Source organism: Nelumbo nucifera, chromosome 5 (assembly GCF_055504915.1).
Source record: "Nelumbo nucifera cultivar China Antique chromosome 5, China Antique-T2T, whole genome shotgun sequence".
In the NCBI taxonomy this organism is placed as follows: domain Eukaryota; kingdom Viridiplantae; phylum Streptophyta; class Magnoliopsida; order Proteales; family Nelumbonaceae; genus Nelumbo; species Nelumbo nucifera.
This window is the reverse complement of record NC_142653.1, coordinates 51,826,400-51,941,369: the sequence shown is the minus strand read 5'-3', so window position 1 is coordinate 51,941,369 and position 114,970 is coordinate 51,826,400. Positions and strand designations below refer to the sequence as shown.

Here is a 114,970-nt window from a genome sequence, read left to right as displayed (position 1 = left end):
TTATATTAAGAGGTATATTAATATTGGTAAGTAGAGAATGTTGTTTTAAACTTTGAATTTTGAATTCTAAAAATTTTTAAATATTCATTTTGACCCCATATATGATTGATTGTCTTTTTTGGGAGTATCATTGGAAAACAAAAACTTGTATGATTGCACTTTAAGAGATAAGAGATAAGAGGAAAGACAACCATTTTTCTCTTAAAGTTAAAAGATTTCTCTTAAGAGATAAGAGTTAAGAGGAAATGAACAAACCCTTATGGATTAAAGAGTGAGTTAGCATTGGGTTGGAAAAACCTGTTGGCTGCATGTACTTCGTTAGGATGACTGGTTGACATTGGGTTGGAAAAACTTGAATTTTTAAATTTTAAATTTTTTATTTTTTTATTTTTTTATTTGAAGCTTTAAATTTAGATTTTGATATTTAAATTCCTAAAATTTAAATTCAAATATATTTTTTATTTTTTTGTTTTTTTGCTTTTTTTTTTAAATTCAAAATTTAAAGTTTTGAAATTTAAATATATATTTAGATTTTAAAATTTAAATGAATTTTGAATTTTTAAAATTTTATTATTTATTATTATTTTAAATTTGAAATTTAAATTCAAATTCAGATTTTGAAATTAAGATTCTTGAAATTTAAATTCAAATTCGAATTTTTGAATTTTTAAATTTTTAAAAAGTGCAAGTAAATCAACTAGACGACCTAGGGGCTGACCTAGGATTTCGTAAACTAGTGGTTCAACCAATGTGAATCCTCTTAGGTTAACTTGGAATTACACCACTTCCTTTGGTTAGCCAGGTTAGAGTTGAGGATGTAGCAGGCTCTCCTTTCTCTCGCAAGGACCTAATTAAGTAACCACAAAACACGCTTTGGCGTAGCCATTTAACCTCTTTCCTTAGACACTAACCGATGATTATAGAAAGTAATTACAAGCTTTCTTAAAATTCAACACACCTCTGAACCAAGTGTGAGGCTTCCGTAAAGGATCTTGCTATCCAATTTTTAAATTAGGGTTTAGGGTAAACTGCACAAGAAAGGTGGTGATTTTTGGGCCAAGGAAGGGTGATGAAATCCACACCTTATCTTATTTAAATAGAATTGCCCTTAAGTAGATTAACGGGAAGAAAAAATAAATAAAGTAAATGCAACTAACTACAATGCATAAACAATTATCTCTAAAATGCAATTCAGTAATATAACATAAAATAATAAAATAAACTACGCAAACGAAGCAATTAAAATAATAGAAAGAAATAAAACTTAACACATTCACAACTAACAAGATGATGTCAACAATTAAATAAACCTATATGATGCATGCTCTAGCATATGTAGCCCTAAATGATGGAATGCAAATGCAATATATATATATATTAATTAATTTTTCAAATTTTTTTAATTTTTTTCAATTTATTTTATGTTTATCATTTTCTAAAATTCGAAAATTTAAATTTAAATTTAAATTTAAATTCAAATTCAAATTCAAAATTTAAACTCAAATTCAAAAATTTAAGCAATTTCCTATTTAACGGTTAATTATTCAATTAAATAACAAAAAAAGGGAATTAAATAATGCAGCAACTAATTATAACAAACAGAAAATAAAAGAAATAATTATACTAAGAAGGAAACTAACTACTACCAAAATAAATTCTAACAAGAAAAATTATTATTCTAAAAATCAAACCAAACATAAAATAAACAAAAGAAAATTATGCGGCAATAAATAAAATGAAATAAAATAAACAATTTTTTTTGTTTTTTATCAGAAATAAAAGAACAACAATAACCTAATAAAATAGAAATTCAAACAAGAAATTAAAATCAAGAACGAAAAATAGATCTAGACACAAACAGAAGAAAAATAATACTAAAATAAAATAAATCGAATCTAAAAAAATTAATTAAAAATTCAAAAATCACTATTCTACCAAAAAAAGAGTTCAAAAATAAAAACAAAAAAATTAAAAATAAAATCAGACGAGTACACCTGAAACGCAATCCAATTTCTCTTATCTTCTGTTCTGTTCTGTAGTCTCGCAATGCTCTGTTACCCCACCTTTTCCTATTCCATCATGCAAAATCAAAGAGAAACAAGAATTAAACTGAGATAGCGAATCGAGTATTAAAACGAAAAAGAAAAAGTAATGAAACAGATCCGGGTAAAGCAAATAAAAGTTTTTCTCTATGCTTCCCCGGCAACGATGCCAAAAAATTGATGTGTCCGGAAGTGTATCGTTAAACACTTCGAAACACCAGTTTAATCATTTATAAAATTTTTCCAATTCTCAAACAACTATAAACGTAGTTAATGGTGAGAACGGGTCGTATCCATAGGGAAGCGAGGGAAAAATTAATACACAAGAGAGAAGTGCAAAAATATAAAACAGAAATTAAAACTAAAATAAAGTAAAAGTAATTGGGATCCAATTCCAGAGGTGGCAGTGGTAGTGTTGGCGAACTGCAAGTAAGAACCCCTCCTCTTGCCTGGGCATCATCTTCTTCTTCTACCCTTGAACTTCTCAAGATCAACTTTCCATCTTACTTGGGGTAGAATCCAATCCTTTCTCAGGAGCCTTAGGGTCCTTTTTTATAGAGAATGAAGGAAAGAACTGGGATTAAAGAGAAAGAGGGGGCAACAATTGGGTTTTAGCAAAAATATGGGTGCCCTAGGGTTTAAAATGAAGGATTATGATGGTTTTAGGGTGACCCTAAGTTTGAGAAGAAAATGAAAAGGCACCCAATATCATGTAAGGCTAAAATTTAATGGCTAAAAGTTGAATGGTAAAGGTTATAAGTTAGGTGGCTAATAGGGTTAAAATGCTAAAGGCCACAACATTGCATTTAATTAGGATAAAGACACATCTTGACTATTCTAAGGGCGAAAACACCCCTAAATTGATGCTCTTAAGGCATCAAAATGCAAAGTTATCAATAATGCATTTGGATACTTTGCTCAAAATGATAGTGTCCTTGTGTCATTTCAAAGGTGTCCCGATTGGGATTTCTCCATTTTTTTTTTTTTTATCATCTCCATCCTTGTCTTGATGATAATTAACTGGATGTACTTAAACCTTTGTTTGTGTATTTATTTTCATATGTCTGGATTAGAATAGACTAATGTTACCAATCCTTAGTATATAATGTTTTAATTAATGGAAATCAAAACGACTACTTTCTCTATACTGTTAATAGTTAGAAAACTAGTAAGAGTAAGTTCATTCCAATATTTTGTTGAGGATTCAGCTAGTAAGAGTAGTCCCAGAAATCTTGAACTCATCATAAAGCAAATTATAAGAAGCAAGCCAAATTTTGTTAGAAGACACAAATAAAGAGTGGTACATTGATAAGAAAAATCAAATGAAAGCTAGGTTACCAAAGAAAATAAAATCATCCAAAATTCAAGAAAAAACCTATAAGTCAATGTCATAATAGCTTTATCAGAATTTTGAACTCCAAGGACAAGTATAATTGCAACATCAGGTCTTGGAACTGACATCAACAGATGAGTGGAGATGGGATTGGTCCTAGGACTGCCAGGGGAACCAAAGAAATGAGTACCGAGTTTTCATTTTCTTCCTAGGTATAATAGACAAGTGTTTTCTTTTCTAACCTTGTCGTCTAATTGGAACCTTAAACACTTTATGTTTGGTAAGTGATGGCTTTTGATTAATAAGTGCCATGAATAGATTTTTATTAGGCTTTAGATTCATTAGTCATGCCCCAATTTCCACCTTCATTATGGGAACTTTGTCTTAATAAGATGAGAACAGGAATATGTTAGAAAGAGATTTTATCTACTTAGCTATAGAGACCCCAATAATATTGGAGATTTATCATTTTAGTTGACATCTAAAGCCTAGCATCTAATGTATTTTTGCCAAGACATCCAAACAAAAAAGAATAAGGGTAAGTTCTTGATGCTATCTGAATTCTTGGACTTTGCAAAGGCCAAGGCAGTTCCTGGAATCATGATCAACATAATGGTAATCTTTTCCCCCAACTATACACAGTTTTTTTAGGTTTCTTATTGAATTTCTTTTAAATAAATTTTAAATCTAAAAAATTTTCTATTGCTAATAGCTATATGATCCTTGGAGATATTTTCGACAAGAGAATACAAAAAATATTTACAAACCAAAAAGGAAATTAACCAATGTATCCCTACTATTTGGGTCTTTGGAGGGATGGGTTGGATGCAGATATAACCTAAGGTAGTTTTGTATAGAGTGAATGCTCTTAGACTTAAACTAGTGTTCTTAACATAACAAAAATTTTCACTTGACTCGTGGATTTTTACTTAGGGGATAAAAAAATTAGAGAGATGTTTCACTTGGCCTGAATTGCTTCTTAGAGCATTTTGTCTTATTCTAGCCAATTCAACTAGGCTTTATCTATGTTTCCTCTATATAATATCTAACTTATGCTATAATTGATGCTTGATTCATTTTGTTTTGTTTCTAACTTACTATATTCTATTTTTTGAAGGAATGTAACCCGCTACAAGTGTTCTATTACAAGACAGCTACATGTAGAATAAAGTTAGAGATCTTCAAGATGTGGAATTAACTTCACGTGAGCTATTTATCATTTTTCAACCAAGTAGTTATCATGGTTATTTAGTCCAAGGTACAACTCTGGTTACATGGATGAAGACATTGAATCAAATTTCTCTGTGTTAATTGTATTATTTATATAATAGCAATTTGAACATTGTAATATATCAAGTTGTGTATAAATTATAGATGGAATGCAATTTTTATTTTTTATAATATTAATGAATCACACATTGACATTTCACAAGTGTTTTTCATTTAGATGCTTCATATGTGTATGTTGTGCTATATACATTTATCAAACGTTTCCTAATCTATTACTTCTTTAACAATAGGTATTATAATATTTACAATAATTTATTAAATTAAATAGCAACAATTAAAATGATAATTGGCAATAGTCAATGATAAGAATTATGTGGCCATTGTACAATTAGCAATGATGATTTGATTGTTGAGTATGGAACTTTAAGGTAACAATTGCTTGATTGTTGCTAATTCAATGGTAGTTTGTAAAGACTGTTGCCTTAAATATTTATAAGAAACAATTGTATTGGTAACAACTAACATAATTTTGTATACCAAACTTTGGGGCAAAAATCGCTTGATTCTCATATATCAAACTTTGGGGCAACACTTGTTTCCCATTAGATACAATTCTTCAATTATTGAAAATTTATAATTAACAACAATTAACATGATTGTTGGGGATGATACCTATTAGGCAACAAATAATTAGTTGTTGCTAAAAGTCTATATGAGCAGTGGTTTTTAGTAATGTTGTTAAAACAAAAATTTTGGGAACAATTTCTATTGCTCGTTGCAAAACATTATTGTTGTCAATAATTGGTCCAACTATTTCTCCTACATTCTACCCCATTTATATCAAGATTTCTTCTCTGAGGACTAATTCAAACTCACTTGTTTTATTGTGTGGATCCCGTCCCACTTATATTGATTTGTGAGGCACTCGCTTTTTATTTGTATTCATTTTTTTGCTACGATAATGTCTTAAGACATAAAGCCATGCCTTATATGTACTGCCGCAGCTCCACCCAAAAGTTATTTCATCTAATTCGAGATGGAGCCATGACAATAAATGAAAGGCTTTGATTCAGTTGTTCCAGTCGGGTTATAATGTTGTAGGAAAACCCAAGAAAATAGATTCATAATGGCACTCAAATGAAAATAAAACAGAGATAAAGAGAAAGTAAGCACAGAAAATACACAAATTTATGTGGTTCTAACCTATACCTACGGGTAAAGGAGGAAAAAAAATCCACTATGAAGTAGACAATGGAGAAGAAATATAGAGTTGTGCTCTCACATAAAACCCTAAACCCCAAATGCACCCAATGTCTCACTCACACTATCACAAGACTCAAACTTCTGTTTATAAGAGAAAAAACCCCCGAAATACATGACTCTTCGTATTCGGTTCGGACCTATAAGATAAATATAGATCGGGTCCATATTGCCGCGGGGGCACAACCCTCGCACTCCTAATGGTGATTTGTGATGGACACTCTATGCATCCACCACAAACCACTATGAAATTTTGACTTCAAATTTTTCTCAAATTAATTCGAAACAGATTCATGAAACGAATTACCACAAAAATTCAAATTTAAGGCACAAACATGGCATATAATATTGTCTTACCAAATGTGGATTGTCTTTATTTTGTGAAATTTGAATCATACACCCCATTTTTAATGAAATACATTTGGAAGGAAGGAGTACAGAATGCAAAACTTCATATTTTATATTATTTTATATGTATTTTATATTTGTATTCTTTCCAGTACATTTGACTTTTCAAATGATCTCATTTGTTGACATTTCTTATCTGAGCTATACATTGGGCATACCTGTGATTTTTTTCGGGATCCCGTCCAACATGTCCATTGATGAAATCGGATTTATATCAACAATCCATGTAATTGAGAAAAGGTTTCGATGATGATAATGATGATAGTTCTATTATGAGCTCACATCTACATGGGATCTGTCGTCGTCTTCATTTATATAACCATCTATATGGGATTAGTTACATAAATCTTGTTTCACCACCATTTTTTTTAGTGTTATATCCCCTGTTAAACTATTGAGCATTCAATTTCTTATTATGTTCATCCAATTCTTTTTCAGTCTGTTCCTACATTTTCCAGTTATTCTCAAATTATAACTAATCACTTACAGAAGTGTTAGAAAAGTCAAGGGCAGACTAAAATGGTCAACTGAAAATAATAAAAATAATTTAAACCACAGCATGTGAGCTTCACTAATATTGGACACACCAATCAGTTTCATATGACATTATGATAGAACGTTAAATGGAATAAACATCCTACCTACTGACTTATTTTAAATGGCGTCAATATGTCCAAGTCGTTGCATGGTCGTTGGTCCTGTTTGGTAACTTTGGTTTTATCTAACATGTCCCCACATTTTTACCGGTCCTTCTGAAAGAAAAGATATCTTGACCTATATCGAGAAAATTGTTTGTAGTTACTAATATACTAGGTTCCAAAGGGAAACATGATAATGAAATTACAATTCTGGGCTCAGAATGAAAACTAAAATGAAACGCATTCAATGGGGGTTGGGCCATGGATGGGACTCAACTTATTCTTATAAAGCCCGTAACCTTGGATTCCTATCTTTGTTGGAAAGTCGATATCACAAGATTGAAAATCTTGTTGAATTTAATGAAAGGCTAAAATCCTTTTAACATTCATTCAATTGTCTGAATTCTGAAATGGTAGTAGGGTTTTGGCAAAACAAAAGTGGGACCCTCTCAAAATAATTGATGTGTTGGATGGGATCCATGATAATTAAGTATGTTGAATTTAGGCTCACTTATGCATTGAAGTTGGACAAGTTGCCTTCCTTCTTTTGATTAAATAAAAGCCAGTAGACATTATTTTGTTTGTAGTGGTAGGACTCTGGTCTCTGGGCCATATTGTGTAATATATATCACCTGTCAGGTGTTTGTCAATTGTCATAGACCCGGTCTTGCACTACCATTATTGTTCGGAAGAGTTCAATTACAAAACCCTATATTTTATATATATTTATATTTATACTTTTTCCATACTGAGCCATAATTATATTTGACTTTTCAAATGACACTATTTGTTGACAATTCGCCCGATATGCATCAAGATTTCTTATCTGAGGCTCTGAGCCATACATTCAACACCTGTTTTTTTCTCAATCCCGTCCAACATGCCATTAATGTGGGACGGACCCGCTTTCTTTTTTGTCAAATTTGGAGCGGTGGAACTGGAACCCATTTCTTCAACAACTGACATTACGAGTTTGCATGCTTCATTGGTAACCGGATGATACTGGGCCCATGGATGATGATATATGAGCTCTAATACGTGGGCGGGCCCTTTATAAATGGAGCTCACAGGGTACAGTTTTGATATCGGAACCATCATCATCGATCTTGTCCCAAACTATTTATTTATATAGGGTTAGTTACATTAATCTTATATTGTTTTCACTCAAATCCTTTTTAGTCTATTTGTACATTTTCATATAATTTTAACAATAATATAATGATGGACGTGACACTGATTAGAAGGAAATTAAATTCATGTATGAAAAAAAAGTTTAGATGATAATAATGATGATGATGTCTGTTTTATAATGAGCTCACACGATATATAGTTGTGATATTGATTACATGAATATCCTACCTACTGACTTATTTTAAATGGAGTCGTCAATATGTCAAATTCGTTGCATGGTCGTTGGTCCTGTTTGGCAACTTCGGTCCCTGCATTATTAACTTGTATTCTGAGAGAGAAGATATCTTGATCTATATCGAGAAAATTGTCTGTAGTTACTAATGTACTAGGAGGCTGCAAGGGGAAACATGATAATGAAATTACAATTCTAGGCTCAGAATGCAAACTAAAATGTAACACTTTCAATGGGTTGGGCCTTGGATGGGACTCAAGTAATGCTTATAAAGCCCGACTTTGAAATGGAACCTTGGATTTCTATCTTTCTTGGGAAGTCGATTTCACAAGAATGAAAACAAATTCCTGATCGAATTTAATTTTTTTTTTTTTTTTTTTTTTGATAAAGCCCGAGGGCCAATTCATTCGAAGAAACTATCAGTTATATATCTGAAATACAAATATGTTTAAAGAATTCTGGAATTGAAGACCACGTTTTGGGTGAAGAGCAAGACAGCTCAAACTTTGCGAGTTTGTGGGCTGCCTTGTTACTGGATCTGGGAGTGAATGCTACTGAATAGTTAGGAAGGCGATTAAGCAGATTCTTGTAGGATGATATCAGCACAAGAAGGCTCCAAGGAGGATTTGGGTTGACCTCAACAAAGAATCAATTAGAATTTCTTGCATCACCTTCAAAAACAATCGAATGGAGATCCTTTCTCATCTCGAACAATCAGACCAATACCCGGCTTAGAGTTTGAATTGGCTCCTTCAAAATTAAGTTTCAGGAATCCCGAACATGGCTTAACCCAATGGTTCTGCGAAGATCGGGAAGATGTAATTTGAGGGTTTGCATCTGAATTACGCAAATTAGGTAGACCTTGGCTTAGGAAAAGTGAGTTTGCTTTGTTGATAATCATTTTAGGGCTCCAAATGTTTTTGTTAAAAATTAAATCATTCCAAGCCTTCTAGATGGTCCCTATAATTGAGATGTATCGCCAAATTGGCTTATACCCTACTGCTGAATTGGCTTATATCATTTTAGGGCTCCAAGTGTTTTAGGAAGGTCGGGCATATACCCTACAGTGCCTGCTCACTTTGGCGTACGTCGAGATTGGCTTATTCCTACTTGTCAGTTCGGCACTTCGAAGTAATCCACACTTAGAAAATATGGGGCAAATGAAATTTGTGCTTGCGAGATGGATGGCCAAAAGATTTCATTCATTCAAAAGGGAGTTTGTAACATTCAGCAAAAAAAACAGAGAGGAAAAGCACTATTGCCGAACTCAGAGGCTCATATACAGGGAGGTCCCAGAAAAGAGGCACAATTCTGTCTTGATGGGGCTCCTCGCCCCCTCCTTCAACAATCTCGAAATCTTTGCTCGGGTCCAGCTCCATTGATGTGTTTGTGGCAACAACCTCATCGATCTCCATGACCTCATCAGCCACTGTGTTGGAGTTCCCTGACCTATCTCCAGCTTCTAGATCAACTTCATCATCATCATCCTCCTAGGAGTTTGGATCTTCACCCGCCGCTTGAATCACAATCTCTGTTGAGATCCCGATCATTGTGAGTGGTTGAAGATCGAGCTGGGGAAACGCACGCCTTGCCAGCTAGCGGCAGACCTTGAAACCTTTGCGGAAGGCTGAAGTAGGTATTTCGTTCACAAAATTCTTGAACTCTAGAGAAGTCTTGTAAGCTCAAACAGCATGATCACCAGCTTCCTTTAGCTCCTGGGAAAAGATAGCCTTGCGCTAGCAAGGAGAGCCTCCTTCTCCTCAATCTCCTTTTTCAACTCATGGATACGCTCCTCCTTCCGCTTTGATTCTATCTTCCGCTTCACTGCCAGCTCGACAGCCCTCATCGTCTTGGACTGGCACTCCGCCGCTTTTGACTCGGTAGCCAAAACCTTGGCCTCCAAGACTTTCGCTTTTGACTCCGAGATTTGTAATAGCTCCATCTGACAATCGGACTACTCCACCAGTGAGTGAATCAGCAAGTTCTTTTGCAAAAGAGTTGTATTGACCAATAAGGCAGGAAAAGCACAAAGGACAGAGAAGTGAAGTTAGAAACATACCACCACAAATGACCCCACGTAGTGGCTGTGAGCTTGGAGCAAGCGTCCCGGCATAATTTGACACCTCGGTAGGAAAGACAACGTCCTTGCTCTTGAGAGTGGCAACTCGGGCAACGACCTCGGGTTGGACGGGTTGAGGCTCAAACTCCTGGGCCACCTCAAGCTTGCAAGCTGGCGACCTGGTTCCCTAGTCATCCTCAACCAGGTTGATGACGGGTGCATCCTCTTTCCTCCTTGGGGTTGTAGGTGCGGAGGGACTGGCGACAGGCTTGACAGTTTGGGGATTAGTACGAGATGCCTTTCTCTTTTTCCTCTTCTTCATGTCGATAAAAAGCTTGGAGACAGGGATATCCGCCATGGTACTTGCAACACAAACACAAACTTAGCAATGACATCGATGAGAAAGAAAAAAGTTCAAGTACGTGAAATCGAAGTGGAAACTTACCCGAACTCAGCCCCGCATTAACCAATCTCTCCTCGGCTAGGAAGTCGTCCATTTTCAACATAAGCTTTGCCTAGGCATGAACTTGTTCTCTCATGTCCTTATCTAACTTGATGCTAGAGTCACTAATGACTGTCCTCTAGTGCATCGAAAATGGCCACCTCCCAGCCACAGTGACAATAAAATAACGTCTCTTCCAGGCTGAGACTTTGTTGGGGAGACCATACAGGATCTTGTACCCAGGTCGAGGGGTTAGGTAGTAACTACGGTGTTCGGAAGAAGGAAGACTAGTAGAATTCTTCTTAATAGAATAAATCGAGCTGAAGGTGTTCATGGTCAAAGGTTTACCGTAGTGATGGAATAAGAAAATGGTACCTACTATAGAGCAAATTGAGTTGGGTGAAGCTGACCTATGGCTATGTTAAAAAATTGAAGAATTTCCATGATGAATGGGGGGAGCGGGAAGCGCAGTCCAGACTATTAGTTGCTCCTCGAACACCACAACCTCATTAGGATCATGGTCCCAAGGGTATCCCTCCAAAGGGATACACCAGCCATGGTCATCAAGGAACTTGTAGTATTCGACTAGTGTTTGCAACCTCTTCTCAGTCATCATGGAAGGATTGAAGCTGTCCAACCCCGGCCTTCGAGAACTATGGGAGCTTGAGTCTTCTTTCCTGGAGTCTCCCCGCTTCTCTGCTTGGGAATCCACCTCGAGCGGGCTGGGCTCGAAAGCTTGTGACGAGGTGCCCACTTCGGCAAGACCAGACCTTACTGCTTGGCTCGAGGAGTCCACCTTGGTCCCACTCAACTCGTTACCGACATCCAACAGGCTACCAATGCTAACACTTGACATCGTAATCAAAGGGAATCAAGTAGGAACGAAGGAGGCTTACCTAAGCCAAAGAGAGGAGTAGATGACCTCGAAGAACAAGAACAGATGACACTGACCTGGAAGCAGACACACAAGCTCAAAGCACGAATGCACAAATCATAGCGAAGAAAATGGGCACCCCATGGCCCCTATTTATAGCCACTGTAGTCGGTTTTGGACAAGCAAGATCGATGTAATCTGATGGCTCCTATAAAAACCGGCCGCACTCCTATCGAGCCATAAATCAGTTGAGCGTGTGTTTTGACGTCCGTAGGGTTAATAATCCATGTGACGTATGCGTGTCCATGGCACGTGATCTGGTTTCCTGGTAGAATTGGAGGGGATGCTGAGATCAAACTGCCAGATAGACTAAAGCCAAATCCACACAACCTGACGTGAATTCCTCTAATCGGGTCTTGACCCATGCGCGAGGGGTGATTTGGCCTGACTTGATAAATAGAGGACACGTGGATGGAGACCACCAATTGGACGATGACTCAACACTATGCTCACCTCGGCAAGTAAAGTTACTTCAGGAGTCCCAGCCACCTCGAAAAACATCGAACTCTGGGGACCTTGGATGGTTGACACTATTTAAGCGACATGTAGCAAGTCCTAGAAGATTGCCAGCTGTCTCCGAGCTCTCTGGGATCATGACGTGGAACTATAGGCTTTATCTGCATCCCGCCCGAATTGGATGGACACGATAAGCACTATCAGATAGCACATTATTCCCTATCGAAGAGGAACAAACTCCCACTTATCCAGCCCGAAGATCTCAGAAAGGCTTTGTGAGGCCCACGACAACTCAACTATATAAGGGCACTCACCCCATAGCAGAAGGTACGCGCGATTATTTGCTCACTAGGTCTCATACGATCAAGCTTTTAGCTCACATACATAGCTAGCATACTAACTTAAGCATTGGAGCGACCTCACCGAGTTACAAATCATGTATTCTCTGATCCCTTTCTTTTACAGTTTGGACGATCCACTTGACAATTGACATCTGAACCGCCTTACAAATAAGAGCATCCAAATTGCGTATGATCAAATCCAAAAGCAGGTAAGATAAATTGCCACGTTGTCTTTTCAAGATAAACATTAAACAAATGTTAAAAATGTATGCTTGATATATGGAATTGACTTATCAAATGACACCATTTGTTTACAATTTGCCCCAAGACTTCTTCATAGAGCTCTAATTCAAGTTCACATGTTTTATTGTGGATTCCGTCCCACATACATCGATTTGGGAGAGACTCGCTTTTTATTCGAATTCATTTTTTGCTAAGACAATGTCTTAGCATGGGGCTATTAGACATACTGCAGCCACCCCACAAAAAACTCATTTCATCTAAATCAGGATGGAGCCATCACAATAAATCTAACGCTTTGGTTCAGTTGTTTCAGCGGGGTTATAACACTATAGTATCTTTGGTTCAATCGTTTCACCAGACTGCAGATTGGATGGCGCATGAAACCCAGATTATTATGTCAGAATTTATCTTTTAATTTATCTTTTCTTTTTCTTCTCTTTTCTCCATTTGTTTAACTGGTTTTTGGGAGCGCACTATCCCAGTTTGTTCCCACCGACCCCATTTTTATGAAGATACGTAAGTACATTTGACTTTTCAAATAATACCATTTGTTGAATACTGTTCGAACAACCTTTTCAACCTTACATCGGGAACATTCCTATGCTTTTATGCTTTATTTTATGGGAAGATAATACCAATACAAAATTATGATGGTTGTTCGAACGGGCCTTACAGTGACTGAATCCCATCACGATATAGATCAGGATTTCTTATCTGAGCCCTACAGTCAACTCACTTGTTCTTTTCCGGATCCCGTCCAACATGCATGTCCATTAATGGGTTGGGCCTTACAATTCTAGGCTCAGAATGCAAACTAAAATGTAACACCTTCAATGGGTTGGGCCTTGGATGGGACTCAAGTAATGCTTATAAAGCCCGACTTTGAAATGGAACCTTGGATTTCTATCTTTCTTGGGAAGTCGATTTCACAAGAATGAAAACAAATTTCTGATCGAATTTAATTTTTTTTTTTTTTTGATAAAGCCCGAGGGCCAATTCATTCCTGTGTTCTCTGATCTCTTTCTTTTGTAGTTTGGACGATCCACTTGGCAATTGACGTCTGAACTGCCTTACAAGTAAGAGCATCCAGATTGAGCATGGTCAAATCCAAAAGCAGCTAAGATAAATTGCCACATTGTCTTTTCAAGATAAACATACTATTTTTAATAAGTTTGTGTAATACAAAAATAACAATAATAAATTTCAGCTAAGGTTGTTTATAAAATCGATGAAACTGACCAAATTGACCCAACTTGACCTGATTTGGTCAATTTCTAGTATTTTCGGTCAGCATCAGTTCAACAATTCCCCAACCTGGCCAAGTCGGGTAAGTTTTGATTTGGCTACTTGTAAACTGACTAAAATCGAGCTGACTCGATCATAAATATATATTAATGTTTTATATTTCAAATATAAATTTTTAAATACTGAAAAGTGGAAAATTTTCCATATTTCTTAGTTTAAACTATTTTATACTATAAATTTAAATTTGTAAACTTATTCTTTAATTTAATTTATATTTTAATTTTTTAAATTTAATTTAATTTCTAAATTTAATTTTGAAAGTTTAAATCTTTTGAACTGCCCAACCAAACTGAAAACCAACCCAAAGCGATACCAATGTTTTATACTTGCCATTTACCTCACCAATTAAACTTCTTGAACCATCACTCGACTGGTTGAACCAATCAAAAAAGCATCCGTCCTTGATTCTAGGTTTACTTCTATTGAAACCCACCCTTCAGTCAAAAACCGCTGACTTGGAGGGTTCAACCATCACTAAGTTGCGGGTTGCATATTTAATGCATGTGCAATCTTTTAGAGGCCATAACTTTGCACTCCAATCGCAATTTTTAGCATCTTTTATAAACCAAAAAATTAAAACTAGATTAAAAAAATATAAATAAAATATAAGATAATACATATATTATATGTAAAACATAATTATACACTATTTATTAATAAAATATGTATTTGCACACACACACACACACACACACACACACACACACACACACATATATACACATTTATATAGAGTGTTGATGTGGAACGGTCTTACCCATTCGGCCTAGACAATTGAACCATTAACCGTGATCCAGATGCAAAACCGGTTTGGCCTCTTGGTTAGTTTTTAAAACATTGACCAATAAAACTCGAGTTGGTCAAAGATAATTTAGTTGAAAGTGGGGGATAGTTAATTTCCTAATAAAAATGAGAGGAAAAAGGGAGATAAGTCATGCCAAATGGAAACTCCATGGGCTTCTAGAGGGAATCTTACACTTACTCTACAATTGATCCATTGGGGTAATAGAGCACAAAGAGGGCATCTATATATATATATATATATATATATATATATATATATATATATATATCTTTTTTTTTGTTTATTTTATTTTTTAATTTTAAGATTTAACAAAATAACTCAACTGATCAATCGCCTTTACAACGTTTAACACCCCTCATTAATACACCATTAATTCTCTCATTCAATAACTCATGGCACTAATTCTCTCTTATCTCCATTATTGTTTAAATTGCATAAAATACATTATATATATACCCTTTTGAGTTTACTATCATTTTATATATATTAGATGTATTTGCATTGAACTGTAATTATAATCCATTTATATTCCATTTGAATTCCAAATAAAAAATATTGATGTAATGCATTAATTTTACTTCACTTCAACCTTTTTATCTTGCTTTGTCCAAGAAGCGTAAGGAGAATTATTCTTTAAAAAGTTGTTTGGCAAAATAAATTAGTGGCAGGTAAATTTGAAACTTTAAATTATGTATGATAATGCATTAACAATGATAAGGGTATTTTGGCAACTTTTAAAAGCGAATAGAAAGGAGGTATTTGCACTTTTTCCCTCAAAACTATAGGGGAGGACTTTATTAGGGTCAAAACACACAGGTGGTTTATTTAATTGTTATAATTGGATTTTTTTATAATTTTACTTAAAAATAATACAAATCAATAAAAATTAATAAAAAAAATTCAAAAAGATGAATAAAAAATAGCATTAAGATGATAAAAAGTAATACAAATATATCTAGAGAATAGAAAATTGGCCATTTTCACTAAAGCTCAACTTAGATTGTGCTTGATTGGATAAACTAAGCATAACCCGACCCAAAAAATAATACTTGAGTTGAACTTAGATGGATGCCATTAATTGAAAATGTCATAGAGTTTCATCGTTCTAGAGATCCAAAAGAAAGAAGATGAAGGAATAAACACATAGGGAGAGAGAGATGATGGATGCGAAGCAGGATGGAGAATTCTTTCTATAATCACTTTTCCATTTGAAGGCAAGATCTAAGGCCTTCTAAAAAAATTGCAAGATCTAATTTAAAGAGACCTTGCAAATTATGAATGGTGGACCGAAAATGTCTGTTATCTCGTTGCCTCCAGATGATTTTAAGTGAACCTTTACCACCCATGTTTTAATTTTCCAAGATAAAAAGTGCAAAACCTTTATTAAAATAATGGCGATCGAGGGAGAAACCAATTGCACTAGAGAGGTCCAAAGGTGATTTTAATTTATTAGCTTTGTCATGCACGACAGTAATTCACCATTTCGGTGTTATTTATTACAGAAATCCATTCAAGGGTTTTGCAATAAACACAACAAACCTACACCAGAGAGATGTTGATCCAAATTACCACCCATCACACATCACATGAAGATACAGGCATTGTCCAGTGCGTCAAGTAGATCATCTACTGCTTCAATTGCGTCGTCGACTGCGTCAAGTAGATCCTCAGATTTGTCTTGTAGTGTTTCGGCTGCCCATTCCTCTATCTTTTCAACAACGAATTCCCCAGCTTTGTCCGCAATCTCAGAAACGAAAGGAGGCATCTGAGAAAGGAAAAGAATCATGCATGGAAATGAATTTTAATCTGAAGTAGAGACAAGAGACAAGACATAACGGACGGTCTACCTTTTTGGTTTTAACCGTAGTTTTTATGCCCTGGAGGAGAGCATAGTTGTCAACCAGGTTGCTGTGCTCACAGCCAGCAGATTTACCAGATTGGTGGCAGCTGCAACAAAGATTGTGGTTGACGGAAGTCTCAGTGTAGAAGCAAATGGCGCATGTGAAATACATACCCATTACCAACGAACCACATCCAGAGCATGATATTGTCCTCGTCTGAATGATGTAAAAGAAAACGATGATTTCCTCGAAGTCTAGGAAGCCGTCTCCGTTCTTGTCTAGTTCATTGAAGCAGTGCTTTGGCAACTTTTTACTCTTTCTCCTGCAGTACTCATTGAACTCATCGAGACTCACCTTTCTATTTCCGTCCGCATCTATCTTTTTGAAAAGCTTTTTAACATGCTCTTTAGTCTCATCTGAACTCTCCTTGTAATAAGCTAGAGCTACTTTGCGTATCTGCTCCATCTCTCTGCGTCTGTGTGTGTGTCAGTGCTTATCCTTGTTTTTATATGATTCTTTAGAGACACACTCGATTAGGTAAGCTGTATGAATATAATCTCTCTCTCTCTCTCAGCCATATTTTTATTGAAATCAAATTTTAGAATTTTACAGTTTTACTATTATTTTCCAGCAACTTTAATTGGATTCTAAGAAAAGTCGGGAGATAAGTTCCACTTGGCTCAAGTCGGCAGATAGATAATAAATTGAAAATCATTTTTACCCATTATACATTATAAATAAGGAACAGGGGGACAAACATGCATAAACGCAGAGAGAGAGAGAGAGAGATGGAAGAGATACGAGTGGCTGCCTTGTGCTATTATAGAGACAGCCCGCCTGAGATTAAGCAGATGGCTCAGGATCAATTCAATTCTATGGATCGGAATGAAGATGGGAAGATCAGCATAACGGAGTTCAAAGAATACCTAGTCGGAGAGAAGTACGGTAATAATAATAATAATTACTCAAAATTATTTGAAGAATTGGATAGGGACAACAATGGGTTCCTAGATTTCGACGAAGCCATTGTCTTCTTTTACATCTCGACAGCAAGATTAGTAATCTGCGGCGGGTGCGGAATATTGATAAAGGAAATATACTTTACATGCATGGAATGCTTCTGTGACAGAAGTCTAGATGAGTATAACCTTTGCTGCGACTGTTATGCTTCTAAGAAAGGTCGCCATGAAAACCATAAAAAATTTGTCGATAACTTTGCGGCACTGCAACTCTTGAGAAATAAAATAGAAAAGAAAAGCTCTACCGAGGTAAGCTCAAAATACTTTAGCCTATTTATATTCTCATTTGTTAATCAATACTTGGTCTTTGTAATGCTTTCATATTTGCTTCACTTTCTTTGCAGTTGCAGAGCAATGCGTCCGGAAAAAAGATAGCTGTAGTTGTTGCAAAATCTGTTCTTCGTCATGTTGTAATTCATACAGCAGTCGCTACGTTCTGTAGCATCATGTGATGGATTGTGATTTGTATCTCTATACATAGAAGTCTTGTTCTTTGTTTCAACTCTATCGGTGATTCACAAATAAAGGTGTGTTAATGGTGTGGGATGTATACCATTGTCATTAATAAACATTGTTAATGGAAAATTTCTCTCCTCTCTCTCCGTCTGATTGTGTATTCATTAGTTTTTGTCTTTCATACCATCAACTAAAGAGTCCGAATCCGAATCTTTTGTCTCACCTGCAAGAAAATTTTCTACGCACATATCATTCAGTCGCAGAATTCGTTGAGTTATTTATCTCGGAAAGTGTTTTTTTATCCTAGTAATTGTTCATGTTTTTTTTATTTTTCACCTAAATATGATAATGACCATTAAGCAATTTTCACCTAATCAGATGAAAGAGTTATTTATCCACTTAGAAGATGAAGGGGAAAAGTTATTTATCCACTTAAGTGGAAAAGTTATTTTCAGGAAAACCCACATAAATCTAAAAATATAACATACGATTCTTGATCGATGAGAATCAACCAACTGTCTATAATTCCTCATTACTTTTTCTCAATTCTCTTTAACTCATCTTCACTTTCAAAACCTCCAAAACCCTTATGTCAGAAAATATTTTTTTAAGGATAAGTTGGCTGTATTCTCCTTCAAAATCTAAAATTACAGCCACCTCCTAATCTACTAGTAACCCCCCTATAAACAGCATCCTGTTTGTGGATTTGGCATCAATCCACGGTCAGGATTCATTCTACCCCTAAGGTGGAGCTGAGATTTCTAGGGGTAGAGTGAACAGTTAAAATCACTTTTTTTAATCTAAAATTAACTTTCCATCAAATCACAATTAGTTACCATTAACAAAAGCAGTCTTATGACCAACAAAATAACCCTACACACATTGATTCCCTTTTGATCTGAACAAAGAGAAAGACTGGGAGCAAGGTTCAAAATTTTGCAACGTATTGGACCGTAGCCAATATGTATAGTTTCGGTACATGTCCGATAAATGGAACATATAAAAATTATCTATAGCGTTCCTTTTTGTATGTATCGGTATGTATCAACTGATACAACCTGATATAAGTCACCTTCTCTCTCATTAATTTCATTAAATTATGTTTAGAGATGAATTATCTTTCATTAATTTTATATTTACTCCTATATCTAAGTGCAATTTCTCTCATTAATTAATTAATTATTCATATACTTAATTCATAATTTTAAATTTGAATTAGAATTTTAGCGCATAAGTGAAATTATCTTCTCATTAATTTCGTTCATTAATAAATTTTTCCAATAATAATAATAATTTATATAGTGTTTGGTGATGAAAAATCTACAAATTGGTTTTAATTAATGACATCCGCTTTAATTACATGGCCCAAGAATAGCTTATTTTATAAACATTAATTGCATCTGCTCCCTACAGAGGAAGAGATAGAAGAAAACTTCAATGAATCTATTATGTATTTCCAACGATAAACATTAATGACATCCTTGGCGGTTTGACTATTTCCAACGATACATCATCTTTGATGAACAGTTTCGATGTAAACATATCATCCATCTTGAAAGAGACAGAAGTCATCTCAATCCTAATTGAGTTGCATAATCTTTAAATGTCGGTAAGTTAGAAAATTTGCTTTGGGTGGATGACCAATTTCTGTGGCTGAGAGTTTGTGTGGAGGCTCCATACTTGTGGCTCATTCCTACCCCTAAAATAAATTATGAAAATCTTTGTATTTAGAAGACTCATCGGTCCTGGTTAATTTGTAAATACAATCCTTAAGTTAAAATGTTTAAATTGAATTTCGTAGACTAAATGAATCATAATAATATCATGGAGAGTGTCCAGTCCGAATAGAACTCATCTACCCGATTCGAGTAGAACATGAACAGAAGAAATGATAGAGTTCAAGCCTATCTTTATTGGGTACACTGTTGCTTTTGTACTTGTCTATAAGTAGTCTAGAGATCAGATCGATAAGTAATGGAATCAGAGATTATTTTCTTATTCAACTTCTCTCTTCCTCTTTCTACCTTTGTTCGATCTCTTTATTTTTTCGCTAAGGTTAAATTTCATTAAATGATATGAGAGCCTTGATCATGGCTTCTTTCACCCAGCTTCGGATCTTTATTCTATTGGAGGTCTTTCTTCGACAAAATAGGTTGCCACGTGGACCGGTTATTGGGTCATTTAATTTAGGGAAGCTAACTTAATGACCTTAGTAGCAGACCCATCTTTACATTAGTAACATTACAAGTGCGGAAAAGTATGGGAATGCAAGTGATTTGACTAAAAGTTCTGATTTGTTTTTGTCTAGCTTGGATCTGTTTGGGAAGAATATAAAGACAAATATACTCAATGCAAAATCTTGCATACAGTCCATATTTGTATTTCTAATCCTGAGCATATTTGTATCACTCTGATCTCCTAAACTAATCCTAATTTTTACTTTGATTTTCCTACAGTGGAATTTACACCAGATAAAATAAAACTTAAAGCTGATAAAGTAAAATTTTTGTGATATATGTTTTCTTGCATTTGTATTACTAAAGAAAAACTGAAAAAGAAAAATATTGCATAGCAAATTAACAAAGGGAGACATAATTTATTCGTATGCAATTAAGAGATAATTTTGCATTCTCTAGTATTTCAAGCAGTAAAATTTACACTTTTGATTACATTCCCATAAGCACTAATCATTCAAGGGTTGACAGTTGACACATAAAATAACATACAAATTTTGCAAGACATTGTGTTAAATTCTTAGCGTGCAATATCAATTTCTAATATGAAGTCATTCCCCAAGCTTTCCTGACCTGTTGCATTGCCATTATCAATTGAATAGCTTGATGGTTCACCCAGCAAATATTCAGTTTCCTCTTGATTTCCTTGTACCCATGGATGCTGTTGGATCTTTCTCAACCCTTCAAGCTCTGCTGCCACTTCTTTCATTGTAGGCCTTTCTTCGCCTTTCAGTTTTAGGCATCTCTTTGCAAGCATAGCAACAGCCATTAATTGCTCTCTGTTTCCCTCATTCAGAACTTCATTCTCAAGTATTTCAAAGAGACGGTTCTCTTTGATTGAAGAAAGGAAATACATCGCTAAACTTTTATGTTCTGGGGGCCTCTCTGGTGATAGTGGTTCTTCTCCAGTTAATAGCTCCGCAAGCACAACACCAAAACTATAAACATCACTTTTATCTGTTAATTGACCTGTATGAAAACATTCTGGATCCAAATAACCTAATGTCCCTTGAACCAGTGTAGTCATTTGAGTTTGATCCATAGGAACCAACCTCGAAGCTCCAAAATCTGAAACTTTTGCGATATAATTATCATCCAACAATATGTTAGCAGTCTTCATATCTCTATGAAGAACTGGTATGGAATGTGCAGAATGCAAATAAGCTAATGCTCCTGCAGTTTCAGCTGCAATTCTCAAGCGTTTTTCCCATGGAATAGGCGATGCGTGATCCTCATTATGGAGGTGCTGGTAAAGGGTTCCGTTGGAGATGAATTCGTAGACTAACAAGGGCACCTCTGTCTCAAAACAACAACCCAACAGCTTCACCACATTTCTATGGTTGATTTGAGAAAGGATGTCAACCTCATTTATAAATTGTAAAATTTGGCTCTGGTCCATTATTTTAGACTTCTTAATGGCAACTACTCTTTTATCTGGTAGAATTCCTTTGTAAACCCTGCCATAACCTCCTTGACCAATGATATGACTTTCATCAAAATTGTTTGTTGCCTTCTTAAGGTCTTCTTCACTAAAGATCTTGGCAATATCTGAAACACCTCTACGCGACGAGATCTGTTGTTGCAGTAATAAACCACCATTTTGTTGAAAGAACTTCTGTCGAAGTTTGATAAGCTTTCTTTTCTTGATTGTGTAATATAACAAAGAGCCACAAGCAAGTAGAAAGAGAATGCTTAGACCAGTACCTGGGAAGAAAATTACTAGTATATAAATCAACAGTAGTTTGAAGAGACACGTCAACTAAGATTGTATTAAGTTGAGTTGCCTGAGGCTTCAATTCCAACCCAACTCAAAGTTTGGTTTAATCCTAACTTGACCTTTAACCTAACTCAACTTTTGGGTTTGGTTGAAGCAAATGTCTAAGCCCTGCCTCTCTGAATCACACCATGCATGCACAAATGCTTTATAGTTGCTTAACTTCTAGAACCCGGCTCAGACCTTTATCTGCCCTTTAGTGACTTGATCTGGTTTAGGGGTGTCCATTATATGGTCCAGACCACCAAGTTGCACTGAACAAAACTGTAATTGGCAGTTTGGTCTGGTTTGGCCTTAAAAATCAATTTAGTTTGGTCTGAGAATTTCTTAGACCGTAATTCTTTTTTTTTGGTTTGGTCTGATTTTCTGAATTTCAGAAATTAAATTATTAAAAATATATTTATTAGTGTATATAAGATACATGCATATGTATGCATTCATTTAATATTTAAACATATTTCATAACTCATAATTATATAAACATTCCATACATGATTAATTTTTGTTTATGTATTTGATTCCCAAAGAACTTTTTATGTATGAGATATTAGACAGTGTATACCCTTAACTCCAATCAGAATGATGTATATTATGCCAATTAATGTAAATAAATAAAGTACATATTTGATTCATGTTATTATGGTGTGTTTCTCTGTAATACCTTTAAATTTGATACATATGAGACTCGAGTTAGTTTAGAATCTTCATAGCCATTGGATAGATTTGGGAGATTTATCCTGCTAAGGCTGACACTAATGTGTCGCCAAGTTGGTTGGGGTTGCTTGTCCCAGCTGCCAGGATAAGACCTGAGGTACATGCAGTGTGGGTTTTCTTGAAACCCTGAACCATACCAGAATTCCAACATTGCCCTGAACCTTGGAGATAGATAGGCAAAACTGGAATATTACACCTGACCCCTAGACTCGATTATGATACTACACTAGGTGTCGGGTTGGGTTGTCTTTGATATGCCAATCAATGAGATCCTTAGAGGGGGCCAAAACCTGGGTTTGTTGGGACAATCCGAGAATTCATTTGAGTGGGTGATCATAGTGATAGGATCAGCCCCTTTGATGGACAAAGGGAATGATCGGAGATGCACTCTCTCTGATGGAAACCTAAACTACCGACAGTTGATTTCAACTGTTGAAATTTGTTTTGCAAAATATATTTATATAGAGATATACAAATATATATTATGGTTTCAAAATGTTTGCAAAAGGTTTTAATTCCCAGAATCCATGTGAGTAGAGAGTGTAGCACTATACCTTGCAGCCGAGGGAGAGGTCCTCTCTTGCTGGATAGTGTTTGATAATTATGGGCTGAGAGGTTAAGTGTAAGATCATTTGAGGGTAATACCTGATGGGCTAATCATGCATCTTCCCACAGTCCTTGGGTTTTTATAAGGTGGTTTGCCCCAAGGACCATTTAGTGTAAATATTGGGCCCATTAAGAGCCCATGGTGATGGACTCAGGGGCTCATTGTCTCCTACAGTGAATTCGGCCAGGCCTTGTAATAGAGGTTAGGCTGAACCCATGTTGTTGATATGTAGATCAATGTTTGGGTCCCACGCCATACAAGGATAACCAACTAGGCAGCAGCTAGGAGGCTAAGTGAGTAGATAGACTTAATGGGCCTAAATCCCAATTCGAATTGGCTTAATGAGATTAATTAAAAAGGGTGATTATGGGATTTAGATCAGCAGATAGGATAAGGGATTATCCCTATCCACTTAGAGAGTTCAAATCTAAATAAAGATTTGGATCAGGAAACTCCTAATTAGATTAGGAGGGCTTATCTTTATCTGTAGATAAGATAAGGGATTATCCTTATCTCTTAAAGAGAGTCCAGATCCAAATACAAGATTTGAATTAAGAAACTCCTAATGGAATTAGGAGAACCTCTCTTTAAGGCTATAAATAGGAGAGCAGGGCGAACCCTTAGTACACAACAGAAATCATCTGAGTGACTGCTGATTTCCAGAGAGAGACAACACAGTCTGACTGCACTGTCTCCTTTTCTCCTGCTCTTACCGCCATACCAGTTCGATCTCCACCTGTGGGAGCGATCAAGAAGAGTTCTTGGTATTACCTTTTGGCAGAAAAGGTAATCTAAAGTCGTGCTCACAAGCCCTCCATCAGATTCTTGCTGAAGAATTCGGTTCTTGTTGAAGAACCATCCTGCTGATTCTGCTTCATCCTACACCGTGTCATCTTCGGTGGAAGCAGTCTTTGGATCTATCCTTGGGAGTGAACACCTTCATTATAATTTATTACTACTTGGTATCAGGTATATGCTCAACTCCCTTTTGGTTTCAGATCTAGTCTGGTTAGGTTCAAGATTGATCCTTGAAAATGCAATTTTCTAAAATAGGGAATTCGATTCCCACATGGGAGAGAGAGAAATTTTTGAAATTTCGACCAACCTTCCTGCAGGGTTCGGCCATCCATATGATGGATCTCTCATCCCTCCAGTGGTATCAGAGCTAGGTTCAAATCTTGAACCAAAATTAACCAAATCTGGATCTGCGCAAATGGGCAGAAAGCGTTCTACCCGATTTGCACAAATTAGCGTTTTCTGGGAAATTTGTTCCCAGATTTTGGGCGATTGATTTGAAATTAAATATTTATAAGTCTGAATTATATTTAGAATTATTCTACATATTTTTCTTGATTTTTGGGTTGTTCGTACAGTGGAGATCGAAATCTTTAATGGCGAGAAATTTGTGCACCTGCTGTTCTTTTTCATTCTTGGTCTGTAATTAATTTTTTTTTAATTTTTAGACAGAATGTATAGGAATTCAATTTTGATGTAATATTAATAGAAATTAGGTTTTGTATTTTATTCCATTCAAAGTTGAAGCAGAAAGCACGAGGAGAATTTCGCAGATTAGGGTTCGGCCATTTCCGATTTGCAGCTTTGGAAACTGCTTGCTATGATCTAACTTCTGTTTTGTAGGGTAGCAGTCCTACGAACAGCCCCCCTTATTGATTCTTGAATGTCTTGTATCAGTAATTTAATTTTAGATCATGTTCTTGAATTAAATCTTGAATTAAAAATCAAACCTTAGACCCATTCAAACCAGATTGGACCGAATCTATGGTTTAATGGGGTGTTCTTAGCCCTAATTTTTCACTCATGGGTCCAAAAGTTGATGGTTAATTGCAAGATGCAATTCATCCTATACCTATAAAACCCAGTTTTAATATGTTAAAACTACTTTAGCCCATTTCAGCATAAAATCTATATGGGCTGAATTGCATACCTAGATAATATTAATCAGTAATATTATGAAAATTTATGGGCTTTAGTTATAGGTTTTACAATTATTTAATTGATTGGATCAATTATGTTGTTCATGCATGTGATGTAAGGATGTGTGATATGCAACGTTTATGGGCCATAAGTACTTGACCCATACTGAAACGATAGTGGCTCTTGCGCACACCATGGCCGAATGCACACCATTGCCATAGTGTCCTTAAGATCATTGGATGATTTTCCTTTATGGTGAGCCCCACTCCAGCGTCTTTCCGAAGAGGAATCGTGCGGAACCCTAGCCGTTTAGGGCTATCTAAATCTGGCTTTATGAAAGTCAGTGGGAGCCACTTTGGTTTGACCTAAATTAAACTAGGCATAATATATCGTTCCCTCCACTGAAATATGAGTGCATGTGATAGGAAGATTCATATGATGAACTCTCTAAAGGCATTCCATCATTAACATGATGATGGGTCCTTCAGTAATGAGGAAACACACCATAAAATTGGGCTATCCATTTGCTGTTGGATCTGTTGGAATGTTTCATGAGATGATAGGGGCGTCATAGACCAATGTGGGAGGGACCTATCCTAAAATGGAACTCTCTCATGGTACATTGGCTTTCATGAACATGATGGGTGAACACTCACTGGACAGAAAGGTTTAACCTAAAATGGTAATGAACCTTGTCTGACAGAGGCCAAAGGGAAAGCTCATAACATGAGTGGATATGAGCCTTCACAAAAAGGTGGTGGGGTTATGCAGCTGAAACAGTTGGCTCCATGCACCCTATGTGATTGCCCACATTTTTAGAGACATAATTCGCAGTCTCCGTCACTGAGATAGGAGGGAAATCTTAGAGATGAATAAATGGAAATGGAACATAGATTAAAAGTCATATCTATGTAAATAACATGAATCAAATAAGGTTGTGGACTAATATTTGTTTTGCCTTTATTAGAAATGGCAAACGGACAATTCGCTAAATTGCTGGACGACAACAAATTTAAGGGCCCTAATTACGCTGACTAGTACCATAACCTTATGCTAATCCTAACGTCCGAGAAATTGGACAAGGTAGCTAAAAACCCTGCCCCGGAACGTCCAGGTGATAGGGCTTCTGAGGCCCGTAGGAGGGATTATCAAGAATGGAAGAGAAAAATTCTCTTGTCTGATGTTACATCATAGCCTCCTTGGATAATCCGATACAGCGATAGCTCAATCAGATCGAATTGTCCATAGATATCTTGGATAGTCTGAGGACGATGTATGAGGAGCATAATTGTTCTACTCGTCAGGTGTTGAAACAGTTTATGACCCCGCAAATGTCCAAGAACCAGCAAGTTCATGACCATTGTCTTAAGATGATGGGATACATCAATGAACTTGAGGCTCTTGGATCCGGGCTTGATCATGTCACCAAGGTTGATGCCATCCTAAATTCTTAACCTCCTTCCTTTAATCAGTTCATCATGAACTACAACATGAACAAGCTAAATGTTAGCATCCAAAAACTCAGCAATATGTTGCAGAGGGTCGAGGAACTGATAAAGAAGGATGAGCCCATTGCCATGCTTGTTGAAACTGGCAAATCAGGCAAGAAGAAGAGGAAGGCAAAGAAGAAGCCTCAGAAAAAAGTTAGCAAGATCAAAAGGCAGAGGAAGGACAAAGCATCAGATGCTTGTCACTTCTGCAAACTGGCTGGCCACTGGAAGAGGAATTGTCCTCAATTTCTAGAGACTAAGAAAAAGGTAATTTCAAATCTTTTATCATAGAGACCAATTTGTTGGTCACTTATACTTCCTGGTGTATTGACTCTGGGGGCTTCAACTCATGCATGTAACTCACTGCAGGGGTTCAAGATAAGCAGAAGACTGAGTGACGAAGAAGTGACGCTCTACTTGGGGACTTCTGCAAAAGTTGCAGCTATAGCCATAGGAGCTGTAGAACTAGTTTTCAGAGAAAAAATTATTGTACTAAAAGATTATCTTTTCGTACCAAATTTAAGAAGAAATTTGATTTATGTCTCAAAATTGTGCATGGATGGTTATTCTATCTTATTTAGTAATATGATTACTATTAAACGGAATAACAAATTCCTCGCATACTGAGAACTTGAGAATGGTCTCTATGTTATCCATCCTTCTCTATAAACAAATATAACCGAAACTACGTCAGAAATAATCCCCCAGAAGAGGACCTGTGATACAGTGAATCCCACATGCCTCTGGCATTACCAACTTGGCCACTTTAATATAATCGTATCACAAGGTTGGTAAAAGATGGTCCTTTGGATTTTCTAACTGTAGAAGATCTTCCAACTTGTGAACCTTGCCTTAAGGGTAAGATGACGAAACAGCCATTTAACGGTAAGCCTGAAAGATGTACAAGCACACTTGACCTTATACATACTGATGTATGTGGTCCCCTGAATGTTAGGACACGTAACCAACATATTTATTTCATAACCTTTACCGATGATTACTAATGGTATGGTTACGTGTACCTAATGAGACATAAGAATGAATCATTTGAAAAGTTCAAAGAATTCAGACATGAAGTCAAGAAATAGTTAGGGAGAGAAATTAAGACCCTTCGATCAGATCGATGTGGCGAGTATCTCTCTAACGAATTCAGGGACTACTTAAAGGACAATGGGATAATATCACATCTAGCTCCACCTGCTACACCATAGCTAAACGGTGTGTCAGAGTGGAGGAACCAAACTTTATTGAATATGGTCCAATCACTTCTCGTACACTTAGAATTACCCACATCCTTTTGGGGTTACGCATTAGAGACTGCGATATACGTGCTGAATCGAGTTCCAATCAAATCAGTTCCAAAGACTCCCTATGAGCTTTGGACTGGTAAGAAACCAAGTGTAAGACACTTGAAAATTTAGGGTTGTCCGATACATGTTAAAAGAACGAGTGCGGACAAATTAGAATCCAAGATCAGTCATTGCCTATTCATAGGCTACCCCAAAGGCTCGATGGGTTACTTATTCTATGACCTAGGAGAACAGAATGTGTTCTATAGTTGAAATGCCCATTTCTTGGAAAATGATTACATCCTGAACAATCATCGTCATGAAGTTGTTCTTGATGAGGAGAGCTCAGGGGTAGTGGGAGATGTCCCACAAGATCCAGTTAATGACCAACCTAGGAGATCTACTCGGGTTTCCAAGCCTCCAGTTCGTTTCGTCTATGACCAATAAAGTTACTTGGTGGAAGCCACGACCAGTGAGGAGGATCTCGTGACTTGTATGGAAACTATGTTGGACATAGATTCCTTGAAGTGGGTAGATGCCATGAGAGCTGAGATGGACTCAATGGAGACCAATAAAGTTTGGACTCTAGTAGATTCGCCCCTTGGGGTAAAAGCAATTGGTTGCAAATGGATCTATAAGAGGAAGAAGGGCCCCGATGGTAAGGTTGAGACCTACAAGGCTCGTCTTCTGGCAAAATGGTACACTCAGAAAGAAGGAATCAATTATGAGGAAACCTTTTCGCCAGTGGCCATGCATAAATCCATTAGGATCCTCCTACCTGTAGCAGTGTACCATGATTATGAGATTTGGCAAATGGATGTCAAAACTGCGTTCCTAAATGGAGATCTTAGTGAAGATATCTATATGCAGCAACCGCAAGGTTTTATAGCTACCGGTCAGGAACACATGGTATGTAAACTAAACCGATTCATATATGAAATTAAGCAAGCTTCTAGGAGTTGGAACATCCGGTTTGACTCTACCATCAAACAATTTGACTTTGAGCAAAACCCGGATGAACCCTGTGTTTATAGGAAATCCAGTGGGGATAAGGTTACATTCCTGGTTCTATATGTAGATGGAATTTTACTCATTGAGAAGGATGTAGGAATGTTGACTATGGTGAAAGTATGGCTTTCGCAGCAATTCTCCATGAAAGATCTTGGAAAAGCCTCCTATATACTGGGTCTTCGACTCTATAGAGATAGATTGAAGAGGATTATAGGATTATCTCAATCTGCTTACATTGTCAAAATAGTCAAGAGATTCAGCATGGAGAACTCCAAGAAAGGAAATGTTCCTTTTAGGCATGGAGTCACTCTCTCCAAGGGTATGTCTCCTAAGACTCCCAAAGAGATTGAGGGCATGAAAGACGTTTCCTATGCCTTAGCCATGATGAGCATCATGTATGCCATGCTGTGCACTCATCCTGACATCTCTCAAGCAGTGAGTGTGGTAAGCAAATTCCAGTCAAACCTAGGGCAGGAGCATTGGACTGTTATGAAAAACATAATAAAATACCTTCGAAAGACAAAAGAGTTTTGTTTGGTATTCGATGGTAGTTCACTATAGATCCAGGGGTATACTGATGCTGATTTTTAGTCAGATCCAGACGATAGAAAATCTACATCTAATTATATCTTCACGATAAGATCGTGTGTTGTTTGCTGAAAAATCCGCAAACAGGGGTCCTGAGCAGTAAGAATAACAGTCCACAACCAAAATCGAACACATTACCATAAGTGAGATTGCCTAATGAATGAAGGTGTTCATTCTGGAATTTGGAATTCAACACATCACCCATTCCACTGTTGTGTGACAACACTAGATCTACGGGAGATTGATGTTAAAAAGTAGCATCAGCGGAGAATGTGGCAGACCCATTGATTAAGCCACTGACACATAAAGTGTTTGAGAAACACGTGGAAAGTCTAGGACTCCAGCTTTTACCCGATTGGACCTAAGTGCAAGTGGGAGCTATTAGACAGTGTATGCCCTTAGCTCTAATTAGAATGATGTACATTATGACATTTAATGTAAATGAATAAAGTACATATTTGATTCATGCTATTATGGTGTGTTTCTCTGTAATACCCTTAAACTGGACACATGTCAGACTCGTGTTATTTTAGAATCTTCATAGCCGTTGGATAGATCTGGGAAGAATTATCTTGCCAAGGCTAACACTGATGTGCCGCCAAGTTGGTTGGGGTGGTTTATCTCATCTGCAAGGGAAAGACCTGAGGTACATGTAGTGTGGGTTTTCTTGAAACCCCGAACTAGACCAGAATTCCAATATTACCCTAGACCTTGGAGGCAGATAGGCAAAACTGGAATGTTACACCTAACCCCTAGACTTGACTATGATACTACACTAGGTGTCGGGTTGGGTTGTCTTTACTATGCCAATCAGTGAGATCCTTAGAGGGGGTCAAAACCTGGGTATGTTGGGACAGTCAAAAAATTCATCTGAGTGGGTGATCATAGTGACAAGATCAGCCCCATTGTCGGACAAAGAGAATGATCGGGGATGCACTCTCTCTGATGGAAACCTAAACTGTCGGCAGTTGATTTCAACCGTTTAAATTTGTTTTGCAAAATATATATTTATATAGAGATATACATACATACATACATATATATATATATATATATATATATATATTATGATTTCAAAATGTTTGCAAAATGTTTTAATTCCCGGGATCTATGTGAGTAGAGAGTGCAACACTATACCTTGCAGCCGAGAGAGAGGTCATCTCTTGTCGGACAGTGTTTGATCATTATGGGCTGAGAGGTTAAGTATAAGACCATTTGAGGGTAATGGGGTAATAGGATTAGGATTAAGTGTAAGTCCTCTCTTGAAACCGAGGGGGAGGTCCTCTTTTGTCAGATAGTGTTTGATCATTGTGGATTAAGAAACTCCTAATGGGATTAGGAGAACCTCTCTTTAAGGCTATAAATAGGAGAGCAGGGCAAACCCTTACTACACAACAGAAATCATCTAAGTGACTGCTAATTTCCAGAGAGAGACAACACAGTCTAACTGCACTGTCTCCTTCTCTCCTGCTCTTGCCGCCATACCAGTTCGATCTCCACCTATGGAAGCAATCAAGAAGAGTTCTTGATATTACCTTTTGGTAGAAAAGGTAATCTGAAGTCATGCTCACTAGCCCTCCATTAGATTCTTGCTGAAGAATTCGGTTCTTGCTGAAGAACCATCCTGCTGGTTCTGCTTCATCCTGCACTGTGTCATTTTCGGTGCAAGCAGTCTTTGGATTTATCATTGGGCGTGAATACCTTCATTGGAGGTTATTACTACTTTGTATCAAGTATATCCCTTCACTCCCTTTTGGTTTCAGATCTGGTCTAGTTTAGGTTCAAGATTGATCCTTAAAAATGTAGTTTTCTAAAATAGGGAATTAGATTTCCACATGGGAGAGAAAGAAATTTTTGAAATTTCGCCCAACCTTCCTGTAGGGTTCGGCCATCCTTATGATGGATCTTTCATCCCTTCCTAAGAATGTGTGAATGTATAATAGTAGTAGGTAGCACTTGTTAATATTTCAATTTAATATTTGAATTATACTCATATTTGTATAAGTGTGATGTTATTTGGGCTTTCTAATTGGGTTAATCCCAATAAAATGGCCCAAACCATATTAGAAACCAAACCAAACCGAACAATTTAGTCTACTTTGATTTCTATAATAAAATAGTTTGATTTGGATTGAGAATTTCTTAAATTGTAATTTACTAATTTGGTATGAGATTTTCAAATAGAACCAAATCAGAGTGTAAACACCCTTAAACTGGTTAAGGCTTTTGAGGTATTATAGGAAAAATAATTTGAAAGAAATGCCATAATAATGGGATCTTTTGGATTAAATTTATGCTTTCTTGGATAGAGGTGTAACTTTTATATTATAAATAAGGGTTTACATAGATAAAGCTTGAATTTTTGGGTTTTGCGCTGGGTCTGGGCCTAAAATCTTGGGCTTTATCTAAATTCAGGCTGGGTCTGAATTGAAACCGTAGATAGCCTTAGTCCAAGCCAAGCTTAGTCCAACTCAATTGAAAATCATGTTTGACTTTAAACATAAACCTATTAATTAATTAATAGTTTGTAAGGATAAGATGGGAAATTGTCTGAATAGGAGACGAACCAATGGCTCAAATTGGGATATAAAGAAAGGATAGAATAATAAATTGGATAAAGAACAAGGGTATGTTATTTAAATACATAAAAGTTTGAATATAAACTTATTAATTGATTATATAAAGGTTGAATGAAATTTTGTATAAATGGAACGGGTATTATAGGTACTGAATAGTTGGACAAAAGGGGATGAATCAAATGTTTCTTTTATATATAGAGATATAGAGATAGATTTGCTCCTAAGGCTGCAATACAAATATAAAAATGACCGGTACAAATACAAATACAAATATGTCTGATTTAGAATAATACAGAGTTGATTTAGATTTATAATGATAATTTTGTTTTCTTGTTAAATGATTAATTTTTAGATGTGATAAGTACATATACTAACCCGAGTTTGGAATCCACTTTTGTTTCTTTACATTAAGCAACTTGAGCGCGAAAATTTGCTCTCGTTTAAATGCAAACATGTATTGGAATATCCATATTTTCTATTATTATTAATATAAAAATATATTTTTAATTATCAAACACCTAGAAAACTCTTCCCAAATGCAGTCTAGGCTCAGTTTGGAAGGAGAATAAATACAAATATGTAGAGTGCAAAACCTTATATTTTATATGCATTTGTACGATACATATTTGTATTTATACTCTTTCCAAACCGAGCTCTAATTGCAGTACCTTAAAAAAAAGTAGTATGTTGTGTATTGGTGTTGTATATGATCTATAAATTGAAATAAGAAAATTGTCTTGGCTTTCAAAAAAGGTAAATTATAAAGACCTTGCATAATGAGGTCAGTGACGAACACCCCTTGAATTTTCATTTGTGACAAACATCCCCCTGAACTTTTACTTTGCAACTAATACCCCTTGGCTATTAAGTTATATATGATAGCATGTGTTAAATTTCCAAAATACCCACCTGAACTTTCCTTATTTTCTCTTCCTTGCCCTTTTTCTGTTAATCCTAATTGATCACAAAGTACCTTCATTTTTTTTTAACAAAACCAACTAAAATAACACGAATCATTTCATTGACATGAAAAAAAACAAGTTTCTTTAAATTCTTGTTTAATTTTACTAACAAAAATGCCTATCTTCATCTTAAAATATAAAAGTTATCCACTCCTTTTTTTCCAATAAGCCAAGAAAAAACCAAATGGAACATTAAAGTTATATCTATTAGAAAGAAACCTCTACCATTTTATCTGAATATTGAATCTATCTAAAAATCCACAAGTACCTATTAAATTAACCAAGAAGACTTGAATATTATATTTAGAAAATTAATCAATTAATAATCCATTCAAATAAAAAAAAAGGGTAATAGTGGGATATAAAAAATTTAAACAACTGAATGAGGATCTTTTTCAAAACTAACCCACGGAACTCTAATGAAGAAAGTATTTGTTGCAAGGTAAGGGGATATTTGTAAATGAAAGTTCAAGGGTTTCTTTGTCACTTATCCATGGTATTTGTAATTTACCGAAAAAAGAGAAAATTACCTCCAACAACCGGCATAATGGGAAATGCTTTAGTACCCCGGATACAGCCAATTCCATATACTTTGCCATCACCACGATATCCACGTCGACAAGAGCAGCTGTAGTTACCCTTTGTGTTAATGCATTGGGCTTCTTTCACGCACGGATTGTTGTGTATGTCTCCACACTCGTCGGTATCTTCATCATCAAATCCAGCACAAGACATGAAAGAGAAACCTCGGTTAGCCATGTTATAAGAGAGAACCCTCAGAAGTCTAGTTTAATTTAGGTTGTGTTTGGTATTATTTTGTTGACCAATTCAGATTGGTAATACAAACTTTTGAAAAATAGTTTTATCACATCATATTAGATAATCACTTTCATTAAAAAAATACATTTTTCTGAGTATTTATCAAATGCCTGTGTCCAAATTAAGAGTTTTATTAAAAAAAATAGTTTTACTTTTTTTAATAGCACAGCATCACACCATTGGATATTTAGACATTACTCTATTCTTAAAGTTAATGATAATGAGATTCGAATTCGCATAATGAGATTTGATATTTAAACATTACTCTATTCTCTTTCTCAGTCTTCCTTTTTCTTCTTTCATTTTGAAATTTTGGAGGATAATAGCTAAAATAGTCTTTGTTGTCTCTTTATTAATGGACATTAATGAAAACAAGATTTTTGACAATTGTCAAAAATTTAAAGATAGAATTAATCAATTAGTTAAACCATAAGAATAGTTTAAAAAATTTGCTCAAAAAAATATATTGTTTTGGTATTAGTCAAATGCCGATATTCCCATAGGGGCTTTTACTTTTTTTAATAGTACAATGCACACCATTTGATATTTACACATAACTCTCTTCCCTAAGTCAATGATAGCAGGATTTGAATGGCAATCTTTATTGGGACAAACCAGCTACCTATCAATTGAGACAAACAGGATTTGATATTCACAGATGATTCCACTAAAAAAATATAGGCATTGAATTGTGTGTTGATATTTATAATAGAAACATCAAATTTGATAACTCAAATCATTTGTAATAGAAATATATATTCTCCTAAATTTTGCATTGACCAACCTAAAAAATTGCAAAGAAATTAAAATTCATTACCTTGACAGCCTTGTGGAAGGTATGGGTTGCCTTGGTAACCTAGGTTGCAGTGACAACGATATCCAGCGCCGTCGTGGGAATAAGAGCATTTGCTGTTGGGGCCACATTTGTTTCCAGCTTCTTCACAAGTCTTCTTCTCGACGACAAACTCAACCACCGCCGGAGCGGTTCTCAATCTATTCCCGGTAGACGACAGGTCTGACCTAGAGAAATTGAACCATTCTTGGTCAGCCAAGAAGGCATAACTGCATGGGTTGAAATCAAAGGAGTTGGTGTGATTAAAGACGCTGCCCAGACTCATAGTCACATTTCTGAATCCGGTGGGAATGGGTGTCTGGCAGCATCCAATGCCAGAGCAAACTCCACCGGTCACGTTGTCAAGGCTGTTGCAGACAGAAACACAACCAGTCGTAAAGCTTTCGCCGGCAGAGTCCGTCATGAAAGCGATGGTATCACAGCCTATGGCTGTGAACTTATTACGAGTCTGTGATAAGGTGAAAAATTCTGCGAATGCAAACCACTGATTAAATCGGTCTACACTGATACCCGACCTGTCGTAGCAATCGCGAGCCTGCAAGAGATCGACCTTCAGTAAGCCCAATTCTAGTGATATATTCAGGATGGGTACGTTGCTCCCCTTTCCAAAAAAGAGGACTGGATGCTGGTAAAAGGAGGATTCGTTGCAATACAACTCGAAATATGGATTTTTGAAACAGATGGAATCTCCGACACCGAATGGATAGGGGATGCTAACGTCCCCGCAATATTCACGGCAACCGGGCATTGTGAGGGGGGTGACTGATGCCGCTGCTTCCACACAAAGTAATAAGATTGTTAGTTTAAGGCTCCAACCCATCCTCTGGTTTATTGCTTCTTCAGACAGGATTGCAAGCTTACAAACAGAGCGATCGATCGAGTACTGAAGAAGGCATGCTGCGGACAAGCGATTACATCCTCAGTGAGAGCACCTGATGAGCTTGTTGGTCGTCTCAGGAGGAAGGAAGCTGTTTGGGGGATGAGTACTCTCCTTGGTGAATGCGTGCAACTTTCAACTATGGATGTCTACCGCGTATTTTAAAAGGATAATAGTCAATTTTCTTATTCAAACTTGAACCAACCGCTACATAATCCAATTCTAAGTTCCAACGGGCTTACCCACCCAAACATGAGATAAAATGACTTACCAAATGCAATTTCTTGATGTTCTTTTGACAAACTAACTCATGTGGAAGATGAAAGAGAAAATGACAATTAGAAAAAGACAGTGCAACAATAAAAAATAATGAAGAAAACAAATAGAAAGTTTTTTTTTTGGGGGTAAGAACAAATACAAAGTTTGGTGTAGGGGTGCAATCAAGTCGAGCCAAGCCGAATTTGACATGTTTTGGTTAAGTTTGATTAAAATGCTATTATTTAGGTTCTAGTTCAAGTTCGAGTTCGATTCAAATTATACTTTTCTGTCTTGAGCTCGGTTCAATTAAATATTCAATGAGCTTGAGTTTGGCTTGAAAGCTCGAAAATAAATATATTTGTATATTATATATACATGATGTTTTTCATAATATATAGTATATTCCTACATTATATAGAATATAAAAGTATATTTTTATAATATATTTGAAAATATATTTTTGTATTCTATAATATATATGTACAATGTATATATGTATGTATGTATGTATGTATGTATGCATGTATGTATGTATGTATGTATGTATGTGTTAATCAAGCCATACTTTTTATTGGTCAAGTTTGAGCTTGAATAACTAATCAAGCCTATCCCAAGGTTTGAATTCAAATCAAGCCTAATCAAATTCAAGCCCAAACTATTCGATTAGAATTCAATTCAATTGCAAGTAGACATGAAGCTTCAGGGGAGACCTTGACTCATTGCAATCACCTCCTCTGAACTTTCTAACATAGTTGCAAGTAGATATGAAGCTTCAGGGGAGACCTTGACTCATTGCAATCACCTCCCTTGAACTATTTGACCAAAATGTTTACATTTCTGAAATTGATTTATTTTCTATATTTGCCCGTCATATCAATTGGTCAAAGGTAAAACTACAACTTTAAACTGTTTTTTATTGTTCACAAAGTTTGTATTCTTTGTTCTATTGTAGAAATCAGCCTCAATAACAACTGCATTGATGTTTTGGACATTTTTGTGCTTCTTATTAGAGGGTATTAACAAAGGGGTTTTACTTGATACTATGCCAAAAAGCTCAGGATAGGTAATTGCAATTACCACTTTAGGGGATGTTTCAGCAGTGGTCAGAAAAACTTTAAGGGAGGTTTCAGAATTTTACCAAAACGGAAAAGATTAAACGCGAGAGAGAGAGAGAGAGAGAGAGAGAGTCTCATGAATGGTAGGACAATGAGTCGATGAACGATTAGGATCCAAGGTCTACATCATGCCCCCTTAAGCAAAATGTCCAAAATAGACATGAAGCTTGGAATGGAGATCAACAAAACGTGAACTAGTGATGTGTTTAGTGAATAGATTTGCTAACTGATCGCTCAACGATAGGAACTAAACCCAAACATCTCTTCTGATCACTAGGTCTTGAAGAAAATGAAAGTCAATCTGAACATGATATGTGTGAACACTAGACGAGACTGAAGGTATGTGGCCCCAGTGTTGTCACAACAGATCAACAAGGAAGAGTTGAGAATAGAGCCCATGTTAGATCAGCCAACAAAGAATGTATCCATAAGACCTCCATCGCAACATTAGTACACACAAGGAATTTGGATTCAGTGTTTTAACGAGCCATTGTAACTTGTTTCTTAGAGCTTGAGGCAACGAGATTGGGTCCAAGAAAAATTTCATAGCTGCCAGTGAATCTTTTCCCATTAGGGCATCCTGCTCAATCCATGTCTGAGTGACCAAGAAGTGAGCAAGGCGATCAAAACTACAAGAAAAATGACTTGGCAGCATTTTCAATACTACTAAAATTTCTAAAACTGCCATTAAAATGTTTACCGGCAATCAGTAAACTGTCACAAAAAGTTCTAGTGATAGTTTTAGCGACGCCACATTCTCAGTAGCAGTTTTATCTTTTAGCAGGTAAATCCATTGCCATTATAGATTTATAGCGGCAGCCATAGATTTTTTATTTTACACCTACCAAAATAACCTAGAATTTGTTACAAATAACTTGCAATTTGATTGTAATTGATTACAAAGCTCAATTATTAAATAAACTTGTAATTTTATTCATCCAAATTAAAACTAAATACAAAATAACTTGTTTCCTTTCTTGATAGCCTTTGGAACTTTAGTCATACAAAACAAAAAAGGAAAGAAAATTTATTCCGATTAGTCCACTTGCACACAATACACTACGGTCTTTGAACTCTTCTCTTCCATCTTGTGCCTCAATAACATTAACACATACATACCATAACCTTGATGCATGGTAGACCTTCGAGTGGATATATCTAGAGGCAACTACAAAGCTATCAGTAGGGGTCACTGCATCAGAATGCCATGCTTGTGTGCCAATCCAAACAGCAAGCATCAAATCGCCTTTTGTTCTTAGGAACTTGAAACTCGGATACTAAACAGGAATTTATAGTCAGGTGATCTTGTGTTAAGGTTTTGTAGGTCAGTTAAGATTCTTTTGTTGGAAGGGGAGGAATCATGCTCTCCTTTTCTTCTTCTTTCGCTTGTTCCTGAAACTTCTCTAGGAGCTGAATAGTAACCTCAAAATTACGCAAATCTTAAATCTTCCTGGGTTACCTAATTATGTATCAAATCATGATTTCCAATCTACTAACACTAAAATGAGAAAAAAAAAACTTCTAGTTAAGATAATTTTGTTAGCATAGAAACCTGTGAACCATGACAGAAGTTCAATGTTTCCATTAGATTCAATAAAAATGGTTTGATAACCGAAAGTAACATCACATTCATTTATCAAAACAATAACATCCACATTCCCCCTTACAAGTTTAGATCATTTAAAATATATAATGAGGGGTGAGTCCTTGGAATAATAAATATATAGAGGAAACAAATGATTTTACTTATCAAAGAGGAACATAAGGCATTTCTTTGGTACCTCCATTAGAGCAAGGAGGAAACATATACAAGGGGCGGTGAGTCATTGGATTAGCATCAACATTCCTTCAGTACTATTGGATTTTAATCTCATTAGAGATTAAATCCAATGAGGTTTGATTGATCAATTACATGAAAAACACACTCACACACATATTTTGAAAAAAGTTTTTCTTTTCTTACTAAAACCAGTTTTCAACTTGTCCCACATTGAAAAATTATTAAACTTGTTTTGAGTTTTGAAATAGAAAATTATTTACACTCAGAAATATAAGAGGAGAGTATGGAGGCTTGCTACCATGCAATGCGCGCACATAAGGCGTTTTAGAAGCACACTTTGACTTTTGGTGTAAAGCTGACCATTGAAACATCAATGGCTATGATTTGATAGGGTGTAATCAAGGGATACTATTCAAAGTTAACAGTTATTAACCATTAACTACCTTTTTAACAGTAACAATGTTTAAAATTGTGACTGTTCGATGTGTCTTTTCTAAATCAACAATTTTCTTTGCTCCATGACTCTTCAGAAATTATTTAAGGAGCGTAAATCAAGTAAATGAACATTAAGTTTTCAAGAATCACTCATTTCTCTCTCAATTCGATTGCTATTGTCTCAAAATGTTTTTTCGAAGACTCCTCAACTTTGTTGGCTGTAGATTCTTGCCCAAGGCTCTATTATGTTCTAAAAACAGATTTGCTTGTAACCCAAGAAAAAAATCAATGGAACTGAATGGTTCAACAATGCATGTGTGAGACATGGTTTTATACCTCGAAAGTGATTTTATGCTTCTCATCGCCCTACTTTTTTACCACAAGAGAGTCTTTATACTTTTATTTTTAAATTTGTAAGAATTTTTTATCAAATTTTTATATACTTTTAAAAGTTTTTTTATTTTATTAACCTCTTATTTATATTTAATACTTTTTGTAATTTTTATACTTGTTACTTGTTAGTCAATACATGTTAATATTTTATTTTAATCACAGTTAATTTATATAATATTTTATTATTTATCTTATTTATAAAACACAATAGTTTTCATACTTGATCAATAGTATATATCATCCCACAAGTATGTATGTAAGATACATAGAATCAAAATACAAGGTTTGAATTGAACTATACCACACCTTGAACACCTATATAGGCATGATGTGGTTCAGCCCACATAGTTATCTCATCCGCACTACGAACAGCCCTAAGTAAAGCAATTGCAAACTATATGCAAGGTTTAGAATAGGGCAATATGTCGGTAGGGCATATCGGCCTGTATTGGTATTGTTTTCTTTGTTTTTTTTTTTTGAATCTGGTTCAGAGGGGCTGGTTTAAGGCTGGTCTACCCCCTGAACTACTCGCTGACCCGAAACACCCCCCTGTGAGGGCATATCAGAAAGGCCCTGATACAATGCGTATCAGCTGAGACGACCTGATATGTATTGAAATTTTGATCCTTGACTATATGGGATGTTTTAGTATTATGAGGATTCGTTTTAGTAAATACATGAGATTATGGGAGTGTAGTAAATGATCCAGAAAGAAAAAAAAAAAAAAAGAAAAAAGAAAACAACTCAGGAGCTTCCATAGATATATAATGCAAAAGATGAGTGCATGGTGATCAAGCGAAATCGGTAGGATGAAATTGTGCAACCTTGAATTTGGTCTTTTTTGCTCATCATAAGCTTCCTCTATGATCAATGTGTCCTAACCTCATAATTCCATATAGAATTATTTTAATACCCACAATGCAGCCTACTCGGCCTCATGAAATGGGACAATACAGTAGCATCCTATTCTCAAATCTGTGCTAATAAGAGAATCCATACGACTATAACTTAGTCCATTTAGGGTTCCACATGGGGACAAAATTGCTGAAACTAGTCCTATTCCAGGTATAGATGCCAATCTGCCATGGAACCCGTGGGCCGGATCTAGAAGAAACCGTTGCACAATCACAGCAGAACCAACATTCTTACTTCAGGGTGCAATGCCTAAAGTGGTTTCAGAGAGCAACTCTGTTCATCTCTAGCGTGCCAGAGAGCAGTGCCGTGTAAGGACCATTGATCCTTGTAATTGAAAAACGCGGGAATGTATTTTAGTTTCCCCCTTATCCAAATTCTAACGCTTGTTCCTTTTGCTCTCAATGCAATACTCTTTCAATCTGGATTAGCTACATTTAATGCTTCCCCACAACCAGTTTGTGTTTCAAAACTAAATCAAACAAAACAAATCCCGGCAGAGGTGAAGAACAAGCACTAAAAAGAACCAGGATTTCTACTCTGGTTGGTTGTCTGATGGCATCAATTAGAAGGATAAACACGGGAGTAAGAAGATGGTAAAAATTTTCAATAAACACATGTAATGCAACAATTAGAAGTGTACGACAAGGATTTATATTAATGCTTCTTTCAAGTCAAATGTATGAAAACAAAGCACCAAGTTAAAACCTTATGCGCACACACAATCATCATGGTTGAATGTTCGATGGAGTGCACAAGAGAAACATGCAGAATCTTTAAGTGGACCAACGTTTTCGTGACGTTGACGTGATTGTATCTGCTGTATGTACATGGATTGTTGATAAAATTCTGAATTTGGAGCTCTTTTAAAACCAGTTTAATATGATGGTGAATCATTTTGTATTTCAAAAAAAAATATTAAGAAATTTTACTCGATTCTCTCATTCAAAATGAATCTCTAATTACACAATAAAGTGAAGAACCAGCCGACTATTATTAACTTCTCAGGTGCTTCTATAACATACTTGCCTTCCTGCTCATAGGCAAGAAAAGGAAGAAAAAAGGCATACTTGCAACCTATAATGGAAGAAATCAAATTCAATATTTTGCTATTTCACCAAAACTTAGGCTTAAAATACAAACTCTTCCTCTTCATCTCCAATTGGCAACTCCCTCTCTCCAACTTCTCTTAGAGCAGCAGCTGTCGAGTCACTTAAACCAAGCAAATACTGCAAGCGAGAGAGCTTCTCGGGTGCTGGGTCACTCTTCAGGTAGATGGCAAAAAGATCAGCAACCTCCTCCGGCACCTCCCACGATAATGGCTCAGAAGGCACAGCCTTATCACATGCTAGCATATCATTTAGAGAGGAAACCTACAATGGAAATGACTAATCAGACCAATATAAATACATGCAAATTAAATAGAATTCACTCAAGATACGAGTAACTAAGTCCAGACCACTCCCGCACGATTCCTCTGCCTAAGAAGTGCCACAGCCTGAATCAATGAGTTGGATAGTCTTGTCCGGGCAAGATCATGAACAACTCCTTTTGCCTTGTCACCATTTATGTTGAGGTCCAATGGGATCCCCTCATAGACCTCCACTTCATCAAACTCTCCAGTACCTGACGAGAAAATTTCATCTACAGTTTTCTTGAAGAGGCTCTCCCGTAGGCTTTCAGAGATCATGCTGTCCAAATCTACACTTGCTTCTTTCAGTTCTCGGATCTGCTTTATATTGAGCCTTCCTTGACTGATAGCAGTTTCAATTGCAGCTGCCATCTTGGTCGTTGTTATACTCTTGATAACTTTCTGTGCATACTCTGCTGGCAAGCCAACCTGTTTCTGCACTTCATTAAGCTGCTCAATCCTGGCCTTGGTCAGCTGCCCATCAGCAAGAATCACCTCAGCTTGTTGCCTGAAAGCTTGCTCAGCCAAGCTCCTGTGGACTTCCACAATCTCTTTACCAGTCAACCCTAGGATCCCACCAAGCTGGTTTAGCAGCAAATATTCTGAGTTGTCCTTCTTTGTGGTTATCTGTGCCCCAAAAGGAATTCTAGTCACCTCCCCGGTAATGCAGAATAGCAAATATGTCCTGTAAAGGTCAGTTCTATCCCTTTCTGGAAGCTCATCCTTGAGAGTTATTTCTGTCTGACCAGGCTTTTCTAGCTTTTCTACAAGCTCTTTGCTGGGTCTAGTTTTTCTAAGTGTTTGAAGGGATTCCCATTCCTCCTCCTCAATTTGCTTTTCTTCCTCCTTATCAGGCTCACGTGTTGCAGTGTCTGTGGATTCTCCTTTGATGTCTGATACCAACTCAGTCACAACCAAGGTGTTGAATGCTATCATCTTCTTTAACTCTTTTGCAGCCTCTGTACGGTTGCCAGCTGCTCGTGCTCGTTTAATGTAGTTCATAAACATCTTACGCACCTACATAGACATCATTTATGGCATAAGAGGAAATGCTGGATCAGATACTCTATAATTACAAAAACTATTTTCTCAAGAACTGGAAACTAATAAATCTAGTAAAAATTTGCTGCGAATTGTACAAGCCAGTGACTTGTGCTTTATGCTCAGTGCATATCAGTGTTTTCAACCCACCATTGACCCAGCCAGTTGGGCCATCACTCGGCCAGGATTCCGGGTCCGACTCTCCTAAAACCTGAGAATTGATCAAAACCGTTGACCTGGTCAAAAACTGTCCAACCCGGACAGTTAAACCATTGACCTGTTCGAGTTGGTGACAAGTCAGAAGTTGCACACTGAATGCGTATGCAAACTTCTGGAGGCCATAACTTTGCGCTCCGTTGTCTGATTGGGGTGATCTTTCTTTATTTTGGGTAACTTCTAACTTTTTGAAATTCATGCATCCAAAGAGCCATAGGTGCCTTGCCCCACTATTTTTGAGAAAGAACCCCCCTCTTTTTGGCCTCAAATGGTTGTTTTCAGCATTTTTTACATATAATATATTAAAAACTGAATTAAAAAAATATAAATTAAATATAAATAATATTTATATTACATATATGGGTGATGATGTCGCCCTTTCTGACTCGTTCGACTATCTGTCAAACCAGTGACCCATGAGACAGAGGAAAAAACGGTTTGGTCTCCAGGTCGGTTTTTAAAACATTGGTGCATATGACTCTAGTTCATAACATTTTATTGATTGACCACCTCTTGCATGCACCATATGTTAAAAGAGTAATGTCAACTATCCATAAGCAGTAGTCCAGACAAAACAAACTTTACTAATTTGATAAAGGACTACCGAATGTGCTTTTGAACTGACACATGAGGTGCCAGAAAAAAAAAATCTATAACAGAATTGTAAAAAATGAAAAGAAAAATAGGGAACAGAATCCCTGCAAGTTCAAAATATATAAAAGAAGTGTTTTCAACCCACCATTGACCCGACCTATTGGACTATGAACTCATCACCCACCTTTTAAAGTGGTCGAACTGTTGACCTTCTTGACCCAGACAAAAGGTCTCCAGTTAAAAATGACAATTTGTTTTTTTTTTTTTAATGGTAAGGTGAAATTTTATTAATCAAAGGAAAAGCATACAACACTGCTCACTGTACAAGAGATTGTACAACTGAATGACTGATACAGCTTTAAGAAACCTCAAAAAAATTACAGCCACACAAGAAGCCAGAACATCCCCCCTGAAAAGCAAATTGGAACTCATCCACCCTCTGAGGTCATCTACAATTAAATTTATCACACTTTCAACCTGAAGTTGCTTCTGGTCGAAATTCCTTCTATTTCTTTCCCTCCAAATCGACCACAGCACTGCTAGAGGAATTGCTTTCCACAGAATTCTGCCTTTTCTACTCATACCCCAAATTTTCCACCCCTCTAGAAGTGCCTTTACGAGATAGGCAAGCAAGAAGAGCACTGAATAGATTTGAGAAAATGGCCCCACATTACATGTTTAATTATTTTAGTAGTACCTATGTCTATGCACATGTATTTATACTTGTGGAGCATCGTTGAAATTGTGCATTTTATAAATGTATTATTTTCTACATAAGTAACATCTCTATATGTGGGGCATTCAGACGGTTCAACTGCTGACCTGCCACCCAGAAGGAAAAGCAGATCGGCCTCCAGATGCGTTTTTAAAACACTGATTAAAAACTGACCATAAATCCACACAGAAGTAAGGGCATGATGGTATTGGATATTTACCGCCTTGCTAGCAATATTCATGGAAGCCTCCCGTGTTAAGCGCAAGCCATGTGCAGCCTTCCTCACAGAAGCTCTGACATCAGCATCATATCCATCAACACCTGCTCCAATTGCATCTTTCACTGCCTGTATTGATCATCACAAATTTCAGGTGTCAAGACAACTAAAGAACTGGTCACCATCAAATAGATAGTACATGATGCACACCTACATACTGGTACAATATAAATAAGCTTCCATGTTGCATCAGCTTAGTACTATATAGACTGCTTTAAGTTTTGCATCAAACTTCTTTTCTTATCAGTTAGCATCAGACAAGTACAAGAAATAAAATACATGGACCTGAGCATTTTGGGTTTTCCATAGTTGCAATTTTAGAATCTTATGCACCAGTATTGTATAGGATTCTCTCAACTCTCAAGCTGTAGTATGATATATGAGGAGGGAACCCTGTAAAGTTCTAATACCTATTTTGTAATTTGATAATGAAAACTGTTCTTGAATGGGGAACCATAGTTTCGATAAAGGAAACTACAGGAGAAGAAACAACCCACCGATCAATCTTTTCAAAGAAGAATTGGTTTTAGTCAATTAGTCAACTGGTCAACACTGCTAGGGGGGAACTGTTTATGGATTGAATAAGAATTGTATAACTTTGTTCTGGACTAGATGCAACAAGAGCACTCCACAATCATGTAAATTGTACTTAAGTTGTAGGGGCTCACCAACCCACAGGAAGGGATGATTAGGTCTCACCACCACTAAAAGAACATTCTTAAACATTCTGACTTCTTAAGAATGGACTTGCAGACCAGTAACTTTTGTTCTGAAAGGATATTATCTTTTGCAGTTCGCCTAGGTTTCTACCTTGCATAAAATACATACCACAACAGACAACAGGGTAACAGAAGCAATAAAAAGGAATGGAATAAGACCTATGAAACTTGCTAATTCCTTTAGAAGTTAAATTGTTAGGGTAAGCTGTGCTAGGGCTCATTCAGAACCATGAGACTTGGACTCATGGGCACACGATGTAGAGGTTGCATCACTCAAGTATGAGGAAACATGTGACAGGTCTAAAAAGAACAAAAATTGGAAGCAATCGCACCCCTGCTTTTATCAATCTTGTTGTTTTAATTATGTTTTGATAATTTGTGTTAATTCTAGCATTTTTATTTGACTTATTTCTGTTAGGGGGTATTTGAATTAGTTGTTAAGGTTTATTAGTCATAAAACAGGGTTATTTTAGTGATTTTTGGATTGGGATACAATATACTCTTTGTTTTACACTAGGGGTACTCCAGTAATATAAATTTAAGTTGTTGCCAACCTTGTTGCACTGCCAATCAAAAAAGAAATGGTTGATTGGTCAATCAAATCTTGTTCAATGTAGCTGATTTTTGGTGGCATTAAAGTATACTTGTAGTACTAAAATACTGTAGATTTTAAGCTTCTGACATGTGGAAGTGCTCCAACTAAAGACTTAAATTTGACTGCCTTTTGATCTCTATAAGTTCAATGTTTTAAAAGTGCAAGGCACAAAAAAAAACACAAAAATTAACTGAGGTGCACTCTCATAAAAGTTTCTGCTTTGCTTATCAAAATAATAATAATAATAATAATAATAATAATAATAACTGAGTCACACACCTAAGCTGAGGTGTAAGGTGCATCAGGTGCATGCCTAGGCACATCAGGCACATGCCTTTTGAAGGCGTTGTGCCTGGACCTAGGTGAGGTAAATGTGCTTTGCCTAGTCAACAGGTTAACCAATAGTCTTCATTATTCTTGTTTATAATAAAAGACAACTTATAGTAATTTCTGGTTTCTTATATTTAGGAGTTAAAGCCCTACTTGTTTTAAAAGAAAGTTTCTACTTTTTGTTTTAAGTTAGAATACAAGTAGGAGTTAAAGTCCAAATAGAATTTGGAAGTTGCAATTTTGGGTCCATAATAAAGTGTCAACAAATCTTGTAGAGAACACATTCTATTCTTTTATTTTTCTCCTAAGCAATAAAAGAGTGTCAATACACTAGGTTGTTGAAAAATTCTGCATCAATTAGTATCAGAACACTAGGTTGATTTATAGTTTGGTGGATCCATGGCTAGGCAGGAAGGTCAACCCAAAATAGTAATTTCAGGTTTCTTATATTTGCTAGGACCAGAGTAGAAGGGTCCTAGTTTGAAGAGAAAGTTCCTACTTTTTGTTTGAAGTTTGAATAGAAGCACTAGTGCATGACATAGTTGTTGGTAGTGGGGATGAAGTTAATGTTATTGCTAAGTCAATTGTGGACAAGTTGGGACTGGGGCTTGCTAATCAAACTTAGCACCGACCTATTCATTGCTGATTGGGTGAAGAGAATTCCAACCAAAAAAGTTTCACAATAGTGCAAGGTAGCCTTCTATTGGTAATGTCTATTGTCATGAATTGACATTTATGCCATGGACATTGATATCAACCACATTACATTTTTCTATAAATGTGATAAAAGTATTTTTTTTATCAATAACTAGATGCTTTATTAGATAATAAAAATTGTGAAACTTAAGTACAAGAAAGGAGAGGTAAAATATTAACTCCCCCGCAACAGAGAACAAAAAAGAAAGCTAAAAATTAGCCCAAAACATAGAATCCTTAAGCGCCCCTTGCTTGGCTAACCCATCAGCAATTGAGTTAGCACTTCTCTTCACTAACTGTACTTCACCTCAATATCCCTACTCAGCCATTTGAATTTTTCCTTTTCATTTCTGTAGCTCCACAAGCCATTGCTGTCTTCCTTCAGCCACCTAATCACCACCTCCAAGTCCCCTTCAATGACCAAGCACCGAATGTTTAATTCTCTTGCTCTTTTGATTCCTTCCAGAACTGCTAAAATCTCAGCCCTAAGAGAGTCAACCTCTCCAATAGGACCAGAGAACATGGCATTAATAATCCCAGCCTCATTCCTGAAAACTCCCCCAATCCCAGAAGGCCCAGGATTCCTTAAGATACTACCATCAAAATTCAATTTTATGAATCCTAAAGGAGGGGGGGACCAAGAAGGTCTACAGGTCCTCTTGCATTGGGCCAAGGTAACTATTTCTTTCTACTTTCTCAAAATGTCAGCCATGGAATAATCTGAAAATAGCTCCAAAGATTACAGCTAGTGACCAACCCTTAAGTCTATTAATTCAGTTAAGTTCTCCATAGTTCTTTCCTTGTCTGACTAGTGACCAACCCTTAAGTGTATCAATTCAGTTAAGTTCTCCATAGTTCTTTCCTTGTCTAAAATGTCTAGAGTTCCTCTCTTCCCATATGGACCAACACACTGCTGCCCTAGAGCTTCTCCACATGATCTTCCCTCTTTTCTTAGGCCACTTGAGAACAAAGGAGAGAACAAGCTTTGCATACTTACGGGGGGATTCCAAGTACATCCCAAAAGGGAAAAACCCACTCCCAAACAGTTTTAGTAACCGGACAAGTAACCATAAGGTGGTAAACCGTTTCCCCATCAACTTTGCAAAGAACACACCTATTGGGAAGTAAATAGGAACTAGGTCTCTTTCTTTGAAGCGAGTCATTTACGTTTATTCTTTCCAGGAAAGTTTCTCAACAAAAACTACCAACCCAAGGAGGAATGGGTTTGCTCCAAATCTCATTAACAGGGAAGGGCAACCCCAAGGGAGAAGAAGGTTGGACCAAAGTCTCGAAAAACGACACAGAAGAAAAGGAACCATTGGAGCAGGGGGGTCCAAATTCTGGAGTCATCCTTACTCAAGTCCAAGAAAACATTTTCAAGGATGGATAGTAAGGACAATAAGTAGCCCAAGCCTGTATCCCTTATTGTTCTCCTCAACCCTAGATTCCACCCAAAACCGGAAGTAGAAACAGAAGGGACTAAAAAAGAAGAAATGGGTTCATTCTTCAAATCTGACGATGTTATGGACACACCACCCGGCAGCGCACTACGGTGCAGTCATAGGCAGTAGCGCACATAGCGGGCCGCCCAGCAGCACGCATCGCCCGGCAGCGCCGCACAGCAGGCCGGCAGCGCACAGCACGTACCGCCCGACAGAGCGATGCACGCACACGCCCGGCACCGCACGGCAGCGGCACCATGGCGCGCAGCACGCACCACCAAGCAGCACCGCGCACCGTGTACACGCCGGCACCGCACGGCAGCGGCACAATGAGTCGTGCGCACGCACTACGCGGCAGCAGCACTGCACGCACGCACCGCGCGGCAGCGGCACCATGAGCCGCACGCACGCACCCGGCAGCAACAACAGAGTGGGGCCCACACGACAGCTCATAGGGGTGGGCCCACCCTTATCTGGACACGTCAACTTGCCACTAGCTTAATTTATCCCTTATCCCTTATCCCTTATCCCTTATCCCTTATCCCTTATCTTATCCTTATCTTATTTTATCTTCTTAAGTAAGAGTTATGAGTTTTAGTTTGAGTAGGAAATTAGGAGTTTTAGTTTGAGTTGGATTACCCTAGCCTAGCCGAATCCAACAAGGAATTCTCTTTTGTAATCTCCTATTTAAGGAGCTACGAATTGAAATAAAGGATTCAGTTTTCCAGTCAAGAAACGAGTGAGGAGAGTTTGGGTGGTCTCTTGGACAAATCACCCCAAGGGAGAGTTCGGGTGGTCTCTTGGACAAATCACCCACTAGATAGGCAAAATAAGGTCTGTGTGCAAGGCCAAAGGCAAGGGAAGATCAGGGCTTCCTGCCGTGGAATGACCCGTGACGCAATCCTACGCTCGGGCCCATAACAGACGAGGCATATAGGGAGGGAAATTGGTCCATCAGGGATGAGTCCCCAACCCAAGGCTGCTCTCAGAATTTTATGAGATTAACAGAGTTCAAATCATACCTTATCAAAGGGGAGAAAACCAAAAGCAAATCATGAATGCCTTTCCAAGGGGAAGCAACTATAGTCCTTGCCAAGATTCCTAGATCCTAGTCATTGTCTTCCAGCCCATGTATGCTAGCCACAATCTTCATCCATAATTTGTCCCTTCCCATTGGAAACCTCCATAATAACCATTTCCCCAAAAATGCCATATTTCTTTTCCTGATATTCCCAATCCCAAGCCCTCCTAACTTCTTACTTCTAGTTACCACCTCCCAACTCACCCTATGATCTTTCTTCTCCTCTCCTGGTTCCCACAAGAAATCCCTAATTAACTTTTTCACTCTAATTGAGACCTTTGTGGGAATCTTAAACACCGACGGAAAGCAAACAAGAAGGTTAGCTAGGGTAGATCTAACCAAAGTGATTCTCCCCCCAATGAGAAATAACTTTTCCTCCATGAAGCAAGCCTTTTCTCAAATCTTTCCATAACCAAGTTCCAAAAGCTGTCCTTCATGGGATTATCTCCGAAGGGAAAGCCCAAATAAGTCAAAGGCCAAACCAAAATTGCACACCCTAACAACCATGCATTTTCACTTCTCTCTCCTCCAAATTCACTCCCACCATACAGCTCTTATCAAAGTTCACTTCGAGATTGGACATCTACTCAAATAATTGTATGGCCAATTTCAGATTCCCTATCCAATTTATGTCCCCACCTTCACATAACAGAATTGTGTCATCTGCGAATTGTAAGCGTGTAAGTGGTACCTGCTCCCTTCCTATTCTCCACCCTTTTACTAGTTCCTCAAATCAGCTCTATGAATCAGTCTCCCCAAAACATCTGCAATCAGAGTGAATAGGAAGGGGGAAAGTGGGTCTCCTTGTCTTATTCCCCTCAAGGCAGGAAAGAAATCTCTCACAGTTCCATTCACCAAGATTAAATAGTGGCAGCTCCTAGCACAACCCCAAATCCATTTACACCATCTGTTTCCAAAACCAAAGTTCTCATCACCTCCACCAAGAAAGACCAATCAACTAGGTCATAAGCCTTCTCTAAATCTAGTTTGCAAACCACACCCTTCTTCTTGGATTTCCTGAAACTTTCCAGACTCTCATTTGCAATCAAGATTTGATCAGTGATCTGCCTCCCCTTCACAATAGTATTATTTTTGCCCCTTGAGGAATAAAGGAGCAAACCAAAGATTTTCAAGTGGAGGGGTGTACTCCTATACATACTTTGGATCTAGTTCTCCTTCCAAAAATGTCAGGTTATAGTGTGGCAGCATAACTTTGCCGACAAGATTGTACTCATGAGTAAGTAAAGGAAACAACTAGAAAAAGCCAATGCCAAGTACAAGAAAGCAATTGACCAACATTGGCATCAACGTTTTCCAAGAAGGTTATGAAATGATGATGTTTCCAACGATAAGCTTCGTACAGGGTAATACAATAAGTAGTAGCCAAAGAAGATTGGACCTTACAAGATCATGAAGAAGATTCCTACATGGTAGACCTCCCCAGTTCCATGAATATATATATATAGATATATTGATAATTCCAGTTCCATTAATATATCCATGTTAATATTAATAATCTCTATGAGTACATCCACCTTTTTAAGAGGGACAGGAGTACACTTGTACTTTTGTTTTAAGCTATGGGAGTAATCCTGTAATTTCATTTTAAGAGGTTTATTTTTGTGATTATTTGGAAGTACACCTGCACTTTTGTTTTTAACTATGGGAGTAGTCTTGTACTTTAAGTAGCTATTTTTCTTTTTTTTTTATATGATATGAATTTTATTGAAATTAAAGAGAATCAAAGAAAGGTACAAGGTAGAAACTACAACCACAATGCACGAGCTGCAGCCTGAATGAGAAAAGAAAATTACAACTGTGCCCAAAATAAATGATTCTTGTGTACCCCTTGCTTAGCTAAACAATCAGTGACCCCATTGGCCGATCTTTTCTTTTTTTGTTTTTGATCAATGAAGAAAAATTTTATTAGGCATCAAAAAGAAGGAATTACATCAAGGTGGAAAGATCACCACCACAAGAAACTTTAGATTTTCGCCCAAAAAATCCGTGTCTTATAGTCCCTTGTTTAGCCAATGTGTCTGCCATCCCATTTGCTATTCTTCAAACCAATGTTTTAAAAGGCATGGGAGGCGTACACCTCAGGTGCAAGAGGCGTATGCCTCTTGCGCTTTTTTCATGAGGCGTGCTAGAGGCATACGCCTCATGCGCCTTATGCACATCATATATAAAAAGACAGAAAAAAAAGGAAGGAAAGGAAAGGAAAGGAAAAGAAAGGGAAGGGAAAGAAAAAGAAAGAGAAGAAAAAAAGAGAAAAAGAGAAAAAGAGAAAAGGAAAGAAAAGAAAAGGGAAGGGAAGGGAAGGGAAGAAAAGACAAGGGGAAAGAAAGCGGTTTGCTACCTACCCCTTCAAACCCCCCCTTTCAACTAATGTTATGCATTTTTATTCTTCTTCATATAAAAGATTTTTATTAAAAATAAAGAAAAAATGAGATTCCCCCTTCCTCTTCATCCTCCTCCTAACCCCCCCCCCCCTCTTAAGGAGGTTTACGCCTCCTTGTGTTCGGGAGGCTTACGCCTCTTGTGTTCTAAACTATGCCTCACGCCTCTACGTAGTGGAATGTCTCGCATCATGCCTCCGCGTTTTAAAACATTGCTTCAAACCATCTAAATGTGACATTCATCCCTCTTGGTATTCAATTTCATAGGCAGTATGCCTGTAAACCCATGGGATTTGGGTAATATTCCTTGTCCATAAGATAACCACATGAGAATCTCCTTCCACTTCCAAGTTAAGAAACCCAAACTGCTTAGCAAACTTAAGGCCCTGAAGAAGACTGTACAACTCTGCTGTCACTGCATCATAAATGGTAACAGGACCAGAATATAAAGCAAGCACCTTCCCTTCAAAGTCTCAAAAGACCCCTCCCATCCCAGCAATAACCTGATTGCCTATGTAGCTACCGTCGAAATAGAGTTTTACACAATTGGCTTCTGGTTGTCTCCATTCAATCACTTTTCTTTCCTTATTTTGAGCTGACATAGCCACCTCCTTCCACTTTCTCAGGATTCATTTACGGAGAAAGATTTGAAATCCTCCATTGACTTTACCAAATGAGCAACCTTTATTTTAACTGTTTCCAAGACTTCCAAATCAAATCTACTCTTATAATTGATCCTTCCATTTCTTTCCTCCCAAACAGTCCAAATCAATTCAGCTCTCACAGCTTTCCACATTAGCCTTCCTCTGGCCTTTGATTGTCGCAAGAAAGCTGAATCAAAGAGCCCTATCACATGCTGAGGAGACCACCTGGACCTAATGAGAGAACAAAGATGATCCCAAATACCAAGCACAAAAGGACAGGATAAGAAAATATGGGAAACAGTTTCACCATTAATTTTTACAAAGAAAGCACATGTGAAGAGAAAGGCAAGTGTTTAAACTTCATTTCTGCAGCATGTCAATGGTGTGTTATTCTTACCAAGGAAAACTTCCCAACAAAAGGCCTAAATCTTAGGAGGGATTGGCTTGCTCCAAATTTCTTTCACCGGGAAATTGACCCCCAGTGTAGAATGCTGAATTAGGAAGTTGAAGAAGGATGCACAGATAAAAAGACCATGTGGGGAAATGGATCACATTCTATTGCCATCAACACTTAGATCCAAAAAAATGGAGTCAAAGTTTAGCCAATAGGAGAATGAATCACATTCCATTTCCCTTAGACCTCTTCTAAACCCCAAGTACCAACTTAATTCCGAGGTTGAGAAATTCACAAACTTAAAGATGGGTTCACATTTATAATTGGAAATTAGACCTTCGGTGGTAAAGGTATTGGAAATTGAATAAAGCATAGGAAATTAGACCTTCGGTGGTTGACTACCTATCCAAAGGTCCTCCCAAAACAAAATTCTTGACCCATTACCCACATCATAATGAATGAGATTAATAAAGAAAGGATATACCTCATAGATAGCTTTCCAAGGAGAGGAGTTTGCATTGGAGGCTACTTTGCATCCCAGCCATTTTCTGACCAGCCATGAATGCTAACAATCACCTTGTGCCAAAGCCTGTTTCATTCTAGAGGAAACCTCCAAAGCCATTTATCTAGAAGAGCTGAATTCTTATGAATTAGATTGCCTAAACCAAGCCCACCTTCTTCTTTGTATCTACTAACTTGTTCCCATTTCACTAAGTGGTCTTTCTTTCCATCCCCTGGCTTCCACAAGAAATCCCACATTAGCCTTTCTAATTGCCTCCCTCCCAACGAAATATAATTCCTCCCTCCCAATGAAACCTTACTTCAATGCTTGTGGTTAACCATTTAACTCTTTGCAAATCCCCCTAAATGAGCAGGGTGCTTTCTCTGGTTCCCTTAGCCACCTGATTACCAATTTAGAGTCACCTTCAACTAGTAATCTGCCAAAGCCCAACTATAGCAAGTTCCACTCCTTGTAAGACTGCAAGGAGTTCCGAATTCACAGCACTCCCTACTCCAATTGGACCTGAGATTAAAGCTAAAATGTGACCATCTGCATTTCTGACCCCCCCCCCCAAAGGGACCCAGATTGCCTAAGCAGCATAAATCAAGGTTCAACTTGATAAATCCTTCTTCAGGGGTCCCTACTCTGCCACAGGCTTCTCCTTGACAATAGAGCTTTTAGCAATGAGTCCCCAATTCCGCCATAAGTCATCAAAGGAGTAATGTGAAAAGCAATCAGGAGGCTTTAATCCAATTTATAGCCATGTTGAGTAGACACTCCCAAATCGCAACCTCATCTTTCTCCTTATCATTGAATGTTCTAGAATTTCCTTCCTCCCAAACTGTCCACACTAGAGCCACCCTAACACATAGCCACATTATCTTACCTCTCTTAGGCCATCTGAAATTTGTAGGGTCAAAGAGGCTACTAATCTGCAAAGGTTCAGTCCACCTGCAACCAAAAATACCAAAAATCTTTCCCACAGACCTACAACAAAGGGGCAGGAGATTAGCAAGTGGTAACAGATTTCTCCATTAGTTTTGCATAATATACACCAGTTTGGGGAAATACTAAGACCAGGTCTTCTCTTTTGCAAGTTGTCCATGGTGTTTAACTTTCCAAGAGACACTTTCCAATTTTTAAGTTGCTATTGCGATTGCCCTACTTTATAAGGTCAATAAAACTTGCAGCAGCTTGTTTGCTTTATTTCCATCTTTTCTAGTTTAATTTTTCTACTTTAGTTTTGACTATTTCTACTGTAAAAATCACTAGAACAGATCTATTAGGCCTGTTCTCTGCATTAGAACAAGTCTAATTCACTTCCTGCAGACATAGCAGCATCACACCTCATGTGGATGGTCTGGCAGCACCACCATGGTGCAGATGGTGTTGCAAAAACCCTGTCAACTAACTGACAAATGCTATTAGCAGGCAAAGATCAAAGTTCAAACTGTAACAATATACATGTATCACCATGGAAGAAAACCCCCTGAAAGTAGAAACATGGAGGATGAGTTAGAAGTGGCACAACTGACTAGTCAGACATGGAGTTCATTTTCATAAACCAAGACTAAAGAATAGGGATAAAAATGACAAAAAAAAAACAATCTCCAAACGCTATGTTGCAAATGCTCTTAACCATGGGAAAAGGGGGTTTGAAAGAAAGGTGAACTATAGAAAAGCTACTCTTACAAACAGGATTCCTATGTAATGAATAAAAAATCATATAGGAAACCAACTCACCTTTTCAAACAAGCTGCCACATATGTCTGCATGTGCTGCCTCAACAGTTGACTGAGGAATACACAGCATAACTCGTAGCCGCAGCAAAACAGCAACATCCTCCTCACTTAATTCTCCATCAGCTACAGATTGCTGAAGCTTTTGCCTATAAATTTCTGCAATGAAAATAAATGTATCATAGAATTCTTGACAAGCTTAATTGTGCATAAAATTTTTTTTTCAGTAACAATGATCAATAGGAATTTATCAAGGAAAGATGAACCATATTGCATGGCATTCCCATTTTTGTGATTAGCTACTAATGAAGAAGATAATAAGTTGAAATTTCTTTGTAATTGAAAGATATACAGGATTATTCTGAAGATTTGGTCGACACAAAGAAAAGAAAATACATAACATAACAAAACCAATGATCGGTTGGCATGGGCACCAGTATTGTTAAATATGGAAAAACTTAAGACTTTCTGCAGCCTCTCACAATACTTGAACAAGAACAAAATAAGAAAACTGACCATTTTCTTAATTACAGTTGGGGAAGAAACCAGATCCCTGGAGTAGGGGGTGATGCACCCCTCTTCTTGGAGTGATTCAGGTGATAGGGGCATGAAGAGAAGAGCAGTTGAAATAAAATGTTGCTGGTTATTCCACTTGGAAGTTTCTTCTTTGAATTAAAAATAGCGTGCTAACATGAAAAACAGTAGGGCTTCTCTAAACCTAGCTCTCTTAACATGCCTACCATCCCCCAAATCATATATAAAACCCATAAAAAATGACAGAGAAACAGAGAGAAAAGAAAAGAAAAGAAAGCAGCACAAAGTTACATGTATCACAATATTTATCAAAAATAAATAAAAAATGCTGCATGTATCAAAATTACATATTACAAAAGACAAGAAAAACCAAACAAATAATCATATGATTGATATAGGATAGTCATAACGATTTTTTCCAATGATAACATGTAGCAGAGAATTATATTAGACCATAGGATACCTTCATGAATTCCACTGGCCTTCTCCGGATCAAAGTACAACTCATCACATAGGTTTTGAAGGTAGGCCGCTTTGCTATCTGCAGCTTCTAGTTCACCACTAGAAACAGCTTGTGAAAGCCGTCTCCTATAGACCTTTGAGGTAACATCCAGCATGATGGCTTCTGCCTCTCGTTTGCCCAGACCAAATATGTTCCTTAAATGGTTTAAAGACGCCAGCTACATGACCACAGAAGGGGAGGCTCAACAGAAATGTTAAAGGATGAAAAATATAACTAGCAGACTACAAGGAAAAATGCAGAAATACAAGAACAAAGTGAGTGCACATGTTTATGGCAAGTCATTTTCTGATGAAAAAAGCTTCCATTTTCTTTTGTAATCAGCAACCACAGTCAAAATAGAATTCAAATGAAAAAAGAAAGGAAAAATGGGTACACCCCCTTCAATTCAAAAAGAAAAAAGAAAATAAAAAAAAAATAAAAACATAGTGCAAAGCAACCTCCATCTGAAGACCTAATCAGCTCAATACATATGCCATTACCCTGGTCTTGGTATCCAATGCCCAACAAAGCCTATCCCTAAAGAAACACAATGTTTCTCAAACAACCCCCCTCCCCCAAATCAAGTAGCTCTCCCTAAGTAATGAATTAACATCCTCAAAACCCCCTCTAAAATGCATAGTCATTGAAACAATACATGTCCTCCAGGGTGCCCCCTTCTTAACCCCTTCTGTACACTGAAGACCACTAGCTCCTAAACTTCAAGCAGGATAAAACTCCCAGATAAGTTCTTTCTTTTTTTTTTTTTTTTGATAAATGCTCAGATAAGTTCTTTCTATCCGTCATAGTTGACAAGATGCCCATGGAGGGGCACCTCATTAAGTGTCTAACCATTTTAGTGCATGGCACTATAAAATATTTTTATCCTTTTTTAGATTAGAATAATCAAATAGACATTATTTCACTAAATTATTCATTTTTAGGTTTATATATCAGTTCCTTTTTTATGATTTTCCTATTTGTTAGGGTTCAATCAACTCACATGTTGGTGTAAGCTGTCTTGAACCCTTGAAGACTTCAAACCTGAACCAATATGCAAGGAAGACCTTAAAATTTTTTTCAACCAACACAATCTTCTATTCTCCTTTTCCTAGGACAAAAACAAGGACTCAACCCATATATTTTCCAAATTTTCTTTTCTTCTTTCTTCTTAATTCTTTTCTTCTTTTCTTCTCATGAATAATATTGCCTTTCTATGTTTTCATATGAAATTTATACTTTCATGGTGATTATTGATAATCAGTAGTGAAAAATAATTTCTAGTTGCTATTGAAACCTGGGGAATTACCCTAGGATTCAGGGTTTTTATTGGGAATAAAAGAACTGCCTGGGCACCTAGGTGACAAGGCACACCCCCCCCCCCCTGTTGCCTAGCCTCACCATGGCACCATGAAAATTATGCTATCAACAAAAATAAATCTTGTACATTCATTCCCAACTACCTCAAATGTTTAAACCAACAAAGCATGAAAATACTTACAATGTTTGTCCAAACCATCTTCAAGAATCTATTATTTCTAATACTGCCTACTTCTGGGAACCAAGGATTTATGCAGAACTCAACTGACTAGAGAACACATTATTTTCACTTCAGAATAAAAGAAGCATTTTCCCTGTTTTGAAAACACAATAAGAAAAGGCCCCCACCAACTTCTCTAATCTCAGAGGGAGTCAAGGGACAACCAAGGCACCACTCTTTCAATGACCATGCAGCAACAAATTCCGCTTCCAGAACAGCACCTAACAATGTCTATCAATATCTATCCAGTAAACCTAGTCTTCCCCAACCTCTACCTGATATGACTTCAACTGTACCACATTGAACAGTTTGGCTACCATCTGTTTCTGCTAGCTTTTCCTTCTGCATTGAGTCCAGTCAGATTCTATAAACTCCATAATCTTTTTTCAGCTATTTTATCAGATTCCATGTAGCCAATGTAGGTCCTACATGTTTTATAGATATTCCTCTTTTACTTTGACCAAGTAGGACTGAACACATGAGATTAGGTACTTGACAGCAATATTTCCTATCTTATTTACTATTTGCTCTAATGGGTGATTTATCTCTAATCCTTCTCAGGTTACCTAACCTGGCTTGGTAGAGCAAATCTGTTTCAATCTTTTCTTTAAAAATTTCTGTGTCGTACCACATAACCATGTATATTTGACACAAGATTTTACCCCTTCTACAATTACTACAATTAAATCATCCTCATAAATAAAATAAACAAGAATAACTACAAAAACCATCGCTATTGTTGTTCTGTACTATTAGTTTACACTATTCACAAATAAAGCATGACAAAGAATCATATTGTAACAAGGAAATGGTCCTGCAAAATGACTCCAAGCCAATGGAACTATGGAAGTAAAAATGCCACAGATAAAGGAAGTTCACTCATACAAGTTCAATTACACCTCCAGTCAAGACAGGAAATTATGCCACTGATAGAAAATGACATTACAGCACCCAGAAAAGTCCTGTTTTGTTTTGATGAATGAGTAAAAATTTTATTGATCAAACAGATAAGAGTTATGGGAAACCCAAGGAAAGGCACAAGATGCAACCTTTCCCTTAAGATTGATCACAGAATCACAGTTTCAAAAGGAACAAGAATTACAAGGTAGCCCAAAATAAAGAATCCCAAGAAACCCCTTGTTTAGAAAGTGAATCAGCCATTGAGTTTGCTGATCTGCCCACCCACAGAACTCTAACTTTCATATTCCTATTTAGCCATTTGACTTTTTTAAGGAGGTCTCTATAGCCACAGACCACGGAATCCGGATTCAGCAGCCACTCCACAACCACCTGAGAGTCCCCTTCAAAAAAATAAGTCGGATACATCAAACATATTTTTTTGATAGGTTCAGATACATCAAACACATTGTATTTTAAGAAAGGAACACATCAATAATTTCCTTTTCCTCTCTTTGTTTTCACTCTCTTTTCTGACTAACAAAGAGTCTACAGTAAGCATGAACATAGTGGAAGATTTTAACATCTAAAACTTAGTTGAACCATTGAATATTATATTAATCCTGCAGTTTATACCCACCTTTTTTTCTTCCATGCGGCCACTTGACAAGGATTCTGCAGTGTACGCTCTATAAAGGAGCTTCAAGTCATTCATCTTTCTGTCACCATCATACGCACCACCTAATCCAAAAAGACAAGTTAACTCATAGAACATTCTTTTCCGATACAAAAAGAAAAACTCTATGCTCCATAAAAAGTGTGGATGACATTTGAACTTTCTAGTTAATATACCCATATAAAAATATGGAGATGGATGTGATATAAGGATGCAAGGAAATAGTGATGTAACATTTCATTTATCAAAATCCAACATACATAATAGTCATATCTCTCAAGTGTACAAGCATCATTCCTTGAATTAAATTGTGTTTCTTAAGCTATACAGGATTACTTAAACATTTCTTTGAACCTAATTCTTTTTTAAACATGATATAAAAATTAAGAGGCTTCTTAGGGATTAAGCAACACCTAATGGTGCAAAGAAACCAAAATATAATATTAATTATAAAAAGGAGCTAAAAATAATGAACTCATATTTGAAAGTATCTACCATGTATCAGAACCTACATCAGTATGATATTTGGACACATAAAATAAATATCTTTCAACATCTTGGTGCTAGGTTTCAGGTAGCATCTCTACCTAATAAAGAAACAGGCCCAATCCCAAGGGCAAAGCGTCCAGCATCAGAATGGTTATTCAAGGACATGAGCAAATTATTAAATTCAAGAATCTTCTCAAGCTCTTCCACAACTTGTGTTGATCCTCTCCTGGCAACCATGGTTTGGTTAGTGAAAGAAAAGAAAATAATAGAAGCCAAGGAGACGTAATAAGTGGCAAGTAATAACCTCATAAAAAAACCATCTACAGTATATTTGGAATTTTAGGAAGATAAAAATGCTCTTGTAAACTAAAGTGATGGATGAAACAGATCTTAAAATTTGAATAAAACATCTCTTTTGCACTTTATTATTTGCAGTGAAAACAGACAAAATATTTGAACAAGTACTAGTAAGATAATTTTTTACCATCAACTAGTGGAATATAAGCTGTTTTTTTTTTGGCTAGTGGAATATAAGTTGTTGAAGCAACATTGCATATGGCAGTGTTCTCATTTTATGAGACTGCCAAAATTCATTGCATGCAAGTATTCACAAGTTTCTATATTCCACATATAAGATCATTTATCCTAAAAAAGTATAAGATCATACACTGCTCTACTCCTGGACTTTAAAACCTCCAGTGCCCTGGAAATATTTTCCTCCACAATTTTCCTTGTATGCTCCCTGAACATGTCAGAAGCAAGCTGCAAAGAAAAGAAAAGGAGAAAAAGGGGCACAAGATGAAGAAAGATTCCTGAACTATTAACTTTGTTTGGATCCAGTAACAATGACTAAAAAAGTACCTCTCAGGACATACCTCCTCAGAAAGCCGATATAGAAGTTGTGCTTCTCTCAGGCTAATAAGTTGTTTCTCATCAATATCTAGGTAACAATTTCAAATTTCTATCAGTACCCAACATTGAAAACTGAAACATGAATGCAACTGCATATGTACAAACATATGTGAGTGGTCAACCAAATGCTCCCCATTAGCATGAAAGGAGAAAACATGAAATTATATATTACAATTTAAAGCCCAAGTTGGTGTGTTCTATGTACTTAAATACAATGTGATTAACAAATTATGCCTGTTGAAGACTTTGCATTAGCATGGCATACCCATCATTGCATGAAAGTATAATGATTCATTAAAATTAGCTGAAATCAACCTCTGTGCATTTTCTAAAACCACAGTTTTTTAATATAAAACTTAAAGAATTCTTTATGGCTAACATCCACAATTGTTGCGTATAAATGCTATGCATCACCTCTTCCAACTGATTCTAGCTTGAACGCATACAATCTCTGGGCATTGTCCCGAATAGCAACCTCAACCTAACAGGTAGAAGAATTATAACCTGTAATTAACAAGCATAAATTGACAATAAAAAATACATAGAAAATGCGCCAGGGCATGTAAATCTAGAGATTAGTTAAAAGTGCATTTTAGAGTCACGAGAAATCATGACCAGTGTTCCAAGTAGACCTGTTCGTGGGCTGGGCTTGGGCATAGCATTTTCCAGAATTTGAATGGGCCCGGCCTGAAATAGTGTAAAATGTTCATGGGCCGAGAGCCCAACCATGAACGGGTCTAGTTCCAGGAAACATGTGATACATGATCCAAGGCTTGCCTCAGGGCATGTCTCAAAGAAAGCATATTGATATTCAATCTTGCTGATTATACCCGAACTGAAGCCTAAGGAACATGTTCTATTTATTAGTTAATATCTGATGGTTTTCAATTTTTTTTTGATAAGTGTTGGTTTTCAAAATTCTACTTAAGGTTTTAATTGATTTGATAAAAGCTTCTCAATAGGAAGTAAAAGGTTCAGAAAAATCCCATATAGTTCCCCACAACTTCAAAGTCATCATTCATTGGACCTGAAATCCATGGCTTCTATGAATTTTTTATATAAAGTGATGTCTAAACGCCGTTGCTTTTCAATACATAAGTAAATGGAAGGTAAATCAGTAAACCTTAACTGAGGATTTTTTCGGTCTTACTTTCATTTATTATGTAACTATTAAATTATTTCTACATCTTTCCCATGTAACAAACAAATATTTCTCTACTGGTATGTCACTTAAAGTTATCCCTTTTCTGTAAAATGAAGCTCTGTGATGCTTAAGCCTTACACCCTGAGGGTTACACTTCATGCATCTAGATGCTGTAGCATCTTCTTGCACGCTTTTGCCTTCTAAACAATTTTTAGTACATTAAGTGCATTTTCAGTAAAGGAAATACAACTACTTCACTGATAAAGGAAAAAAGTGTAACCATTTGATTGTTATTTAAATTACCTGAGCATCAGTGACCTTAAATACACGCTTCCAAGGCAAAAGAAATGTTGATGCTTCTCCAAACACAAGTGTCGAGACATAAATTAGCTTCTGAAATGCCTGCACTGGAGACTCACTAATAATGGTCAAGTTTCTTATTACCACAGAACGGCTCTAAAGTATTCTGCAAACTAAATCATCTTTGATGTCTGGAATATTCTAAGAAAAACTAAGCATTAAAATTAAGAAGTTAAGGATTTGCATGTATCCTACCCGACGCTGCTCTATGTCAGCATCATGATCACCAGTTTCCAGCCTTTGCCTGAAAATGCGCCTTCCAATCTGTGGTTCCAACAAGAAAAATCTGGTTAGCTTTTTTTTCTGAAAGCTGAAGTAAGAAATTTTATTGATAAAAGTGGAAAATGTGACAACAGCTTCCAGGTGCACCTCACCAGGGAAGCTGTTGTAATATGAAGATTCAAGTCTTGCTTGAAAAATACAATAATTATAAAATATATTTTCCTTGGTAAGCATAAAATTAGATGGTTAAGAATTGCAGACCTCCATATGCACAGCAGCTGCATCTGGGTCATCAATGCCAAGAGCACTTCTAAATTTAATAATAGTGTCTACTTCATTGCCTTTGAGATTTTCACTTCCAGGTGGAAGAACAGAAGATACAAACCTGAATGAGAGGGAGGGAGGGTGAGAAAGATGATACCAATGAATCAAAGGGCAGATTTCCAAAGAAATTTCTAACAATCAATGCAAGGTTACTTAGGTTGAATCAACAGTCACATCATCATGGAAAGTAGAATGCAAAATTTCATTATTGATAAGGGTAAAATAGAGAATACAACTTAATGAATAGCAGAAATACAGAATTTATAAGAGAGATTCAAACATTGAGCGGTTCTATGCTGCAGCAGACTAATATTGTTATAATATTTTAGGAGACATTTCAAATCTCACCAACTTATTAAGTACACCAGTACTTTTTAGATTGCTTTTCTAGCACTTTCGGGGGATCAGTTTTATAGTTATTTTGGGTTAGTTTGTGATTGTTTGAGTCTTATTTATTTTATTAGTTGATATTCAGTGATAAATATTACTATTCTTAGTATCCCTTTTGGTTTACTATTTAATAGTACATTTTAGACATACAATCAGGGTAAAAGAATTCACTGTACTCAGTTAAATGGTAAAATCTCTGGCTGACAAGAGTCAGCATGAGAATGCATGTTCAACTTTGAGAACAAGCACTTTGTGCAAGAAAAGATGAAGATTAGGTCCTTCCCAGTCCACCCCTCCCAAGACCCCAGATAGCTGGGACCAACATTGGGTAACGGCCCTTATTTACTTTGTAAGCCAAGTCTCATCCTAAATTCCTAGTATCACAGTAAGCTTGCAAATAAAAAAAAAATCATGCCTTTCATTCATGGACATTTTAACTCCTGAAGATGCCATGATCTCACTATTTTAACCCCTAATATTTTCTACTCAAATATGATTGAAATAAATCAGTCATCTCAAGAAATCATAAGGATCTTGAAATGGAAGGGACTATTAAAGGAAAAATGAACCAAAAGTAAAAGAGAACAGAACTGTTCAAAAAATGTCCAGAACTTGCAGATAATAATGACTCCAAATATCAATGTTTTAAAAGCACAAGGCGCAAAAAAGGCACAGGGATCAATTTGCGCCTGAGGCACAAGGCAAGGCACAAAAATGTTTTAAAAGCGCAAGGTGCAAAAAAGGCGCAGGGGTGAATTTGCACCTGAGGTGCAAGGCAAGGCACATGCCTTTTTTTGAAGCAACGCGCAAAATATTTTTAAAAATGACAGAAAAATCAAAAAACAATGCCAAAAATTCAAAAAGATGCAAAAAATAAAAATATTAAACATAATATTAATAAAAAATATAAACTTTAAATTTTAGAATAAATGTTTTAAAAAACCTATTATCTAAAATTAAAATACATAAACATAGCATGTAAAAAATATTCAAATGTGAACTTAAAAATAAAATCAAACATATAAAACATTTTCAAGCATGCAAAACCCACAATCTCTTTTTTTCCTCAATTGCATTACTTGAAGTAGCTAATGTGATGTAAAACATATTACATTCCTAAGTCTACAAGCCAGCTTTGTGCCACACCCCTCAAGGCAAGCCGAAACAAGTCCATGTTAGGGTCTTAAATTCTTAGTTCTCACACAAAAAATAATGATTTTATAATTTTAAATGCTTTTTAAGAAGATATTTTAGTAGGATGAATGAATGAACAGCATTACCAAATAGGGGATTCTCGGAGCTTCAGTGAGCGAGCAAAGCCCCCGACCCAGCCGTTAGGGTCAAAAAAAAAAGCAAAAAGCATAGAATTTTAAAAGGTTGCATGCCTAGGCTGAGGCACAAAGGTGCATCAAGCGCATGCCTAGGTGCACCAGTCATGCGCCTTTTGAAAGGGCTGCGCCTAGGACATAGGTGAGGTTCCCACCCTAAAATGCGCCTCGCCTGTGCGCCTAGGCGCACCTTTTAAATCATTGCTAAACAGTATGCTAAACAACTCATATGGGTGATACCAGATAGGATAGTGATCATGCTCCACCAATGGAAACTTCTTGCACTCAAGATGATTGGCTGGTTTCATAGAAAAACCATTGTTCATGTTGCCATGCATGGATGTGGAGAGAAAGAAATAGATGCTTCTTTTTCGATTTGTAAGAAATAGATGCATTTTTTATGCACTAGGATTGTGCTTTCTCTTTGCAGTCTTAACTCATAAACCTTGATACAAAAGAATTTCAAAGAGTTCCTTTTATGACATATCTTCCCCCCGATATCCCTCCATCCCCCCCCCATGCCTTAGAGGAGATGAAGATACACTTTGATGGGAGCTTAGGGAGGGGACACCTCATTAAACAAGAACTAAGCATAATTTGAGTGCATAGCTTAAACTACCCTATGCCTGTATCAAAGCTACCATATGATTGATATTAAATTTCTTCACTAGGGCATGTGTTTGGTTCCGTGGGTGTTTATAGATGGGGTGTCTCTCAAATGAACATTTAATTGGAAAGCGTTACTTTAAACGTTTATTGTTTTTGTTGTTTGGCTGGGCATTTCAAGTAACACCCCATAAAGCTATCTTCCTCCCTAGCTTACAATGCTCTAGGTAAGCATTTCATTTCAATGTTGAGAGAAACCATAATTTGAAGTTTCCCCCAATGCCTCATGCACATAAATCCAAGTGTTTCTGTTTTCTAATGTTTATTTCATAAATGTTGAAACCAAACAATGGTTTCATGCACAATAAATGCCAATGCCTAAGTGGTGCTGATGTGGCAGTGTTTTTCCAATAAACGCCCACAGAACCAAGCATAGCCTAGATAGGGCTGGTTTCACAAGCCCTAAATCAACCCTATGGCTAATCAGCATACCCTAGGAACACCTTCCAAGTGTTTCCCATCTCCCCAAATTAATCACATGAATTCCACATCCCTTGCATGCACCATTATCAGACTTTTAGTGGACACAAAAGAGATGCATACTTCACCAAAGCAGAGGTGGCTGTTTTGCTAAGCAGCTCAAGGATTGAGGTCATCCCCCTTCCTCCCCACTACGTATCTAAAGTGATGCATCTGATCATATTAGGTAGAAGATGAGGATTGCAGAGGTAACTATTATCTCAATGAGATCAAAGGTAACCTGTCGACCTTGGAAGTTGAGATTAGGTGGATCCCTAGAGAGATGAAACCAATTGCTAATAGATTGGCAATATCCTAGTGCTGGAAGGGCTCCTATATGTAATGACAGGTATACACCTGATGGAGGCCCATCTCACCCCCTAGGGGCGGCAGCTCCTAGGATAAGGACAAGAGTCCAAGATAAGTCAAGAAAGGATAATTCAAGACCCATCAAGACTTAATCCAAGACTTATAAAGAATCTAAGATTATCAAGACTCTTCCAAGATTAGCAAGAATTCAAGACTCCAATCAAGATCCAACAAAGACTCCAAGAAGCATCAAGAAATCCAAGACTCCCAGATTCATGCAAGAGGGTTCGACCTTATCAAGACAGCCCAAGAGGATCAAGATCAAGATCAAGATTCATGTTCTTTCCTAGTTCCTTTACAATTTCTAAATGTATTATAAATACTGCTACTTTCCCAAAATTAGAAATCAATTTTATACTTCATATTTTCAGAATTTCTTCAAGTTCTCTTCTTCCTATTTTCGCCACCTTTTCTCTCTCCTAGAGAATTCGGTGTTCTTCGCTAGAAGCTAGCGATCGCCCAGTGCTTGCATAGCCAGCCCGGTTTCTCATTGCTTCCACGCTGCGTCAACACCTTTCTAATTTTTGTTCAAATGCAGAGAAGCCTGTATACTCTTTTGTATATCAGTGCCAATCATTTTGCCCCCACATTAATAAATTACTTATACTTACAAAACAGAAACGTTTTAAACAACAATCTCATTAATGCCTAGCAATGAATAACATCTAAAAACAATTATGGCCTTAATGTTTAACAACAAATCAGAAGAGACAGTGCTTGTGTGTGAGCATGAGAGAGAGAGAGAGATGGGCTGTTTGTCTTCATAGAAGAAAGAAAAAAAAAAGGATGATTTGCTTTATATGATTTAATAAGGGAGAGATCATGTCTTTCTTTTTAACATTTTTTCTTTTGATAGATTCTTTCTTTTTAACATATTAGTTAAAAGAGAAAGTATAGACAGATCTTAGTAGGTCACCCTGGATCATGTTTCTTCATGTGTTTAATAATTCTGACTTCTAACTCTTAACTCTTTTGGTTAAAAACAGAGAGATGACATGGTGATGTAGAACTAATTCTAGGCTCCCTTTCATTTTTGTTTTAAGTTTTTAACTAAATGGTAGAGTGTGGTCTTTAAAGGAGGAGTACATTTCTAATGGTGCTGAAAATATGAATAACAATAAGCAATTAATGAACTTTTTTACCATCCACCAAGAGAAAATGGTTTTACACTCACCGGCCATACAAATCACAAAGCTCTGCATTGAAGGCCTCATCTTGTTTACTAACACCGTATCTGAAATGACAAACCACGGGAAGAACACAGAAAATAGAATTAACTAAAACATATCAGTAACAGAATCTAGACATGATAGCACTTTCAAACCTGAAAAGTCAAGTGCTGCAGACAGAGAGAATGGAACCAAATCTAGTTAAAGGCACGATCTTGTCATGATTAAATCAAACATCTATCTCTAAACTATCAGAAGTCATTATTTAAACATTAAAAGTCAACAAACCAAGGCTTTGAGACGGATAAAGATCATATGTATGCAACCCAAAAAATCAACTTATATTTTCTCATGGATAGGAACAATGAACTTAATTGATTGCCTATTTCAACTGGAACATTTCTCAAAAGAGACCCTCTAGCCATAAGCTTAGTACGACCAACTAAACACGACGAATCTATCACTCTATCAGGATTAGATGGACACTAATACAAACTCAACCAAAGAAAAGAAAAGAGATTAAAAAGGAAAAAGAAAAAGAACAGCGTCAAACGTTAAGCCACAAAGAGAACTATCTATGAATGATGAATGACATCAGGAAAATCCAATTCAAAATACGTCCAAATTTTATCAAACTAAACCAAGTAAAACCTGTAAATAGCACAAGAAGAATCAAATTAACTAACCTTTTGGCAATTCCTTCAATGTCTTCCTTCTTCAAGGTCGTCGGATCATCATGATCCGCCACAAAATTATGCAAATTCACCGCTGCAACCTCCGGAACACAAGAGTTCAACGCATAAGCTGCAGCACCACCAGCAGCACCAAATGCAATGGCACCACCCAGTCCAGCGTTTCGGGTCCCTCCAATTCGATACCCTAGCCCGTAGCCAGCAGCTAGCGCACCAGCAACTATAACAACCGAGCTCGCCAACCTAACCGAAGGAGACAAGCCATCGACAAGTAATTGCACACCTGAGAGCTCCTTCTTTCCCCCAAAGACCGACGAATTAATCGGTTCCCTCGATTCTGTTGCATCAGCAACAGAGCTCCGAATAAGGGAGACCCGGTAACGGCGTCTTCTATTGAGAGAATTTCTTGAGGTTTTGATGGAAAGGGAATTGGGGTTTATGAACTGAGAGCACAATACGGGATAATTGGTAGAAGAAGAAGGAACGAGAAGAGAAAGATTCATTTCTCCTCCTTCTCTGAAAAGAGAAGAAAAGAGAACACAAATGAGTGCAGCGGCGTCTAGGGTTTTAGGGTTTTGAGGGTGGCGGACTGGCGAGAAGACCGAAGAGGAGTTAAAGATAGGGGACTGAAGAAGAAGATAAAACAGACGCAGAGTGAAATGGCAGCTTATCTAGAAACGTTAAAATCATTTATCAACTGGTGAGGTTGCATAAATCGCGATTTACCAAGATTGACTCAATGACCCGGATTAACTCAGCGATTCAGCCGGACGATAACGGTAAAACGGCATAAGGATCGAATCATGACTCATTGACTTGCTCACAATCCACACTTGAGGATGCGACCAACGTTTGATCGCAGTAGAAGGAAAACGGAGAACATTGAATTGAAGTTACACTACCCGGACCCGTTCGATGTACGGGAAAATTTGGAAGATTGAATAATTTAATTATTAATACATTAATGATCAAATTTTGTTGTTAGTTAACTACAAATATTCAAATTTCTTGTTAATATTTAAAAATTTAAGAATCGCATATTTTTATTTAATGTTGATTTACAGAAAATAATAATTATTAATTTAATATAAATAAATATTTTTAATAAATTTAATTTTATTAATCATTTATAGTAATTTTAAGAGTAAATTTCTTAAACTACCCTTATAATTTAACTAATTGATTAAGTGTATCCTTATTTTTGAAAATTAATTAATTAATTAATTATTAATTTAACAGAAAGACAAAAAAGACTATTTTACCCTTTATTCTTCTTCAAATGTTCAAAATAAAACAAGAAAAGGGGGGAAAGAAACGTTGGTTCATCAAACCCTATTGGAGCTCCTAGAAGTAGAAGGTCGGGATTGGACCAAAAAGCTGGTTGTAGCCCAAATAGAGACTCCAGAGATTTTTAAATTACCTTAGAAATTCAGGGATAAGACCTGAGAGGTTGGTGTTCCATATGTGGAGTATTTCGAGTTTTGAAGTTTTGTGATGAAGTTGGGGATGGAACAATGAAATTGCGGATGTCATTGAAGTTGAGTCTTCAGGTATGAGATCACTAACGGCCTCTGGGATCTGGAACCAAAGATGGTAGATGGCAGGAGACTAGGAGGAAGAAAAATAGAACATAGAAAAAGCACTTGTTGATCTTGCTGAAAATGTAAAGCTTCATTTATTTCTGTACAATCGAGTGGTTTCAAAAGTCCGACATTTGTAGGTCAAACAAGAAGCCAAAACAATCTTGTCCACCCATCTCCCAAACTCCTCCATTTCAGAACTCTTCAACTCATAAAACCTCCACCTCATTCTTCAACTCCCTGAATTGTTGGGCTGCAACCTGGTATTTGGCCTCGAGCATCTCGATCTCAATCTTGTGAGTTAGAAGTTCAATGATGTGTTCTTCTACTCAAGAACGAGACACCATTGCTACATGGCTCTGATCTTTTGGATCTCGGTTGTTAATAGAAGGGATTTCTTGCTTTGAAGTTCTTTCTTAGTTTGAGGTGAAGAAGAAGAAAGGAGGAAGAGTTAGGGTTTTCACAAAGGGAGAGAAAGAAGGTGAGGGAGAATTCCTAAACCTGAAGAAGAGATAGGCTTTGGTTTCTAGTTTCTAGTTTCTTCCATTGATGGAGCCTTTCTTGAAAAGCAAACAAAAGCACCATTGCCATCCCAAACGGAGGAGCTCGTCGGGAATACTAAGACTCAGAGAGAGAAACTTCTGGTGGGAAAATATATGTTTTACAAAAATCAATACCTTTAGAAGTCCGACATTTGCACGTCAGTCCAATTGGATTCTTGAAGCTGAAACGCCCAATAAAGATAGAGAAAGCTTTGCTAGATTTGGCGGAGATTGGAGGAAGAAAATTAGGTTTTCTTGGGAGGATGGAAAACACAGGCAACGATCATCGTTTACTTTAAGAAATTTCTTAGAGTAGAAGCACCCTTGTTGTCAAATTATACAACTCTAGTCTACCAACAAGGTTTCATCGGTGGTAGTTCTCTATTCACCGTCAAGAAGACGATGAACAAAGAAGAAGAAGAAGAAGAAGGGGAAAGAGAGGGAAAGATTGGGGAAGGGACCTGGTCAGAGGTGAAGAGGGTTAATGTCGGTTCATTGTCATTGTGCCAAGAGTTGGAAGAGACGATGAACAATGTTTTTTCGGTTCTCTCGAAAATGAATTTGGGATGAGGGAGGGGTAATATTGGGTTTTAAAAGAATTTTAAACACCACGCGGTCTCACATGTATACCGATTTTGATGGAATAATAACGGTAACGGTAACGGAAGTGTTAGTCAATTGTCAAAAATAGTAGGGGTAGCATCAATCAATTTTCAAATAGTAAGGATACACTTAGTCAATTAGCTAAACCATAAGGGTAATTTAAAAAATTTATCCTAATTTTAATAACTTTTGTTTATTTCAGTTATTTTTAAATGAAATTTTTGATTGATTTTAAATAAATAAAAATAATTATAAAAGTTAACATTTTTATTAATTTCACTAATAATTAACAATTATATAGGAATGGCAACAAGGCGAGTTTGGGGTGGGGCGAGGCACCCCCTCCCTATCCAGCCCCCATAGTCAAGATATGCTACCCCATCCCCGCCTTGTCCCCGATGTCGAGCGGGTCCAAGGCAAGGCACCCACTCTTGTTAGGGATAGGAAAATGTTTGAATTTTCCCAACCTCATTCCTAGTGTTGGGCAGCTTCAGGCAGAGCAAGGCACCCACTCCCTATCATGGACAAGGAATTCTCAAATTTTCTCTGCCCCATCCTTATTATTGGAATGGGTTTGGGGCAAGGCACCAACTCCCTGTCCTTAACAAGAAATCCTCAAATTTTCCATGCCCAAAAGCAACCACTTAAAAATAATTTAATTTGTGGATATTTTACAAATATGATTATGGGGATTTGAGGGTATTTTAGGTAGGGTCATCATTATTTGATTAAAACCGAAAAACTAAACTAAAAATTTTGGTTTCAATTTTTTCAATTCATTTTTATTTTTTTTTTGTTTATTTCAGTTTGGTTAATTTTTTTGAATATTTTGATTTCAGTTGTGGATTTTACAATTAGAAAGTTGGTTAATCGAATTAACTGAACTTTGGTATATAATATGTAATATATAATATATAATATGTAACATATAATATATTATATTTATATAAATATAATATATGGACTTTTTGTAAAAAAATTAACGAAGTTTTATAAAATGTCAAAATTAAACACGTTTACAAAAAAAACTGCAAAAACAATGATTAAGAACAAAAAAGTTAACTTTTTGGACAAAAATGCCATTTCTTAAATTTCGTCTTGAAATTCAAAAGCAATTGCTAGCTATCACTGTTCATTGGCTCCTTTGTTTGAATTTCAATGTTCATTGCCCCTTCCTTAATACTAGGGCTAACAATCTTGACCCCAACCCATTTGATCCACCCAACCAGCCTACCTTGGAACCCATCCATACCCACCCAATCTATTGGTGAGTCAATATGGGTTAAGTAACCCATTAGGGTAAATGGAAAAGGGTCAAAGGGTTGGGTCGAGCGAATTAGGATGGGTTGGGTCAAAGTCAGCTCTATCTATATTTGTCAAATCTCAAAAAAACAATATTTGAAGTGACTCGAATTCAAGCCTCTTAGTGCATTCACATTTCATTATAATTCCAAAGCACCATGCCACATGTCATTTTTGAATTAAAAGTGAAATAAAATATATTTTATTAACTTTCATGTTCACATGCAATTTTACACAAAAGCACTTTTACAAAAGTACTTTTACACGAAATCACTTATATGAAATTACTTTTATGAAAGCACTTTCACAAAAGTACTTTTACATGAAAACACCTTTATAAAAGTATTTTTATGAAAGATCTTTTACAAAAGTACTTTTACACTAAAACACTTTTGCGGAAGTACTTTTATAGAAGTACTTTTGTGAAATCACTTACTAAAGCACTTTTATAAAAGTACTTTTGTGAAAGCACTTTGATGAAAGTTATGCATTTTTTGCTATTTTCTGTAATTGTTAGGTATTTTTCTACTTTTTGTGTAATTTTCTGGTATTTTTCTAAAAATTTATGGTATTTTCTGCATCTTCTACAATTTTTTTGGTGTTTTTCTGCATAATTTTTTTTATTTTTCTATAAAAGTTCTGAATTTTTTGTAATTTTTGGTATTTCTTGCATTTTTCTGTAATTTTCTACATTTATATACAGTTTTTGTATTTTCGGGCATATAGATTGACTTGACTCGTTTTTGTCACGTGGTAGCAAAACGGGTTGTCTCGACCCATTTTTGTATTAATAGGTAAGGGTAGGTGGGTTAGTATGGGTGAGCATGAATAAGGGTCAATATGGATGGGTTAAGTGCATCGATATGAGTGGATCACGGTGAATTAGGGTTAAGAAAGGTTATGACTCTTTAACAATGATTGATGATGGGTTGGTGGGTCAATATGGGTGAGTTGGTATTAAATTGTTAAGGTTATGACTCTTTAACAATGATTGATGATGGGTTGGTGGGTCAATATGGGTGAGTTGGTATTAAACCGTTACCCAACCCAACCCAACCCACCCAGTTACCACCCCTACTACATCATCAACAATGACAGCAAAATTAATATTGAAAAACACATTTAAATAAAAAATTAAAGAAAAACTAAAAGAAACTTTGGCAAGAGAACAATTTGAAGACGAGCTTGCATTGCAGTTTCTAACGAAAAGCAAAATAATTGTTTCATATCTTTGAAAGAGGGGAAACGATTCACACATACCAGAGAAATGACTTAGCTTGGTCATATTCCTTATTCCGTTCAGCCCAGGAATATATTCCTTATTCCATCATTAAATGCTCCAACTACCTTATACTCCAATGCCTTAACTTTGGTTTAAAAAGTTGAATGCTCTTTTTTCAGAGTACAAAAATGTCAGAAAATATATTTTTGATATGATAATCATTACTTTCTTATATATCAAACAAACGCTTGCAAACACAAACCGTAGTACTTTAATACTCCAATTCGGCATTTGAATAGTAAACAAACGGAGCCTAAGGCTCAATTTAAAAAGAGTACAAATGCAAATGCATACAAAATAATACAAAATATAAGATTTTACACTCTATACATTTACATTTGTACTCCTTCCAAACTGAGCCTAAGCTTCTTCCTTCAACAACACCCTAAATCCAAGAAGGTAAAGTACCTGTACCATCGTGAACACAGGATCATTCCAAAGAAAGAAGTTGCTAGTTTCTATTTTGCTTGCATTTTTTATCTTTTTTTTTTTTACTTGCTTATCCGAGTAGAGAAGCCAGGGGCATGGACCAATTACTTGTCTAAATTCCTCTTTGCTCCATATGTCGCTTCTTCTCTTTGGAAAAGATGATGTTTATTAATTTATTTTATTTGTTTGAAATATTTTTCCTAAATTCTAAAAAACAAAGTAATAGAAGGTATCTCATCCCTATCACGTTCAAATGAATAGTGGCGTTCAAAGAGGGAGACGATGAACATTGGTATTCAAGTTGTGAAAGTTTAAAAAATGATAATTTGGTCCAAAAAGGTTTTTTTTGTCATGTTCACTATTTTTGCAATTTTTTTTGAAAACATATCCAATTTTGCCAATTCATCAAACTTCATTACTTTTTTTTGTAAAATGCCCTTTATATATTAATATATAATATAATAAGATTTTATTTCATAATATATTATATGTTATAATATATAGTATATTATGAGCCCAACCTAAGTGCATCAAATTTTAGTGTGGGCTAGACTCAGGTTGGATAGTTTGGGCTTTTCCTCAGGTTTGGGCTTCAGGCCCAATTCTTAGGGTTGGGCCTAGGTTGAGCTAAAACCCATCCCAGCTTGCCTAACTTACACCCTACATGGAAACACGCTATTAACTCTTGTTAGTGCTCATTTTACAAATATAGATAATTTTATGATCCAAATAACTAAAATGGTAATGTGTATTAGGGGTTAGAAAATGGGTTGGTTCTACCCATAACTGAATGGAACTGACTTTGAACCAGCTTACCCAATTTGTTACAGGGTAGGGTTTGGTTCCAAATTCTTGGAAACGGCTCCACCCAGGCTGGTTCTAAGGTGTAGGGGTTTACCCTACTTGAACTAACTTAATGAACCAATCTTGGTTGGCCTTGGTGGAACTGACCTTAGAACTAGGGTCCATTTGGTTTCCAAGAATAGGTGCCTGGAATCAGAATTGGAATGGGCCATTCCGATTCCTACTGTTTGTTTGGTAGAAATGGGATTTTCATTCCCATTCTTGGGGGAATGGCCATTCCAAGCCCCCCTCTAAGGGAATGGGATTCACATTACAGAGTATGTCAATAAGTAAAGAACTAATGCAAAAAGTCACCCAAATCCTAATATTAAAAAAAATAATAAATTATTAACAAAATATTAGTAAAATAGTAATAGCACAATAGGACTATAATAAAACATTAATAAATTATAAATAACAAACAAAGATATTAACTATTAAAAACAATAATAATAAAGTACAAATAAAAAATTAATACAATATAATTAGAGTAATATCAAATAATAATAATAATAATAATAATAATAATAATAACAACAACAACAACACCAACAATAATAATACATTAATAATTAAATAATCAAATATTACGGAAGTAATAATAAGATAATGATAATAATTAAATAAGAGTATATTAATCGTTAAAATAATAATAAAATATTCATCAAATAATAGTACTATATTAAAATATTAATAAATTAATGATAAAAAGCAAAGATATTATTAATTTAATAATGATCATAATAATAATTAAGTACAAGTAAAATATTAATATATTATAATCAAAGTAATAATAAAATACTAACATATTATTTATAAAACAATAATAAATTAATTTTAAAATAATAAACAAAAATAATAGAATATTAACAATCAAATAAGAAAATAATAAATTATGAATAACATATAATAATAAAAGTATTATTAATGTAATAATAATATATCAATATATTAATAAAATATTCATAAATTAATGATAAATACTAAGATATTGATTTTTAAATACTACTAAAATAATAATAACAAAATAATAAAAAGCAAAACTATTATTTATTAAATAATAAAAATAATACATAAGCAGAAATAAAATGTTAATATAATATAGTTAAAGCAGTAATAAAATACTAACATATTAATTATTCAATAAAATATAGTAATAAAGTAATGAATTACTAATATAGTAATAAGAATATTATTAAAGTAATAATAATAAAGAATATATTAATAAAATATTCATGAATTAATGATAAATACTAAGATAACATAATAATAACAAAGTGATAATAAAGTAATAATTATATATTCATGAAATATTAATAGAGTAATAATAAAATAATACAAAATTGAAAATTTTCAATTGATTCAGATTCCAACTCCCATTGAACCAAACAAGAACAATTGGAGTCTGATTTCAATTCCTGATTGAACCAAATAGGCATCAGGAATAGGTCATTCTGATTCCAATTCCAATTCTAGTCCTATCCAGAAACCAAACAGACCCTAAACTTTCCTTGAAATAAACCCCAAAATATTTTTGAGGATGTAAGGATTTGAACCTAAGCACTCATGGTTACGAAGGCCATGGTCTCACTTGACCATTTAGTTAAGCGATTTTATCGCACTTATTTTCATTTTAATTTTTGAATGTGTATAATAATTAATAAGTAATTTAAAAGGTAATATTTACAAAATTTAAATTATAATGATAAGTTTTCAACTATATATTAATATATTATAATAATTAATCTACATATTAACTTAATCATTTTAATCAATAAAGATTATATAAATTTTAAACTACATATTATATTTATTGAAAATCAAACTTTTAACGAACATGTAATTTTTTTTTAAGAGGGAGAGTAAAGGAAGAACTGGAACTGATCCCATAACCGCCAAGGCTACAGTTGACCTTCATTGGGTAGGTTCTGATTCTACCATGGAACCTAATCAAACTGACCCATGCTCACACGTAATGCATATAGAGCAAGAAGGATCTTGGATTTGACATGCTCCGTCATAGGCCCTAATTTGCAACACTGAATTTGATCACAATATGGCTTAATTATTAAGAAATCTAAATTTAGAAAAAACCATACAAAATACAAAGGAGGTCATTCAACATGAATTGTTTTTCTTGTTGCTGCTTTCAAAAACAAATTAAAACCATCTATTGTTAAATAGATTGTTTTCTTTTTAATTTATTAAAACACCTAATGTAGTTTTATGGATTTTTTAAAACCTACCTTATAATTTGCAACTGACTTAATTAACCTTTGGTTAGATGAAAGTGGAAAACAACAATGAAAATGTTATTCTTGTCACTACTAAAAGGGTAACAACTTTGTTCAGTCAATTTTGTTCTCTGTATAAATAAGGAAGACATGTCCTTGGAGATGAATAACCCTGGATATAGGGGTGGAGACAAGTATATTAGTGGGGGGTCCTTGGCCCCCCAAACCTTTTAAGTGGAGGTTGAATCAAAACCTAATAAAAGAACCTAATAAAGTTGGTCTTTAGCTCTATTCTAGAAAGTTGGGGTCACGTTTGTGTGGTCATTGTGATGATACCAACTTTTTTGTCAATATTTGGATGGTTGATAAAGAAAATTAGGTCACATTTGAAGGGCATTTATGTCTTTTTCAAATGTCACTTAACGATTGATTAATAGCTAATTGACGTTAAGTATTGGATTGTCATATTTTGAAAGTTCGAATACTAAATTATCGCATTTTAAAGTTCAATGATCAAAGTAACAGTAGACCCAAAGTATATGATACTAATCATGATTTTTTTCTTATTTTTTGTTTAACAAAAAAAAAAGACTTTAGAGAATTGTCATTTCAACCGGTTGCAAGTTTACTCCAACTAAGCATCCGATAATGTATCAAAATGGACAGAAGGATCCAAATAGTTTTATTGATTGAATTTGGAAGAAGTACAAATGCAAATATGTAAAACATAAAAACTTATATTTTGTATTATTTTATATATATTTACGCTTTAGTTATTTGTATTTGTATTTGTACTTTTTCCAAACTCTCCACTGAAACTATCTTAGGCGAGATTTTCAATGCCAAAAGTTAAAGTAGTAAAAACCATTGTGAGTGTATTCTGATAAAGAATAGAGACAGAAATTGCTCTGTAACAATGAGAACCACACGTACGATTTTAAATAATTATTTTATTTTGTTTGTTTTGCATTTGAGTTGACATTTGATTAACTCAATAAATATATGTTGAGAGTGCATGATGGGACCACTGTTTTCGGGTTTGGTTCTAAAATCGAGGCTTTTAAAAAATGTTTGGGTAAAATACAAAATCCTGCTCTGAAGTTTTTGGCAATCATAAATAGTTTTATTTTAACAAAAATCTTCCTTTTATTTTTAAAAAAACTCAACAAATACCTCTCATATTAATTAAGACGGGAAATATTAAAAAAATAATCGTTTTTTCAAAATACTTATTTTTTACGAATTAATATGCATCTATTTTTACTAAAATAACCTCGAACACCGCTCATCTTCTTCCTCAGATGCTGCACAGCGGCAAGCAAAGCACTGTTCACTGTCTTCATTGTCCCAATCACCAACGTGTCTACCATGGATAGGATAGATTTCACTAAAGTAATCTGGTATGCCAACGGTAACAATCCCGTTAGAGCCAATGCAACTTTGAACCTCACCGCAGATGGAGATTTGATCTTGTGAGACTTTGATGGTAGTTTGGATTGGTAAACCAACACAACTGGGAAGTCCGTCGCCAGCATGAACTTGATCGAGACAGGAAATCTTGTGCTCTTCGACAGAAACAACCGAACCGTCTGGCAGTCTTTTGATCACCCAACAAACACCTTGGTTCCTGGGCAGAAGATGGTGGCTGGGCAGAGACTCACGGCAAGGGCCTCACTGATGGATTGGAGTCGAGGTTTGTTTTCACTCTCTGTTACTAGTGAAGGGTGTGTTTGCTTTCGTCGAGTCGGATCCTCCGCAGGTCTATTTCAAATATTCGTTGGCTGGAAAACTAAGCTATGTGATGATCCTGAAAGAAGGTATTACTTTGTACACAAACAAGACAAATGAAACGATAACAGATGCTTCTCGTTCAGACTTGTTCTTGTGGTTCTATCCAGATTAATTCGTAAAGGGTAAAATAGGTATTTTGAAAATGACATCTCTTTAACGTTTTTTGTCCTTATCATTGAGGAAGGGAGGTATTTGTTGAATCTTTCAAAAATAGAGGGGAGGTTTTTGCTCTAAGTGAGACTATAAGGAAAGTTTTTATGATTATCAGAAACTTCAGGGCAGGTTTTTGTATTTTACCCAAAATGTTAACTTGGTAAAAAATATTTTGACCCCAGCAATTAAACTGTTGACCCTACTCATCAAATCATATGTTGTACATTAAATGTGAATGCAAACTTCTAAAAGCCATAACTTTGTACTTGAATATTTGAATATTTGATTAATTGATTTTTTTTATTGATTTTGGGTAACTTTTTAAGATATATACACTCCAAGGGCCAAAGAACCTTGACTTGCTATTTTTGTCAAAAAAAAACCTTTTTTAGCCTGAAATTACAACTTTTAGCATTTTTTATAAACAAAGAATATAAATTAAATATAAAATAATGTATATGCTAATGTGGTATGAACAATAGAACTGAAATTACAACTTTTCTCTCATTTCTACTATTTTTGTATTTGATTTAATGCATTGCTGCTCACATTCATTGTTGACTAAGGTTTATGTATTGAATTCAGATTAAAACTTCTACTCATGTTCATCATTGAGTCAGTACATTGTCCCACGTTATTCTCTCCTTTGGATAAGTCATACATTTTGCTTCTTATAATTGACTAGAACAATACATTCAAATCTAACCGGGTTTCCTACAACTTATTTTCCCTACCAGGTGAAGAAAATAGTAGAAAATGGGTCACCTTTACCCATTTATGACAAGACATCTTCCCCGCCCCATGTTTAGTATGGGTATATGGTACCCATTTATTAATTAACTAATTCCATAGTTTGAATTATGATGTAGCTTAAATGCGGCTTATGTACAGGTGGTCCCAATTCATCATAAAATATAAATTGCAAGAATAAGATCCATTCACATACTTCTTGATGAAATTGATCATTCAATTAATCAATTATGGGGTCTTGTTCTTAGTTAACTAATTTAGTTAATTTGTTAAATGAACTAATTTACTTATAGCCAACCCACTTATTAACAAGCTAGTAAGTATATATGTGATTTTCCGTGTGGCAATTTTAGACAACAACAATGATAATGACAGCGGCAGTGATGATGGTCTGTTTTCAAAATTTTCAACAATTTTTTATATTTGTAAGTATAAAAATAATTCATATCTATCACTCATATTTTTGTTTAATGTAATAAATATATTATATTAGAAATGTTACTAAATGATTTCTATAAAATTTATTCACTTTTTGTAACTTTTTTGTATTTTTAATTTTTTATTATTTAATTATGATATCAAGGGATAGCATATTTGACCTAAAAGGCAGAACTACTGATCTATTACCAAACGTGGAAACAACTTCACTTTTAAGTTGGTTTTGAATCCGGTATTTCATTCTTATTTTTAATAAAAATAATTCCTATTTTTCACATTTTTAATATGATTAATAAAATATTAGAGATGTGCCCAAATATTTTCTGTAAAGTCTTTGCATTTTCATATTTTTTTTTGTGTTTTTATCTTTTCTTATGTTTTTTATTATTTAATTATGATATCAAGGGCTAACACATTTGATCCAAAAGGTTAAATTGTTGATCCTCTACCAAATAAGAAAAGGATTTAACTTTTGGGTTGGCTTTGTATTTTATATTTCATTTCCATTGCTAGTTAAAAATAATTCTTGTTTATCATACTTATTTTTATTTAATATGGTTAATATAAAATGTTAGTGAATTTCTGTATTTTTTTCATTTTTGTGTTTTTATATATTTTTATTTAATTTTTATTTTTCATTATAACATCAGGGATTAATACATTTGACCCAAAAGGTTAAATTATTGACCCACCATCAAGTAGGAAATGAATTTCATTTTTTTGGACATTTTAAATTTTGTATTTCATTTCCAACATCAATAGAACAATTATTGTTTTCCATAGGTATTTTCCTTTAATACGATTAAAATAATATATTAAAACTATACCCAATTTTATATTTTTATATTTTTTATATTTATTTTTGTTTTAAAAGTTTTATTACTTAATTATGACATCATAGATTGACCCATTTGACTTGGATGCTTGAATTACTTAACCCACCACAAGGATGAAAAAATTGTGTCATTTTTTGGTTGATTTTAAACATGAGTTTTATATTGCTAAAAGTATTGGGCATAGATTTTATTTAAAGTAGTTCAAATAACATTTTCTAACTTCACAATTAGAGAGGGGTCAAATTAAAACATAGGGCTATTTTAGTCAATAATGGAATTCAATGAAAGATGATGTCAGCTGATACCTTATATATAAGACTTAATGAGAGAGAATTAAATAAGTTGAAAAGTGGTAGTTCAAATTACATTTTCTACCATCACAATTAGAGAGGGACCAAATTCCAAAATAGGGATATTTTAGTCAAAAATCAAAACAAAAGTTCCACATTCTTATTACTACTTTTAATAGTAGTATAGATCTACATTTACTCAATTAGGTAATTACTAAATTAATTCACTTAATTTGCTAATTTACTTAATTACTTTAATTTACCTAATTAGCTAATTTACTTAATTAATTTAATTAACAAATTTAGTTAATTTAATTAGCTTAATTAATTAATTGCATTTATTGATGTTACTTGATTAACTAATTTAATTAGTTTATTTAATTCGCTAAGTTAATTACTAATTTTGATTAGTTGTCTTAATTAACTTAATTACTTAATTTACAAAGTTTAACTTATGCTTAATTACCCCAATCACTTGATTTAATTGCTTCATTAAACTAATTTAATAATGGATCAAATTTATTTAATTTATCCGCGTTGTCACACCATGTAGGCTGTAGCCAGCTGCACAATTCAGCATGGAACGGACTGGGGCTACAAGGTAATTAAGTTAACTTTGTTGGCAATTTAATTGGTGTTGGAAAAGTATGATACCTGAAAAATTTAAACCAAAGTGAATTTGGATGAATGTCACCAATTGGTTGGTAGTCAGTTATTTTAGGCACCATGAATTTGGATGGATTTCAAAATAGGAGAAAATTATGGTCTACCCTAGGGCTGTCAATTGGATTGGATTTGGTCCAATCCAATATTGGTTCTGGGACCAAATTCAAATAAAGCAACTCCTATCCGCTCCAAATAAAATGGAAACATACTGGATTGGGTCCAATTCAATTCAAATTGAATCAAATACCAAAATAACATAAAAAATTCAGAAAAATATATAAAAAAAACTATAACACCTGTTGCAATCCAATCTAATCCAATTAAAATATAAATGGTCAGATTGGGTCCAATTCAATTCAAATTGGACCAAACACTAAAATAATATAAGAAATCTAGAAAAACATATAAAACACTATAACACTTGCTACAATCCCTTCCAATCCAATTAAATTTTAAATGGATCGGATTGGGTCCAATCCAATCCAAGTCCGGTTCATCCTTACTAACAAAAAACTTATCAATAACTAAGGGTGTCAACTGGACTAGATTTGGTCCAATTGGTCCAATCTGATTGGGTTCATTTACAAATGCACCAAATCCAATCCAAGTCCAGTTCATCCTTACTAACAAAAAACTTATCGGGTGTCAACTGGACTAGATTTGGTCTAATTGGTCCAATCTGATTGGGTTCATTTACAAATGCACCAAATTCAATCCAGTCCAAAACCCATACAAGCTAGATCCAAACTGGTCCAATTAAAATGCAAATGGACTGGATTGGGTCCAATCCGATCCAAATTGAATGAAACATAACAAATTATATAAAAAATAAAAAATATAAGAATTTTATAGAAATATATTAAAAACATGGTTTCCGTACCATCATTGACCTGGACAATCAGACCATTCAGATCGAAAACCATCAAGGCAACTGGTTCCGTTTCACCCTTAACTTGTATCTTGGCCAAAAAGCGTTGATTTGGTCAACGACCCGTTCACCTGGGTGGTTGAACTATTAACCAGTTTGACCATTTTTGTCATTTTTTTTAATTATTTTTTATTTTTTAAATCGGAATAGGCCATCCATTTGAATCAAATGGTCATACCGTTGAACCAGTGGCCAAAGCGATTCTGGTTGCGGTTCAGTATTTAAAACATTGATTAAAAATTTCACAAAATATAAAAATGTATCAAAATACAAAATAAAAATATAAAAAGAAAATAATTTTCCACAATGATAGAGACCGTTTGGTGCACGTTAGCTTTGAGCGAGCGGCCTTCAACTTCTTCTCTCTGAACTTGCTTTCTCCAATCCAAGCATAGGATGGATTCTCAGGTGAAGCTTGCAGTCGTGGTGAAGGTAATGGGACGAACTGGGTCAAGGGGATAGGTGACTCAGGTTAGGGTCAAATTCCTGGATGACCATAACTGGCTTATCATGAATTGGGTTTTCATGAATTCCTAAATTTTTCTTGTGTTTGTGATCTAGAAACAAGGATTTGTTTAGGAAGGTTATTATTGTATCTATGCTCTCTTTAATTGTTAAAAAAACAGAGAGACAGAGAGAAAGATCTCGTTGCTGAAGTTGTTTGAAAACATTCTCTAAAATACTACCAGAGAGAGAGAACACCTCAAGGTGGAACCGTTGCCGTTGATGGAGAGAGATTGTTGCTGAAATTCTTTGAAAACACTCTCTGTATATTGTCGGAGAGAGAGACCTCTGTAGTATGCCATCAGTTAAAGAAGAGATCGTCTATCATTGGTTAAAGAAGAGATCATCTAAAAACGCTCTCTAATATACTACCGGAGAGAGAGAGAGAGAGGAGAGAGAAAATGCATAATCATTGTCGGAGGGAAAAATCTATGATGCGGGAAAGATATGGTATTGAAAGAGTTTTGATCAATCAATTCATCCATAAATTTTAATAAATAACACCTGATTGACTACCAAATTTACGATTCCAATTGATTGATAAAAAATATTTCAGATACCATATCCTTTCCATATCATAGTCGATCCCTTACTGGGAGATAAACCCTCTGATATACTGTCGAAGAGAGAAAGAGGGAAAAAGATTAAGTGGACAATTGAACGGACCATTGGGTAATTTGAACTATATCCGTTTCGGTCCACTGATTTACTGGACAATCAATATGGTTTCCGATTTGTGGTTCATTCTCATGGAACATGGGCTAATTGCCCACTATCATTTAACTACTACTACTATTACTTGAACGGTCTAAATTCTAATACAAATGGGCTTTATACATGAATCCATAGTTGAGGACTACCACACTAGATATTTGCTACATACCAAAGGATAGAATCAATATTATGCCACTCAATCTTTGGTACTCGGTCCATGGGCCTGTTCATGGCCCTCAACTATACTCACTATTCATATTGTGTCGTAGGTCTCCATTCCCATCACAAATTATGCCTTCATCCCACAGCTAGCTCTCATCAATGAGGTCCCCATGTTCCCAACAATACATACTTTTGCATTCCTGAGGGTGGTTTATGGAACTAATACAAGTCAACAAGAAATATGTAGAATATACTTGTCATTTTGTTTTTAAATATTTTCTTAAATAACCTGTAGAAATGGGGTTGAAATCATTCCCTTGATTCCATATATATCCATTAAGCCACAGATACACCATAGAAGTTTATTCTAGGCTCCAAAGAACATTCATGGTTTATAAATAAAGGTTTATTACCTGAAACTCCTCTTTACTATTTTGTCATTCTTTTAAATTTGTCCCGACTTTTTTTATATATACTTTCATACACTGAAAGCATAGGAATCCTGCTGCACATTGGAAACATTTCTCCAAGAGCTTATGTGGTTGGGTGCTATGTGAATAGAAGTTTTCCCAGTAGGAGATTCAGGCTCCCTTCAAAGACCCATTGAAATCCCTCCTTTGACTCTAAACATTCAGTCGCTACAATCCAAATACATGATAGGAATTTCTGCGATTAAAAAAGAATTCATGGTTTATAAATAAGGTGTTATCATCTAAAACTCTCTTCACTTTTCTAACAAACTAGCGGAGGGGTCCCTGCTTCGCAGCATTGCTATTTGCTATATTAAAAATGATAATGATTTCTTAATACAAAATTTGTAATTATAAGTATTCAAGTCTTAAAACTCATATAAAGACTTAAAAGATATCATCATGTGATCGTTTTTTAAATATTGTTTTAGCAAAGCATCTCATATAAAAGATTATGATCATATAGTGATAGTTCTGAGTTCTACTTCATAGCTGTCATTTGTTTTACATTGAGAACTCCTAGTTGACTCGGATAGTAGGACTATTCGGCCTGAGAACCATCTAGGCAACCGGTTTCGTTTTACTCCAAACCCGGTCCCTGGCAAAAAATCGTTGAATCGGTTAACGACCAGTTGACCCGAGTGGTCGAACCATCGACACGTTGACCCGTTCAATGGTTTTTGTCCATTTTTTATTTTTTAATTTTTGTTGTCAGAATGTGCCATCCGTTCGAACTAGATGGTCGAACAGTCGACCTGGAAACCGGTGGCCAAAACGGTTCTATTTTCGGATCATTTTTTTCTAGATGCCAATAATTAGATGAAATAACTTTGTAGTCTTAGTAATGGGACGGGTGGACATTGCAAGGGATTCCAAAACCTTGAAAGATAAATCCAAAGTGACCTTAAACACAGAAAGAAAATTGGCGGTAAATCCACCAAACTGGAAAAGCCAAGGAAAAAAAATCAGAAAATCGAGTCTAAAGTTACGCTTAGAGATGGAGCTAAACATACATGCAACCAAAGAAAGAGACAAAGCAAATTGTCTTGTAAGAAAATTAGAAAAAAACATTGCACAAGAAAACCCAAAGAAAAAATCGGATGGTCGAATCGTCGACCTGAAAACTGGTGGCCAGAACGATTCCATTTTTGGATCGTATGAGTTACACGCTCGAATGACATAACATGTATGATACTGCTTAATGGACCTCACACACTCAATATTTTGCTTGTAATTTTTGTTGAAGAAGAAAACTAGACACACACACACAAACAAAAGTAGAAAATGAAAAAAAAGGAACATATCACACACACTCAAATAAAGCCAACAGTAGAAGAAACCTTTGAATAGTGAAAATCCAAAAGCATAAAAAACCATGGTTTTCGAATCGCTGTTGACTTGGATAAACAAACATTTTGGCCCAGGAACCGTTAAGGCAACCGGTTCCATTTTACCCCAATCCCGATTCCTGGCAAAAAACCATTGAATCAATCAATGACCCATTGACTCAGGCGATCAAAATGTCGACCCGTTGACCCGTTCAATGGTTTTGATCATTTTTTTTTAATTGGGAACTATCTAGGCAACCGGTTCCATTTTATCCCAATCTCGATCCCTAGCCAAAAATCGTTGAATCAGTCAATGACCCATTGACCTAAGCGGTCGAACTATCGACCCGTTGACCCGTTCAATGGTTTTGGCCGTTTTTTATTTTTTTAATTTTTGTTGTTAGAATGGTTCGTTTGTTCGAATTGGATGGTCGAACCATTGACCCAAAAATTGGTGGCTAGAATGGTTCTGTTTTTGGGTTGTATGAGTCACATGCTCGAATGACATAACATGCATGATATTGCTTAATGGACCTTACACACTCAATTTTTTGCCTATAATTTTTGTTGTCAGAATGGGTTGTCCATTCGAACCAGATGGTCGAACTACCATTTTTTTTTATTTTTTTAATTGAGAACCATGGTTCCGTTTTACCCCAATCCCGGTCCCTGGCAAAAAATCGTTGAATCGGTTAATGACCCATTGACCCTAATGGTCGAACCGTTGACTTGTTGACCCGTTCAATGGTTTTTGGCTGTTTTTTTTGTTATATTTTTAATTTTTGTTATCGGAATGGGCCGTCCGTTCAAACTAGACGATCGAACCGTTGACCCAAAAACCGGTGGCCAGAATGGTTCCGTTTTCGGGTCGTATGACTCATGCACTCGAATGACATAACACGTATGATACTACTTAATGGACCTCACAAACTCAATTTTTTCCCTGTAAAGTTTGTTGTTAGAATGGGCCATCCGTTCTAATCGAACGGTTGAACCGTTAACTCTAAAACTAGTGGTCAGAACGGTTCCATTATTTTTTGCTTGTAATTTTTATTGTCAGAACGGGCCATTCGTTCGAACCAGATGATAGAACCGAAAACCCGAAACTGGTGGCATATATATATGTGTGTGTATGTTAAAGGGCTGCCATTTGGCAAAAGGGGAGACCACCCCTATCCCTTTAATAGATATATATATAAGATACCCATGGTTTAATTCTCTCCCTATTTCATGTTCACTCATCTCACAACCCACCAAAGGTTTCAAGTGAACGAATGAACTTTAATGTGAGAGTTTTGATTTAATGGATAAAGTTGAATAAAGGGGTATCATTGTAATTTTGAAATTTCATTTGTTTTCTAATCACAAATGTTTGATCTATGGAGGTAAACTTTAAAAGACAAGGTAAATTTAAGGGTATGTTCGCTTTTTGGATTTTTTTTTTTTTTGGGGGGGGACTGGAGTTAATGGGATTTTGGTTTTCATTGACCAAGGAACATATGTTCTTTTTTCATATTTATGTAGGGACCAAGGAAAATTTATTTTCCTATATATCACTTAGTAGGTAAATTACTTTTCCACCTGGGAGAAAATTGCCAACACTTGGATGGGACAAAAATGCCCCTTTTAATAGTTGATTTTATGGCTAAAACGATCATTGTCTTATTTAACCGGGAAATGAAAGAACATAGGTAAATGCACTAACCTGGGTAAAATGCATTCATCTGAATAAGTAACTTACCAATAAGCGAATAGGGCATAAGAGAAAATTAGAAAAGTGAAGGAAAGTTCCAAATAATTGTTAGATAGTGTATGCCCTTAGGTCCAATCATCTTGATGTACATGAACATTTATTTGTAAATGAATAAAGTACATTGTTGTTTTATGTCAATATTGGTACGTTTTTGTGCATTATCCCTTAAGTTGGACACTAAAGAAACTCGAATTAATTTAAAATGTTCTCAGCCATTGGATAAACTTGGGGAGTTTATCCTAACAAGACTAACACTAGTGTGCTGCTAAGGAGTTGGAGCAACTTATCCCAACTGTTAGGGTTAGACCCCAAGCACAACAAGTGTGTGTTTATTAGAAGCATTAAAACTAGACCAATTTCCAATTATGCCTTGGACCTTAGAGATAGATGGAAAAAAATAAAAAGTTACACATAACCTTGGACTTGATTATGGTATTGCACTAGGTGTTGAATTGGACTGTCTTTGATATGCTAACCAGTGAGATCCATTAAGAGTCAAATGCCTGGGTATGTTGGGGCAGTCTTAGAATTCACTTGAGTGGGTGATCATAGTGATAGGACCGACCCCTTTGTTGGACAAAGTGAATATCAAGGTTTATATTCTCTTTGATGGAAATTTAAACTACTAGCGGTGGATTTCACCTATGTTTAAAATATGATTTTGCAAAATATATATATGTTATATACTACGCTTTTGTGAAAAGGGTTTGCAAAAGGCTTTAATCATAAGATCCATCTGAGTAGAGAGTGTGGCACTGCACCTTGTAGCCAGGGCAGAGGTCATTCCTTGTCGGGTAGTGTTTGATCATTATGGGCCGAGAGGTTAAGTGTAAGAGATCATTACATAACTGGTTACCTGATGGGCTTTGTCTTACATGAGTCCATTATCTTTGGGTGTTCATAAGGTAGTTGAATCCAATGATCATTTAGGTGTAAATGTTGGGCCCAAACTAGACCAAAGCTAATTGGGTCAAGGGTTCACTACCCCAAGTAGTGAATTCGGCCTAACCTCTTTTAGAGGTTGGGCTGAACCCATGTGGGCTTATGTGAGATCATTATGGGGTTCCACACCATACAATGCCAAGCCTAAAATGTTCATGCAACATCTTGGGATGTGAGTTTTTGAAGTAAATGGGACTAAAGCCCATAATTAATAAGATTAAGTAATCTGTCACATGACAATGCTCTGGGTCAAATATAAGTTTGGAAATGGGTATAGAGTACTCATCCTTTTAAGAGGATAAGGCATATCTTTTAATAGAGTTTAGATTTAAATTAGATTTGGATAATCTCCTAATTTGATTAGGAGGTGCTATATAAGGAGATAAAAGAAGAAGAGGGTGAATTAGATTAGAACACTACTCTCTCTTGTTTTCTCTTGTTCCCTTTTGTCTTCCAAGAAACCCTATCATGACCTAGGCTTTCAAGAACTAATTTTGATTAGTTTTTCTTCTAATTTTTTACAAGAAAAAAACATTAAAGAAAATTAGACCCACTTACCTCATTCGATTCAAGCAAGTTGGATCACAATTTCGCTAAAAATAGTGTTGTTGAACTGACTTCACCTACACATTGTGCCATATTCAGTGGAGGCTGGTTTTAGGACTGATTTGGGCATAAAATTCCAGCTTAGGATCTGTACTTGTGGTATCCATATCAGGTATAGTTTCTCCTTTTGATTTGGTTTCAAATTTGGTCTGGTTCAGTGCAAGATTGATCTGGAAAAATGCAGTTTTTCAAAACACCGAAAAATCATTTTCCAAAAAGGTTAGAAAATTTTTGAAAATTTGCCCAACCATCTAGCATGGTTCGGCCATCCATGAGATGTATTCTATCCCTTCCAATAATAATAACCCTAAATAAAGATAATTTGTTAGGCTAAAGATCCTAGAAGGGAGAATATGGTTTTTATGCCAAACACAGATGCAATCCATAGGGATGAAATTTGTTCTTGGGACAATGTAGTAAGTGCATGCAACAACGTGCAAGTTCATCTATTTCTTCTGTTCTTCATTTATCAAATTCTATTTCAAATAAACAATGTCTATTTTGTGCTAATCTTGGGACACAAATATTTACTAGTAATATACTTTAGTTTTTGCTTTTCCTATACTACTAAGCATGCACATGCTTTGCATGTGGAAATTCTATATATTAATTTGATGCTGATTGCAAAATCCAAATCTGATTACATAAACACATCATCCAATTATGTGATAATTGAATCAAGTTATAAAGTTTCAAATATCATTGATAGGCCTACTTGCTTGGCTAGATTATGTTTTTTTGTAGTGTTTTATCTTTTTGGTGTATCTTTATTTTTTGTTCATTTATTAATGAAATGTAAGATCTATATATAGAGGTAATTGAATGAGGCGGAAAGCAGTAATTTAATTTACAATTTAAACTTCACAATTAAATAGAGACTAAATTCAAAAATGAGTATTTTAGTCAAAAGAAAGTTTTACAATCTTATTCATATTTTTAATAGTAGTGTAAATATAGAATTATAGTTATGTTTATTTTTATTTCTATAAATTTTTTGTAGTTCTATTTAAAAATAATTCTGATATGTCACACTTACTTTTTGTTTAATATGATAATTATGTGATATTATACATGTACCTGAATTGTTTTCTGCAAAATTTATATATTTTATATTTTATATTTTATATTTTATATTTTATTATTTATTTATGACACTAAATGTTAATAGATTTGACACAAAAGTTGAACTATTGATCATTTTTGGTAAATTCTAAATTATGTATTTCATTTTCATTATCAATAAAAATAATTATTGTTTATTACACTTATTTTTTTAATTTGATTAATAAAAATATCATAAATGTTTCTAATTTTCTATAGTTATGTAGTTTTCTATCTTTATTTCTATTTTAAAAATTATATTACCTAACTATGACTTCATAGGTTTATCAATTTAGTTTAGATGGTTGAATGTCTTAGCCACTATTTGGATCAAGAATGGTTTTGTATTTTAGTCGGTTTTATAATATATAGGTTTATATTGTTAAAATTATTGACATAAATCTAATTAGTAGCATTTATTTGTTTAAAATAACTTAAATATATGATTTAATCATTTAGTAAGAGAAAATGAGAGTTAATACCTTATTATAACACTTAATGAGAGGGTATTAAAGGATATGAAAAGTAATAGTTGAAGTTACAGATTCAACGCTTACAAATAAAGATGGACTAAATTGACAAATATGAGCATTTTATTAGTCATTAAACTACCATAAAATAACTTTTATACCATTTCTCAAACAATGAAGTAGAGTGTCATTTTAGTCTAAAAAACATTCACATTGCATTCACACTTTTATATATAATATATAAATTGTCATTTAATTTTAAAGTAGATTCCAATTACAGTTATTTCAAACTAATAGTTTACACGACTTCCATCATAAATCACATAATTACTTCTTAAGTAAAGAACATCTCATGGACTGTTTGAGCTTGGAAATTGCTCTAGTCACCATATGTAAATACAGCAGTCAACTTTAACATCATATTCCGATTTGGGGGATGACTTTTGTGTTAAGTAGGCTGAGAAACAGGAAACGATCATCCTAAGCGAGAAGGCATCGAAGAAGAGGTTTGGCTGTCCATGGGGCAACCATCAAGAGTTGGCTTACAATATTTCTCCTTTGCACTGATCGGAGAGGGATATGGAGACTTGCTTATTATCCTGCACAGAACAAAACAATCCATAGCTTAGAGACTTGATTATTTCTAGTACTGATATGATGTCTAGGGGCAAAAGTCGGGTCGGTCAGCCCTTTCCCAGAGTTGCTGAACCCCAATAACCTTAACCCTAGCACAACTCGACCCCTTCTAGTTGGGACCCTGCACTTCGTTTTGCTTAAAATGTTCTTTCTTATTACTATTATATATACAAGAACAAAGTTGTGGTGCTTTAAGATTACTATATAATTAAATATATTTATATTATATATATGTTTGTATGTATGTATATTATATGAATGTATTCATTACATACTTATATTCTATTTATATAAATATGAAGACATGCCGGGTTCAGGTTAGATTGAGTTGACCAAGCTTCAATCTTAACCCAACTCAAAGTTATGTTAGATTTATATATATTTTTTAACCATAACCCTAACCAGAACTTTAACCTCTACTTGACCCACCCAACCCAAATTAATGAATATATCCAGTTCAAGACATTAGATTAGAAAGATATAAAAGGCCGATCAGAAATATCCTATTATCCACATTTGAAAGATAAATGACTTCAAAATCAGATGAGTTCCAACATGATTGTATGCCACATAGGCTCAGTTTGGAAGGAATACAAATGTAAATATGTAGAGTATATTTATTTTGTTTGTATTTATACTGTATATATTTGCACTGTGGATTCGATCTGGTAGCTCTTTCTCTTTTCGCCTAGCAATTCAGCTAGGTCTGGGTGTGCATAAGCCTGTTTTAATTTAGTACAAGGGTTGGGCTGGGCTGGCCAGTCATGTTGGGGACTGGCTTGGTCCAACCATACGTCATGGGACATGGGTTAGCCTTAAATTAATTTTGATGAATCAGGTGGTATTCATCAAAATTTGGAGGGTTTTGATTGGTCAAAACACTTCCAGTATCATCTCTTTCAGGGATCATATTTTTATGTTAATTTAACTACGGTGGCATATACTATATGCCCATTTGAGAGGGATTTCATGTAATAGTTTTGGTGAAAAATCCAAAAGGCCAAAATAAATACTCATTGAACTGAGCAAACGACTTTTTGGTGAAGTTAGTTTTGGTATCTTCTCTGAAAGCAGGTCTAGCTCCCAAATGGGATCTAATGGTCCATTTGGTTTGTGGGAATAAGGGTCTAGAATCAGAATCAGAATGGAATTGAAATCCCATTCCGGTTCTGGATGGAATGGCCTCCCCCTCCCCTGGGAATGAGAATCCATTCCTAATACTATTGTGTTAGTTGTTCTGGTTACTTGGTTAGGCCCGACCTAGCTGGGCTCAGTATGTTTTTGGAGCCCTATGTCAGGTGTGTCTGGTCATAGACAACTAGACAAGACAAGCTGAAATGGCATAGATCATACACCTAATGCCAAATAAATGGAAATTTGGAGTGAATGTTAAAATCCACTTGAGTTTCGTTTTTGATTGAAAAGAAAATTGCAACGACTAATCCTCAGGGTAGAGGGCGATCTATTGTACCTGTTACGACGTTTTTCCAGGAACTGCTGGAGAGAATGCTTTCTTGCTATTGGAATGTCTGCAAGAATTAACAGGATTTAGAAAGAAGAATTCAATAGATGGAATTCGTGGATGGCGTGATATGATTCAATTTGGGCGAGCTCCCAATCCAAATGGACGGACTTGTGCAGGTTTCAAATCATTCTCTCTAACCAAAAACTCATGGTAAGGGAGAGATAATTGCTTCTTATTTTTAGGATGAAACAGAAGTGAAGAATCATCAAGAGAGGAGGGATCCACTCATCCAAGTTAATTATCTGCTTGGGTAACTTACGAATAGATGCAAAGTTGGAAGAAGGGAGAGCTGCTGTTCCAAGTTTTGCTGATGTTTGTGCTTTGATGAGATTCGGCGAAGAGCTTTCGCCAGCAAGAAGCATAATGGCTTGGGCCTGCAGCCATGGTGATTCTTCATCATTAATCATTATTTCATAAAGACCAAAAGGTTTATATATCCATGACATGAAGATGATCCGAACAACACTAACAAAGTATAATGATATAGACGGAAGAAAATTTGGGAATCCAATTACATACCTTATCAAGAGGAACATCATCAAACACATAAATCAGCCCCGAGTAGAAAATGGTGAGTTGTGCCTTCAAATTCGAAGTACTCTTGTTGAATGACATTGGGTGAGTCGTCCATTGAGGCCTGTGTAAATGGACACCACTGAGGTATGGTATAAGGAAAATAGCTAAGTTTATTCATTAGTTCTTCGGAATAGAAATTACCCAATGTCTGAAAGCAATTCTTGCTCCAAATATGGAGGTTGAGTAGGTTCAGGTGGAATCAAGGCACGAGGTGGAAATGGCTTGATGGCTTCTGAGCCGTTCATAGTTGTTTTACACTTGTTGTTTTCAGCTTTGGAAAGAAGAAACTTCTTGAATAAATCAGTGGTTTCTGACATTCTCTTCATCGACCTTTGGCCTACTTCAGAAATGTAGCTAATGGGTTGTTTATATTGTTCTGAGTCTGACTATGGTCTCCTTCAAGTTTTGGATTTAAGTTGGTTTTTTTTTTTTTTTTTTTTCTGTCCTCAGAAAGTCTCGCTTGGACTAGTAGAACAAGAACACTTGTCTCAATTTTTATAAAATATGACGACGGATCCTGTCAACAGTAAACATAAATTCAAATTTGAATTCAGTGCAGGGATTTTTTGCCATCCATCTAGCATTTTCTTTGTCCTTTGCGAAGAGTGCAAATATAAATATATTCAGTGCAAAGACTAGACCAAGCCCTATCTAGCCCTACTTCATTAATTCTTTATACAAATAGGTTTCCAATGCTATTTATAGAAGATTCTTGAATGTGGTAATTAATGGTTTATCTATTCCGGTTTCACCAACCAACAAGTAAGGATGTTAATGGGTTGGGTTAAGTGGTAAATTGGCACTGTTAGGTCTTGGAAGGTTCAAAATTTTGATACCTATTGTATTGGTAGTCTTTCGAAACTTCAAATAAGGGGCGTTTTGGAATTTGGGCACTTTCAGGAGTAGGGGCAAGCTTAAAACCGATTACCTAAAATATTTTTGAAAAAAAAAACTAAAAAAATTTATGAAGTATCGAAACACCTGATATGCCTATTTGTGTGTATTGGATATATCAATACTTTAAACCTTGGTTAGGATTGAACAAGCCTTAATCGGGTTTCAGGTTGAGGTGAGCCCATCTAGGAGTACCAATTGGATTGGATTTGGTCCAATCCAATCTGGTCCAATATGTGTCCATTACAAATGGATTAGGTCCAATCCAATCCAATGAATACTTCAAACCATTTTGGATTGGTCCAATTCAATGATCAGACCATCTAATCTATTCAAATTGGTTTAATTTAAATATGTTCCAATCCAAACATGATTCATTGAAACCTGCTATATTATCTTTTATCAATGGACCAGATATTGATTCAATCCGACTCAATCTAATATAAATCCATTATAGATGAACTAGGTCATATCCAATCCAATAAATATTTTAAACCATCTAGTCTAGACTGAATTGATCCAATTCAATATATTTTATTGATCCGTCCAATCCGTCTAGATTGATTTTGATTTGGGCATACGACTGCTGAAACATTTGTGTGTTAACATAACCTCCCTTTTTTCTTGCTAAGGCCTAAGGTTTTTGATGGTTGTGTTGCATTGAGTTAAAATGTAATCTCCATGGCTCCATGAGATGGACGGTCACATGCAAAATATTTCGGAAAGAATGAATGTTGTTTGCGATGAAGGCCAAAAGTCAAAGCCTCAGTCCTAAAGGACTTCTAGCTAGTTTCGACCTACATGGCTAACATCCATCCCCAAACAACTGTCAGGCTCGACCGCCCCTAGTTGCAGGCCAAGCATTAGCTACGTGGACTAAGGCCCAGGCTAGCCCAAAGTAGATCAGGAGTGGTTCTAACCAGGTGACCCCATCCGTATTGAATCAATCAAATGAACAGGGTCCATATACGGCCCCATTTAGTAATTTGATTGAGATGTGGTTCAGGTTCGAAAAAGGAAAAACAGGGGGGACCTAAATATCATCAGTGTTGACTTGGAAAAAGGGGCGCAACTTGGGCGGGGTCAGCTTTAGTCCCGTTTATTCTAATCTGCAATTTTATATGGGTTGGATTTGGATTTTCAGTCCTTGGATTGGGTCTCATTTCAAAACTTTGGGTTTTTAAAATTTTCAGGTTGAGCTCAAGCCTAGTATTTAGATAGTTGAAACCCATCTCTCTCTCTCTGTATATATATATATATATATATGCATACATACTACATACATACGGACATATATACAAACATATATAGATATATGTATATCAAGTTTTGTTTGGGCTGATTGACCAACTAAACTTGAGCCCAACATAAGTGCATCGAATTTTAGTGCGGGCTAGACTCAGGTTGGATAGTTTGGGCTTCAGGCCCAATTTTTAGGGTTGGGTCTAGGTTGAGCTAAAACCCATCCCAGCTTGCCTAACTTACACCCTTCATAGAAACACACTATTAACTCTTGTTAATGCTCATTTTACAAATATAGATAATTTTACAATCCGCATAACTAAAATGGTAATGTGTATTAGGGGTGAGAAAATGGGTAGGTTCTACCCAGAATTGAATGGAACTGACTTTGAACCAGCTTACCCAATTTGTTACAGGGTAGGGTTCGGTTCCAGATTCTTGGAAACAGTCCCCACCCAGGCTGGTTCTAAGGTCTAGGGGTTTACCCAACTTGAACTAAATTAATGAACCAATCTTGGTTGGCCTTGATGAAACCAGCCTTAGAACTAGGGTCCATTTGGTTTCCAAGAATAGGTGCCTGGAATCAGAATCGGAATGGCCATTCCGATTCCTACTGTTTGTTTGGTAGAAATGAGAATTTCATGGCCATTCCAAGCCCCCTCTAAGGGAATGGGATTCCCATTACAAAGTATGTCAATAAGTAAAGAACTGATGACAAAAAGTCACCCAAATCCTAATATTAAAAAAATAATAAATTATTATCAAATTAATAATAAGATAATAATAATAAATAATAATATATTAATAATAAAATAATAAATTATTAACAAAATATTAGTAAAATAGTAATAACACAATAGCACTATAATAAAATATTAATAAATTAAAAATAACAAACAGAGATATTAACTATGAAATACAATAATAATAAAGTACAATTAAAGTAATATCAAATAATAATAATAATAATAACAACAACAACAACAGATAATGATAATAATCAAATAAGAATATATTAATCGTTAAAATAATAATAAAATATTCATCAAATAGTAGTACTATATTAAAATATTAATAAATTATTGATAAAAAGCAAAGATATTATTTATTTAATAATGATCATAGTAATAATTAAGTGCAAGTAAAATATTAATATACTATAATCAAAGTAATAATAAAATACTAACATATTATTTATAAAAAAATAATAAAGTAATTTTAAAATAATAAACAAAAATAATAGAATATGAACAAACTAATAAGAAAATAATAAATTATGAATAACATATAATAATAAAGGTATTATTAAGGTAATAATAGTATACCAATATATTAATAAAATATTCATAAATTAATGATAAGTACTAAGATATTAATTATTAAATACTAATAAAATAATAATAACAAAATAATAAAGAGCAAAACTATTATTTATTAAATAATAAAAATAATAAATAAGTAGAAATAAAATGGTAATATAATATAGTTAAAGCAATAATAAAATACTAACATATTAATTATTCAATAAAATATAGTAATAAAGTAATAAATTACTAATAAAATATAGTAATAAAAATATTATTAAAGTAATAATAATAAATAATATATTAATAAAATATTCATGAATTAATGATAAATACTAAGATAACATAATAATAACAAAGTGATAATAAAATAATAATTATATATTCATGAAAATTTTCAATTGATTCTGATTCCAACTCCCATTGAACCAAACAAGAACAATTGGAGTCCGATTTCAATTCCTGATTGAACCAAATAGGCATCAGGAATAGGTCATTCTGATTCCAATTCCGATTCCAGTCCTATCTGCAAACCAAACGGATCCTAAACTTTCCTTGAAATAAACCCCGATATATTTTTGAGGATGTAAAGATTTAAACCTAAGCACTCATGGTTACAAAGGCCATGGTCTCACTTGGCCATTTAGTTACTTAAGTGATTTTATTGCATTTATTTTCATTTTAATTTTTAAATGCGTATAATAATTAATAAGTAATATAAAAGGTAATATTTACAAAATTTAAATTATAATGATAAGTTTTGAACCATATATTAATATATTATGATAATTAATCTACATATTAACTTAATTAATTTAATCAATAAAGATGATATAAATTTTAAACTATATATTATATTTATTGAAAATCAAACTTTTAACGAACATGTAATTTTTTTGATGAGGGAGAGTAAAGGAAGAACTGGAACTGATCCCATAACCGCCATGACTACAGTTGACCTTCATTGGATAGGTTCCGGTTCTACCATGGAACCTAACAGAACTGACCCATACTCACACATAATGCATATAGAGCAAGAAGGATCTTGGATTTGACATGCTCCATCATAGGCCCTAGTTTGCAACACCGAATTTGATCACAATATCGCTTAATTATTAATAAATCTAAATTTAGAGAAAACCATAAAAAATACAAAGGAGGTCATTCAACATGAATTGTTTTTCTTGTTGCTACTTTCAAAAATAAATTAAAACCATCAACTGTTAAATAGATTGTTTTTTTTTTTTAATTTATTAAAACACCTAATGAAAATGTTATTTTTGTCACTACTAAAAGGGTAACAACTTTGTTCAGTCAATTTTGTTCTCTGTATAAATAAGGAAGACATGTCCTTGTAGACGAATAACCCTGGATAAGGGAGGTTGAATCAAAACCTAATAAAAGACCCAAACCTTCTCTGCCACTGCCTGGATGCCATTGTTCTCTCTTCTTCGTTCTACTAAGACCAATCTTTATTTGACAGATTTGAAACATATTTTGGTGAAACATAAACCATAAAGATAGGTTTTGTAAATCCATGAAACTACAATCTGTGTTTTAGCAAATGGCCCTTCTTAAAACAAAAACATAAAAAACATGTTCATGTGTTTCAAATGAAACCAAAAACATATTCTTGAATTTCTGATTTCAAATCCATCTTTTCATGTATTTATTTAATATTGTGTTTCATAAATCAAATAAGTTTTACATTACAAAGTTTGTTTTTGTTTTAAAAACCATTATGCTAATGATTCCAAAAGCATTTATTATTTTCTGAAACAAATCTAACTGAAAAAAAAAAGAAAAAGAAAACAGAGTTCAAATACATGTATTTGTTTTTTTCTGCTATGACGATTTCAAAAAACAAATAGAAACAAAAATATCAATGTTGTAGAACACCCCAAAATGAAGAATCCAGAACTAAACACAATGTCCTACTTATTCTGCTTTATCTCAATGCATGGGGCCAGGAAACTACCTTCTGCTGGCTTATTAGTAGAACCTTCAATTCTTATGCGTTAAACAAACAAATCAAACACAAGAAACTCTAATTGCTCTCTGATTTCGTTTCTTAGCATGAATACCCAGGAAAGAATATCTTCCGAAAGTTTATTTATTTTGTATATTTCATCATTTATTCATTTCAAATTTAATTCTTGACACTCCAAAGTCCAAACATGATCCAGCCCACATCCCAATCCAAATAACTAATAAACTACCTTGTTATAATGCCGATTTCAATCACCAGGAGTGTGAGCATACAACAAAATATATGGAGTTCATGATCAAGTTGGTTGTTGTGTGGGCATATGGAGAGAGAGAAACAGAAACAGAAACAGAAACAGAAACAGAAACAGAGAGAGACTTACTTGTAGCGGAGTATTAATCAAACCCTTCAATCCCAGTAGCCAAGCAGATTAAAAAAACTGAGAAAACCATGGATGAAAGTAAGAAATTGATGTATGTAATTATAAATAAACACATAAGGCGCAGAGAGAAAGAGAAAGAACCTAACCTTTCAATCCTAGTAGCCAGGCAGATTGAAAAGTGAGAAGGTTCATGGATGGTGGTGAGAAGTTGACGGGAGATAACCTAACCCTTCAATCCCAGCAGTCAAAGCAGATTCAAAGTCGAGAAAGTTACTGGAAGATAGTCTGAAGTTGATATAAAAAAAGAAGGCGCGGACACAGAGATAACCTAACCCTTCAATCTCAGCAGCCAAGCAGATTCAAAACTCATGGACGATAGTCAGAAGTTGTACTACGCTACCATAAATAAATAGAGATGGCGAACAGAGAGAGAGAGAGAGAGGAAAGACTAGCTCACAGCCAACAGCGCAGGCTGTCGATGGTTATGAAATCAAGATGTTGAATAGTAGTCCACATTGTTATTAGAAAATAATAACAAGTTTGTACATTTAGGCACGTGTGGATTCATGCTTTTCCCATGTTCCTTAACAGCAGGCCAAAGTCGATCCAAAACTGAGTAGACGTCGCCCTTCAAATACGTCACCCATGTGAAAAGGCATCCCGCGAGGAATTCTTCTCTGTCCCGCTTTAAGGAGAATAATTTCATGGGCCCCACGTAAGAGAGCTGTCCGTATCCTCTGCCAATTGTCCATTGATCGGATCATCTCATCCATTGATCAGGGATTGATGGTGGGATGATAGACCCTTTATCCTGTGCAGTAACAGAATGTTAATGCAGACGTTATCGCTCTACTTGCTTCATTGAGAAGGTGAGCCGAATAACGCCGATTTAGTTGGATTTTTTTTTTGGGGTAACGCCGACTTGGTTGGATGTTGGAGCAAGCGACCAAGGCAGGCGGCTGCACATTTAAATTGAAGCAATCAATGATGGAAATTTTGGTTTTACTAAGGGTATTTTCGTCATTAAGGGTATTGTGTAACGACTAAGAAATTCTCCAACTATGTAAGCGACACTATATTGTTGCCAATATCGTCACGGGGTAAACTCAGACTCTGACAATATGCCAAGTGCCAAGGAAGCTTGTCTCATGCCGGGGGTAGCGGTGGATGTTGGTTGGCTTCATCGCGGGAATTGGGATATCCTCCTCACACAGTTCGCCTCACAACCATCTTACAGGCACAATTCACCTTACATTTAGAATATTTCCGGTAAATAATAATACAAAAATACGAGAGATGTTTCTAATGCACCCTGGGTCAATTACAAATTGATCAAAATTGCAAGGTTTTTAAAGCTGACCTGGAGATCAAACTGGTTAGTGGTCCGATTCCCGGGTTGAACAGTTGATCCATTCTGATAAAAAAATTAAAAAAAAATAAAAAATAAGAACAGTCAAAACCATTGACCGTTAGAACGATTCAACCGCTCGGATCAGTGGTTTATTGACCAAATCAATGGTTTTTTATAAAAATCTGTTTTGGAGAAAAATAAAACCGGTCTCAGTTTTTCTAGTCTAACTGTCCGGTACGGTCTGGTTTTGAAAACCATGCAAAATTGTGCTTGCACGAATAGTGGCCTATAAAATACAGAAAAAGCCTACAAAAATTAGAATGGGATTTGTTAAGGCTAGTTATAACTTCTAATCAAGTTTGGTTTTTATGGGATTCATTTCAATTAATTAGCAAGTATTAGTAAATAGATCTCCAATTGAAAAAGAAAAATCTAAACATGTTGGGATTTGGGACTTATTTATGTTTTCTTTTTTTATTGTTTTTTATTTTTAATTATTTTGACAAAAATAATAAAATAATGGACAATTTGTGTCTAACGGAACAAAAACGTTTGAATCAAAAGTGCATTGTGGGACATGTATTATACAGTTATTACATGCTCACTCATTGTGCTTACCTAACGTGCTTACTACATCCGGACCTATTAAAAGCATGGCTTTACTTATAAATTAATTAATTAACTAAACATAAAACAAGGAGTTGATGTGGATATTCAAATAGGGTTGTGGATGAATTATAGCATTAGCAATTAACATATTTTAATATTGGATTTTTAATATATTAATAAAATGTGATTACATATTTAGATGTGATTTAAGTTTTTCTTTTTCACTCAAGAAATTGAGAAATTTATCTTAAACATTGGGAAAAGGAGTTAATTCTGTTGACAAAGTGCTAGTGGTTAATTGGAGTTGGGATTTTAATCATAACTTCATTTTGAAATTCTCCTACCATAAAAATGATGACTTTTTTAATAAATTCTTATTTTTGATCCCATTTTTGTTTAAGCACAACGTTATTTTTTACGTGCTAACAGGTGTGCTGAAATGTTATTAGCAAATCCAAGGCTTTAATCGTAGCATATTTGAGAAGTGAATGAATATATCTGAGAAGCCAATTCTAATAAAATTCCTATTCCAACAAAAGAAAATCTTGAAAACTCTAACATAAACAAATAGAGAACTAGCTAGAGAAAGAAAATTCACCCGTCACCAATGAAATCTATTTACAAATTTATTTTTGTATCTTCTCTACAAAGTGTCTGGGCTGGAACAACTACGCGAGATGGGAGAGAAAGGAGACAAGAAAGAGTTGGGGCACAATGAGACAAGAGGGGAAAATCTGACGGAAGGTTTTTTGATTTTGGATAGGTTTCAATTTTGAAGGTTTTTCCTTTTTCTAATTAAAAAATAAATAAAAAGAAAATATTTTTCAATTTGGCACATTAGATTAAGTGGAAGTAAGTTAAAAGTTAATTGAGACTAACTGGTAGATGTTAAATCGAACCGTAGGTTTTAACTTTTAAATTTCTACAAAAGAGGACAGGTGTCACAGGGAGGTTGACAAGTAACAAGAGTTCTTATCACTTGTGAACAGCCTCCGTGAATTCTAGGTAGCAAGGTTTTTAAAACGATCCAGAGAACGAACTGGTCAGGGGTCTGGTTCTTGGGTTGAACGGTCGGATCATTCAAATCGAACAGTCAGGTTGTTTTGACAAAAAAATAAATAAAAATAAATAAAAAGCTTAAAACCGTTTGAACAGTTCAAATGTTTTGAATGGTTAATCGCCTGGGTCAACGATTTGTTGATCAAAATTAATGGTTTTTGGGAAAAATCCAATTTTGGAGAAAAACGGTGACCGGTTTCCAGTTTTGGTCCGGTCTGGTTTTGAAAACCATGCTATGTAGCACCTCCATCACACAACAAAAGTAGATAGGTTATACAAGCTAGTATAGATATAAACTACTTCTTGGACACCGATGTGCACCAGGGCTGTTCACGGGTCGGGTTGGGTCAGTTTACTAGTGTTTTTTTTAACTGATCCGACTTGGTCGGGTTACCTATAGATCAAACTGAAATCGACCCTCTATTAGGGCTGTTCACGAGTCGGGTTGGGTCGATTTACTGAGATTTTTCCAACTGACCCGACCTGGTTGGGTTACCTGAAATTGAAACCGAAACCGACCTTGTGTTAAGCAAAACCCACCTGGTCGGTTTGAGTCGAGTTGGATCAGTTTGGGTCGGTTTCAGCTCTAATTTCAACCATGGTAATAAAGTGAAGTAGGAGGACCCCCCAATCAAGTTATCAAGAAAATAGAAAGTCAAACTATATTAGAGAAAGAAGACTGAAATTTGTATATTTCAATAAACCTTCTAATCTAAGTAAAAAAGGACACCTAATTCTAATTATAATTGGTCTCCTATTTGGTGTAAAAGACCATAAAAACTAGGATCCTTTGATTCTTTTCTTTAACCTTTTCCGAAAAAATTCTTTGTCTAGTTGTTTTACAATACTTGCCATTAATGTCATTCCTAACTAGAAGACTAGAAATTAAGTTAGGTTGTAACTAGGATAGAGACAACTTAGTTAAGTAGGAACTAAGTAGGTTGTAACTACTAACTACTAAGTCGGTTCGGTTCGGGTCGGTTTTGGCTTTTACACATGAAAACCAAAACCGACCCGAACCATCGGTTTATGATTTTTTACAACTCGAAATCGATCGGTGCTGAAGAAAACCCAGCCAACTCGAGTTGGGTCGGTCCGGGTTGGTCGGTTTGGTCGGGTTGAGTCTTCTTATGAACAGCCCTACCCTCTATTAAGTAAAACTGACTTGGTCGATTTGAGTCAGTTTGGGTTTCAACCAACTCCAAGCTTGCACAATGCACATGAAGTCAAAGTGCTAGTTTTATATATAATATTTCAAAATATATTTACTGGAAATATATATTTAAAACCAAAACATATATACAAATATATCAAAATATATATTTTCTAATTTCTGGAAATATATATCTGATATATTTTTCAGTATATATTTATTATTTAAAACTAAAATATCTATATTTAACAGATATCTTTTCAGAATATATATATTTTTTCACATAACTCAGTTCGGTCTTTACAACCCAAAACCGACTGATAGTGAAGAAAAACTGACCAACTCGGATTGGGTCGGGCCGGGTTGGTCAGTTTGGTCGGTTTGAATTTATTTGTGAACAGCCCTAATGCGCACAAATTTAGATCACTTGTCTATAAACAAATGACTTAGGATTGAGATCACCCGTGAGGAAAATGAAAACACAAGAGGAAAATTGCTAATGACCAGAGCAATCTCACACAACTGAATGAAATTGTCTCTCTCCTTCATTAATGGATTCACTACACCTTCCTCAAACCCAGAGTTACATGTTGAAGCTGATTCCATGGCTTCACTTATGTATACATTGGCACTATTGTAATCCTCATACTTGAAGTACCTGATTCGAGTTTCGTAGTGTAGAATTTGAATTAGAGTATAGTTCCAAATGGTCACTTAAGCTTGCTATGGTGCATTGATCATCTTCAGTCTTTAATAGATTCTTAATCTATGCAATTGTGCTGGTGGCGTTTTCTTGGGTCCATTGTATTGCAATGACTCAAGTCTTTGAAGATCCGCACTGCTACTCTCTCAGGGACAGCCTGGAGACAGGTTACATAGAAGTTGTAGCTCAAGTATGGGGACCGTTTTGCGCATGCTCTGCAAGTTTGACTGATGATATTAGAGACAAGGACATTGCTATGGCTGGAGAAAAAGAGACAGAAGGAGAGGGAGAAGATGGAGAATAGAAGGTTCATGGTCTCTTCTAATTTCTATCAAGTACATGTTGTTGCTCTTAGAGAGAATAGGGGAAGACACATGATGCAATGGTGAAGGTGGAAGCAATTGAGAATAAGGGGGACTTACATCAGAACAATTTCTATTATCCCTGGACACAAGCTTAATATTGATAATCTGTTTTGCTGAAGTTTGCTACTTGAATTTACAGTAACTCAAAAAGTTTATGGCTCCCTTGATGATTCTAACTGAGTCACTACTTGATTGACCCACTTGGGCCCTTCATCTAAACCATGTCATTGTTTCATATGAGGTTGGCTTTCTCAAATTCGTTTTATGAGAGAGTTTTGCCAAACTCTCCAAACATTTTCATTTGGTTCTAAATATAAATTTATGATGGCTGTGACAAATTTGCCTGAGGACAACCAAGGTTTTCCTAACCTGTTTAGGGGATTGACATTCAATTCTTCTTGTCAATTATCATTCTTTCTTCTACTTTTTTTATGGGTTAGTAGTATGGTCCATGAAAAGTATACCAACATAAGAAATGATATTACCTTGATTGGGTTGGTTGCGACCAATGGGGGTTGGAGTTTGGAGAGAGAGGGGTGGGGGGAAGCATAATGACTGAAAACTAATTGCAGTACAAGGAACTCAGATTGTTAGCCAGCTTGGGGTGGAGCATCTCCTAGTTGAAGGGGACTCCCAGGTGGTAACAAGGTGGCTACTAAACCCAGATACTACCATTTGGGGCTATAAAGATCTTATCAAAAAAGTAAAGTGATTAACTAGCAATATAAGAGTTGAGGTAAAATGGGTTAGCAGGTCTGCTAATACTATAGCTGATTTTGGAGCCAAACAGAGGATTTTCAGGAAAGATCTTTTTTGTGATACCTTGTAAGATGTTATTATTTTGGAAATCTGTACTTGACTACCTTGGAGAGGTTGCAGCTCGTGCCTCTCCTTGGGGACATTGTATTACTTTCCATTACTGATTAATAAATTTCTTTCAATTATCAAAAATAAAAAAGGCTGAAAAATCTTAACATCTTTCTATTTTGAAAGGGATACTATATATTTTTCCTTTCTTTTTAAATTAGCAATCAGTTGTTTTTAGAGCTGGTTACCTGAGATAACCAGTATTCATCAAACGTGATAAGTTGGTTGTTCATTGGTTAAAGTCTTCTTATATGTCAACGGTCATGACCACCACTAAAAGTTATAATGGTGGTTGTGATTATTTTTCTGAATGTTAATGGTGGTTGTGATTGATGCCATAGCTCCAAAACTGCTTGTATAGGTAAAAAAATGATTATAACAATTTATTATAAATGATTTTTGCATTTTTTTTTTATTTTTTTCATTACACGCGAGAATTATAATTAAATTGATTTATCAATAATCTTTTAAATGCATTAATCCAACAATTATTTATATCAAAAATGTTTTTTTCTTAATTTTTGGGAAATATTTGAAAATTAAACAATTCACTTATTTTATATATTCTAAAATTATTTTCATAGGAAGAAAGGACTGTAAGATGGATTTATCAAACTCATTAATCAAAATTGATATCTATGCATCCCACCATATTAATTATAATGTATTTCTTGATATGTACCATTAAAATATGTATTTCTTATATATTTATATCTTATTTGTGGTTATTTCAACCGTACATCTTGTGCTATATATGATGTATTGATTTGTGGGATTTCTCAAAGTTTCCCTAATCTATATCTACAGTACTACTGTTAAAAGTGTGAATGATAGTGTGGAACTTTTGTTTGGCTAAAATACCACAGTTTTTTAATTTGGTCCCTCTCTAATTGTAAGGACAGAAATGTAACTTGATCAACCACTTTTCTCTCCATCCATCTCATAAGTTTTATATTTAAGGTATTAACTCCCATTAAATTCTATCATTGACTTGAATATCCTATTTTTGAATTTGTTTCCTCTCTAATTATGAGGATAGAAAATGTAATTTGAACTATATTTCTTTTGATTTCCTTCTCATTAAATCTTATATCAGGGTATTAACTCCCATTCTTTCAAATTGAATCGTATATCAAATAACAATATTAAAGAAAAATAAGTATGGCAAAGAATAATTGTTTTATTAATGCTACAAATAAAATACAAATTGAAAACCAACCCAAAATTTGAGGTTTTGTTTTCCTATTTGGGGGTGAGTAAAAAATTTAACCTTTTGGATCAAATGTGTAAGCCCTTGATATCATAATTAAATAATAATAAAAATTAAAAAAGATGAAAACACACGAAAGTATAAAATACAAAATATTTTGTAAAAAACATTTGGAAAGATCTTTAATATCATATATTCATCATATTAAACAAAAATAAGTGTGATGAATAAAATTAATTTTTATTGACATAAAAATATAAAACATTTTAAAAACATATTATTTACTATCATCATCATTACAAAAAACGAATACATGCAAAACACATACGCATTTACAAGTATCCAAAATAGATCTATATTTTTCTACAACATCCATGCATTTTAAAAAGCACTCTATCTACATCCATATCGAAATTTATCGGTTCAATATTTATAACAATACTTAGAACGTTGTTTACTGGGTATAAAGATGCATTCCTATTTGGGATCCAGCATTTGGTCTCACACTAATACAAATCCACACACCAATGAAACGCAGGCACACCAGCATAAGTGGTCTCGATTTGTACCAGCAGGGTACCCTTTCACGGTTTGCAACTTGCAACCAATCCATCTTCTACCGCGTTGGTTGTTAGGTACGAGTTTATTCTACAAAAAAGAGATAAAAAAGAAAACCCTGAGAAAGCAGGCAGATGGGTGGATGGTCGGTAGGTCTGAATGCAATTAGCTTTGTGGGTTGGTCACACTGCCCAACCACTTAGCCGAAATTATATTGTATTTGTGCTCTTGTTTACATAGTTTAGCCTTTAGCGGTGTCATTTGCTTGTCATTGGGGCTTGTGTTACCTATCCAACCAGCTTTTTTGGGTGGATCAGGGCGTCTAAAAAGCTTCCCCAACCACAAAATTGCATTTCAATTCCTCTACTTTGATCTGGGGTGTTCTAACTGCACCACTTGTTTTTAGTGATTCACAACCTTTCTTAATTTTCATATTTAAACAGTTTTGTGATACTTTAGCCATTGTAATTTGGAAAAAGATTTCACCATCTTGTGCCAGTCTCAAAACTTCATGGGCGTCATAACCTCAGGAAGTTAAACAGAATTTGTAAGTGAACCATTAATCAAATTTATATCTAGTTCGTTTGGTCAAAGGTAGGTAGGACTCATCTGATGCACTATCTCCATGGAAGAACAAGAGATTGATGGATTAATCAAGGAATTTGCTTAAGATTTATTTATGTGTACTAGTACAAATGCATGGATCAAGTATAAATAAAAAAAGTATATGTAATAATAATAAAATTTAAAAACATAATTAAATCAAAATTTGCATTCAAATCATTTGTACTCTCATACTTTTACACCTCTGCAAATCTATACTATATATAAAGCAAGGATATCTACATCACCTGGCCTCTCCTTTTTTCAAGCCCCTTCTTACATTTTCCTTAACTCTCTCTCTCTCTCTCTCTCTTCCTTCTCCATTATACTTCTTAGAGTTGAAATTTTCTATCAATAAAACACGTTCCAACCCTCTACCAACTTGATCTAACACCGCACATCTCACTATGAGACTGGGACCCACCATAAAAGTAGGACCCGCCATGAATGATATGTGTGGTATAAGATCATGTTGGTAGAGGGTTGGAATGTGTTTTGTTGACAGGTGATCTGGACTTTACTTCTTAGCCCTCTCATTAAGTTACATCAGCAAAGGGCTGCTTGCTCCTTTTAATTAATCATCACTTCTCAATTACCTAAAAGTCTTTCTAAAATATTCCCTCTCTCCTAAAGGCTTTTCCTAAGTCTCTCTAGAGGTGTAAGTCGAGACATGCTGCCTGTGGCCTGACACGATTTTGAGCCGGCCCAATCTGGCACAATGGTTTCCAGGCTGTGCCGAGCACAACATGATTGTATGGGTTATGCCAGGCTTGCAGTTTTACGTCCACTGGTTGGGCCGGCACGACCCAACACAGCCCATATATATATATAAATTATAATTATATAATAACATATTAATTAAATAAACAGTTGTTTTTAATTTTATTATACTATTTTATTTAATTATTATATATATAAACAATTATATACATCAAAATTCATATAAAATAAAAATTTTATTTTTTTAAATAAATAGCTTTACCCGGTCCATAGCCTGACTTGGCCTAAGACTCGACCCACGGGCCAACCTGACCTGTGGCACAACACAGTATGGCATAGGCCCGCGTTGGCTTGGGCCATGGAAATGCTTATTTATTTGCTCATTTCTTTTTTTCACTAGTTAACTACTTCCTGTTGAGCTTTCTCTGTTGCTTTCAATTCCTCGTGTCTAGACGCATAGTGTCCTGGTTCGCTATTTTGGGTCATGAGCGCACATTTTCTACAGCTCAGACTGAACGCCGGCATCCTTTGCACCTAAAGGGGCATAATTGGTTTTAAGGACAGCAACGACTGTTGTGCCTCAGCTTATTTTTGATAAAATTTCTACTTTTTCCTTTGGTTCTCATTTTCTTCTTATATAGGGTTAAATACATTAGTCTTTTTAGATATATGCTACATTAGTTACTACTCTCAGTTTCTTATATATAACTTTCGACATATTAATTATTATAGAAATATTATCCAACAACTCTAATCATTCTCTTGAGTTCTTAATTAACAATGGGACCCAAGACATGGAAATGGTGATATATATTTTTTCATTTAACCTTTTATTTGTGCTTTCCTATTTGCATTTGTATTGTCTGATCTGTGATTAAGTGGATCTGTTTTTAACTTAATTTGGTTGGTTTCGGTTTAGAAATATGTATAATATGACTGATCGGTTTGGCTGTGGGTTATAGCTTTGTAAACCAAAGTAAATCAATCCGAACTGACTATATGAATGATGCTTTCATGTCCTATTTCAATCTTTTCAAAAAAAAGCAATGAAAGACAAAAGTCTTTTTATGAGATAATATCAGAGAGAGAGAGAGAGAGAATTGAGAGCAATGGTCGAAGGAATGATATTCGACTCTCCTTGATGGTTTATATAGAATACAAGGATAGTGAAGTTCTATCTAAATTAGGATAGGTTAGATGTAATCCTAATTAGGATAGGTTTATCCTTTACAAAGATAATCTACAGGGATAAGGATTATCTACAAGAAAGAGAAGTATAGTAGGAGAGGTATTTATAGTATAAAAGGGAATAGGAGTCTATAGGGTGAAATGAAGTAGGAGTCTTGGTGAGTAGGTATCCATGCACTAGATACGTGTATGTGCCATGCACGTTAAACGCTTACAACCCCCCCCCCCCCTCAAGTGCAGCCGGGGGAGAAACGGTGAGCTTGTGAGGAAGAACTTCGAATTGCGAAAGACCGAGGGGCTTGGTGAGAATGTTTGCTATTTGATCAGCCAAGGGTATGTATCGAACATCAAGAAGCTTCGTTGCAACTTTTTCCTGGATGAAGTGAATATCAAACTCGATGTGTTTAGAATGAGAATGAAGTGCAAGATTATTAGCAAGAAATTTAGCCCCCATGTTGTCACACCATATCAAAGGAGTTGCAGAGAGAGGGATACCCAGTTCTTGGAGGAGCATATGAAGCCACAAAACCTCAACAACCATGGATAATAAGCTACAATATTCTAACTTAGTGCTAGAGTGAGCCACTGTAGGTTGCTTTTTGGAGCTCCAAGAAATTAAATTAGAACCAAGAAACATACAATAACCACTCTGAGAGCGACGACATGAGACAGTTACCCCAATCAGCATTAGAGTAAGCAACAAGAGAGAAGGTACAACATGGTTGAAGAAGCAAACCATTCGTGATTGTCCCTTTGAGGTATCAAAGAATCCTCTTTGTAGTAGCCCAGTGAACAGTAGTAGGGGTTTGCATGAACTGATAAACCTCATTCACAGCAAAAGCAATTTATGGACGTGTAATAGTTATGTACTGGAGAGAACCAACAATACTACGAAAGAAGGTTGGATCAACAAGAGGTTCCCCTTCCAATTTGGTGAGCCAAGTGGAGGCAAACATGGGAATGGAGAGGGGTTTGGCATCATAAAGCTGTGCTCGATTCAGAAAATCATCAATATACTTATGCTTAGAGAGATGAAAACCAGTGGACAATCTATGAAGTTCAACACCAAGAAAATATTATGCAGGGCCCAAATCTCAAAGGAAAAACTAAGAGGCAAGATGTTGAATGAGAGTGCTAGTGGCAGATGAAGAAGATCCTGCAATGATGATGTCATCAACATAAACAAGAACTAAAATGATGTCAGATCCAGAATGAGAAATAAAAAGAGTGGCATCTGCTCGGGATCCGAGAAACCCTAGAGAAAGAAGAAAATCACGTAGCCTTGTAAACCATGCATGAGGTGCCTGTTTCAAACCATAGAGAGATCGATGTAGGTGGCAAACACGTGTTGTGAATCTGGAATCAATAAACCCAACTGGTTGCTTCATATATATCTCCTCAGAAATGTGGCCATGTAAGAAGGCATGACTAACATCCAATTGGCAAACATCCTAATTAAAGGAAAATACAAGAAATAATATTATGCGAATCGTGGCTAGTTTGACCTCAGGGCTGAATGTCTCATCATAATCAAGACCAGCTTCCTGAGAGTAGCCCTTGGCAACGAGTCGGGCTTTGAAACGTTCAACTGAACCGTTAGGCTTACGCTTGATTTTAAAAACCCATTTGTTGCTAATAATATTTTTATCAGGTGGGGCCAGGAGGAGAGTCTATGTGTTATTTTGAAGTAAAGCCCTATATTCATCAGTCATAGCAAGAACCCAACGAGGATCCTTGTGAGCTTGAGAATAATAAGTGAGTTCTATTTCCAGAAGAGGATTAGCAAAGAGGGTATACCTTGGATTTGGTTTGAATATACCATGTCGAGCCCGAGTGATCATGGGATGCTTGGAAGAGGTAGGCAGTAATGTAGAATTAGTAGATACCGTAGTGGAAGGTGGGAACACAACATCTTGAGGTGTAGATGAAGAAGATGAAACCTCACCTGGAAATGTAGTGTCAGATGTAGCAACAAGGGGAGGAGCCTCAACTGGAGGAGGTGGAGTCGATGATGGAAAAGAGGTAGTAGTAGTCGTAGTAAGAAAAGGAAAGAAATCCTCATTAAAAATGACATTGCGAGAAATAAAAATCCGTCCTATAGATTGATGCAAGCAAACATATCCTTTGTAAGAATTAGAATACCCAAGAAATACACACAAAAGAGATCAAGGCTGCAATTCGTGCTTATTGTACGATCGAACATGTGGAAAATACTTACATCCAAAGGCACGGAGTTCGAGATAGTCCGGAGGATGACCAAATAATTTCTCAAATGGAGAACATGATCCAAGAACCAAAGTAGGAAGCCGATTAATGAGATAGACTGCAGTGGAGGACTCAAACCAAGATTTTTGAGGAACCCCAGCATGAGTCATGAGAGCAAGACCTGTTTCAACAATATGGCGATGTTTGCGCTCAGTTCACCCATTCTGTGCTTATGTGTGCGGACATGATATACAACGAGAGATACACACATGATGAAAATAGTTCTCAAAGGTCTTAAATTTATAGCCACCATCACTTCGAAAATATTTAATTTTAGTATCAAACAATAATTCAACATTGGCTTTGAATTTTAAGAACACATTAAATGCCTCAGATTTGCAAGCAAGAGGAAAAGTTCAACTGTAACAACTAAAATCATCAATAAACAGAATATAGTAATGATAGCTAGAAGCAAATGTCACTGGAGAGGGTCCCCATAAATCACAATGAATTAATTCTAAGGGAGAATTACTAATGGCATGATTTCTAGAAAAGGGAAGTACATGACTTTTGGATATAGAGCAAATTGAACAAAAAGTTAAATCACTACTAGGAACTATTGGTAAGTGCTTGGAAGAAATAATTTGTTGAGTCATTCTAAGAGCAGGATGACCCAATCGATGGTGCCAAATAGCAGAGCTGGCACGAGTACCTACAAACACAGAAGGGGACGAAAACTGATACACAGTAGAAGAGCCAAAATGAGGGTGAAATTCAAAGTAGACATCATTATCAGTGGAAAACCGACACATAGGTATGAGATTGAAGGAGATCTAAGGAACATGTAGAATATTATTAATAATCAATGATTTGGAAGATAAAGCAAAACCAGTAGAAGAGCCAGAATGAGCAATCGGAAAACCTGAACCGTCACCAATAGAGACACGATCAGATCCATCATAGTCAGAATGTATTTGCAATTTATTCAGATTTGAAGTGAGGTGATGTGTCGCACCGGAATCAAGAAACCAAACATCTATATTCTGCTTGTCACGTCCTAATGTAGTCGTAAACGCTAGGGGTTGAGGTCGTTTAGGGTTCTTCAGACTCTCAATATGTGCAATAAGTTTCTGACAGTACTTGACAAAATGATTTCGTCATCCACAAATTTGACAGGGATTATTGCTATATTTGGAGGGCTTAGTAGAACCATTACCCATTTGTGGTGGATCAAATTTATTATATTTCTTGGAATCCTTCCCTTTAGAGGCAAGATTCGTAGAAGGAGAGCTAGCCTATGTAGATGTCATTACTGAATGAAGCAAAGGATTTTCATGAGTAAGAAGCATACCTTGTAAGCTAGAAAATGATAACTCATCTGTCCAGGTAATGATTACTGTAGAAAAGGCATCATAGTCTGGACTGAGGCCATTGAGGGCATGATGAATTAACTATGAATTTGTTAGGGGTTCGCCAATTGCAGTTAGTTTGTCACCAAGTACCTTGAGTTTTTGCAGATAGTCGGTCATGGAGAGATCATTGTTGCGTAATGCTCTGAGTTCGTTTCTGAGACCAATGGCACTAGCTGTTCCTCGAGGAGAATAAAGACTCTCAAGCATTTCCCAAGCATCCTTATTGGTTTTGCTTCCAATGACCTGCACTAATGTTGTTTCTATCAGAGACGATAACCAATTGAAAATATAACAATCCTGTTTAAGCCATTGTGTATAGGGTTCTATAAGCAAGAGAGATGGACAAGGGGTTGTCCCATCGACATATCCAAGGAGCTCATGGCTTAGAAGAGCATTTCAACCTGAAAACGCCATACAATATAGTTGGAGCCATCCAACCGAACTGAAATCAACTAACTAATGTGATTCCCCGATATTCCAAAGTTTATTTGATTGATCGAACTGGTAGACATGCTGGAAGACATGACGAAAACTTGAAGAAGGAAACTGCTTGAAAAGGAGAAAAACAAAAAAAAAAAAAGAAAGCTACTTATGGCTCTGATACCATATAATAGAGAGAGAGAGAGAGAGAGAGAATTGAGAACAATGGTCGAATGAATGATATTCGACTCTCCTTGATGGTTTATATAGAGTACAAGAATAGTGAAGTTATACCTGAATTAGGATAGGTTAGATGTAATCCTAATTAGGATAGGTTTATCCTTTACAAAGATAATCTATAGGGATAAGGGTTACCTACAAGAAAGAGAGTACAATAGGAGAGGTATTTACAGTATAAGAGGGAATAGGAGTCTATAGGGTGAAATGAAGTAGGAGTCTTGGTGAGTAGGTATCCATGCATCGTATACGTGCATGTTCCATGCATGCTACCGCTTACAGATAACGTGCAAGAGGGTGGAAGTGTGAAGTCTAATCTAAATCTTAGGCCTAGCCCTCAGGTATAGTATGATAAGTCTGAAGTTTTAAATGCTAATAGGACAATAATAAGACTCTACATCTATTATGTATTATTTTATTAATTTTCTTTTTCTATATGTATTACATTTTATTACTTTTTCTTATTTTACTATGTTTTGAATTAACTTGATTTGTGTATGGAATGACAATAAGAGGAAGTAGGTCTCGGTTGGGTTGAAACCGAACAAACCAACCAACCCATAGTTTCTATTGCAAGTTGGGTTTCTATTTCTTTGGGTCAGTTTTGGTTGATTTAGTAGTCAAACCCGACATAGTCGGTTTGGTTGACAAAACTATGTATAACCGAACCGAATGGACCCATGTACAGCCCTAATACTAAGGTTGGTTTGAAATAAAAAATACTAAGGTTGGATTAATGAGAGACCTGCCTTGCCATGTGTCCTAATGATTAGAAGGCTGAA

The 114,970-nt window shown here is 35.5% G+C and overlaps 4 protein-coding genes and 1 pseudogene across 4 annotated transcripts; all 5 read right to left on the bottom strand.

Moving 5' to 3' along the window:
• Positions 1-16,285: 16,285 nt before the first annotated feature.
• On the bottom strand, positions 16,286-17,290 carry LOC104596704 (uncharacterized). The gene is made up of 2 exons (XM_010257958.3): positions 16,707-17,290; positions 16,286-16,624 (listed from the first exon to the last, which is right to left on the bottom strand). Exons 1-2 carry the CDS (start codon positions 17,163-17,165, stop codon positions 16,442-16,444), a joined length of 642 nt encoding a protein of 213 aa, XP_010256260.1. The 5' UTR covers positions 17,166-17,290; the 3' UTR covers positions 16,286-16,441.
• A 3,461-nt stretch (positions 17,291-20,751) lies between these two features.
• LOC104596702 (putative wall-associated receptor kinase-like 16) lies at positions 20,752-36,015 on the bottom strand. The gene is made up of 3 exons (XM_010257956.3): positions 34,995-36,015; positions 33,889-34,065; positions 20,752-22,113 (listed from the first exon to the last, which is right to left on the bottom strand). Exons 1-3 carry the CDS (start codon positions 35,848-35,850, stop codon positions 20,930-20,932), a joined length of 2,217 nt encoding a protein of 738 aa, XP_010256258.1. The 5' UTR covers positions 35,851-36,015; the 3' UTR covers positions 20,752-20,929.
• A 5,703-nt stretch (positions 36,016-41,718) lies between these two features.
• Positions 41,719-69,106, bottom strand: LOC104596701 (protein TIC110, chloroplastic-like). The gene is made up of 15 exons (XM_010257955.3): positions 68,260-69,106; positions 67,579-67,638; positions 63,130-63,253; positions 62,842-62,910; positions 62,590-62,688; positions 61,557-61,623; positions 61,106-61,170; positions 60,898-60,992; positions 60,329-60,456; positions 59,706-59,806; positions 56,593-56,809; positions 55,600-55,754; positions 44,998-45,123; positions 42,260-43,228; positions 41,719-42,173 (listed from the first exon to the last, which is right to left on the bottom strand). Exons 1-15 carry the CDS (start codon positions 68,766-68,768, stop codon positions 41,931-41,933), a joined length of 3,027 nt encoding a protein of 1,008 aa, XP_010256257.1. The 5' UTR covers positions 68,769-69,106; the 3' UTR covers positions 41,719-41,930.
• A 22,101-nt stretch (positions 69,107-91,207) lies between these two features.
• Positions 91,208-100,007, bottom strand: LOC104596700 (protein TIFY 3-like). Its single transcript, XM_010257954.3, has 7 exons — positions 99,675-100,007; positions 99,529-99,585; positions 93,861-94,236; positions 93,663-93,780; positions 93,403-93,517; positions 93,090-93,147; positions 91,208-91,581 (listed from the first exon to the last, which is right to left on the bottom strand). The coding sequence occupies exons 3-7, from the start codon at positions 94,043-94,045 to the stop codon at positions 91,458-91,460; spliced, it is 600 nt and encodes a 199-aa protein (XP_010256256.1). The 5' UTR covers positions 94,046-94,236; positions 99,529-99,585; positions 99,675-100,007; the 3' UTR covers positions 91,208-91,457.
• Positions 100,008-104,123: 4,116 nt separating this feature from the next.
• On the bottom strand, positions 104,124-104,716 carry LOC148791613 (putative invertase inhibitor pseudogene; annotated as a pseudogene).
• Positions 104,717-114,970: the final 10,254 nt, after the last annotated feature.

Excerpts from the sequence above, each read along its gene's own strand:
- LOC104596704 (XM_010257958.3), bottom strand. The coding sequence starts at position 17,165 with ATGGAGCAGATACGCAAAGTAGCTCTAGCTTATTACAAGGAGAGTTCA. Across the intron at positions 16,625-16,706 it reads CTACGGTTAAAACCAAAAAG|ATGCCTCCTTTCGTTTCTGA; the intron begins GTAGACCGTCCG and ends TTCCTTTCTCAG.
- LOC104596702 (XM_010257956.3), bottom strand. The coding sequence starts at position 35,850 with ATGGGTTGGAGCCTTAAACTAACAATCTTATTACTTTGTGTGGAAGCA. Across the intron at positions 34,066-34,994 it reads CCTTCCACAAGGCTGTCAAG|ATACCGACGAGTGTGGAGAC; the intron begins GTAATGAATTTT and ends TTGATGATGAAG. Across the intron at positions 22,114-33,888 it reads CATTATGCCGGTTGTTGGAG|GTACTGGTCTAAGCATTCTC; the intron begins GTAATTTTCTCT and ends TTTTCTTCCCAG.
- LOC104596701 (XM_010257955.3), bottom strand. The coding sequence starts at position 68,768 with ATGAATCTTTCTCTTCTCGTTCCTTCTTCTTCTACCAATTATCCCGTA. Across the intron at positions 67,639-68,259 it reads ATTGAAGGAATTGCCAAAAG|ATACGGTGTTAGTAAACAAG; the intron begins GTTAGTTAATTT and ends TTGTCATTTCAG. Across the intron at positions 60,993-61,105 it reads TATATCGGCTTTCTGAGGAG|CTTGCTTCTGACATGTTCAG; the intron begins GTATGTCCTGAG and ends TTTTCTTTGCAG.
- LOC104596700 (XM_010257954.3), bottom strand. The coding sequence starts at position 94,045 with ATGAAGAGAATGTCAGAAACCACTGATTTATTCAAGAAGTTTCTTCTT. Across the intron at positions 93,518-93,662 it reads ATGATGTTCCTCTTGATAAG|GCCCAAGCCATTATGCTTCT; the intron begins GTATGTAATTGG and ends CCATGGCTGCAG. Across the intron at positions 93,148-93,402 it reads TTCCAACTTTGCATCTATTC|ACATTCCAATAGCAAGAAAG; the intron begins GTAAGTTACCCA and ends TAATTCTTGCAG.